The 143,225-nt window shown below is 32.1% G+C and overlaps 15 protein-coding genes and 1 long non-coding RNA gene across 29 annotated transcripts; 6 read left to right on the top strand and 10 right to left on the bottom strand.

Moving 5' to 3' along the window:
* Nucleotides 1-430: 430 nt before the first annotated feature.
* On the bottom strand, nt 431-3,816 carry LOC107919427 (BTB/POZ domain-containing protein POB1). Its single transcript, XM_041082812.1, has 7 exons — nt 3,747-3,816; nt 3,352-3,654; nt 2,804-2,929; nt 2,380-2,501; nt 2,211-2,274; nt 1,493-1,772; nt 431-1,408 (listed from the first exon to the last, which is right to left on the bottom strand). Exons 2-7 carry the CDS (start codon nt 3,602-3,604, stop codon nt 595-597), a joined length of 1,659 nt encoding a protein of 552 aa, XP_040938746.1. The 5' UTR covers nt 3,605-3,654; nt 3,747-3,816; the 3' UTR covers nt 431-594.
* A 25,496-nt stretch (nt 3,817-29,312) lies between these two features.
* On the bottom strand, nt 29,313-30,566 carry LOC121210899 (uncharacterized). Its single transcript, XR_005906177.1, has 3 exons — nt 30,329-30,566; nt 30,032-30,084; nt 29,313-29,606 (listed from the first exon to the last, which is right to left on the bottom strand). It is a non-coding gene; the product is annotated as an uncharacterized lncRNA (long non-coding RNA).
* A 2,256-nt stretch (nt 30,567-32,822) lies between these two features.
* Nucleotides 32,823-40,994, bottom strand: LOC107919445 (phosphatidylinositol 4-phosphate 5-kinase 10). The gene is made up of 10 exons (XM_016848908.2): nt 40,909-40,994; nt 40,623-40,779; nt 40,360-40,525; nt 39,537-39,647; nt 38,865-39,052; nt 38,316-38,407; nt 38,086-38,193; nt 34,836-34,950; nt 33,908-34,207; nt 32,823-33,122 (listed from the first exon to the last, which is right to left on the bottom strand). The coding sequence occupies exons 1-9, from the start codon at nt 40,955-40,957 to the stop codon at nt 33,919-33,921; spliced, it is 1,275 nt and encodes a 424-aa protein (XP_016704397.2). The 5' UTR covers nt 40,958-40,994; the 3' UTR covers nt 32,823-33,122; nt 33,908-33,918.
* A 1,943-nt stretch (nt 40,995-42,937) lies between these two features.
* LOC107938567 (uncharacterized) lies at nt 42,938-44,272 on the bottom strand. The gene has a single exon (XM_016871770.2). It carries the CDS (start codon nt 43,946-43,948, stop codon nt 43,145-43,147), a length of 804 nt encoding a protein of 267 aa, XP_016727259.1. The 5' UTR covers nt 43,949-44,272; the 3' UTR covers nt 42,938-43,144.
* Nucleotides 44,273-45,507: 1,235 nt separating this feature from the next.
* Nucleotides 45,508-48,398, top strand: LOC107923445 (protein ABIL1). 2 transcript variants are annotated; one of them, XM_016853652.2, is made up of 9 exons: nt 45,508-45,877; nt 46,108-46,190; nt 46,866-47,016; nt 47,193-47,292; nt 47,387-47,476; nt 47,556-47,640; nt 47,725-47,777; nt 47,844-47,932; nt 48,105-48,398. In XM_016853652.2, the coding sequence occupies exons 1-9, from the start codon at nt 45,785-45,787 to the stop codon at nt 48,249-48,251; spliced, it is 891 nt and encodes a 296-aa protein (XP_016709141.1). In that variant the 5' UTR covers nt 45,508-45,784; the 3' UTR covers nt 48,252-48,398. The 2 variants fall into 2 exon arrangements, with proteins under 2 accessions (XP_016709141.1, XP_016709136.1); XM_016853647.2 differs by having other exon boundaries at nt 45,534-46,190.
* A 1,004-nt stretch (nt 48,399-49,402) lies between these two features.
* On the bottom strand, nt 49,403-51,964 carry LOC107923462 (delta(8)-fatty-acid desaturase 2). 6 transcript variants are annotated; one of them, XM_041082811.1, is made up of 3 exons: nt 51,332-51,943; nt 49,778-50,338; nt 49,403-49,623 (listed from the first exon to the last, which is right to left on the bottom strand). In XM_041082811.1, the coding sequence occupies exons 1-3, from the start codon at nt 51,882-51,884 to the stop codon at nt 49,616-49,618; spliced, it is 1,122 nt and encodes a 373-aa protein (XP_040938745.1). In that variant the 5' UTR covers nt 51,885-51,943; the 3' UTR covers nt 49,403-49,615. The 6 variants fall into 6 exon arrangements, with proteins under 6 accessions (XP_040938745.1, XP_040938744.1, XP_016709161.1 ...); XM_041082810.1 differs by having other exon boundaries at nt 49,403-49,613; XM_016853672.2 differs by having other exon boundaries at nt 49,778-50,323.
* Nucleotides 51,965-76,163: 24,199 nt separating this feature from the next.
* On the top strand, nt 76,164-78,523 carry LOC107923479 (heat shock cognate 70 kDa protein). The gene has a single exon (XM_016853679.2). It carries the CDS (start codon nt 76,416-76,418, stop codon nt 78,354-78,356), a length of 1,941 nt encoding a protein of 646 aa, XP_016709168.1. The 5' UTR covers nt 76,164-76,415; the 3' UTR covers nt 78,357-78,523.
* A 2,789-nt stretch (nt 78,524-81,312) lies between these two features.
* LOC107919455 (putative ripening-related protein 1) lies at nt 81,313-81,952 on the bottom strand. Its single transcript, XM_041082808.1, has one exon. It carries the CDS (start codon nt 81,902-81,904, stop codon nt 81,413-81,415), a length of 492 nt encoding a protein of 163 aa, XP_040938742.1. The 5' UTR covers nt 81,905-81,952; the 3' UTR covers nt 81,313-81,412.
* A 4,744-nt stretch (nt 81,953-86,696) lies between these two features.
* On the bottom strand, nt 86,697-89,824 carry LOC107923490 (AT-hook motif nuclear-localized protein 9). 4 transcript variants are annotated; one of them, XM_016853689.2, is made up of 6 exons: nt 89,409-89,824; nt 88,502-88,932; nt 88,097-88,164; nt 87,708-87,839; nt 87,382-87,543; nt 86,697-87,269 (listed from the first exon to the last, which is right to left on the bottom strand). In XM_016853689.2, exons 2-6 carry the CDS (start codon nt 88,896-88,898, stop codon nt 87,039-87,041), a joined length of 990 nt encoding a protein of 329 aa, XP_016709178.1. In that variant the 5' UTR covers nt 88,899-88,932; nt 89,409-89,824; the 3' UTR covers nt 86,697-87,038. The 4 variants fall into 4 exon arrangements, with proteins under 4 accessions (XP_016709178.1, XP_040938741.1, XP_016709188.1 ...); XM_041082807.1 differs by having other exon boundaries at nt 88,502-88,921; XM_016853699.2 differs by having other exon boundaries at nt 88,502-88,905.
* A 6,853-nt stretch (nt 89,825-96,677) lies between these two features.
* Nucleotides 96,678-100,729, top strand: LOC121210898 (serine/threonine-protein kinase BSK3). Its single transcript, XM_041082806.1, has 11 exons — nt 96,678-97,211; nt 97,429-97,518; nt 97,622-97,842; nt 97,939-98,074; nt 98,361-98,494; nt 98,581-98,686; nt 98,904-98,989; nt 99,142-99,330; nt 99,487-99,639; nt 99,833-99,946; nt 100,104-100,729. Exons 2-11 carry the CDS (start codon nt 97,437-97,439, stop codon nt 100,356-100,358), a joined length of 1,476 nt encoding a protein of 491 aa, XP_040938740.1. The 5' UTR covers nt 96,678-97,211; nt 97,429-97,436; the 3' UTR covers nt 100,359-100,729.
* Nucleotides 100,730-101,555: 826 nt separating this feature from the next.
* On the bottom strand, nt 101,556-105,492 carry LOC107923516 (integrin-linked protein kinase 1). 2 transcript variants are annotated; one of them, XM_041082805.1, is made up of 13 exons: nt 105,224-105,492; nt 105,072-105,133; nt 104,676-104,912; nt 103,707-103,781; nt 103,450-103,530; nt 103,227-103,321; nt 102,970-103,090; nt 102,805-102,884; nt 102,614-102,676; nt 102,400-102,512; nt 102,228-102,313; nt 102,032-102,150; nt 101,556-101,942 (listed from the first exon to the last, which is right to left on the bottom strand). In XM_041082805.1, the coding sequence occupies exons 2-13, from the start codon at nt 105,105-105,107 to the stop codon at nt 101,804-101,806; spliced, it is 1,245 nt and encodes a 414-aa protein (XP_040938739.1). In that variant the 5' UTR covers nt 105,108-105,133; nt 105,224-105,492; the 3' UTR covers nt 101,556-101,803. The 2 variants fall into 2 exon arrangements, with proteins under 2 accessions (XP_040938739.1, XP_016709205.1); XM_016853716.2 differs by having other exon boundaries at nt 105,272-105,492.
* A 1,480-nt stretch (nt 105,493-106,972) lies between these two features.
* Nucleotides 106,973-108,573, bottom strand: LOC107923534 (F-box/kelch-repeat protein SKIP4). Its single transcript, XM_016853731.2, is given in 2 exon segments — nt 106,973-107,706; nt 108,066-108,573. Coding segments are annotated over 2 exon segments (1,101 nt in total). The 5' UTR covers nt 108,569-108,573; the 3' UTR covers nt 106,973-107,108.
* A 4,449-nt stretch (nt 108,574-113,022) lies between these two features.
* LOC107919463 (pentatricopeptide repeat-containing protein At4g21065) lies at nt 113,023-114,879 on the top strand. The gene is made up of 4 exons (XM_041084178.1): nt 113,023-113,424; nt 113,517-113,635; nt 113,732-114,770; nt 114,862-114,879. Exons 1-4 carry the CDS (start codon nt 113,023-113,025, stop codon nt 114,877-114,879), a joined length of 1,578 nt encoding a protein of 525 aa, XP_040940112.1.
* On the top strand, nt 113,768-118,756 carry LOC107923542 (elicitor-responsive protein 3). 2 transcript variants are annotated; one of them, XM_016853737.2, is made up of 6 exons: nt 113,768-114,920; nt 115,929-116,008; nt 116,089-116,154; nt 116,241-116,379; nt 117,042-117,177; nt 118,356-118,756. In XM_016853737.2, exons 1-6 carry the CDS (start codon nt 114,904-114,906, stop codon nt 118,509-118,511), a joined length of 594 nt encoding a protein of 197 aa, XP_016709226.1. In that variant the 5' UTR covers nt 113,768-114,903; the 3' UTR covers nt 118,512-118,756. The 2 variants fall into 2 exon arrangements, with proteins under 2 accessions (XP_016709226.1, XP_040938738.1); XM_041082804.1 differs by having other exon boundaries at nt 113,768-114,991; nt 115,899-116,008.
* Nucleotides 118,757-121,017: 2,261 nt separating this feature from the next.
* Nucleotides 121,018-124,701, top strand: LOC107919474 (rop guanine nucleotide exchange factor 3). 2 transcript variants are annotated; one of them, XM_041082802.1, is made up of 8 exons: nt 121,018-121,450; nt 121,749-122,124; nt 122,244-122,360; nt 122,738-122,892; nt 123,008-123,082; nt 123,527-123,817; nt 123,995-124,339; nt 124,424-124,701. In XM_041082802.1, the coding sequence occupies exons 2-8, from the start codon at nt 121,788-121,790 to the stop codon at nt 124,541-124,543; spliced, it is 1,440 nt and encodes a 479-aa protein (XP_040938736.1). In that variant the 5' UTR covers nt 121,018-121,450; nt 121,749-121,787; the 3' UTR covers nt 124,544-124,701. The 2 variants fall into 2 exon arrangements, with proteins under 2 accessions (XP_040938736.1, XP_040938737.1); XM_041082803.1 differs by lacking the exon at nt 121,018-121,450 and adding an exon at nt 121,553-121,587.
* A 1,439-nt stretch (nt 124,702-126,140) lies between these two features.
* Nucleotides 126,141-137,527, bottom strand: LOC121210897 (mediator of RNA polymerase II transcription subunit 12). 2 transcript variants are annotated; one of them, XM_041082800.1, is made up of 14 exons: nt 137,210-137,451; nt 136,686-136,730; nt 136,367-136,560; nt 135,785-135,844; nt 135,507-135,612; nt 134,951-135,019; nt 134,754-134,807; nt 134,497-134,604; nt 134,225-134,374; nt 133,777-134,121; nt 131,256-133,651; nt 128,166-130,760; nt 127,425-127,716; nt 126,141-127,012 (listed from the first exon to the last, which is right to left on the bottom strand). In XM_041082800.1, exons 3-14 carry the CDS (start codon nt 136,492-136,494, stop codon nt 126,560-126,562), a joined length of 6,756 nt encoding a protein of 2,251 aa, XP_040938734.1. In that variant the 5' UTR covers nt 136,495-136,560; nt 136,686-136,730; nt 137,210-137,451; the 3' UTR covers nt 126,141-126,559. The 2 variants fall into 2 exon arrangements, with proteins under 2 accessions (XP_040938734.1, XP_040938735.1); XM_041082801.1 differs by lacking the exon at nt 136,686-136,730 and having other exon boundaries at nt 137,210-137,527.
* Between the last annotated feature and the right edge of the window lie 5,698 nt (nt 137,528-143,225).

Genomic DNA, 143,225 nt, shown 5'->3' with positions numbered 1-143,225 from the left:
GGTAATTTAACAAAATGTAAATTTAAAAATTAAAGAAGATAAAAAAATTAAATAAAAGGCTAAAATGATATTTTAAAAAAAACTTAAGGATGAAAAGATCATTACACCTAAAAAAGAAATATAAAAAACGCTAATATAAAATTTTTATAAAAGAAAAACAAAATGAATGAGTCCAAGTATAAATGAGTGAGATCCAAACTTAAACAATATAGACACTAATATTAATTAAATTTAAGAAGAAGAAGAAGAAGAAGAAGATTAATTAGGTGTGAAGTAGGTCGGCCAAAACTGAGATCTTTGAACAAGGATTTTTTCAATTTTGTGCAACTCAACTCGACATAAATTATAATTATAATAATTATTCTTTTAAACTGGATCGGCAACTCAACTCAGCCCGAGTTCCAGGCGTAATGTGAAAATATCACACTAATTTCAAGCAAATTGATGATATTAAAAATAAACCCAGATCTAACCCATTGTCCTACTTGGTACATATTTGAATTTTGCAGGGGTCAAACTGAAATAACAGATGAAAATGGCAGAGTAAGTGCAGCTAAAATGTAAATTGACCAAAGATTACATCAAAAGAGTTGATTAGTGCCTGATGGTTAACTCAGCTCTAAGATGAAGAATACCATTTATGAAATAAAGACTGTCTTCAGCCATGAACGATGTCCACGGTATAGCGAATAAATTCCGATACCCAACAGCTTTGCCCCCGGTGAATGTGTAGTTGCCTTTGTATTTGCTGACAAATTCCTCTGTTGGTTTCGACCTTGCTGCGAATTCGTAATCCACCGCAAAACTAACCGAACCCTTTTCCTGCATTCCTAGAAATAACCCGAAGCAATGGAACGAGCTTTGTTGGTCCATGTTGCAATGAGCCGATAGGAAGAAGCCTTGTCCACCGAGGTGGAATGCTTGAGAATACACACGTCCTGATGGGAACAAGTTTGCACATTCCTCTCTCTTGAGGTCTAGATATACGACGCATTGTTGACGGGGAAGTTCGAATTCCACTACTTTAACGGGTCGGTATTTGTAAGCTCGCTCGATGAAACGACGGTTCAAGGTGGCTGATTCTTCTGCTGCCAAGCTTCGTTGTCTATGTGGGGCTTCAGCTTTGAAAAAGAGGGCCTCGAGGACAAGCTTTGATGAAACTTCGTGATCAAAATCATTACATGTTAACACCTTCTTAAGTTTCCTGCAAGTCATATAAGGGAAACGGATAAAGCGTGCAAGGCGTGAACCGAGAACTTCCCTTCGGTCTTCGAGTTTTGGGTACTGAGTCCTGGCCCACTTCAAAACGAAGTCGTACACAGCATCTTCAGATGCAATTTGGAGATCATCACTGGACAATATTGCCTCAATCCCAGCTAGCGGCAAAGCCATTACCTCTTCTTGGAACCTGATAAAAGTGCCACAAAAGCAAATATAACACGACTCATGCCAAACAAACATACACGAAGCATGAAGAAGAACAGGAGCTTACTTGGTCATATCCTTGTAACGGGAAGCAAGATACTGTTTAGCAGCATCAGTCAATGGCTGGACAGCTTCACCCATTAATACGCTTGATGGAAGATCCAAATAAAGCAGAGCTGACTCTGGTGTCATAGGCAAATTGCGCAATAGCCGGCTGCAATATCTCATGCAAGAAGCAACCTCGAATTTATCAGCAGCCATCAACACATCGAGCAAGGCAGGAGCTGTGGTTACGGATAAGGTGTTGCTATACATAAAATTCAAAAGTTCCATGAGAGCAGCTTCCTCTGTAACATCAAAGTAACGTAAAATTCATCATTTCAAATTCGCCTGCTCACACATGTTTTGAGTAGGTAAAAGTACCATAGAGGCCGCTAGACTAGAAATTTGATTGCATTTTGCCTCCGTATGCTCAAAAAATGGGCAAATTAATCCTTGTGCATTGGATCAGTGAGCAAACTGGTCTTTTGTGTTAAAAATTTAATCCATTTTTACTGTAAAAAACTGGTAGTGCACCAGGACCATTCTTAACAGTAGAATTGGATAAAATTTTTAACAAAAGGACTAGTTCACTCTTTATTCTAACATATAAGGACTAATTTGGCCATTTTTGTAAGTAGAGGGGGTAAATGCAATCCGACTCTTAGTACAAGGGTCTCCATGATACTTTTACCATTTCGAGTAACTAACATAAACAAGAACAATAAAACGAAGTTTATGCATACCAGAGGCATTGATTCTTAAGGTAACATGCCGTTGCTCTGACTCTCTCATCCCATTTGAGAAAAGCTACAATATGCGAATAAGTAAACAAATAAGTATTATCAATCCTATAAACATGATATATCTTTTCACTTTTTTAAAAATCTATTTCGATAAAAAACAAAATCTTACTTTGTAAAAGAACGGGCTTTTTGCGGCTAAAATGGGAGAGCTAATATGCAATGTTTTAACTCTCAGAACGGTGGAACAATCCATATTCCAGCTCGATTCATTGCTATTAGCATCCTCATCACCTAAAAAAATTCCAACCAAGATCAAAAGGCCAACTAGGCAACTATGCCAAACAGTAATGGCACGAATAAGAATTCAAAGTGAACAACTAAATTCCCTTGTTAATTATACTATTTCAGAGAAAATTACTTTTCCTTCCGCGTTTAGTTACATAAAACCTGCATGTCCATAAGATTCTAAAAGTTTTTCTTGTTTTGCTTTATTCCAATTCAGTAAAAAACACGAGTATTAGCAAGATCATCAGTAGCCATGTTCAAGTAAAATTTCCCAAGTATTGCGCATAAAAATGAATAAAAGCAGTAACCTGATTGTGTTTCTTCAACCATCGCCACCGCCTCCTCATCTTGATTTTCACAGCCTGCAGCATCGTCCATATCTGGTTGGCCGTCATTTAAAACCTGCTCCTCAGGGCATAAACTAAGATCCAAAACTACAAAAGACATGAAAGAAAAAAAAAAGTTAAAAAGCAAACCAACATTATAAAAACATATTTTATTCATAAAGATTAACTATCAATATATCAATTTGCATGGACCACTGTAAATCTGGTTTAAAACAAGTGAGACAAAAGATTATATGTTAAGATGATTAAATCTCAAATCTTTGAAAGCTATCTTAGGCATAATCCTTTTTTATTTACAAAATTTTGAATATAATTGATCAAAATTTCCTTCAATTTCCCAAAATTAGTATAGCCTTAATTTTCATTTTCATTCTCTTTTTCAACTTAGGGTTCACAAAGAAGGCTTAAATACAAAGTAAGCTTCAATTGATTTATTACTAATTCTTTAAAATCTTGTTTCATTTTCGCAGCTAACCAAACAGAAGCAAACGAGGGGGGAATTAACAAACCATTTTCCTTCTTCATATCCTCTCGGCGCCGTTTACGGTGTCGAGCCCAATCGGCGATACTGGTACAACCTTCTCCATCAGGAAGACAATCGGATGGCCCTCCCATAATCTCGATCCGAAGAAGTCGGTCGGAGAAATTACTATCGTTGAAAGCGAAACCGAAATCACCACCAGAACCGGCGGAACCACGGGAGTAATCCGAGTCCATTTCATTTCTCGGGTCAAACAGATCCGAATTCAATTGGTCTTTCATCCCAAAATCCCCCCGAACCTAAAACCCTCCCTTAAATTTTTTCCCTTTCCCTTTTTTAAAAAAAAAACTGATAATATGAAATAATTGAAAAGAGTAGCTTAACAAAAAGGAAAACCCTAGAAATTGAAAAAACTGGCGTTACCTAAATGAAGGTAGGAGATGGATTAAGTTGCTGCAACTGATAACTTTTTTCACCCAAGAATTTTTCAGTACAAATAAAACGAATAAGCTTTACAGGCCTTTTTGTAGTATCATTTTTTGAGAAAAAAAGGAGGTAATTTCCATGAAGTCCCTAAAATATTTCCAAATTTTTAATTTGGTCCCTATAATTTGAATCCAAGAACGTTGTCTATCTTGTTCTTCAATCAACCTAATCTTCAACTGAGCCTTGTATTATTTGAATAGGATTAAATCAACTAGTCGGATTTGTTAAATTGAGAATCAGTTGATATATCAATTTAAATATAGAGTTCAATTGGCCTTTGAGTAAATAATTTAAACCCAATAAAAAATGAAAATCGAGACAAGAACGATAGTTAAACCGATTTTATAATTTTTAAAATTTTTCGTTTTTAGCGATAATTATTTAGATTAGATTTGAAACAGCCAAATAAGGGAATTAATGGGGTCAGTCCTGGTGAGCTTTGAACCATTTGATTATTATTTAAACCTCATCAGCTAATTTTTATTTATTTATTTTGTTTTTTTCTGTAAACGGGTAGTCTTGGTTGGCATGTAATAAAAAAAATTAAAAATACATTTATGTTAAAATGAAGAAATAAAGAAGGGTCTAATTAAGGATTGTTTTTTTTTAATCTTAAAAACATTTTTATATTTTATCAATTTAATCCCTTTATCCAATATGAATGATTAACGTGACCCAATACTGTAATGATCCCAACAAAAAAGTTTTCAAATGATTATAAAAGTAAATCCCTATAATTATTTCATCCCAAAAGTTAAAGAAGAAAATATTCCTACAGTTATCAGCTTTGGCTCGTGATCTATGGATTCAAAATGGTATAATTATGGTTTTAGTCCCTATACCTTTTCTTTTCAGGTAGGGGACCAATGTCTAGTTGGTGTTAAAGTGATGATATGAATTCAAAAAAAAAAAACCCATAAACATTTGAGTGACATGAAATCTATTATTAGTTAAACATAATTGATTGAATTTTCATGTAACCCTAATTGTATAATTAGATAATAATAAATTCATATTATCACTTTAACAACAACAAGTAATTGAATTATCAAATTGAACTTAAAACCAAATTATGTTAAATTAAAATAAATGAATTAAATCTCAAATTTCGTCCTAATAAAAAGACTAAAATTGCAATTAAATCTTGGCCTTGAAATGAAGAATTTAGACCATTCCCAATGAAGTAGCACGTTTTATTATTATTATTATTATTTTATAAAATTTGGTGTTTGGTCCCCCAATTGTAGGTTCAACCAAATCCACCCAAGTTGCTAATTTAACAATAATAAAGTGACCAAGTTGCGAATTCATAAAAGAAGCCGCCCTCCTAATTGGTTATTGCCAAGTCTTTACTATATATATTTGCATAAAATTATGGGATAAAATAACATTTAGTCCCTAAATTTAATAGATATTTTTCATTTTAGTCTCTAAACTTTATATATATATATTAACTTAGAATTTGACAGCTTTTCTCGATTTGATCTTTTAAATTATATTCTGTTAAGGTATGGTCACGCGACACTTTATAATTGTACTATGTCATCATTTGATATTTCTTTTAATTTATTTGTATTTTTTTGGATTTTATAATTTTTTTAAAATTTTTTAGGAAATAATGTGATACAATATTAAAGTATTGTATCATTGTAATTTAACAAAATTTAAATTCAAGGATTAAATTAGAAAAAACTGTCAAATTTTGAGACCAATACAAACAAAAAAAGAAGATAAAAATGAAATTGAAAAAAGTTACCAATTTTAAAAATTAAATGTTGTTTTTCCCTAAAATTAATATCAATACTTAACAGTCAAATACATTTCAGCTACACGTAGACAAATTGTAGCATAAATTTTCAACCAAGGAAACAAGTGATGGAGATCTGAAAACATATTTTATTTAATTTAAGATATTCAAGGTTAGATTTTAAGTTTATGAAATTGTACGAGTCATCTGCTATATTTTATTATTTTCAAACCCACATATCATTAATGTCTGCTCTCTATTTTTCTCCTTTTTTTTTTTATGTTTGTTTTTCTTGCATTCTTCCTAGTATCTTTACTTTTTTTGATTCTTTTTCTTTTCTATAGAGAAAGAAATGGAGGGATTGAGTATTGAAGACCGCGAAGAGGAGGTATGGCAGTTTCATAGTGGGATTGTATCTCAAAAATTAGAGTATGAGTTTTGTTTAGTTGGATATTTTCCTATGGCAAGTGTTGTTCAATTTTCAGCCATGCGAAACACGATGACAAATCTCTAACACCTTCTTAGAGGTGTTTTGATTTCAATTTGGGGGGGGGAGGGGGGGAATGATACTTATTTAATTTTTATCATGAACTAAATATTGCTGGAGTGAGTATGGGTGCCCCATGGATGTTTAATAATCATCTTTTGGCGTTTCATCAACTGAAGGATGATGAAGATCTAATACAAGTACCTTTGATATTCTCTTCTTTTTGGGTTTAAATTCATGATCTCCCACTGGGACTATTTTCTGAGATTGTTGCAAAACAATTTGGAAATTTCATTGGATAGTTTTTGGAGTATTATGCCAAATAGATTAGTCGCAAATTTAAGAATTTCTCGAGAATTCGTGTTCACCTTGATGTTTGAATACCACTAAAACGACAAAAGAAAATCATGTTTTCTTTTTCAAATTTTGTTTATGCAAAATTTCGATACGAGAAGCTAACACTTTTTTGTATTTTTGTGGATGCCTTGGGCATGGGCCTAATTTCCGCCCTATCAGATTAAATCATGGCATGAAGTAGATAGAATTAAGATGGGATTTATTGTTGAAGGCACCACTGAGAAGGACCACCACCATGTCCAGTGTTTCGCTTTGTGAAGATGATAGTGCAGAATTTTTGGGAGCTAAATTAGGAAAGCAAGATATAAAGAGAAATTTATGGGATGATTAAATGCAGAAATCATGGCAGAAGATAAATTCTATCTTGGGATTTAATTTGGAAGGAAATTTGAATCCATCGGAAAGGAAATAAGAGAGATCCTCTGGTGGGCCGAGTAAGGATGTTATGGAGCATGACTTGGATGACAACCCAATTGAGGGCATTTATGGGAAGAAAATGCTAAGATCTGTGAACCAGTTTACAACGTTTTTGGCTATACAAATCTTTTAGAGACTATTGATGAGCGTGGCCAAACTTGTCACCAAAGGATATCGACGACTGTTGTTACGCAAGCTGACCGAACGTAATGAAAATTTTATGTTGGAATGTCTGTAGTTTGGGGAGTCTACGAGCTATCAGAAGACTTCAACATATGCTGAAAATTTATCATTCTCAAATTGTCTTCTTCATGGAGACAAAACTCAATTCAAACCAGATGGAAAAAGTTCGAAAACGTTGTGGGTTCTAAAATGGTATCGATGTGTCGACTAAAGGCACAAGTGAAGGACTTAGTCTTGGATGGAATACAAGGAGTTTAGTCACACTGAGAAGCTTCTTTAAAAACCACATTGATGTTAAGATTTAGGAAGATGCAGATAGTCCAATATGGCAGATGATAGGGTTTTATGGTGCCACTGATGCTCATTCTAAAGTAGAATCTTGGGACCTTTTACGATCGTTGGGGTGGGAGCAAAATTTTCCATGGATGGTATGTGGCGATTTTAATGAAATTTTGTATTTTTTTAGAAGAAAGAGGGGTTGCCTTGGGATGGAAGGCGTATAGAGGAATTTCGAGCTACCTTAGCTGAAAGTCAATTAGAGGATATGTGTTATTTGGGTCCATGGTTTACGTGGGAAATGGTAAATTTGTCGAAGAATAATATTAGAGAAAGACTCGATCGAGGAGTGGCAAATTTAGCATAGTGGATGTTTATACTATTTTTTCTCTTCATCACTTACAACGTTCTTTCTCCGATTACTGTCATTTGCTTGTAACCACAAACCAAGAAGAACAAAGATATAGAAAGAGAAGGTTTCACCTTGAAACATGGTGGACTTTGGAGGATTCGCGTGAATTAGAAGTTCGACGCCTATGGGAAAACAGTTCTAGTCATGTTATAAATCGGCTTGCTTGTTTAAGTGTTGGTTTACAGGATTGGGTAGAGCAATTAAAGAAGAAAAAGTTGGTTTATCGAAGAATCTTGTTAGGCCACTTGATTACCTGGATAACCTTGACAGGAACGATGAGACCCTCTTAGAGCTTATTGATGTTAAAATGCACCTTAATATGGTGATTGAAAAAAAAAACTTTATTGGGAGTAAAGGGCAAGAGCAAATTGGCTAAAAATGGGGGACCAAAATACGACTTTCTTTCATAAATTTTCCTCTAAGCAACACTACACAAATTATATTAGAGGATTGCAAAAAGATGGACAGATTGCTTCGGATCATCAATAAATGGAGGCCACAACTAATGATTATTTTTCTAATCTCTTTTCTACACAATGGGTTGGTGATCTAGAGCATATACTTTCTAGAGAAGATCAGTGCGTTTCAGATAGTATGTACCAAAATCTTAATATTGAATATAAAAGAGAAGAGATTTTTTCAGCTTTGAAGGAAATAGAGCCAACAAAAGCTTCGGGTGCTGATGGTTTACCAACGTTATTCTTTCAAAAATACTAGCACATTGAAGGTCAGGATATTGGTTCTTTTTGTCTTGGCATTCTTAGTCGAGGTGTTTTTTTGGAGACTCTTAGTTCTACTCATATTGTCCTTACACCGAAGGTTGCTCATCCTAATAATTTAATGAACTTCCATCCTATCAGCCTTTGTATGATGTTCTACAAGATTGTTTCAAAGAACATGGCTAATTGTTTTAAAAAAGTATTAGATACATGTATTAACGAAGCACAAGGTGTGTAACACCCCTAACCCGTACCTGTCGCCAGAATAGGGTTACGAGGTATTACCTATCAATACACATCACTTAACATACAAAACTCATACATTTATGCATTCATAATCAAAATACCATTCAACACTATCATATTGTCCCTTATAAGGATTTACGAGTCCTTAAACATGCTTTAGAAATGGTTCGGGACTAAACTGATAACATATGAAAATTTTAGAATCTTAGAAAATTTTCAAACATACAGGGACCACACGCCCGTGTGAACAAGCCGTGTGAAAAATTGGAGAGTATACATATTGGAGAGTATACTGACTTGGGTCATACGGCCAACCACACGCCCGTATGTCTAGCCCATGTGCCTTTCGAAGTGGCCACACATGCCCATGTGCTAGGCCGTGCCAAACCTATAGGGTATACTGACTTATGCAACACAACCAAGTCACATGCCTGTGCGCAAATTAGGGGTATATTGACTTGTACCACACGGCCAGTCACACGCCTGTGTGTGAGACTGTGTGGAGTATACTGACTTCATTTAATATCATCATCAAAGGAGACACGACTGTGTAACATGAACGTGTATCACACACGGCTGAGACACACGCCCGTGTCTCTGCCCGTGTGGACAAAAATAGGCTATTTGCAAAGTCATTGTGCCACCCTATTTTTACATGTATACACAAGCATAAATGGTAACATTTTTACAACCAATTGGCAGCCATTCCATAACATTTCATACACATATGATATCATTTCCTCATAGAATTCAAATACTTAGCTAATATCATAGATTTCCCATTCATAAGCCTATCATATAACAAAACACATTTGCATATTTCCATTCCATCAACAAATTGCCAAAACTTACCAAAACATATTAACAAGTTTAGCCAAATCGCATGGCTTAGACTGTAATACCCTGAAAATTACTACAGTAAGAAAGTAAGATATTATCCTTGATATAGTTAAGGAAATAAAGTGACAAAAAGGAAAATTTTATTATGTCAACATTGGGAAGTATATTACGATATATTACATTATTAATTCAAGAAATGACTAAATTGTAAAAGTGAGAAAGGTTTTGTTGCCCAAGAGTAAATACTTAGAATTTGAGGGGTTAAAATGTAAATATAAAAAATTTGAAGGACCAATAATGCAAATATTTTAGGGGTGGAATAATCTAGAAACTAAAGAAAATGGATGAATTAGGACCAAATCGAATAGGTGAAGAATTATGATGGACTAAATCGTAATTTTCTCAAATTAAGTGATGACTCAATGATGGAATTTTAAAAGATTATGAAAGGCAAAATGGTCAATTAGTAAGACAGAGAATTCTAGAATGTAATGATTATGTTGATGATATTTTAAATTAATTAATTAGATAAATATTATTTTATTAATATTTTAATAAGATATTTATGATTATTTTTTTATTTTATTTAGTATATATATGTGTGCGTGGAAAAACACACACACACACACACACAGACACACACACACACATCCATCACATTTCCATGCATTTCACATTAGAAAAGAAGAGAAGAAAGAAAGTTTTACTTTCTTTACAATTTAGTCCTTCTACCAAAAATTTGCCATTTTCACCTAGAAATCAAAAGAATTTTCATAGCTACCGAGAGAGAAAAATGTTAAGGAGACTAAGGGGAGTTAGAATATCAAGTTGGATTCAAGAAATAGAAGTTGGAGGAGAGATAAAAATCAAGTTAAAGATTGAAATCAATAGAACAAGGTAAGAACTTTAGGACTTCAATATATTTTAAGTAGAGTTTCTCATGTAAGGTAATATCAAAAGCATGAAAATGATGTTAAGGTAGAGTTTTCTTATATAAGGTTCTATGTTCTTGATACATTAGTGAAGGGAAATAAGAGAAAATGATGGGAAATATTGTAGTGAATGGAAATAAGGGTGTTATAAACTTAAAACAGTTTTGGACAGCACCAGTAGTTAAACTTTGAAAAATTACCAAAAATTGTGAAAATTGAATTAGAGGTTGAATAAAATATGAAATTAAATTTTATTGAGTTTAGTTTTCATAGAAGAAACGGTGTAAGCAATGGAATTGTAAATTGTGAGATATAATAAATTTTATGAGTCAAGGTCAGAATAATTTCGGGTTCCTCTATTTTGACTTTGGAAAATCATAAAAAATTAGATAAAAATAATTAGGGGCTTAAATTTATATTTTTAAATCCCTAATAAGTCTATTTTCAAGATAAGCAAATGGAAACATCATCCAATTTCTGTACTAAAGGATAATTAATTTTTAGTAAGGAAAGGTTGAAGCTGTTAAACAGCAGAATAGGGGTAAGTTTGAAGATTTTACTGTACTTATTGGATAAATTATAAATTTTTAAATTTTTATGGTAGAAATATATTTAAGTCTAGTTTTAGAAACATCAAGCAGTTCTTAATTTAGAATTCTGTAGCTCAAGATATAAATATTTTAGTGACTATGACTCAAGTGGACAGCTTGATATGAACATATGAGAAAATAGTGGAATTATATATAAATTAAGGATATGGAATGGAGAGGAGGAGGAGAAAAATATATATGAATATTTAGTTAGTATGAGTTACGTTAAAGTGGTTAATTTGCATGTGTTAGGCTTGAGGCTTTAGGGGTAATTTTGTAAAAATATAAAAAATGACCAAATTGAATGAAATGAATTATTTTATTATCTAAATTAATAAATTGAATGAAATTATTAATTTAGATCAAGATTGGTTAAAAAATCGAGAAAAATATAAAATTATCGAAATGCCCTTGAATCTTGGTATTTTTGCAATTTAACGAGATAAGTTCGTGAAACCTAATTATGTGAGATAAAGAAATATGAATTGATGGTACATGAAATATTGAGATAAAGAAATATGAGTTGATGGTACATGAAATATTGATATAATGAATTAACTGATTTATGTTTATGAAGAAATGGTAAGAGAATGATATTTATCATGACATGTAAATATGTGATTATCTTTGATACGTTGATACAAGGAAAATAAGTATGTTTAGGGGGCAATATGTTTGATTTTGATTGGTCCCAAATATGAATGCTAGATGAAATAAAATATCTGATAAATAAATTTGTAACTCTGGTAATGCCTCGTACCCTATTCCGGTGATGGATACAGGTAGGGGGTGTTACATAGACTTATAACACAAAACTTACCAAAATCACAATTTCAAGTGACCATAATTATCACCATTATAACTAGCCTATACATGCCATATTTACATATAACCTCAAGTTGAAAAGTACCAATCAGCAATTGGATAGTGTGATGTATAACTCCGACTTGTCCGAAACGAGCAAGCTAACGAACCTCTATAAAACTTGGAAAAAGAAATAGAGTAAGATTTATAGCCTAGTAAGCCCGTATAATTCAAAACTAAACTTACCATTTAGACATAACCAAGACAATAATTAAAGTTTATTCAATTCAATTACCAAATACCTAAACACAAACATTCATCACAAGTTAGTTATCTAAATATATGAAATTATCCATATTCTCAATGTAAATACTCAATACATTGTATCATATCAAACTTACATATATCATGAACATCATTTTTTACTTTCAATCGTATGACAGTAATTCGTCCGTATAAACAATTATCACAAAATTTATGCCCGTTGAACCTATTAGAATCTCGAGGGATACTTAAATGAAACACAGTACATATAAATCAGTAATTCGTCAATTCCTTATCATTTTCCGCTCTTTCAAGCTATGAACAGTAAACTCCTCCTGAGCTGATGGACAGTAAGCTCGTACGAGTTGAGAACAGTATGCTTTTACGAGTTGATATATCGGTAAGCTCATACGAGCTAAGGTGAGTCTGCAACACATGCAAGATCTCAACCAAAACGGTAACCCTAATGACATGTCACTCGTATCTTACGAATTCTTACGGTTCAAACGGGGCCTGGTAACAATTAAACTATATCGATAAGGCATTCAAATTCCAAATACATCAACTACTCAATTATACACATTCATTACAATTATTTCAAGTATTTAAAAGTTTGATTCTAATTATACAAACTTACCTCAAGTTGCTCGGATATAAATTATCAACTATTCGTCCACTTTTCCTTTTCCTCGATCTAAACCTGATCTCGGCTTATCTTGATCTATATATTATCAAAATTAGCTTATTTAATTAAATATTATGAAATTTAGTCCAAACCACATATTAGGGCTATTTTACACATTTGCCCCTAAACTTTCATATTTTTACAATTTAGTCATTATCACATAAAATTGCAAATTCATGCAATTTAGTACTATCCATGCTTAGCCGAATTTACCACATTTACTAGTAGCCCATATTTTCAACTTATTCACACTTTTACCCACCTAATTTTACATTTTACAATTTAATCCATTTTTAACATTTTTGTCAAAAATCACTTTATAAAACTAGTTTAACTATTAACAATTATTTAAAATCCATCATCAACCGTCATATTACTCAAACATTCAACAATGGAAGCATAATAAATCTTTAACAATTTCAAAATCTAAGGTACGGTCTAGCTAGAATACGAAGCAACGATCTCAAAAACGTAAAAATCATTAAAAACCGAGCTAGAACTATACTTAATCAACTAGAGAAGTAATAGTCGATTGAACCCTAAATAAATAGCTTTTCTTCTTTGTTATGGATGGTTGAAGATGATAATATTCACTAACGGTTTCATTTTGTTTTATTATTATTAATTTAAATTATTATGTAATTACCATACTAACCTTTAATAAAATCTTAATATAACACATAAGCCATGGACATAAATGTCCACTAACCTTAATCTTGGTCTAATTTCAACATAAGGACTCCCAAAATTTAATTTTATAGCTATTTAATACTTTTAACTATTAGAACTCAAGTTTAATGCTTTACGCGATTTAGTCCTTTTTCTCGGATTAACCATTCAAACAGTAAAATTTCTTTACGAAACTTTCACACAATAATTCTATCATGTTGTAAACTTTAATAAAATAATAAAATAAACATTTTGACCTTGGATTTGTGGTTTCGATACCACTATTTTGATTTGACTCAAAAACAGGCTGTTACAACTCTCCTCTTTTAGGGATTTTTGTCCCCGAAAATTTTACCAGTAAATAGGTTAGGGTACTATTTTCTTATAGCTTTCTTGGGTTCCCACGTAACTTCTTGGATCCCATGTTTATGCCAAAGAACCTTTACTATAGCTATGCGCTTATTTCTCAATCCTTTGATTTCACGAGCTAAAATCCTGATCGGTTCTTTGCTATACATCAAATTAGCCTGTATCTCAACATCTACTAGAGAAATCACATGTGACGGATCGGATCTGTATCGACGTAGCATAGAAACGTGAAAGACATTATGAATCTTTTCAAGTTCTAACGGTAAAGCTAGTCGATACGTCATTAGCCCTATTCGTTCAATAATCTCATACGGCCCGATGAAACACGGACTCAAATTCCCTTTACGACTGAATCGTAGAACCATTTTCCACAGTGACACCTTTAAAAGCACTTGATCCCCGTCTTGAAATTCAATTTCTTTACGTTTCAAATCCGCGTACGGTTTCTATCGATCTGAAGCTGCTTTTAAAATTGTCGCGAATCGTTTTCACTTTTTCTTCAGTTTCTCTGATTAGTTCAAATTTCACATCTTTTTGAAGTATTCGTGTCATTGGTGTCGTAATCATCGAAAATCCTTTCACAAATCTTCTGTAATAGCCCGCTAAGCCTAGAAAACTACAGACTTTAGACACATTTCTTGGAGGTTTCCAATCAACAATAGTAGAAATCTTACTCGGGTCAACTCTAACACCGTTGGCTGAAACAATATGTCCCAAAAATCTAACCTCTTGGAGCCAAACTCACATTTTTTGAACTTTAGAAATAACTGCTTATCACGTAGAGTTTGTAACACAACTCTCAAGTGCTCAGTATGTTTAGATTCATCTCGTGAATAGATCAGAATGTTGTCAATGAATACAACAACAAATCTGTCTATATACTGTCTAAATATTTGATTCATCAAGTCCATAAAAATTGCAAGAGCATTAGTTAAACTGAAAGGCATACCAAGGAATTCATAATGTCGATAGCTTGTTCTAAATGCAGTTTTCTGTACATCCGACCCTTTAACTCGCAATTGATAATAACCCGATCTCAAACTAATCTTTGAAAATACTGTAGCCCTTTTCAACTGATCAAATAAATCATCAATCCGCGGTAGAGGGTATTTGTTCTTTATAGTTACTTTATATAGCTGTCTGTAATCGATACATATTCTCATCGTGCCATCTTTTTTTTTCATGAACAATATCGGTTCACCTCAGGGAGAATAACTCGGTTGTGCAAAACCTTTTTCTGTCAATTCTTGTAACTGAGCTTTCAACTCTTTTAATTCTATTAGAGCCATTCTGTACGGAGCTATCAATATCGATGTTGTTCTTGGTACTAAATCAATACCAAATTCAACCTCTCTGATCGGCGGCAAACCCGGTAATTCTTCTGGAAATACATTCGAAAACTCACAAACAACAAGTACAGATTCAATCTTTGATTCAGACACCTTATTATCTAATACATATGCATCATAGCCTTTTTTCATATATTTTTGAGCTAACATAGACGATATCACGATAGGTAATTCACTCGAATAATCAGACTTAATCTGAAGAATCTCACTGTTTTGACATTTCAATTCGATAGTCTTTCGTCTACAATTCACAATTGCAACATGCATAGTTAACCAGCCCATACCCAGAATCACATCAAACTCATCGAATGGTAAAAGCATCAAGTCAGCCCGAAAATAGTAACCCCGAGTCATCAAAGGACATTTCTTACAAATTTTACCAACTAAAATAGACTTCCCTAAGGGGTTTGATACTTTAATTACAAACTCTGTAGACTTGACATGTAAACTCTTTTTGAATACTAAATTCATACAGATATATGAATGAGTTGATCCTAGATCTATCAACGCAACTATATCAGTATCAAAAAGAGAAAAAGTATCGATAATAACATCTGGCGATGATGTCTCATTCCGTGCACAGATAGCATAAGCTCGGACAGGTGCTCGTGCCTCGGATCTCACAGCAGAATCTCTCGTAACACCTCGATTACCACTTGTATGTCCTGTAATGACCCGAACTTTACGGTTATCAGAAAAGTGTATTTTCGGGTCTCTATTTCTGAAAAAGGATTAGTAAATATTTATTAAAAATATTTACAGAGTTAAGTGAATGGTTAATTAAAGTTTAATGAAATGAATTAGCTTAAATTAAGAGTAATTAGATAAAAGGATTAAATTGAATATAATGTGAAAGTTTAATTATAGAATAAAGAAAATTGAAGGGACTAAATAAGTAAATAAGCCAAAGTGAATGCCAAGTGTGTGATAAAAATAAAATACATGTGTAATAAATATTATACATACATTTGTAATACATGTATGTATTTACTTATTATTTAAATAAATATTATTATATATTAATATTATTTTATATTGGTTAAATAAATAAAATAAATAATTGAAAGACAAATGTGTGGTTATGATTTGATACAAGTGTATTAATAAAAAAATAAAAAAATAAATACATACATTTGTAATACATGTATTTAATTATTAATAGATATTTATTATTTATAAAAGATATTTATTAATTAATTAATTATATTATAAGATATTTATATAATAAATAAATTTAATTATGACAAGTGTATGGAGATTATGATATACAAATGTAAAATGAATATTTGATATTAAATAGATATTTTTATAGTTATTGATGTTATTATATTATATTATATTATATATATATAGTTAAAACATAGAATAAAAGAAAGAAATAAAAGAGATGAGAAAAAGAAACAAAATATGAAACGTTAGGAGGGGAAGGAAAGAAAAGAAAAAAGAAAGAAGAAAGAGAAATTTTAGGGTTTGAAGTTTAAGGTTTAAATAGGTATGTTAATTAAGTCATTTTTCTTTTAATTTTGATGTTTTAGAAGTTTTAGAACAAAGTTTTGTAGAAATTAAGTTGAGATTTTGGAAGTTCTTAGGTTTTTGAGTATAGTACTCATGTTGAACAAATGATTAAATTAGGGATTAAATTGATAGAATTCTTATTTAGAATTGATTAAAGGATTAAATTGTAAAGTAAGCTATAAGTTTTATGTTTGAGGGACTAAATTGGAAGAAATTTGAAATTAGAGTTTTATCATGAACATTGAATATTCATGTTGAATATGATAGAAAATTGAATAGTAATGAACTATGTATTGAGTGATAAAAGCAAATGTGTTAATTGGGATTAAATTGAAATTTAGGCAAAAGTCGAATAAAAATTGAAATATTTAATGTGAAATTGAATGGTAGTATATTGATATTTAATTGTTTTAATTTCCGTAGCTAATGTTGTCTCAGAAAAACCTCGGCTAAGCAAGAAAATAGCAAAGACAACGGGGTTAGCTCGGAAATTATGGTTTGTATTTCTATAATCCGAATTTAGTTATTAATTGTTATATTTTATTTAAAGTATATAACAAATGTTAAGATAAGAATTATTGTGTTTTATGATTGAAATGGATTAATTGGTATATGTTAAAATTTATTGAATTTATTTGAATATATGTGATTGGTGTGGTATTGAATATGAATGTATGTTATATTGAAAAATATATTGATTTGGAAAATGATGAAATTGATATGAAAATATATGATTATTGAGAAATTTGAACATTTGTTAATGTAAAGTGAATTGATATATATATATTGAACTGAAAATATATATGATTAGCTGAAATATGTACTGAATGAAAACTGAAAGTTTATTGAATACCCTATTAATAGTATCGGGCTAGTCGGGTATAATTGGCATGCCATAGGATTCTGACTTTGTGTCGATGAGACACTATAAGTGTCGCTTTACTGTTACTGTTCCGGATTAGTTCCGAAGAGGTACTCTGTACCTTACTGTTACTGTTACTGTTCCAGATTTGTTCCGATGAGGTACTCTGTGTACCGCTACTGTTACTGTTACTGTTACCATTATGGTGTATTCCGGCTCCGGCCGATGAAACACTGTATGCTATCCCAATGTGTAGGTTGGATCCGTGTATCCGTCTAGGTCCGAATATGTTAATACGGGGTAAATTATTGTACTGAACAATTGAATGATACTGACAATTACTGAATAATTGACTGATACTGAATAACTAATTGTCATTGAACAATTGATCGTTACTGAATGATATTGATAAAGTGATTAATATTGAAAATACTGACTGTTTTTAGAATGGATAAACACAGAATAATGATTGATAATTGAATCGTTGAATAATATTTAATGATATTAAATAGTGAACTGAAGTATGAAAAAGACACATGAGTTAAGTATCTCTGAATTGAATTAGTTACAAGGAATTTATCTATGTATTGAACAATTATATAAATGTGATTGATATATGATTTTTATGTAAATGTTCTATTTTCATATTAATAAGTGTTCGGATTATAGAGATACCACTAAGTTCATACTTAGCGTACGGTTTTTTTCCGTGCGCAAGTTAGGTTAAAGTCAGACCGTTGAATCAGCATCTTAGGCTGATCCCGAACTCAATAAGGTAAAGCATGTTAATTGTTGATAATGGCATGTACTTGGGATGTCTTAAGTGTGTTATTTTGCATTGTGATTATAATAATGAAATAAGTAAATTGATAATTAATAATGATACATGATAAGTGTTTTAAGTCAAGTATTGGATTGGTTTAGTATTGGTATTTGTATTGGTTATGGTTTGAAATTTGCAAGGTTGGCTAGTAAAGTGTGAAAGATTCATTATTGAGTCCACACGGCCTGGCACACGAGCGTGTGACCAGATCGTGTGAGACACACGGCCTGTACACGGGCGTGTGTCTTGGCCGTGTGAAATTAATTTGTTCATAGGTAAAAGTTAGAGAGCTCCACGAGTAGAAGACAAGGGCGTGTCCAGGCCGTGTGAGTCACATGGTGTGGCCACATAGGCGTGTCACATAAGCCATACGGGCGTATGGTACTGTTCATAAAAGGGAAATTTTAAAAATTTTATCAGAAATTTTATAAGCTTCCGATTGAGTCCTGGTTTGGTTTTAACATACATTTTAAGTCTCGAGGGTCCATTAAAGGAACATTAAGATCTATTTTATGAACTGAATTGTATTTCTTTCTTTATTAATTGTAATTAAACTGTAGTGACCGGTAATACTCCATAATCCTGTTTCGACTACGGGATAGGGTTAAGGGGTGTTACATTTCCAGTGTTTTGGGGTGGTCTACCTCTAGTAGTTGTATTGCTTAATTTCGTCAGTTGATCTTTTTCAGTTGTAAAATTTTCTGGATAGTCCCGTAGATAATGATCAAAAGATCCACATTTAAAACAAGCTCCGCTCACTAATCTATATTCACCGTAATGTCACTTATTGCAGTGCTTACATTTTGGTCCAGCATTTCTAACACTACCCACACTGGTAACTGATGTCGTCTGAGGTTTAGAGCTTAAATGTCTCACATCTCTGTCTCTAATCGAAATCCCCGCAAAAGCAACAAAACGAAGATGATATTCTCTAGATTTCTTTGATGCTAGCTGATGTGATTTGCCCGCAAATCTCTTTCTAAAGTCTCTAGCCTCAGAATCGACTTTTCTTTTCTCTTTGCAAAGCTCTTCAGTTTTACAAGCTCTGTCAAACAGAACAACAAACTCTTTCAGCTCAAGAATTCCAACTAATAGTCTGATTTTTTTCATTCAATCCATCCTCGAACCTTTTACACATTATAGCTTCAGAAGAAACACATTCATGAGCATATTTACTGAGTCGTACAAACTCTCTTTCATAATCTGTTACCAATGTGCTACCCTACTTCAATTTAAGAAATTCTTTTCTTTTCTGATCAATGAACCTTTGGTTGATGTATTTCTTTTTGAATTTAACTTGAAAGAACTCCTAAGTAACTCTTTCCCGTGGAACTACGGATATCAAGGTATTCCACCACTGATACGCAGTATCTCTCAATAGTGATACATCACATTTTAAACATTCTTCAAGTGTGCAAGATAATGCATCAAATACCCGAATCGTGTTCTCAAGCCAAAACTCAGGTCTCTCAGGGTCATCATTAACAGTGGCTCTAAATTCCTCATCTCCATGTTTTCATATCTTATCAACATGTGGTTTATTCAGTCACAGAGAATCCATACCCTGAGGAACTACAGGGATCGGTGGGGGTAGAGGTTGCTAAATAGCTGGGTTCGTATGAATGTACTGTGTAAACCACTCGTTCATTATTTGGAAGAAGGCTTATTTAGCCTCACCCCCATGACTATTCGTTACAGGTTTAGATTCAGAACGCGCTACCCTTTGAACGGGAGCTGGCGCGTTACTCTCAACATCATCTACTACAGCTCATTCAGTATCCATTACTACATAAAAACACATTTGAAAATGTCAGGAGTCATCACACTATCATAGTTTTAGATATGACATGTATAGCTAGACTCACATATGCTATATTAGTCCTAGAATTGACTAAAACGTAGCTCTAATACCAATAAATGTAACACCCCTAACTCGTATCCGTCGTCGGAGTAGGGTTACGAGATATTACCTGTCAATACACATCACTTAACATACAAAAATCATACATTTATGCATTCATAATCAAAATACCATTCAATACCATCATATTGTCCCTTATAAAGATTTACGAGTCCTTTAACATGCTTTAGAAATGGTTCGAGACTAAACTGATAACATATGAAAATTTTGAAATCTTAGAAAAATTTCAAACATACAGGGACCACACACCCGTGTGAACAGGCCGTGTGCCTTACACGGCTAGCAGACATGCCCGTGTCTTAGGCCGCGTGGAAACAGTGCATACATACTGACTTGCATCACACGGTCGAAGACACACCCGTGTGCCAGGCTGTGTGAAAAATTAGAGAGTATATTGACTTGGGTCACACGGTCAACCACACGCCCGTGTGTCTAACTCGTGTGCCATTCGAAGTGGCCACACACGCCCATGTGCCAGGCTGTGCCAAACCTGTAGGGTATACTGACTTATGCAATACGGCAAAGTCACACGCCCGTGCGCTAGGCCGTGTGCCAAATTAAGGGTATACTGACTTGTACCACATGGCCAGCCACACGCCGGTGTGTGTGACCGTGTGGAGTATACTGACTTCATTTAATATCATCATCAGCGGACACACGACCGTGTAACATGACCGTGTATCACACATGGCTAAGACACAGACCCGTGTCTCTGCCTGTATGGACAAAAATAGGCTATTTGCAAAGCCATTATGCCACCCTATTTTCACATGTATACACAAGCATAAATGGTAACATTTTTACAACCCAATTGGCAGCATTTCCATAACATTTCATATACATATGATATCATTTCCTCATAGTATTCAAATACTTAGCTAATATCATACATTTCCCGTTCATAAGCCTACCATATAACAAAATACATTTGCATATTTCCATTCCATCAACTAATTGCCAAAACATACCAAACATAATAACAAGTTTAGCCAAATCACATGGCTTAAACTTATAACACAAAATGTACCAAAATCACAATCTCAAGCGACCATAATTTTCACCATTATAACTAGCCTATACATGTCATATTTACATATAACTACAAGTTCAAAAGTACCAATCAGCAATTGGATAGTGTGATGTATAACTCCGACTTATCCGAAACAAGCGAGCTATCGAACCTCTATAAAACATGGAAAAAGAAAAAGAGTAAGCTTTATAGCTTAGTAAGCCCATATAATTCAGAACTAAACTTACCATTTATACATAATCAAGACAATTATTAAAGTGTATTCAATTCAATTACCAAATACCTAAACACAAACATTCATCACAAGTAAGCCATCTAAATATATGAAATCATCCATATTCTCAATGTAAATACTCAATACATTGTATCATATCAAACTCACATATATCATGAACATCATTTGTAACATTTTACTTTTAATCATATAATAGAAATTTGTTCGTATGAACAATACTTTACCATATCACAAAATTTATGCCCGTTGAACCTATTAGAATCTCGAGGGATACTCGGGTGAAACACAGTACATATAAATCAGAAATCCATCAATTCCTTATCATTTTCAGCTTTTTCGAGTTATGAACAATAAATTCCTCCTGAGCTAAAATGGTAAGCTCTAACGAGCTGAAACAATAAGCTTGTATAAGCTGAGAACAGTATGCTCTTACGAGCTGATATATCGGTAAGCTCATACGAGCTGAGGTGAGTCTGCAATACATGTAGGATTTCAACCAAAACGGTAACACTGGTGAAATGTCACTCGTATCCTACGAATTCTTACGGTTCAAACGAAGCTTGGTAACAATTAAACTATATTGATAAGGCATTCACATTCCAAATATATCAACTACTAAATTATACATATTCATTACAATTATTTCAAGTATTTAAAAGTTCGATTCTAATTATTCGAACTTACCTCGAATTGCTAGGATGGAAATTATCAACTATTCATCCACTTTTCCTTTTCCCCGATCTAAATCTGATCTCGGCTTATCTTGATCTATATTAGGGCTATTTTACACATTTACCCCTAAACTTTTATATTTTTACAATTTAGCCCTTATCACATAAAATTGTAAATTCATGCAATTTAGTACTATCCATGCTTAACCGAATTTACCACATGTTACTAACAGCCTATATTTTCATTTTATTCACACTTTTACCCACCTAATTTTACATTTTCACAATTTAATCCCTTTTTGACATTTTTGTCAAAACTCACTTTACAAAACTAGTTTAACTATCAACAATTATTTAAAATCCATCATCAATTGTCAAATTACTCAAACATTCAAGAATGACAACATAATAAATCTTTAACAATTTCAAAATCTAAGGTACGGGCTAGCTAGAATACGAAGTAACTATCTCAAAAACGTAAAAATTATTAAAAATCGAGCTAGAACCGTACCTTAATCAACTAAAGAAGTAATGGCCGATTGAACCCTAAATAAATAGCTTTTCTTCTTTCCTATGGATGGTTGAATATGATAATATTCACTAATGGTTCCATTTTGTTTTATTATTATTATTATTAACTTAAATTATTATGTAATTACCATACTAACCTTTAATAAAATCTTAATATAACACATAAGCCATGGACATAAATGTCCACTAAACTTAATCATGGTTTAATCTCAACATAAGGACTCCCACAATTTAATTTCATAGTAATTTAATACTTTTAATTATTAGAACTCAAGTTTTACGCTTTACGTGATTTAGTCATTTTTCTCAGATTAACCATTCAAACAGTAAAATTTCTTTACGAAACTTTCACATAATAATTATATCATGCTGTAAACTTTAATAAAATAATAAAATAAACATTTTGACCTCAGATCGGTGGTTCTGATACCACTGTTCTGATTTGACTTAAAAACGGGCTGTTACAAAGTACCTTTGTACCTGGAAGATTAATCACTAATAATTTCCTACTTGCATATGAAGTATTACATGTTTTTTAGCAAAGAAGGAATGGACAGAAAGGTTTTTTTCATGCTAAAACTTGATATGAGTAAAGCCTATGACAGGGTTGAATGGTCTTTTTTACGGAGTATGATGCTAAAAATGGGTTTTGCCAGCTCATGGTTGGACTTTATTATGCACTATATCAGTACTATATCGTTCTCTATAGTCCTTAACGATGAAGTGGGAGAGGTTAATAAAGCTACCGAAGGCCTACGTAAGGGAGATCCTTTAAGGCTTTGTCTATTTTTTATTTCTAGTGAAGGACTATCATCCCTTATGAGGTTAGCAAGATGGGTAGGTTTATTGCTTGGAGCCAAGGTATGTTGTAGAGGACCATCGATTTCTCTTTTATTATTTGCAGATCGTTTTGTCATGTTTGGTGAAGCTACTTAGAGGGGGGCTAATACTTTGAAAAATACCCTTAGGGAATATGATGTTTGTTCTAGCCAATGTATTAATTTTGATAATTCATTGCTTTATTATATCTCTAATGTAATAGATCAGACACAACAACTAGTCTTCTAAATCCTTAATGTTTGATTCTCTTAGGATCTGGAAAAATATATTGGGCACCTAAATATGGTGGACCAAAAAAAAAGAATGGCGTTCTAATTGCTGAAAGATTGGGTGAGCAGTGTAACACCCCTTACCCGTGTTTGACACCAGAATAGGATATAAGGCATTACCATACATAGACATATGCAATCATATAAAACCGGGTCATGAATTTGCGTTCAAATTTAAAACATTTCACATTTCATCTTAAAGTCCCTAATATGGGCCTACAAAGCCCAAATTATGCTTTGGAAATGGTTCGTGACCAAACTGAAAACTTTAGAAAACTTTGAAAAATTTCATGGAAAATAGGGGCACACTCTCGTGTGATATTAGGACATAGCCGTGTGGCTCGCATGGCCATGTCCCTAGCCCGTACACTAATCTGACTTGTTGTTGCATACAAATTTACGTCACACATAGATATCACCACTCATTCATCCACATATGTATGCATACACATCCTTGAAATGCATTATCATGGACTTATAATATAGCCAATATACCAACATCAAATGGCCTTACACAACAATGAACTTTCAAATAGCATAGGCCAACATTTTCGGCCAAAACAATTATGACACATACAAAAATAACGAAGTCGCCTATACATGCCATGACTTTAAGTATAAGAATCATCAATTTTGTTAGTTTGATAGTGTGATAGGTTCTCTGGCAACTTCCAACCCGAGCTAACCTGAGGACATTATAAACACAGAAAATAAACGGATTAAGCTATATAGTTTAGTAAGTTGGTATGTAAATAATAAGAAATTTATTAACATACTTTTACCAATACTCACAATATGTTCTCAAGATAATACAATCATAATTGCACATAGTTCCACTATTTACTCTTGTTCACCTCAAGCTATCTACTCGAGTCACAGTCACTAAATTATTTATATCTTGAGCTACAGAACTTCAAATTAAGATCCGCTAATTTTTCCTGAAACTAGACTCACATATATTCTTACCATAAAATTTTCAGAATTTTTGGTCTAGCCAATAAGTACAGTTTATTCTTTAAAGTCTCCCCTGTTTTGCTGTTTGACAGTTTCAACCCTTTTTCACTAAAAATTAATTATCTCATTGTATGGGATTTAGATGATATTCTTGTTTGTTTCTATTGAAAATAAACTCAATAGTAATTTTAAAAATATAAAATATAACCAATAATTATTTTTATACAATTTTTAATGATTTTCCAAAGTCAAAATAGGGGATTTCGAAATTATTCTAACCTTGTCTTACAAAAATTCAAATATCTCGTAATATGAAATTATTTTGCTTACACTATTTCTTTTATGTGAAAATATACTCAATAAGCTTTAGTTTTATATCTTATTCAACCTATAATTCTATTTTCACCATTTTTGGTGATTTTTGAAATTCATATAACTGCTGTTGTCCAAAACTGTTTTATTACTAAATTTCACTCTTTCATGTTTTCTTTGTAGTAACTTTCATTATAACATTTATTCCATATCAATCTTACCAAAGTTCGATCACATATCGAGCACATTGCTCATAAGTTTACACACATGTACCTGCACTTATTCATCACATAGTCATATTCAATTACACCTAGTCATTTCCCGTTGAACACATCGGAATAATAATAGATACACGGTGGCCTTCACATAGTACCATCCTTGTAGCCAAAGCTATTTTATTCACAAAGTGGCTTCACATAGTACCACACTTGTGTCCAAAGCAATTTTATTCACAAAGTAGCCTTCACATAGTACCACACTTGTGTCCAAAGTTATGTTATTCCTAAGGTTCAACTAAGAAATTTCTCACTTAGCACCATGCCATGGACTTATTTCACTTAGATGCCGTGGACTTATTTCACTTAGCACATTGCCATGGACTTATTTCACTTAGATGCCATGGTCTTATTTCACTTAGCACATTGCCACGGTCTTATTTTACTTAGCACATTGCCATGGACTTATTTCACTTAGATGTCATGGTCTTATTTCACTTAGCCCATTGCTATGGTCTAACCACGGTCTTTTACCGTCAATTCATATTACACTACGCAACGATCGTGATCGATACTACTTTTTTACTCAATTCGAACGTTTACTTTAATTCTTAAAATTGAATCAAATATATAATAATATTGCATAATTAACACAAATCAATAACATTTATTAACATACGAACTTACCTCGACCTAAAATGGCGAAAAAGACCAAATCGTCCAATACTCGTTTTTCCCCCGTTCTAAGTCTGAACTTTGTTTTTCTTGATCTATAATATCAAATTCAACTTATTAAATTATTATACTATTCAAATCAGTCCAAAAATCATATTATGGAAAAATTACATTTTTGCCCCTAAAGTTTCACATATTTACAAATTTACCCCTAGGCTCATAAAATAAAATGTATCCATTTTTCTCAATACCCAAGCCTAGCCGATTCATATTACCTCTTATAGTAGCCACATTTTCACTAAATCACATTTTCTACACATATTTTACAACTTTTACAAATAGTTCCTTTTATGAAATTTCATCAAAAATCACTTAGTAAAAGTTGTTTATCACACTCCAAACTTTCATATTCTTCCATAAAACATCAAAAAACATGTATTTCATCTATGGATAAATTTTTAAACAACAACCCTAGCTCAAAATAATGGTAGAAATAGCTAAACCGAGTTACGAGGATCTCAAAAATGTAAAAATCATTAAAAACGGGGCTAGAACAGACTTACAATCGAGCTTGAAAGCTTGAAAAGCCCTAGCCATGGTTTCCCCTTGTGAAATTCGGCCATGGAGTTGAAGATGGACAAAAATTGGCTTTTAATTTTGTTTTTAATTCATTTTAATTACTAAATTACCAAAATGCCCCTAACTTAAAAATATTTTATTTCACCTATTTCATAACCATTTTTGTCCCAAAAAATTAAACAATAGTCTAATTCCATTTAAGAACCTCTAACATGTAGAACTCAACTTTTGCACTTTTTACAATTTAGACCTTTTAACTAAATTGAGTGCCCAAACGTCGAAATTTTTTAACGAAATTTTCACAAAATCATTTCATGAAACCGTAGACCCTAAATATATAATAAAAATAAATTTTTCCTTATCGGATTTGTGGTCCCGAAACCGCTGTTTCGACTAGGCCTAAAATCTAGCTGTTACAAACAGTCAAATAAATAGTTGGTGTATTAAAGAACTCTCCCAAGGAGGCAAGGAAGTTTTTATCAAAGCTATTTTACAGAATATCCCGAATTATTGGATGTCATGTTTTATGTTGCCTAATTCTCTTTGTTTGGATATGGAATATATTATTAGCAAGTTTTGGTGGCAGAAACATCATGGAAAGTGTGGAATTCATTGGTGTGGGTGGATTAGATTATGCCTTAAAGAGAACGGTGGTATGGTTTTCGGTGTTTAAAAAAAATAATTTGGCACTACTTGCCAAACAGGGGTGGCGACTGATTTGTCAACCAAATTCTTTATTGACACGCACGTTGAAAGCTAAATATTATTTGGAATCAAAATTTTTAAATGTCAGGTTAGGAACTCACCCATCATAAACCTGGAAAAGCATTTGGGTCGTAAGAGGGCTCCTCCAAACAGGTATGTGCTAGCGGGTGGGAACAAGGACCAAAATCTCAGTTTGGGCTGATGCTTGGATTCCAAGTTCCACAGACTATATGATCCAGAGCAATGTTAGCAACTCAAATATATATATGGTCACGGACCTGATTTATCCAAACACAAGACTTTGTAAAGAGAATTTGATTAATAGCATTAATCTGTTATAATTTGATAAGTCAAATTAGGCTTTCTCGTTATACTTAAGTAGCTTGTTTTTGAGTAATGGCAAGAATTTTCCATATTTTTTAGGTTTTCATTTGAATAAGTGTAAATACCCCATTTTTCTCATTTTTGAGATCTAAATTGGCCAATTTTGTCATTAGGGACCCTAACCTTCGATTTAGTGTTGTAGGTACTTGTCGGAGGCTCGAATTCGTACAAAACATTACCAAAGAAGGAGTATTACGACATCGAAATAGTAGAATCGCGATACCCTATCAATCCCAGGACTAAGGCAGGCTACAATGGTATCGTGATATCCTCCTTGGGTATCGTGATATCCATGTGACAAGGAAATACCTTATTTCAAGATTGACGACGATATTGCGATATCCAACCCTATGTATCACAATATCACTGTCGTGAGGGGACAAAAAATGACGCTAGGGGTAATGTTTGTCCAATCAAAGCACCAATCAAGGGAGGCCCATTCAAGGATATTTTGGTCAAAAAAAGGGATTAAAATATGTTGCAAAATCAATCACAATTGCCTGAGAAGAGAGAATGCTACACTAGTTTAATCTTTTTGCTTAGTTTTCCTTTAGTTTTCTCTTAAGTTTTCTTTCCCATTTTCTAGGGTTTCTTCTTATCATCTTCTTCCTTCATATAGTGTTTATTTCTCTTGCAATTTGATGTCGTTCTTGGTGTTCTTATTGTTAGTAAAGTTAGTTATTACTGTAACTAGGGTTAAATTGCACTTTTAGACCATTTTTTACTTATATTGACATTTTCATCTTTGTTTAATACATTTTCAGTTTCCTTTAGTTTCAATTGTTAAAGCCTTTACCTTTCATGTTCCTTGCTTCTTACTTTACTGTTAGATGTTCATCTTTTCTTTTCTTTTAAGTTTTCCTCATTAAAAATCCCAACTTTATTATTTTTCTTAAAATTTTCTTCAATGGCTTCCATGGTTGTTATTTTTATCTTTGTTAGTTTAGCTTTTAAAATGAGTAACTAAACTTCCAAAGGGGTTGGTTGATGGAGATACGAATAAGCTAATTTTTGGTTAAAGGACTAAATTGCAAAAAATTGACCAAATTGAATGAACATAAAAACTTAGGATTGATGACCCTAAAGGAATATTCAGGCAAGTGAGATCGAGAGATAATCTTGTTGAGCACCAATTCTTTAGTCCCGGGTTAGCTAGCGAGATCGAAAGATAAATCGGACTAATTTGCCTAACTTGGTAAAGTTGACAGCAAGAGGTAAAATGGAACCACTTTAGGAGTTTAAGCAATTTAGAGTCTTAATTGAATGATTAGTGAACCACATCAAATTCAACCAACCACCGTTTTTTAGTTATTTTTGAATTTCATAACTTTGCATCCTTTACGATTTAATTCTTTAGGTAGCTAATAGATAATTAGTTTAATCACTCTTTATTTTACAATTTTTCGTAATATAGCTTTTAGCGATTAATTTTTTAAACTCCTTCTTTGTCTGCTCTTAGCTAGGAGTTGCTCAATCGCCTCCTCCCTTGAGTTCGACCCCTTGGAATACTATATGTTCCATCAGAATTATAAATATTACAACTGACACTATACGTTTGCAGTTAAAACTGTTTTTCAAAAATAGTTTTTATAAATTTATTTGTTTTAACGCACATGCATGATAGCAGTCAAGTACCTTTAGTGATGGTGAAGCAGAAAGAATCCTATGCATTCCCCTTGCTTGAGTTCTAAATGATGATAAACTTGTATGGCGAGGTGAAGCTTCGGGCAAGTATATAGTGAGAAGCAGATAGAAAATTCTTTTACAAGTTATGGCAACTCGATCTACCAGCTAAGGTGAAGATCACAAATTGACAAGTTTTCCATCCTACTTTTAACAATTTACATTACAGAAGACGGTTGGTTCAGTAACTTGTCCCAAATGCTCCAATAGAGTTGAAACTTAGAACATATTTTTCGAGATTGCTCCACTGCAAAGGATATATGGCATGAGTTAAATATTCAATGGCCTTATGAAGTCTTAAACTCAGAATATTAGGAGTGGTTGGCATATATTTTTTCGAATCATTCAAATGACCATTGTAGGATTATGGCTTGTGCAATTTGGGCAATATGGATAACAAGGAGTAAAGTAGTTCATGAAGAGAACAGACAGACAGTTTAGAACACAACCAATTTAATCATTTCATATATTCGAGAATTAGATGTAACCAACCATAAATTACCTGTTAAGAAGGTGGAAACTGAACAACGAAAGTCGTGGAGATCCCTTTTATAAAGATTAATTATGATGTTGCTTTTTAAAACCATACAAAGAGGTCATGTACCAGGATTGTGGTTAGAAACTCGATCGATTTGGTGTTAGGATCCAGTATGATAATAGATAATCACATACCTTTGGCTTTTGCTGCGGAGGCTTTTGCATGCTTCCAGGAGGTTCAGATCGGCCTTGATTTGGGTTTTCAAAATATGGAGATTAAAGTTAATGCGCTTACAATGGTGAAAATGCTTCATGCAGATAGGCAAGATGGATATGAAATTAGTGCATATACTATGGATTCGAGATCACTTAGTGAGAATTATCGAAGATGTATTTTCAGACATGCATCGAGATATGGGAACGAAGTAGCACATCTCTTAGCTACAGAAGGAATAAGGAGAGGAGAAATGACTTATTTGTTAAAAGAAGTACCTATGTTTATTGCTAAGACGGTGGAGAGAGACCGGTGGTGGACAGATCTGCCAGATTAGACTGTGATTTCGCTGGTTGCTTGAAGATGGTCCCTAAAATTTACTCAATCTTAAGGGAGGATGACAATACAGATGAGCTCCTTTTTTTTTCTTTTATTTTTTTTTTATGTTTCTAAAGGAGTTTTGAGCTCATTTATTTTGGTTGGGTTTCTTTTAATTAGGATTGGGGAACATTTCAATTTTTGATGTACTTTTCCGATTTTTTCTTATTGTTTAGAAACTTGTTCCCTTATTTAATAATAAAAATCCAGCTACTTTGCTAAAAAAAAGATATATTTTAAATAAGGTATTAAATTCGAGTTTTATAAATGATAAAAGACTGAAAGAACTTTGTCTCTTGTTTAAAGGTTCAACCAACTTATCTTCGAATTTAGTCGAAACTTCATGTGACTAATAGTGAGATTGATTTAGTTCAATTGAGTATTTTAGAGTTTTCGAATTATCTATTATAATTTGGTCCAATTTTCAATTTTCTATATTATTTTTTTATTTTTGGATTTATTTTAACAAAATTAGTTTTGTTTTATGTGCTTTGGATAATATTTAATAATGTTTCAAAGTTTTTTAATAAATATTTCTAAAAAAACAATTTCTCAAGTAAATGATCAATAATTTTTATATAGTATTTTTTTTAAAAATATATAATAATTTTTTAAATTTATTTTCACTATTTTAAATATAAAATATTTATTCTACATATAAAAAATAAAATTAATCAAAAATTAAATGAATATATTCCATAAATTATCCAGACATCTAGGTTCAAATCGATTTTTATATTTTCAATTTTTTTTACTCGTCCCTAAATATAACAATAAAATATCGAAAAGTACATTTTATTTTTCCTTTTATCGCACCATATATTTCAAGCAATATATTGAGGTTGAATACTAAAGATAATAATAATATTCCAATAATAAAATAATTGTTCTTTCGAAAAAAATCAAATAAATTGTACATGACAAGAATGCCAAAAAAAACTATTGAAAAGGAACCTAGCTTATCTTTGGGCCATTCCAAAAAAATTGTGCATAGATCAAGTCTAATCAAGTTTATGAATGGTATTGATATTAAATATAATTGTTTAAGTTTGATACGGTATGAAATATGTGTTTCAAATTTTGTTAAAGTTCATTTATATTTGTGAACTACTAATTCAATACTATTCAGGTTATTGTATATTTAATTTTAATATGATATGCATTACACAATGTTAATGTCAATTACATAGTTCAGATGCAACTCCAGTTACAACTTAATTTACATCAAGAACATAATGTACCCCGCCATATTTGGTTTGCATATTTTGATCAAAAACTTTGGACCTATTCAATGTACATATTTGAAGGGGTTTTAGTAACACTTTATTAAGTTAAATTGTGACTAAAATTAAGTCAAGCAAGGATTTTATAAAGACTTTCAATGTGATCAAAATTTCCTTATTTGAAGAGATATGATTTATGAAGATTATCTCGAGAAGATCTTTGTTGATTCTATTTCATATTGAAAATTTTATCAAGATAAACCAATGGGATAGAGACTCAGCGTTGATTGTAGTTTTGCAAGTCAATATATGTCTATTTAAAATAAGGCTTGTTATAATTTTTTAAGTACGAGCTTGAAAGCATTTATCTTGTGTGAGGAACTCATTTTTAGTGCAAATTATTGTAAACAAATTGTTCTCATTGTTCATTTTGTAAGTAAGCTTTCAAGGGGAAAGTTTTAGTAAAAAGAGTGATTTAGTTTATTCGTAAAGTGATGTCAAAATTTAGTGAGTGAGTTGAACTTAAATCACGTCTTGTATAGGTAGATTTATAGTGGACTACTCTCTAAACAAGATCTCATAAATGTAGGAAGTTTTTGAATCACGTAACCATACTTTTGTATCCATCTTATTTTTTGACTTTGTTAATTTGCAAGTTCAGTTGCAATTGAACATATATTTAGAAGGCAAAATCAACAAATCTTACACAATATTTATAAAAGCATCTTATAAAATCGAAAACGAGTTAGGTTGGGCCATTCTTAAATATTGGAGCTCAAACTTGCCCCATATCTTAAACATGCTTTGTTTTTTTTACCCAAGTCCATTTTTTAGGTTTAATATTTTTATTCAAATCCTCCGTAGTATCAAGTAGGCCTTCAGATTTAGACTAATAACTTGATCCCTAGACAGGTTTATATTTTTTCATTAAGTCATTTTTAGGGTTAGTGGTCATCTACATCCTTCTCAATGCCAACTACTTAACAAAGTGATTGAAATTCTCTTTTAACATTTCAAGAATTAGGGTTATCTTCTTCGAAAAATTTGCAATGTACTACTTTAACAACACAATTAGCTTTGTTAATATTGAATACCTAAAACACAACCACTTCATCCAAAGAAAATAAGAGGTTTTAACTCTATGAAAAAGCTAAGTACAAATATTTGCCATTGTTTACATATAACATTTAAATACGTACAAATCAATTTACACCAACAAATTGAAATGTTTTAGAACACATTACATTGCAAAATAACAAAATCTTGATAAATCATAACCTAATTCTTAAATAATAGAAATGATCACTTAATGCTACATAAAATGGAAAATTTTCTCTATTTTATAATAACTAAGGGATAACTTTTCAAGTCATTGAAAAGAGTTGTGTATATGGTTAGTCATTGATGTCTCCCATAAATCACTATTTATTTGTTCTTTACACATTGTTATGTCACTGGGGATCCAAGCAACCTACAAAAGTGAAAAAAATTTATTGGATACTTTCTTTTTAATTATGAGAATTTCAAGTGAGGAAAGTTATTTTAATCTAGGGTTAGGCATGTTGCCAACCTCATAAAGGGGTGTAAGTGGTACTTACAAGTAACTTATCAAATGAGATACTGATGAGATTCTAACCCTAGTGCTTTCCATTGTGCTAATGAATACCAAACCAACTGAATTAGCCCATGTTGGTAAACAAATAAACCTTTAAAAAGGCAATTTGTTGTGATCAACATATTATAAGAAAGTTAATTTCACCATACATTCTCACCCTATGGCTTAGATTCTAAAATGGTCCTCAAATTTTAAATAATTCTAATTAAGTCTTTAACATATCAGTATCATTTCAATCAAGTCCTACTTACCTAGCCATTAGCTTAGGTATCAAAATCTAGCTGAAATCTAATGTGGAGCAAAGCCAAAGCATATTGATCAAATTTCAAATACGTTTGTACTAACCACATAAACAACTTATATCTAATGTAACATTATAATTTAATATGGCTATTTCTAAAAAAAATGTTAAATTCATATACATGTATTTAAATTTTGATCTATATGTTTTAAATATGTTCAATGCCAGATTCAAACTAACATTTAATGCCTCGACTGATGCTCAAACTAACAAAAGGCCCTAATTAAAATGATATTGATACTTTGGAGATTAAATTAGAAAAATTCAAAGACCAATTTAGAATTTGAGATATAGTTTGAGGATATATGGTGTAGTTAACCCCAAAAAGAAAAAACCTTACCATTTGTGAGGTCAATTGAGAGGTTCATCTGCTTTAAATATGTCACTAATAAACTCTTGAAAACGAGAAGAATATATTTTGGGATTTACAGCTGCAATCATCTTTCGATCAAATTGCAATGACTTGTAGGCATGCTCAATTCGCTTGATGACATTGTAATTTTGGAAAAAATCCACTATCCCAAAACACAAAAGAACATCATAGCACTCTATCACTGTAAAATTTTGACATGATAATGTTCCTGTTCCATTCTTTGATATGCGAACACCACGTGCATCTAGTTCTTCACCAAACTTGCAACTATGGAAACAAAATTTGTAAGCTAATACAATGCTAAATTGCATTTTAATCCTTAAAATTTATAAGTCAATTTTGACCCCAAAAAATTTTGGGTAAACTACACTAGTAGTCACCTAAACTATTAGTAAATTTTTTATCTGGTCATCTAACTATGAAAAGTTACAAAATGGTCATCTAACTATTAGTAAATTTCTTTTTTGGTAACTTAACTATGAAAAGTTACAAAATCGTCACCCAATTATTCAATTTTGTCTTTTTTGGTCACTAGCTAGCTAACGGTGACAACTTTTAGAATTGGTGTAGTAGCAATTTTAAGCCTTAACATTTATAAACTATGTCAATTAGTTTGAATTCTAAAAAATTGATCATCAACATTTACACATTGTGTAACTTGGTGACAAAAAAAAAAGAAGAAGACAAAATTGAATAGTTTAGTGACCATTTTGTAACTTTTCATGGTTGGGTAACCAAAAAAAAGAAATTTACTAATAATTAGGTGACCATTTTGTAGCTTTTCAGAGTTGGGTGACCAAAAAAGAAATTTACTAATATTTAGGTGACTACTAGTGTGGTTTACCCAAAAAGTTTTTACATTTCACCTCCAATGTATTTAACAAGCAAAATTTACCTATTGTTTTGTAGCCATTGATCACCAAAACTCACTTCTGATGCTTCATTCTCAGAGAAAGAGGTATTAGAGATAATGTCCATGATGTTGGTTGTACTGTATTTGCTTGTTGAATCTACAATGCAATGATGAAGTAGAATATGTTTCATTAAATGATTGATGACATTATTAGAACAATTAAGCACTTAATTTCTTACAAATCCTAAATTTTTCAGGTTATCTTTTTTCGGTAAAAGTATCATGGAGGCCCCTATACTAAAAGTCAAATTGCATTTTACCCTCTCTATTCAAAAAATGGGTAAATAGTCCTTATACATTAGATCAAAGAGAAAATTGGTCGTTTTTTGTTAAAACTTTCATCCATATGTACTGTTAAAAATTGGTGTGGTTGACCAAATAATCAGAAAACGACATGTGTCCTCATTGCTGACGTATAAAGCCTAATTTTTAACAACAAAAATGGATAAAAAAAGGGGGACCAATTTACTCTTTGATCTAATGTACAAGGACTTATTTGCCCATTTTTGAAATAGAGAGGGCAAAATGCAATCCAACTCTTATTATAAAAGCTTCCATGGTAATTTTTCCTTTTTTCCTATTTACTTTGCCTTTTAAGCTACAATTATACCTATAAATTCTTACATTGAAAGAGAAAATTCAAACAGGTTGGAATAAATCCAAATCGAATCCAATCTGATTTGACCATAAAAACTAACAATTCAAACCTAAAGAAGTAGCTAAAAATAATATCAACCCAGAATGATTCAAATCTAAAACTAACCCAAAATTGAAATTATCCAAACTCAAAAAGATTTAAAAGTTTTAATACTCGAATTAACCTTAAAATCAACTACTAGACCTAATCCAAGCAAGGTTGATGCCAGTGACTACTTATATCTTTGGAATTCATAGCCAAGGTAAATGCTAAATATAGGCATACGTCAAACATGCTAATACTAAATTTTTTTTTGCATAATTGCATAAAATACCCTCAACATTTATAGGTTTTTGGGTTTGAGCCCTTAATATTTTTTTATTGACACCCTCAATGTTATGATTTTTTCAAAAATTAACCCAATTCTAATGGTAAATGTCAATTGACCACCAGTCAAACGACAAGTTAATGAAATAGCCTATGTGGCATGCCACATAAGCACGATGTCATAGATGACATCATCAAAACAATTTTTTTTCATTTTTTTCAATCTTCTTTCTTCTTCTCTCTTTCTCTCTCCCCCTCTAGCTGTTGTTAGAATAAAATCACAAATAAAAGCCATAGGGTTTATATCATCAAACCCCATCAATACCATCATCTCTTTCCCGGCTGAATCCCCTATTTTGCAATCCCAGTCTTTTTTGTAAAACTTACGTGCCAGATGACGGTCAAGCTCCGCTATACAAATTTCAAACGTAACATTGGAATTCAATTTCTTACGATGGTTTTAATCACCGGGGGCAAAAACATGCCACGAATAACAAGGATTTTTCGACGGCATAATGACGACTTTTCTATAAACATGATTTTTTGGGAGATTTTCTTCAATGTAAATCACTTCTTCTTTGAAATTCGTATGAGGGAAAGACTAAGATTTAGGGAAATGAAACTTCCCTTAGTGTATCGACACCCACATAATTTAAGATTAAGCTTGCTGGAAAAGTGAGTCAATGGATGAATCGATTTGAGTAACTGAGTTGTCTCATAGGCTTTGATTATAATCTTAGTCGAAATATGAACAAACTCGATTCTGACAAGAAGTAAGCATAAAAAAATGGTTACCGATGGCATAAACGATGGGGCATTGGACTACATGAAAGTCTTGTTCAATTTATTCGAAATCAAGTAAACGAAGACCCATATTGTTGTTTATATTACTCAATGGATCAACACCAAAGAAATGAAGTTCCAACTGCTTCTTAAAACCTTCAAACCCTGAAACCGTCATTGCTAAACAATAATAAAAAACTAGAGACAAGAACTTAAAAATAAGGACAAGAAACAAGAGAAAATATAGAAAGAAAAAGAAGATGTTGAGTTTTGGTTTTAATGGTGAGATTTGGTGGTGTTGAAGAAGATTACTATAGGTGAGAGAGAGAAGTGGGGAAGGAAATGGGGTTTTATAGGTAAGATATTGAGAGATAAAGAGTGAGGGGGGAGTGGATATTGAAAGGGGCATGTGGGTGTGAGGCAACCAAGAATCATTATTACAGGCAAAATGAAGGTGAATAAGATGATGATATGTTTTGTTTTTTTTATGTGTGTGTTTTTTTCTTTGTTTGGAGTTTTGATTTTGATTCAATGCAAACAAAATTCAATCCATTGATTCAATGCAAAATGGTGGTAGGTTTTTTATTTTTATTTTTTTATTGTAACAATAGTTAGAGGGGAAGAGAGAGAAGAAAAATGATGGAAAAAAAAGAATTTTGTTTTGATGATGTCATTTATGACATTGTACTTATATGGCATACCATATAGGCTATTTCATTGACCTGTCGTTTGATTGATGGTCAACTCACATTTACCATTAAAATTGGACTGATTTTTGAAAAAAACATATCATTAAAGGTGTCAATAAAAAAAAGTTAAGGACTCAAGCCCAAAAACCCATAAACATTGAGGGTATTTTATGTAATTATGTCTCTTTTTTTCACATATTTGAAGATCATATACTTTATATTAGTATCGTGAATGAAGAATCCAAATAACATAACTTATCACATAGCAAGTATTTTTCCTTCTTGAACTTAATAGTTTTATTTAACCAGCCACTTTTGGGGACTTGAATTTGACAACTTTTTTCACATTGGGTCTTAAACCTTTTTTGGCGTTGAACTTAGAAATTGATACTTTCTTTTGGTCTAAGTTAGGCCTTAAACTTGACAATTGTTCCTACATTGGGGCTTAAACTTTTTTTTGTCTAAATTAGCCCTTGAAAACCTTAAAGGTCAAGTCCCAATATGGGAATATTTGCTAAGTTCAGGCTTTAATATAATAACAATTGTCAAGTTTAGGGACCGATTTAGAATAATTGCTTAGTCAATGCCCAATGTGGGAACAATTGCCAAGTTCATAACCTAACTTGGACAAAAAAAAAGTTCAGGTCTTAATGTGAGAAAAGTTGCTAAGTTAAGACACCAAACGCTGATTTAACCCTTTTATTTTATTTATGTATTAATATGAGCAAGAAATGAGCGTGAAAGGAGAGACTATAAGTAAAGCTTGATACATTGTTTGTATTTTTCTATACATCACCTTTATATGAAGAGTCAGAGGATCTTTGTGAGGCTACATCACTTTGATGCAATGCAACATTGAAAATTCTCATGCCATTGTTAGAACATTTGCTGTTAACACAATCCGCTAAAAGACAACAAAGGAATATATGTTACAATTTGTTTTATTTTTAAGATTTGACTTGTTTCAAATAATGTCACCATTGTTGCATTTTCATAACACATATAGCTAAAGTAGTGAAAATTCACCTTGATGTGATCCTTTTACATGCAAGCCAAGCATGAGGCTGTAGTTCATGATGCCTGCAGCCTCTAGGAAAGCACAATCATATTTGATTTGTCTATCAAAAACAAAATTCTGATTGTTAATCAAGAAAAGAAAACAAAAGAGAAAAAATTTATAGATTTATAGCAACTGACTTAGTAAAAGTACCATGGAGGCTCTTGTAATAGAAGTCAGATTGTATTTTAGCCTTTTTACTTAAAATGGGTAAATTAGTCATTGTATATTAGATAAAAAAGAAAACTAGTCTTTCTATTAAAAATTTTATCCATTTTCACTATTAAAAGCTAGTCCAGGTACGTCAGCATGCAACACGTCACATGTCACATTATCTGATTATTTTGTCAGCCACGCTAGTTTTTACGAGTATAAAGGGATGGAAGTTTTAACAAAAATGACAAATTTGTTTTTTAATATAATGTAAAATGACTAATTTTCTCATTTTTTTAGTAGAGAAGGCAAAATGCAATCTGACTCCTAGAATAGGGGCCTCCATGATACTTTTATTGACTTACTTCAAAAGCCTTTGTCGAACCAAAGGTTCAAGGTAAAATAAGAAATCAAGATCAGACTCCTTATGTAGAGTTTTCTCTCGGTATCGCATTTTTTCGACTTTTCGACCTTGTAATGAACCTTTGAGGTCATAACATCGATGCATCAACAAATCTGACTTGAATATGTTTGCCACAACCACAAAATAAACCTATTTAGAGAATTCAGACAATATAACAAAAGAAGTTGAGTAACAAAACTTCCATATCAAATCAGATAGTTTAAAATATGCCTATAGTCCCTGTATTTTTTTTAAAATTAGGAATTTATTCCCTATACTTATATTGCTAGGAATTTAGTCTCTTTATTTTTAAACTTTAGAATTCAAGTCAAACTGCTAATTTTTTTCTTTGTTAAATTCAAGTTAATTACAACATTTTTTTAATTACATGGCTACCAAGTAAGTGTTTTTTTAATTTCAAAATGTCACAGTAATAAATTTAACCCAAAAAAATTAACAGTGTTAATATTTGGACCTGAATTTGAAATCTAAAAAATAGAAGGACTAAATTCTTGAAAATATAAGTATAGGACTAAATTCTTAATTTCTAAAATTATTAGGACTATAGGCACATTTTAACCAATAAAATATATTATAAAGGTTTAGAGAGCAAAGCTTTATATGAGATAAATACCTTAGTACCTCCGGCTGGTTTCACCACATGAGCTCCATATAACTTGTTCAATATTGTGCTTCGAAACCTTTTGATATGGCTATAGTAGCTTGGAAGCATTTCCAAGAGAACCTGCATTGGGATAATACTCACTAAGAATTCCTAAATATCTACTTCATTAATAAACTTATTTTCGAGTAATCTCCAAACAATAAAATTATATTAGAATCCAACTAAATCTTAATCATTTGAATCCAACTAAATAACTACTTCACAGTTTGGGATGATTTGCAAAATATATGATAATTTATTTATCAATTTGTCGAGGGATTTTTGATTCATTTGAGAGGAAATTGTGAAGTGTTATATGTTCAAAGCCAACAGATCTCTAAACAAGTTTAGTATTATCTCGATGGACTTTTGTCTTAACACTTTATAGATTTCTCTCGACAAAGTTGAAAAATCATCAACAAGCGTTTGGGAGAAGTCTACGAAGTGTCATCTAGTTGGAACTATTGAATTCTTCGACAAATCCAATATTGTTCTTGGTGGGGGGTTTTGTCTCTCGACTCTATTGAAAGCCCACGCACTTGAAAAAGTGACCTAACGACAGGTTCACCAAGTGGGAGTGTTACGTCGGATGCCTAAGAAGCTAAACCATGCATGTTATGCATGGTTAGCCTCAAACCTACACCCTATAGCATATAAGGCACACATATGGATGAGATTGCTACCACTTGGGCTATATGTTATAAAGCCAATCTCGAAGTTGTTGAGGAGTTCGAAGGGTCTAGACGATGACATTTCCTTAACATTATATGAGAGAAAGACTTGTTTTCATTACCTTAAGTTCAGATTTCCTTAGTGTTTTAATGGCAAATCGAGAGTCGTTAGAGAAAAGGAACATGTTTCCAGGTCTCATTGTAGACGTCACTTGCTTAATAGTTTCATCACTACAAACTAGCATCATGTAGTCATCGTTATCGATGTTTTCAAGCTCTTGAATAAGTCTAGAAAAACAATGAAATAACAATAACTCACGTCTCGGTATATTGGCACAATCTATTAAATACAATAAAATCAAAACAATTTAAAAAATTGCAAAACCTGAAAGATTTAGGACAATAATCTTTCCATTCAAAGCCAGTAACTATTCCGGGAGGGAGATTATTGCAATGACGTCTTGAACATTGAATCATATAATCCGTCGTCATAAGCTCCTTGTCGGAAAATGCCATGTAAATCTCAATTTCACTCTGCAATTCTTTTCATTATAAAATGAAAAACAAAACAAATAACTTTTCAAATTGGTACACTTTTTGTAATCTTTCTATATGAAAAATAAAATAAAAATAAAAATCAATTTTTTTTAAGAACATGAATTTGATTATACCTTTGTAAGAGAGAATCTCAATTTCTTGCAAGATGATGAAATCTAACATGCAATGTTAGAATTTTTATTTATTTATCCAAAACTATAATCTGTTGAGTAAAAACTAAATTATAGTTTTTTTTTTCAAATCAAACCCCTTTTGATTGAATAAATCCAAAGATTTTTTTATTAATTTCTATTTTATTTGCTTTTAATTATTTTGGTTGTAAAAAAAGATTGGGCGGTGGAGAGGAAAAGAGGCTGCAACAACTAACAATTTAACTTTCGGTCCTTAACAATTAGTTTTTAATTCATATAATACAGAAATAAAAAAAATAATTATTTGGTACATTAATAATAGGGTAAAACATAGTTTATATTTTGGCCGCTCAACTTTAAAAAGTTATAAAATGATCACTTAATTATTCAAAAGTTTTCATTTAAGTCATTGAATTATTCAAAATTTTTTCTTTAAGCCGTTGATTTGTTAAGTTTTTTTTTTCTTAAAGCCCGAAGAACAAGCTCTAAGCAATGATTTAACAATCAATATGGTAGATCAGTACTTATTAATGAGTAGAAGAACATATCTTAAATCTAAATCGATTTTGATGGTCAACGTGGAAGATTGGTGAAGAAATTTGTTTAGATTTTGGTTTGCAGATTTCTGATATTCAAAGTTGTTTCATGAAAAATTATTTTTTGTATAATTTATTTTTTTCTCAATAAATTTGTTATGTTACCAGGTATTAAAAAAATATTTTAATATTTTAAATATCAAATCCTGCCTAAATATAAATAAGCATAATTGATAATAATGTAATTTTAATAAAAATATTTTTTTAAAAATAATAATTAATATACAATCAACCCCTTTTTATAATAGTCTCATTTATTAATCAAAATTTTGAATCTTGTAAAGTGGTGGTTGTTAATAATATTTGAGATTTAGATTACTACAGAGAACTAGTTTAATAAAAAGTGTACTTCATAATTTACGATTGTCGTTATAGATGAGAAATTAATAAAGAAGATAGAAATAAAATATAAAAATTGATAGTTGTTGAATTCATTAAGTCAAGTCATGTTATTTTCAAAATTTTATGTGACAATTATATTATCACATATGTAATGTCATATCAGCTTGTTATATTTCCTCATATTTCTCACAAAAAAAGTTGATGAATTTAACAGTTGTTGCTTGTTAAGACTGAAATTTTGGAATTTGAAAAATATATAGGAACTAAGAATGATTCAATTGAAATACATGAATTATACAGTGAAAGGTTAATAACAAAATTTAACCAGAATGATTAATAGCTACTAAAGCATACAAACTAAAATTGATAAATTCAAAAGTTATAGTAATACTAAATTCACAACTTACACAAAGTACACTTATTTAACAACTACTAAAGTATACAAACTAATATTGATCAATTTGAAAAATACAACAATACGATATTCATAAATTACACTGAATACACTAAAATTGATCAATTCGAAAATTACTAAAATACTTAATTCACAACTTATGAGAGTACTCTGATTTAACATCTATTAAAGTATACAAATTAAAATTGATCAATTTGAATATTAAATTCATAAGTTACACGGAGTACATTGATTTAATAGCTACTAAAGTATACAAACTAAAATTAATTAATTTGAAAATTATAGAAATACTAAATTCACAACTTACTCAAAGTACATTGATTCAACAACTATTAAAGTACATTGATTTAATAGCTACTAATTTAACAGAGACGTACCTTTAGATGTGCATTTACCTCTAATGTGGTGCGTTTAATTTTATTTTATTTTTTGTCTCACGCTACATTATCTAATCTCATCACTACTAATCGTAGTTGCCATCTAAAAAGATTTAAAATATCAATTCTTTTTTTAGTCAAACAACATAGCTTAGAAAAGATTCGAAAATTAAAAAAAATTTAAAAATATATACAATTTATGTAAAGGTAAATTCGAAAATAATTGAAATATTAAATTCACGACTTACTCAAAAATATATTAAATTCACAATTAAGCAAAGTAGACCAACTAATAGAAGTATTTATCAAAAAAAAAGAAGAAGAAAACATTTTGTTTTTGCTAAATCAAAAGGATTCATCATCTCATAACGAAAATCTTTAGAAACCGAAGGGTTTTACAAAGGAAATTTCAAACTCTATTTAATACACAAAACAATGATCAATCATCTCATTAAAACTATAGTGAATTGAATCTTGATTGCCCCCATTCATGGTGGATTTTTCCCTTCATTAAAACTTGCAGCACCAACAATGAAGGGGCTAAGGCAACCAACCTTCATAGACGATAACCCCAATCCACAAAGCAAGCTTCCATCTTCCGATGTTGAAGACCTTATATGATTCTTTCTTTTCTCAATTTCCCTAATTATCCCATTCCATTCCCTTAGAGCCGTAGACGCCGGCGAAGATGACGATGTCGTCGAGGAATGACAATCGTCTGATTGATCATCGGACAAATTCTCACCGGGTAAAGGTAGTGTAGTAGATTTCGATTTCTTCAATCCCCTGTTTTTCTTCGAATGAATGCTTTCTCCAATCAGGTCACGGAAACCGACGGCGGATAAACCAGACATCGAGGGTACATCGGCCATGTCAAGAACCGTAACCCCAATGTTAATAACGCCGTGAAACCTACCGGAAGGTCGACGAACTTGAACCGCGGTGAAAGAAGGAGGGTGGATCGTAAAACCAGACCGGATCGAGTTACCGACGAGTAAACGAACGGTTCCTAGTAGGGAATCACGAAGGACGCCAACGGAATAGATCTCAACGGAAACACCGGAAGTTTCTTTAGAAAGGAAATCAGAAGAGACTTTGAAAAGAAACTTGTCGTTCCAAGTAGGGTTTCCACCGCCGGAACGATCAATACAAGTACGGAGTTTAAGAGAAGGATCGATCCATGCAAGGGCGTAAGTTTGCATACGGCGGAGTTGACCAGATGGTTCTTTAAGTCCTTGTGCGGAGATTAAGGTTATTTCCAGCACATAATGATGATGATGATCTTTCTCCATTACCCGGTCCTTGTTGTGCCAATCTTTCTTCTTCTTTTCGATTTTTCTCGAGAATTTTAGGGTTTCATCAAGAAAAGGAAAAAAAGAGTATGGGATTTTCCCGAGAAAGTGACACCGAAGGAAAGGGTAATGCCGGCTGGAAAAAAAAAAGAACACCCACCACAACAAATAGAAAGAAATAGGGACAGAGAGAGCTCAGGTAATGGGAAGAAAAGAAAGGTTGAAGGAGGGAAAGTTGGTTATTTTCAAAAGAGAAAATTTTAGGGCTGGGCCGGCAATGAGTATTTGATCTATAAACTCTTTGGACCTATTTGTAATATAGGTCATAGGTGTTTATGCCCAGGATGGACTCATTTTGTTTTGGTTCGGTTTAATTTTTCAATTTCGAGCCGCTCAAATTTAAATAAAATACTTTGATTAGTTATTGATTGAGTCTTATTTTGATTGGCCTTGGTATTATTATCAGTACAAGAGATTGTGGGTTCGAGTGAGTTTCAGCACGCAGTACCTATTTAAGGGTTAGAGATGGGCTATGGGTGGTTCTATGCATATATAATAAGAACTTATAATAAGATTAATGTTAAAAAAATAATTTTATTAGTTATGTAAATTGCATCTACAATCACTAAATTATTCATAAGTTTATGTTTTGACCACTCAACTTTAAAAAGTTTCAAAAATTCACTGAATTATTTGAAAATTTTCCTTTAAGTCATTGAGTTATTAAAACTAGAGACGAAGCTAGAATATTGCATTAAGGGGATCAAGGCCACTTCCCTTGTTAAAATCACTGTTGTATGATCTTTTCTATTTGCACAACCTATATTAATTGAAAGCTCTCTTTCATCTTATTTTTTACGGTTCAATTTGTTTTCATGAAACTGCTTTAAGCATCATGAATCTGCAACCCAAAATCCAAATAGCTTTCTTATCCTATCTTCGACACTAACCGTTATATCAACTTGAATCTAAGGCATATTCTTATTCTTGTTGCTAGATACTGATCCACCGTACCAGTTATTGAATTTTTGCTTAGAGCTCGTTAGTTAAACTTCAAAAAATAAAAAATTTAATAACCCAATGACTTAAATAAATAAATAAAAACTTTCAAATAGTTCAGTTACTTAAATAGAAACTTTTAACTTGCTTAGTGATTATTTGGTAACTTTTTAAAGTTGAGCGACTAAAACATAAACTTACAATAGTTTACTCACATTGGATATAGTTTACTCAATTGATAAACTACATCCGAGCTTTGTTCAACTAAGGTTTAATTCAATATTTTTAAAGCTAAACTGATAATCAAATTGATAAAATCATCGGTTCTTAATTTAATCGATTTAATTAAAACTTTTAAAAAATAAACTGTTTAACTACGAATTTAATCCGTTCATATCAATTTTTAATAGTTTGATTCCGTCGAATTGTAGTACTTAACATTTTATGATTAAATTAAATCGATTAAGATAGGTATTAATAATCAAATTCCCCGGTGACATCATCGTGAAGGGATTTTATCATCATTCAAAATCGCCATAGATGCTGTATTACATTGAATGAGCAGAGCAAAGGCGTCAGTTAGGATATAAATGTTAACTTCACAACTATCAGCAGTTGTTGAGACATTGACCCATCAACGACCAATTCAATGCTTGTCAACTCAAAGTGTGCGTTCACCTACTACATTAACACCCCCCCCCCTTCCGAGCCCTTCCGAGCTTTACAATTTTCCAGTTCGCTAACCCCCCAAAATCTCTCCATTAATCCAATTTCTTGTTCTTGAGATTCTGGGGTTTCGCATTTTGATTCTAAAAATCTATTAAAGTGATCACACAAATGGATGTAGAGTTACCCATATCTAATAATCTAGCCACCACGTTCGACGAGGTCTCTTTGGAGGGTAGCAAAAGCTTCGTCATAGCCTTGCAGGTTTCTATCTTTTGGGGGTCCAATTTTTGCATAGCAAATTTCGTGTTTTCTCTTTTTCTTTTTGTTTCACATATCTCGTGGATTGAAGAACAATGATTTTGCTTCGTTTACATGATGTTAAAAGGAAATTTGGAAAAGTGCATGCATCTTGTTTGAAAGGTTGTCTTAAAGAAAATTTTGAGCTTTTTGCATGTTCAAAGCTTTTCTATCTGGCCACTGACATTTTGCAGGAGCTGAAGAATTTGAGGCCTCAGCTTTATTCAGCTGCAGAATACTGTGAAAAGTCATATATACATAGTGAACAGAAGCAGATGTGAGGATCAATATTTTTACTTTTACTTTCAATAATTGTTGCTTCGTTCATTATTTCCTCGTGCGTTTAGGTGAGGTTGACTCTTTCAAAAGAAGTCTTTCGAAAGAAGTCTTTGAAGTGTAGTCTATCTGAAGTCGATAGACTTTTCAACACGTCCAATATTGTCCTTGGTGGGTTTTGTGCTCTGCCTTTGATGAGAGCCTGAGGTTGTCTAAAGAGGTGATGGGTTCAACAAGGTAAGAGCGTTTTATCGAGCGTGAACTATGTGCCGTGCGCGGTCATTTACCAAGAAAGTATGAACTTTTGCGCTTGGTAAGATTTGAGCGCGTGCCCTACAGCTAGGGTATTTATGGGCAATTATGCTACGAGTTGAATTAGTCAGTTGTAGCATAGTTAGCCACAAGTGTCAGGGGTTCAAATTCTATTAAGTGCAAACACTCACATTCCCGATGAGGCGCACTCACTTTGTTGAATCTACCGTCTCTTCATCAAAATTCTGATTGGAATAATACCCCTCTATTGAGGGGTTCATTGGCTTGGCGCGGACGATTCTTCGAAGACTTTTTCCAAAGAAGTCAGAAATCTCTCAACACTTAATCACTCCAAAGCATGACAATGGCTTGCATCCGTGTTTGTGCTTGAAATATTCTTGCTTTCTTGGATAAAATTTGCTAGGGTACTCGACAACCTGAAAGACTATGCTGTACAGGCTCTTGTTAATGCTGTTGATCACCTTGGTACTGTGGCTTACAAGTTAACTGATCTTCTCGAGCAGCAAATATTGGAAGTGTCAACCATGGAGCTACAAGCATCTTGTTTCCATCAGGTAAACAGTATGTTAGGAACTTGAGAGCAGAAATGTAATCAAATACGACATCTAGATGGTTAACCAGTCCCGTGTCTAACTTAATCACCAAGTAACCTCCAACCAAATGAATTTGAGTTAATTTCTAACACAATAATGAAGGGATGACCTGAGCTCATTTAGTTTGTTCATGTTAGCAACTTCATACGTGCCAAGTATACACCGGTAAAGAAGGTCTCCGGCAGCACCAGCTGTTTGCATTTATCCCCAAACATCACAAGCACTACATTTTACCAAGTAAGACTACTTGATTGAAGCCTGTTTCTCATTTCCTTTCCCTTTTTTTCTCCTTTTTTCTCGGTTCTTATTCTATTGTGTTTCTATCAACCAGATTCCGTAAACAAGAAGGTTCATTTTAGTCCGCTCGTGCGTACAGATTCTAGACAAAACTACTTCGAGGCTTCTCGTCTTCAACCTTTTGGTACGATGGCTGGAACTCTTCTAAAATTTGAGTTGATTGCTGTATTGTTTTCATTGTACTTATTAAATGTGGTATATAGATAGTCCTGCACCAAAGCCGCTTTCATGTTACTTAGCCTTGGAAATGAAGCCTACTTCGAAAGGGAATTCAGACACTTTGGCAAGGTTAGTCTGGCCGAACTGTTCCAATGTGGTTCTTCTAGTGTTGTAATGAGAGCAAAGAAGTTATTGACATTGTTTACACTGCAGCAACGAAATCTCGAAACATTCGGGCAATGGTTCTGAAGTTTTCCGGCTATTGGGTACGCATTTTACATCGAAGCTTTTCTTGCTTTACAAGACTTGCATTTTGACCGTAATTCTTGCAGATAATGGAGATAACACAAGGAAAAAGTCTTCGGCAGCACCTTTACTTGCTTCGAATCCACTTGTTCCAACACTGGGTATCACACATGGGGTAATGTTCGAATCGACAATAATGCATACATGCTTGAAACCCTTTAAACTGATGCTTGTTTGTTGAAACCCGAGTTGATGGATTTAGCTTTAGATTGGTTGCTCTCTTATCTGATATAAAATCTGTCATTGTTGCATTTCATGGTTGTGGAAAAACCCTGTCTTCGTTTCAGGAATTGGAGGGACCGTCGATGGCGTTCAGGTCATTTGATAACCGAAAGCGTCAGATCGTTCGTGCATCTGTTAGAAGCAAAAGCTTGCTCTCAGCTTTCTTCGTCAAACAGAAATCAATGAAGCTAAAAGCTGGATATGTTGCATGAATCTCCATTTGAACAATCCCAATGCCACCTTGTAAATCACTCATTGTGGATAATGATGAGTTACATTATCCACTCTTATGAATAGTTTGTATAGTTGAATGTTCATTGTTAATTTTCCCTAGAAATTTCATAAATTTTCCATGAAAATGAATTGTCAAATTACAAATTTTCACATCCAATTGAAAAAAAAAAGGTTAGTGGTTGAAAATTTTAAATTTATCTAAATTTAGTCTAATTGTTGATAAACGCATGAAGTTGAATTGTCGATTTTTGATACTTTACTCTCTTTTTTCTAGTTTATTACACAAATTGTTAAACTGTGATTTATGCTAATTCTTTACTTTTAAATTGTTGAATGTCTGATTTCAAGTGAGCAATTTAGTGAGAACGTTTAACAATTAAAAGTTTCACTTAGTTTTCATAAAATTCAATATTAGGAAATTCATAATTAAATCAATTGTAAGCTCATTGAAATTAATCCGATGAGGGAGATCAACTTCTTTTAGAAAAGTCTTAGAAGTGTACTCATAAATCTTTCAATAGGCTAGTATTATTCCCGATGGTAGTTTTTTCTCTTGATTCTTCCTAGAGCTCGAGCACAGATCAAAGAAATCTTAACATTTGCACTTGCTGAGATTTCAACCCATACTAACTCTTTAAAGAATTTATAGGCACAGATCAAAGAAATCTTAACATTTGCACTTGCTGAGATTTCAACCCATACTAACTCTTTAAAGAATTTATAGGCTCACGACAGACAATACTTTGAAAAACTTTTCCAAAGTGAGAATCAACCTTCCCTTAAAAAATGTCCTTTTTTGTTTTAAAGATTTTCAACTTCTTTGAGAGCAGTCTTCAAAGTGTCATCGTTCAGGAGCTGGCGGACCCCTTAACATGTCTGGTATTATTCTTGATAGAGGTTTTATCTCTCAACTCTATTCAACTCTATTAAAAGCTGTATATGGTTTATAAAATGAAAACGTCTCGTTTGATGCTTGTTATGGCAAGCCATACGTGTATCGAAGTAGAGAGACAAAATTCTCACCGGATATAATACTGAGCATGCCGACTTTAGACAAATGACTCTTCAAAGACGTTTTTCGAATTAGAAATTTTCCGTATATAAGTAAACAGTTTTGAAAAAGAAATGGTAATAATAAAGAAATCAGAAAACATTATTATCATCATAAAAGAGTAAATAACACATCATTTGAACAAGAAACAGAAAAAGAAAAAGAAAAAAGATTCAGTTTCAATCTTCAAACACCCCCATTTTTATCAGCCATGAATGGTGACAGCTTCCCACAACAAGTTCTTTGAAACACCACTATTGTTCACGTCCCTAGCTTCCATAGCAGCCATCTTCAATGTCCTAATCGTCAGTTCATTAGCTTCCCAAAAAGATAAACTATTGTAAGGCAAATTATGTTTGTTACAAAGATCCCTCACTAATGGTGCAACTTGTCTCAAATGACAACGAGGCAACCTAGGGAACAAATGATGTTCTAATTGAAATTGTAACCCACCAAAGAACCAATCCATCCATGGCGAACACGAAATATCCAACGTCCCGTTCGTCTGTTTCTCGAACCAATCGTTCCCGTTTGGCGGACCGACGTAAACATTCGCAGAGAAATGATTCAAACAGAATTGAACATGTTGAATTGATGTTACAACAAAGCTTGTAAGAACAAACATAACTCTGTGTGACCAATTTGGTAACCATGAAACTAGAAGTGGAAACCATGTCCAAAATACGATAATCCCCATTATGTTCAATGTTCTATCTTGTACCTGTCTTTTAGAAAACAATAGTAATAATGTTTGTATATATAAATTTACCCTTGCTACACACATTATAGGATAAAATGTCCAATGTTGGTAACTGATGAGAATTCGTGCCATATAGTCAAACTCGAGTTTTCTACCGTAAAAAGAAGATGTTACCGAATTGAATAACCGAGATGAGACAGCAAAAACTGGGATATGTTGAAGATCGGGATCGTAATCTAAGCTATTACAAGCAATGTGATGAGCATTATGAGTCCATTTCCACCATGCAATGCTAATACCTGTTAAACAATTACCTGTTATAACTTGAACCAACTTGAGATTAGAGATCCAGCAAAAGTAGCATGGAAGTTCTATACTAAGAGTTAAATTATATTTTGTCTATTTTTTTTAAAAGATAAAAAAGTCCTTTCAAAACACAATTTGATTATTTTTGTTAAAAATTTCATTAATTTTTATAGTTTAAAACTACCATGGTTATCAAAGTTGTCAAACAGTTACACATAAAATGCTATATGTACCTCATATTAATGTGCAAATACTAATTTTTAACCGTAAAAATAGATTAAATTTTTAACAAAAAAATTTGATTTGCTCTTTGATCTAAAGAATAGAGATTAATTTGCTCATTTTTTAGTAGAAGGCCTATACTAAGAGTCAGATTGTATTTTTTCAGCGTTACTCAAAAATGAATAAAATAGTCTCTATACATTAGATGAGATAGTAAATTGGTCCTTTCTAGTAAAAGATTCATTCATTTCTACAATTAAAAATTAGAGTTGCTGACAAAATGACCAGACAGTTACACATGACGTGCTATGTGTAACTCGTTGTAATGTATAAAAATCAATTTTTAACAGTAGAAATAGATGAAAATTTTAACAGAATGATCTAATATATAGAGACTATTTGCCCATTTTTAGTAGAGGGAATCCGACTCCTAATACAAGAGCCTCCTCCACTAAAAATAAGAAAATTAATTTTTATACCTTAGATTAAAGAGTAAATTAATTATTTCTAATAAAAATTTAATCAATTTCTACTGTTAAATGCTAATGTTATTGACAAAATAACCAAATGGACAGAATAACGAAATGGTTACAAGTGACGTGATCATTGTAACTCATTATTAGGTATAAAAACTAATTTTTAACGGTAAAAATTGATAAAAAAATTAACGAACAAATTAATTTACTTTTTAAGAATTAATTTAAAGCTATAAGAAATAATTTAGTGCAAAATGAAATCCCGCCTCCATGCCCACTTTTACCCCCAAGCAATGCTAATACCTGTTAAACAATTCCCTGTTATAAGTTGAACAAACTTGTTCCAACCATGACCAGACATTACAATGTAATGACCAGAATCATGGCCAATATAAGCACTTTGTATCCAAGCCATGCCTAACACCATAGCCGAACAGAGATGAACCCACAAGCTATTGCAACACAAAACGCCGTAAAACACGAAACCAAACATGGCGGCTACCGATGTTAATGTAAAAACAGCTGTGTGACCTTTGTTTTCAAACATGCCAGCTTTAGTGAATTCATGGATTATGTTTCTATAATCTTTGGATACCTCAGAGACTTCGTAATCTTTTAGACGATAACCCGTGAAGAACTTGTTAAGGTATTGCCAAGCTGTGGTGGGATGATAAGCTGTGAATGCGTCAGTAACGTCTTTTCCGGCGAGATTTAAGAGTGGGGTTTCGCCGCCGGGATGGTATTTGGACCAATCGGAAACGTTGTAAACTTTGCCGTTGATGGAAACCCATAAATCTCCTGCCTTGTTGTGTTGTTCTAGCTGTTGAATGGTGATGTATTTTTTGTCACACTCCATTAATGAAAAAAAATACAGAGCTTTTTTTTTGTGTGTGTGTGTGGAGATTTTTTTGGAGATTGTTTAATATTTATACATTTAACGGCAACAGACGACATTGTCATTTTTTGTACCGATAGAGGGTCAAAATTTCTTCCCAGTCCTTATACTTTCATAAAATTAAGATTTAGTTTTTGTGTTTAAAAATTAAAAATTAAAAATTAAATTCGCTTAATTTTTCAATTTAAAAATCATAATTTAATCATGAGTTAACTACACTCAAGGTTACTAATCTATTAATAACTTTACGTTTTAGTCACTCAACTTTAAAAAGTTACAAAATAATTATTGAACTATTCGAAAGTTTTTATTTAAGTCACTGTGCTATTTAATTTTTTTAAAGATCGATTAACGAGCTTCAAATGACGATTCAAAAATCAGTACGATAAATCAATACCCATCGATGAGTAGAATATAATTTAGATCCAAGTTAATCTGACGATTAGTGTTGGAGAATCAAGATTGAAGAAAAAAGTTATTTCACTTTTGGTTCACAAATTTGTGACGTTCAAAGTTGTTTCATAAAAAAAAAATTAAACTATAAAAAAAAAGAGAAAGAAATGCTTTCGATTGATGTTGGCAGTAACAATAAATATTTAAATTAATTTTTATGATCGTATTTAGTTTTTGATGTTTTTATATTAATTTTGAGTTTTGAATTTTAGCTTGAGATTTATTTTATGTTATTTAGATCTTATTTATTAAAATTTTAAAAGTTTTTTTCATAAATATTTTTTAAAAGAATTAATTTTTTAAATAAAAAAAATATAAAATAAGCCTTACGTAGCACTCTTTAAAAAAATCTACTGTATTTTTAAATTATTTTCAAAATTTTAAATATGAAATATTTATTTTTTACATATTTAAAATTAAAATCATTATAAATTACATAAGAAATAAAATTCGATTTTTTATTTTGTGAATAAAAATCATAAAAAAATAGCATGATATGGATAGGTTTTTAAATTTTTTTCTTAACGTCAATGAGACCTTGACTTGATGATAATGTCGAGATTCTAAGAATTTTGTATTAAAATAATAAATAATAAAAATTGAAACAAAAAAATTAAAAGTGAAACTACTAAAATAAAACTGTTTTAAGGCGTGTGAACATTTTTTAACGCTTTAAAATGCTTCTAAAATACAATAAAGCCCTCAATATTTCCAGTAGAATAGTCAAAATGACTAACATAAAAGTCTTTTATATAAACGTATAATAAGTATAATAAGTGTATCTTTTAATAAAATATTTTTTATAGAGTTGTATTGTTTTGAAAGTAACTTTACATAAAGTTATTTTATATGATAACTTTACGCACAAAAGTTATGTCTTTATAACACATTTATTCATTAATAATTATAAATAGTTAAACATTTCTAGATAACAAAATATTATTACAGACCAACATTATAAACTATATATTAATACTTTGAGATCTTAGATTCAAGTGCTGTCTTATTTAATATTATATGTATTTTTAGTCTATATTTTTCTACTTTAAGTCCCTACATCTATATTATTATTTTTACATTGCCTGATCTAGAGTTGTCCATGAAATGGGTCGGCTCAAAAAATGTGCTTAAAATTTTATCTAATCCCGGCCTAGATAAAATTGTTAAAACTTGAGTTCGTCCCCACCTGCTTGTATTAATTTTTTATATAAAAAATTAAAATAAAATACATCAAAAACACTAAAATAAATTAAAATAAATGTTTTATAACAAATTAAAAATAAATTAAAAAATATTTATACTTAAAATAACACTAAGATATGTGCAATTTAACAAGCAAATGCCTCTAAAATAGTAACAAAATTAACAATAAAACAAGAGTTATACAATATCAAAATAATAACAACATAATAGTGAAATTACAATAAAACAGTGGGAAAACAGTAGGAAAACAACTGCAAAACAGTGGAAAAACAATAACAAAATAACAATTTCTCTTTTTGTAAATTCGAGTCGAGTCAAAAAAACTTTATCCAAAACTTTTTCGTTTTTTAAGCAGACCTTATTTTTTTTAACTAAATCTATTTTTCAGATAGACTTTTAAACTAAGCTGAGTAAGCCGAGCCATGGATAAATATAATTTATCGATTGTAATTTATAAATATATTAATTGTAATGATTTCATTTCAAAAGTAAAAAGTAAAAAAAAAAAAACCACTTCATCATATTGAAAACTCTTTGTATACCATTGGTATTATCTCCCCACATATCCATAATTGGAAAATTACAAGCTGATGATGGTCCATGCTTTCAAAGGACAAATTTTGGCCATTCCTTTTTTTTTCCTTTTTGAAATTTATGATGTAAGGTTAAAATTTTATGATTAAAATTTAGGGTTTAAAATTTTAATAGTATTGTATCAATAATAATTAAAAATAATTAAAAATTTAATCAATTTAATCTCTATAATTACGTGAGATCCATGATAGAACAATACAACAAAAGGCATAGCATTTGATTTTGATAGCGAAGGCCACGTGGTTAAACATGAGCCGTTAAGTACTAAATGTAGTCTTTATATCTTGACACGTTAAGAAAGATCTTAGACACGTTTTACCATCACCAGAATTATAATGCAAAGTGGTCCATTTGTCATTGAATGGCTGTGATGAAGTAGGGACCATGAAGTCAGTAAACACCGCATCGAAAGATATTTATTAGTAATTGGTAATAATAGGGTTAATTTCATTCCTGTCCTCTGACTACTATTTAAATTTTAAATTGATCTTCTAACTTTAAAATGTTTTAATTAGATAACCAATGTATCAATATTATGCAACTAAGTTCCTTCGTAACCCTAACTAACTCAAATTTAACGTGGATTAAATTGTAAATAAATGTGTTCCAACTATATTAATAACTTAAGTTTAACGGGTTTATAATTATTTTTAATATGTTTAATCCAAACTGTCATATAATAAGTACACACATATTTCAATTTGATTTACATAATTTTAAATTTTTTGACATAATTAACCCTAATAATACTCATTTAGAGGCAAAACTAGATTTTTTTTAGAGGAGCTGGATTTGAAATATAACTTTTCTGAGAGAGCTAAAATTCAATCTCATATATAAAATTTATTAACTTTTTAACTGATTAAACTATAACCCAGGATCATAATTGAATTTTACTTTTTACGAGACATTAAAATATAATTTAATCATTATATTAATTTAAATTTTTATAATTAAAAAAACTAAAATATTTTTTTTTTCATTTTAAGAAAGTCCAAACGCTTACCTGCCAATTATTTTAGACTTAAATTATCATGTGTTTATTAAGTTGGTGTCACCTTCAATAGGTCGATTAGAAAAATTACTAAAATATTTTTTTATAATTAAAATAAATTATATTATTTGAAGATATTTTAATTTTTCATTAGAACAAAAAACCAATAAAAATATATATATAGTATAATTTAAACTCGCGATAATTGAATTAATAAAACATTAAATTTGTCACTCAACCAGAACTTCATTTTAATTTAACTTTTACATTTTTATTTTATTATGCACATTTTATTTTAATATCATATATATTTTATGTGTTATTATTAATTAGTTTCAAACCATACATTTTATTATTTATTGTATATTATTTTTAGACACACATATTGGTTTTAAACACGTAATTTTCACCTGTTTATGCGTGTGATAAAATTTTTAATATTTATAAAATATAAATAAAGAATTAATTAGTGTTTATAAACCCTTCAATCAATTTTTATTTTCATTTTTTTTATATGATTGTTTAGTGTGGAAGTAAAGGAAGTATCTAGAACAAGTTCCCATATAAAAAAAGCAAAAAGAAGTGAATAAAAAGATTTAAAGTTTACTTTACTCAAAAGGGATGGAAATTCCAGGGTGGCCAAATTTGCTCCACTTGATTTCAATTTTTATATAATGGAATACTATTTTTTCTTCCTCTTTATCTTTGATATAGATGGTGGAATACTATTATGTAACACAAGCTGGTCGGGTCGAATGGTAAAAAATTTAATATTTATTAAATAAAATTTTGAGTTTAAATTTTATGAATAAATAAGAGGATGTTAAAAAGATATTATATTCTATTTAAGGGTTTGAATAATTTAATTAAGATTAGAAATCGAAAATTTTCAAACAATAAAATTATTTGAATAGAAAAAGCCGAAATTACTGTAAATAATAGAAACACCCATATGAAAAACAATATTATTTTTTCTAAAAAATTACAAACAAAAATTGTATATTTTTTAAAAAAAATAGTGTTGGAAGAGCTTGCGCTCCGTTTAGGGGTTTAAACGAATCGAATCAACTTAATTTCGAATTTAGTTAAAATTCAATATGACTACTAAAAATCGAAGGTTCTCGGACAATAAAATCATTTGAATAGAAAAATTAAAATTGCTATAAAAAATATAAACACCCATGAGATAAACATTTTTTAAAAATATAAACAAAAATTAGATATTTTTGCGCTTAGTTTAAAGGTGCAAATGAATGGACTCAATTTCGAATTTAGTTTAAATTAAATGTGATTACCAGAAATCGAATAATCTCAGATAATAAAATTATTTAAATAAAAAAGTCGAAATTACTATAAATAATAAAAAACCCATATGAGAAAAAGAAATTATAAATAAAAATTGGATATTTTAGAAGTGGACAATTTTTTAAACTTTATTTTATTTATTTAATTTGTAGAAGTTAAATATATTTTTCTTGATATCTTCTAAGCAAAGTTGGAATATAGTAAAGCTAAAGTTTGTAAAGATAAATGCCATAATCATGATGATTTGGTCTAAAAGTGCTGTCATATATCATGATTGTAGAATATCTGCGAGATAAGTCCTTTTAACTTTGTCAGATTTATAATTTCATCCTTATTTTATTTTAATTTATCTTTCAAATTTAATTTAAAAAAATCCAAATTCTTTTATTTCAAAATTAATTTTTTTTAAAAATTTTTGTATGTAGTTTAACTTATATTATTTAATAATTTTAAAATATTTCATTTCAACCTACAAGTCAAATCTGTGTTTTGAAATTATTTAAAATTTTATTTCTAAAATTGAAAAATATTAGATATATATTATTTCTAAAATTAAAATTTTAAAAAATAAAAAATTATTTTTAAAATACAATTATTTCTGAATATACTTGTACGTATGTGTCAAGATTCTAAACCATTAAATTTTATTCCTCATAATTAAAACATAAATTCATAATATTATAAATTTATTATATTATAATTCAAAAAATTAAGTATATTTTTAAGTTGTTTATATCTTTAAATATTGTTTCATTAATAATTTTAATTAATATATCATTATTTAAATAAAAAAAATTATAAAACACGCAAGTAATTCGTGCAACGCACGGAATAAAAAATTAATTAAATATATATCAATTTTTCAAAAATCCAAAATTAGAAAAAACAAAAATATACAATCTTAAGTGTTTTATAAAAATAAATAAATAATAATAATAACCATCACTTAAAAGAAAGATTGGTTTACGTGATAATGAGATTGGAGACTTGAGTGCTTCACTTTACGTGTTTGTACTCCATTTATTCAAATTTCTTTTGATTAAAGATTAAATTCTTTTTCATTTCTATCATTGTCAAACATCATATTAATTTTTGGGTAAATTGCATTGATAGTCACACAATTATTAGTAATTTTTTTGACCATTCAATTATTAAAAGTTATAAAATGATTACTCAACTATTTGACTTTTTCGTTTTTCGTCACCAACTATTAAATTCATAATAGAAAGATAACTTGGCTAGGGGAGAGTAATCAGTTTAATCGATCGGTTTTTTTTAACCGACTTTACAAATTTTAACATGAGAAAACTGGATCGATCAACTTTCATTGAAAAAACCAACTAAATGATTTGTCATAATTTGATACATCGAATTAGGCTCTCTAGAACACTTTATAAGTTTGTTCTTAAGCAATTTGTGAGTCTTTTCTATGCTTTTCGTTGATTTTTAGTCTTTAGTAGTAATGATCATTTTTCTTTGATTTTAATCCTTTTTGGAGACCCAGATTGACAAATGGTGCCATTAAGAGCCTAATGGTGTACTTGAGTTTGTGTAGAGGGACAACAACAACCAATCTTGGCCTTCATCATCTTGAGGGAGCAAGTCTTCGACGAGAAACCAACCTGGAGAAGTCTGCAAGGATGTTGTGACGTCGAGGGTATTGTGTTGTGACACCAAGCCGAAGTCACGAATCCCAGCCTTCAAAGTCGCGATACCATTGTCGATGGTTGAAGTTAAAGAACCAAGGCTAATGTCGAGGATGTTGCGACATCGAAAACTCCCAAAGACAAGATCGTGCCACTGTCAAGGATGTCACGACACCAAAGCTTGGGTGTCACAACACGGAAGCCTGACCGGGTAAAAGATACTACAATGGTAGTTTTATGTCTAACATAAACACAAGTTAACCCGTACACTCCAAGGGCATTTTTGTCAAGTTTTATGGTTGAAGTCAAACTAAAAGAGCCAACTTTATCATCCTTTTAGCTTAGTTTTTATTTTCTTCTCCATTTTTAGGTTTTAGTTCTTTACCTTTCTCAGGTTAGTAATTGTAGTGTAGTTTTCTTAGTTTTTATTGTAGCTTTTTACTTCCTTGCATTTAGATGCAAAAACCTTACTTCATATTTTGATTTCCCTTTAAATCCTTTAATGGATTTAAGCTTTGTTAACTTTAAAAAGTGTAAAAATCCCAATTTAGTTCTGCTTTCTTCTTCATTGTTGATATTGTCATCTTCTACAAAAACTCCATAAGAGACCCTAAGATTTTCTTAACCTTGATTTTTATGCTTTCTTTAATGAATCATTTGAGCATATAATTAACTAATGTTTGTGTGTTGATGATGGGTAATAAGTAAATCTCGTGGTGGTTGGTTAATGGAAAAGTTGCATGATTAGTTTTTGGGTTAAGGCCTAAATCGTAAAAAAAACTAGACTAAATCGAATAGAATTTAAAACCTAGAATTGACGTCTCTAGATGAGCAATTAGATAGGTGAGACAAAAAGGAGATCCTATTGAGAACCAATTCGATCATCCCGATTTAGTTTAGTGAGATCGAGAGATAAACCAGACTAAATCGTCTAATTGAATAAATTGGTGACAGAAAGGTAAAATTGAACAAATTAGGAGGTTGAACCCTTTAGATCCCTAATCCAAGAATCCCTAACCCAATAAACCAACCACTTTAGTTCTTTGAATTGATATTTGTGTACTTTTGACTATTTTGCAAGTTAGTCCTTCTAGGTGTTAGATATTGTAATTAATCTTTGATGATGAATTGTCGTACTATATCACTTAGACAGTAGCTAGCTAGATTTCGTATTTGCATGCATTCTCGTTGTTAGTCATTTTATCACCCAATCTCTCTTGGGTTCACCCTAGGAATACTTTATATTCCGTTGTAACATAAATATTACAACTGACCTATCACACTTACACATAAGTTGCTTTAATTTTGATAATTTTGTGTTGATTCTTTGCCTTGGTGCATGCATGTCGAGGCATAGTCACTAAGCCAAACCGACTTTGATTTGATTGACTTTTGGGGTTAACTGACATTGGGTTATTGGGTTAGGTTATATGGTTATATAGATTATATATTATAAAAAATAAATATATTTTAAATAATTTTAAAATAATATAAAATAAGTCAATTTTTCAACCAGTTCGGTTTCGAGATTCTAAAATCGAGAATCCATCGAATTAACCAATTAAATCGAGATAAAAACCAACCAACCTGCCCCACCTGACTAAACTTAAAAAAATAAAACCAAATGGGTCAGTTTTTCAGGTAAAATCGAAAATTGCTCTCCCTAAACTTGATAACTTTTAAAATTGGCATAATAACAATTTTAACCCTAAACATTTACACATTATGTAATTTGATATTTTTTGCAGTTTTGTTTTTCTTTGTTACATTGAAGGTTAATTTAAAAAGAATGAGAAAAGAATTAAAATTATTTCATTGGATTTTTGGGTTTTTATGTTTTTTTTTGTATATTGTTTTATCAAATTTAGTTGATAATTTTTTTTGCTTTTTAGGTGAAAGAGTTACAACAAAAAATAAAAAGGTAAAAAGAAAAAAGAAGAAGACCAAATTACATAATTTGTAAATGTCAGGGGTTAATTTTTTTAGAATCAAGACTAAATTAACACAATGTATAAATATTAAGGGGTTAAAGTTGCTATTATGCAAATTTTAAAAATTGTCACATCATTTTTCCTTTAGCCATTCAACGGTTGGTAACAAAAAAAGACAAAATCTAATAGTTGGGTGACTATTTTGTAACTTTTCATAATTATGTAACAAAAAAAAATGTCAATAATTAGGTGGCTACCAGTGTAGTTTTAATGTAATGGTTATATCTAAAAATATATTGAGCAATTTTTTATTAAATTTATTTATATTTTATATACTATATAATACAATACAAATATAATTTAAAAATAATAAACTTTAAATACAATTCAACTGTTATGACATAATTATAGCATTAAATATAGCAATTAAAAAGAAAAGAAAATAATTTATTATATTTAAATTTATTTTATTTCAATTAAAAGGAATACTTTTTATATTATTTTTATCCAATAAAAAATATGAAGCAAAAATTTCAAAGAGTAATTTATTGTTAGCATTGATTTATATTGGTATAAATGAATATATATGTATACTTGATTTGGTGGCATTAGAGGTGTTCATGGGCCGGACGGATTGGGTCCAATAAAAAATTTAGGCTCGTTTGTTAGGTCTGGCCAGAAAAATGTGCTTAAAATTTTGCTCAAGCCCGACCCGAATAAAAATGCTAAAAATATTAAAATAAATATTTCCCGACAAATTAAAAATAAATTTTAAAAAATATATATACTTAAATAACACTAATATAGATGCAACTGAACAAGTAAATGCCTCTAAAATAATAACAAAATTAACAATAAGACAAGTGTTATATAATATTCAAATAATAACAAAAAAAAATAGTAGTAACATAATAGTGAAATTGTAGCAAAATAGAGAGAAAACAAGAAAATAGCATTAAAACAACAAAAAATAACTTTTTTGTCCTTTTGTGAATTTGGGTCGGGTTGAGCCCGGGTAAAAAATGCATTACTCGAGGCCCAACCTGTTTTTAAACGGGTTTTATTTTTTGCCAAAACCCATTTTCAAACTTATATTTTTATCCAAACCCTCCCACTTTTCAAACAGGCTAGATGATCTGGCCCATGAACAAGTCTAGGTGGCCTATTAAAAATTAACTTTTATTTTACTAAAAAATGTATTTTTTATGGAGTTTAATTTTTTTTAGGATAATGATGGTCAAACTTACTATTAAATAGTATAAATAATGCATGGATGAAGCAAATAAAGAGTGGGGGAAATTAAAACATGCATTTACAGTGACACAGCCTCAGAGAAAGTACTAAACAACACACACCATAAAGTCTTCATTTCTAAGTTTGTACAAATTTGAAAATATATTATGATTAAAATGAAATCTTTATACTAACATCAATCATGTATACGATTTGTTAAAATAATCAAACCATAAAATATATTTGTGGGTAAATTATCAAAATAGTACTTTTGTTTGCCTCAAGTTACATCTTGGTCCATTATGTTTGAAATGTTACGTTTTAGTCAATTACGTTATCGTACTGTAACATTTTAGTCACTGAGCCTTTAATTATCATTAATAGTGTAAAGGTAAGTTGACGTGACACGTTAAATCATCATTTCAAATGAAAATTTTAGATTATATTATACAATTACTCCCTATATTTTTTCGTTTTGAACAATTTAATTATTTTCTTTTATGTTTTTTTAACTTTCTTTTTTTTCTTTATTTTCCATTCTCTTCTGCTTCTCTTTCTATTTTCCTCATTTCTCCATTTCTTTTAACGTAGAAAAACTAATTAAAAGGAAGATTAAATAGAACGTATAGGAAATACCAATACCAAAATAGAAGTATAGGGACTAGTTTTAACAAATGAAAAACATAGAAAATCTATATTAAAAAAATGGAGAAGTGAGAAAAATAGAGGGAGAAGCGGAAAAGAATAGAAAAAAAAGAAAAAAAAGTTAAAAAATATAAAAGATAAAATTAAATTATTCAAAACAAGAAAAAATAAGGACCAATTGTATAATTTAATTAAAAATTTTCATTTATTCAATTTCTTAACACCCAATGGTAAGGCCCGTTATTAGAAGGAAAGGTGAGAATAAAAGAAAAAGAACCCAATGAAGCCCCGGCCCATTAGAAGGAAAAATTAGAAAACAAAATGTCAGAAGTGGGATTTGAACCACGCCCTCTCACGAGGACCAGAACTTGGGTCTGGCGCCTTTGACCACTCGGTCATCCTGACTACTTGCTTGTAATCTTTCATATGCTATTTATTCCTTATTTCAGCTAGCAGCTATGTATGTTAATTTGAATGTGGAAGCTAACAATTCCTCGCGAAGAAATTAAGTTTGTATTTGGATAGTCTTGATAATGGTATCATTGGGGAGGAGAGGATGGTGGAGAGAAGTGCTGGTTGCGGGTTGATACAATTTAACAAATTTAGTTTGTAATATTTTTATAAATGTGTAAATGTTGAGGTTAAAATTATTGATTTTTTTATAATGAAGTCTAAATTAACAAAATATGTAAACATTGAAAAGGACCAATCCGACTAAGCATATATTTGCCTAAATTAAATACTCGAAAACAACACTAATAATACATTATCATATGAGCTTTGATTTGTAGCATATTCATCTCCAAGGCATCTACATGTCAATTTATGCTTGACAAGATTTTTATTGTCTTTAAATAATTTTTGAAATTTTAAATTGATTTCAAATTTTAAAATATTTAAATTGAATCATCAAAATATCATTATTGTATTGATTAGATTTTTCTATCAACCTTGCCATTAGTTTGAGTGTTGAATGTTAACTCAAATCTAATATGAAATATATTTAAAATATGTCAATTAAATCGCAAACATGTGTGTGCTTAATGTGTGAACTGCTTGAATTAAAAAGAAAAAAGAAAAAAAAATCTCTTAAATGTTAATAGCATTGTATATTTTTTTAACACGTCAGAATTGAGATGTCTATAAGCTTTAATCTTAACCGTTGATGTACTTTAATCTTAGAGATTTGATTTGTAAATAACTTTTAATCTTAGCCATTAATGTACTTTATTCTGTACCGTGGAATTTGGGGAGACTCAACTATAAATAGATGTCTTACCACTTCATTGAGTAATAGAATTCTTGAGAGCATTCACTCAAAACTTTCTCTCTTGTGTTTTTAACTTTTCTGTGGCTTTATTCTTATATTTCAAAGTTTGTTCATTTTTGAGTTCTTCCGCTTTGTGTTGGTGCCTTGGAGGAATTCTAGTTGAATCCTCAATTGTCGGGAGTTAGGCTAATTTAGGCATTTTTGGAGCGAAGAATTTTCCTAAGGCCGCACGGATTGCGAGATTAAAGTTCTAACCTCGTGACAGAAGGACATGATTGAGACAATACAAGAGTTTTGAGGACTCAATTAAAAAAATTTAAAATTTAATGACCAATTTAAGATCTAGAATATAATTTGGAAATGTTTAGTTTAATTAAACTTAAGATTTAAGACATAATTTTATTGCTTTAACAATATACAAAACATACAAGGTAAGACTCTTAAATTAATATTAATTTAACATTAACTTAAAACACCAAAAAATTAGAAATATTTATCCTAATACAGATAAACATTAAAAACATAGTTAAAGAGATCAATTGGGGTTTTTGGCTAATAGATAACCATTTCACTTGAATCACTTTTAGAAACTTCGAGAACCTTTCAAACTATTTTCAAGGCATAAACATTATTGTTAGGATAAGAATTGTCAAAATCATATCTCATCATAGAATCACATTTGTCAACAACCTTAACTCTCACACTTTTTCCATTTCCACAAATATTGATATACTTTAAATACCTCTTTCCGTGGTTATACCACCCGGTCGAAAGTGCCTCTACAGGATCATTATCCGAATGGTGTTGATTGTCACATTTTGATGGTCCACCGCCAACTCCACCAGCTCGAAGTTGTTAATTGTCAATGTTGCTTTTGTACTACTTGACACAAGTGGTAAAAAATTATACATCGTGTATTAGTTTCCATCCTTACAACAATTTGCGCCATTTTTAGGATTACATTGCCTCGACGGAGGATTTTTCCCTCAAATCTTTCCATTATGTAACACCCCTACTCGTATTCATCGCCGGAACAGGGTACGAGGCATTACTAAAGTTTTCTGAACCTTTTATTACTAATCAGAGTCAAATACTATTCATTTTCTGAGGTACGTTAATATGACCCTTAGTTGGGCTCTCGAAGCCTAAAACATATGTATTAAAATCGATCCAGAACTAAACCGAGACCTGAGGGACTTTTTTGCAAAATACCAAAATTTCCCTTAAATACAGGGCAACGCACTCGTGTGGACTAGGGACACGCCCGTGTTGCTAGGCCATGCCCTTCACACGGCTGAGACACATGCCCGTGTCTCTGCCTGTGTGCCTAAACCTGGGCATTTTGTTTCAAAATTTTAAAGTGCAGGGAACACTGGCCAGTTTACATGTCCATGTGCTAGCCATGTGTCTTACACGGTCTGGTCACACGCCCGTGTGCCAGGCTGTGTGGACTTTATATGAGCCTTTTATAAGAAGTTTCCAACACTGCAAATTTAAATCCACAACCAATACAACACAAGTAGCTCAACCAACACAAATTTCATACAATTATACTTAATTTACTTCAATAACATTAACCCTAAACTTATCTAATTTATAATTTTTAAATATTGTTATTTAAGTCCTTATACATGCCATATAAACTATCAAAAACAATTATAATGAAGTCTACCGGAAAATCGAGATTTTGTGACTTGAGTGTGATGATCTGATCCTTCGACCCTCTCGTCAATCTACAAAAAAAAAATAATGAACAACACAAGTAAGCTACATATAGCTTAGTAAGTTTGCCAGTTTTAAACATAAATCTTACCAAATATTTAACACATTATGTAACGCCCCCTTACCCGAGACCGTCGCTGGAGTCGAGCATGAGACATTACTAAACTTATTTTAGCATTTAAACAAGTTCAAACAATTCTAGTAGTAAACTATCCATCTACGTCACAGTCGCTAAAAAAATCATATCTTGAGTTACAAAACTCGAAATCCAATTCCGTAAATTTTTCCTGAAACTAGACTCATATATCTACTTACTAATTTTTTTCTAGAATTTTTGGTCAGGCCAATTAGTACAGTTTATTAGTAAAAGTCTCCCCTATTTTAGGGTTTTGCTACTCTGACCCCTGTGCACTACGAATCAAATTTCTTCCTGTAAAGAAACACAATGACTATTCTGTTTGTTTCAATTAAAAAATAGACTCAATAAGGAATTCATACATATGAAGTGTGAGTCCTAATTATTTATACACAATTTATGGTGAATTTCTAAAGTCAGAACAGGGAATCTAGAAATTGCTCTAACCCTGTTTCACCAAAACGTAAATATATCATAAAATACAACTCTTTTACCTATTTTTTCTCTTCCATATAAAAATAAATTCATTAAGCTTCAATTACATATTTTATTCATCAACTAATTCACTTTCTACTATTTTTGGTGTATTTTAAAAGTTGGACTACTGCTACTGTCCAAATCTGTTTTAGTATAAAATGTTGATAACTAAGTTTATAACATCTTCATTTCTTTTCTCTACAATATTTACCATCACTTCCTCTTATTTCTCTTCACTAACATATCAAAAACATACCATACTTAAGGTTTTGGTAACATTTATATAATATACCAAAATATCACTTAACAACTTAGGTACTTTCAAAATGACCAAAAGACATCCTAGGTACAATGCAATTTTCCAAAAAGATAGAAACTTCACCAATTTGAGTTTGGGGATCGGCTTGTATGCTGAATCCTTATACTTTCGTACCTAGCCTGCGCACAGAAACAAACTATACGCTGAGAATACTCTCGGTGGTATTTCTATAAACAATAGCTTAATCAACTTTAAAACATGGTAATTCAAACACATTTATTGCTATTATTCAATATCAATCATCATTTCAATAGCAGTTAATCAATCAGTACTTTAATAATCTTTACTTTATTTGCCCTTATTAACATAACTCGGACACTGACGGATACACGGATCCAACCCACACTTCCGGATAAGCACATAGTGCTTCATTAGAACAAATCCGGAACTTTAACATTTAGTACACAAAGTACTTCATCGAAACAAATCCGGAACTTTAACAGTAGTCGACACATAGTGTCTCATCGACTCAATGTCGGAATATCCCGATACTTCCAATTCCTATGACATGTCAACTATATCCGACTAGCCCGACACTGTTAATAGGGTATTCAAAATCACATTCATTTCAATATGGTAAGAATACTTACCTCATTCACATTTTCATACAATATAAATATCAAATATAACAATAACGATTAAGCTCGGTTTATAGAAATACAAGCCACTATTTATCGAATTTAATCGATATCTTCGTTCACTTTCTCTTTTCCCTTCTTTGATGATGTATCCGGTGCTACATTAGCTACGGACAATCATACAATTAAAAATCATCAATATACTAATTCATAAAACACATTTTCACTTTCTATCAAACTTTTACAAAATTCCAATTTCGTCCTTTTCCTATTACTGATCTTTTTTTTTTAACTAAATCATCATATTTCCATATAATCAACTCATTAACAATTTCAAGCTCATAAAAAAATCATCATAAAACATAAATTTTGAGCTCTATACAAATTAGTCCCTAGTTAAACCTAACTTAAAAATTCCTTTAACAAATCACTTCTAACTTCAATTTCTATCAATTTAACCCATAAAACCTCAATTTATTCAACTAAATCAATATCTAAAAATTCTCTATTTTTTTTTCTTCATTTTAACCTCATACATGTAGGACTTTGAATTAGGCATCCATAAACATAAAAATCACAAGAAAATGAGCTAAAACAACTTACCAATCAAGCTTTAGGGCCTTAATCCTCAAATTTTCCCTTTTCTTTTTCTTTCTTTCTTTCTCACGTTTACTCTCTGTAACTCTTTCTATCTTTTTTTTTTCATTTCCTTTATTCATAAATTTATATTCAATATAATAATATTGATAATGTAATATTATTTTAATAAAATAACTTAATCTATAAGAAAAACTACTTTAACACATTTAAAATTTTTACCATCTATTACACATGTTATACAATCTTAACACACACATGTCACTTAGGGTCTAATTGCTAGATTAGTCTCTTTACTAATCTTTAATCTATAATTAAACTTTTATACCTTATGCAATTTAGTCCTTATTCTAAATTCAAGCTACTTAACTTAATCAAACATTAATCAACCACTCAACTATAATTCATAAATATTTCTAATAAATATTCATGAATTAATTTCCCGGAAACAATACTCAAGACTCGATTTTCGATACGTAACTTTCGGTTCATTACACATTATAATCAAATCAAAGGGACATATCATTAGTTAACATTTATCCTGTCAACCACAACTCATTTGATAAAGTCACTTAATGAAGCTCAATAATAACAATAATAATATTACTCACATTCTTTCGCACATGATCCACTGTTGTTGGGAATTATCCATATTTATGGAAAATCAAAGATATGGGTATCAAATAATAGAAAGTCAAAGATATGGGTATCAAATATTGGAAAGTCAAAGATATGGGTATCGAGATATTGGCATAATAAAATCTGAATATTTGCAATATATGGTCCCTAATTGTAAAGTGACTTTGCAAGTTGATCCTTGAACCTCAACTATAAATAGGCATAACCATCTCTCATTCTGTATCTCAAACTTGCCATTCTCTACTTAAGGCATTATTTTCTCTCTCTCTCTTTGTAAATTCTCACTTGTATTTTGGAGTGAAATATATTTGGTAGTGCCCGAGGACGTAGGCAAAATTTGCTGAACCTCGTTAAATTCTTGTGTTCTTTATTGTATTATTCTGCATGAATTGTGTGTGTGATTGTAGTGATTTATTGTGCTATTAAATTACGATTGAGGGATATTCTGGCTAGGAAAGACCTGGTACTTAAGCGATCCTTGTGATCCACCTCTCTTTCCTGGGAATTGAACTTAGTGTGATTTTTTAGTACAATAATTTTACTCTTTTACACGCTTCCGCACAACAATTGGTATCAGAGCTAGATTCGTACTTGGGCAATACGATCGTTCACGGCACTGTTCACGTACTGTAGTTGGGATTGAGGAGAAAAAAATGGAAAAGTCATCGTCAAAGACTACTGTGACCAATGCGAAATTTGAAGTAGAGAAATTTGATGGTACCAATAATTTTGGTATGTGGCAATGTGAGATCCTGGATGTCTTATGTCAGCAAGAGCTGGATATAGCCCTTGAAGAAAAACCTGACAAGATGGATGACAAGGAGTGGGCCAAGATCAATAGACAGGCATGTGGAACAATTCGCCTATGTTTGGCCAAAGAGCAGAAGTATTCTGTCATGAGGGAGACATCAGCGAAGAAGTTGTGGGATACACTGGAAGAAAAGTTTCTAACAAAAAGTCTTGAAAATAGGCTTTATATGAAAAAGAAACTTTATCGATTCACGTATGCACCCGGTATGTCGATGAATGATCATGTGAACTCATTCAATAAAATTTTAGCAGACTTGCTAAATTTGGATGAGAAATTTGAAGATGAAGACAAGGCATTACTGTTGTTGAATTCTCTTCCTGATAAATATGATCATCTTACCACCACATTGCTTCATGGGAAGGATACAATCACATTTGATGTAGTCTGTAGTGCGTTGTATAGATCTGAGACTCGAAAGAAATATAAAAAAGATCACAGAGATACAACTACAGAAGTCTTAACAGTAAGAAGTCGTTCGCGCAGCAGCAAATCTGGTAGAAGGGGAAAGTCCAAAGGGAGACCCGCCAAAGATGAATGTGCCTTTTGCCGTGAAAAAGGGCATTGGAAAAAGAATTGTCCTAAGCTACAAAAGGGCAAGGCTATTTCTAATGCATGTGTAGCGGAGCATGATGAGGAGTCAGACTTTAGCTTGGTTGGCATGGCAATGGCATGTCAAACGGATGAGTGGATTTTGGATTCAGGATGTACTTACCATATGTGTCCTAATAAGGACTGGTTTTCTAGTCTTAAAGAGCTAGAAGGTGGAATTGTTCTTATGGGAAATGATAGTGCTTGTAAGACAATGGGAGTGGGTACAGTCCAATTGAAGAATCACGACGGCTCAATCCAAGTCTTGACAGATGTTCGCTACGTAACTAACCTGAGGAAAAAATCTCATCTCCTTAGGTGCCCTAGAATCTAAAGGGCTCACAATCACTTTGAGAGATGGATTACTAAAAGTAGTAGCTGGGCAACTGACGGTGATGAAAGGCACAAGAAGAAATAACTTGTATTTTTTAAATGGAAGTACAGTTATTGGATCAACATCAACAGTTTCTACAAAAGATGTAGATTCAGAGGCTACCAGATTATGGCATATGCGATTGGGACATGCTGGTGAAAAAGCTTTGCAGACATTGGTGAAACAAGGCTTATTGAAAGGTGCAAATTCTTGCGAAATGGAATTTTGTGAACATTGTGTTCTGGGCAAGCAGAAGAGGGTAAAATTTGGTCCAGCAATTCACAATACGAAAGGAATTCTGGACTACGTTCACAGTGATGTGTGGGGACCTACCAAAGTAGCTTTTTTGGGAGGTATGCACTATTTTGTTACTTTTGTTGATGATTATTCAAGAAAAGTATGGGTGTATCTAATGAAAAGAAAAAGTGAAGTTTTGGATGCATTTCTGAAATGGAAGAAGATGGTGGAGACTCAGACTGGTCGAAAGGTCAAACGACTTCGATCAGATAATGGTACTGAGTACAAAAACGATCCATTTCTACAAGTATGCCAAGATGAGGGCATTGTGCGACACTTCACTGTTCGGGATACACCACAACAGAATGGGGTGCCAGAACGTATGAATCGGACTATACTGGAGAAAGTTCGATGTATGTTGTCCAATGCTGGATTGGGCAAAGAATTTTGGGCTGAGGCAGTTACATATGCGTGCCATCTAATTAATCGATTGCCATCAGCTGCAATAAATGGAAAAACTCCTATGGAGATGTGGACTGGTAAATCTGCTACTGATTATGATTCTTTGCATGTATTTGGTTCCACTGTATATTATCATGTAAAAGAATCTAAGTTAGACCCAAGAGCAAAAAAAGCATTATTCTTGGGTATAACTGATGGAGTAAAAGGATATCGTCTCTGGTGTCCTGATACAAGGAAGATTGTTTTCAGTTGAGATGTGACTTTTGATGAATCAACCATGTTGAAGTACAAGGATTCACAAAAGGATGACAAAACCAGTAGTACTTTGCAGCAGGTGGAGCTTGAAAAGGTTAACGATGATCCAGCTAATATTGAAGGGACAAATGATGAAGAGGTTCCTACCCAAAAATCTCTACAGCAACAAGATTCAATTGCATATAGAAGGCCAAGAAGAGAGATTCGTAAGCCTGCTCGCTTTGATGATATAGTGGCCTATGCACTTCCAATTACAGATGATGATGTTCCTTCTACTTACACAGAAGTAATAAGTAACCCTGATGGTGTAAAGTGGAAGCAAGCAATGAATGAAGAAATGCAGTCTCTTCATAAAAATAAGACCTGGGAGTTAGTGACACTACCCAAGGGAAAGAAGGCAATTGGATGCAAATGGGTATATGCAAAGAAGGAAGGATTTCCTGATAAAAATGAAATTCGATACAAGGCTAGATTAGTAGCAAAGGGTTACGCTCAGAAAGAAGGAATAGACTACAATGAAGTGTTTTCTCCAGTTGTGAAGCATTCGTCTATTTGGATTTTGCTAGCCTTGGTTGCGCAATATGATCTTGAACTAGTTCAGCTTGATGTGAAGACCGCGTTTTTACACGGTGATTTGGAAGAGGAAATCTATATGACTCAGCCAGATGGATTCAAGGTTGCTGGAAAAGAAAATTGGGTTTGCAAACTGACAAAGTCGCTTTATGGATTGAAGCAATCTCCGAGGCAGTGGTACAAGCGATTTGATCAGTTCATGAAAGGGCAAAGGTACACAAGAAGTAAATTTGATCATTGCGTGTATTTTCAGAAGCTACAAGAAGGATTTTTCGTATACTTGCTCTTATATGTTGATGATATGTTGATAGCATCTAAGAGTAAAGTTGAAATTGAGAGATTGAAGACTCAACTCAACCTTGAGTTTGAGATGAAAGATCTAGGTGAAGCTAAGAAGATCCTTGGCATGGAAATATGTAGGGATAGAGCTCATGGCAGAGTTAGTTTATCTCAGAAGCAATATTTAAAGAAGATACTACAGAAGTTTGGCATGAACGAGCAGACTAAAGCTGTAAGTACCCCGTTGGCTTCTCATTTCAAGCTTTCTGCACAACTATCTCCTTCGACAAATACGGAACAAGAATACATGTTACAAGTTCCGTATCCTAATGCAGTAGGTAGCTTGATGTATGCAATGGTGTGTACAAGACCCGACATTTCACAGGTAGTTAGTATAGTGAGCAGGTATATGCATAATCCTGGAAAAGGACATTGGCAAGCTGTGAAATGGATTCTACGGTATATTCATAAGACCATGGATATTGGATTACTGTTTAAGCAGGATACTACACTTGGTAAAGGTGTTGTTGGGTACGTTGATTCTGATTATGCCGGTGATTTGGACAAACGAAGATCAACCACTGGTTATGTGTTTACTCTTGCTGGAGGACCAATAAGTTGGAAGTCTACACTGCAGTCTATAGTTGCGTTGTCAACCACAGAAGCTGAATACATGGCTGTAACAGAGGCTGTAAAGGAAGCTATTTGGTTACAAGGTATGGTTAAAACCTTGGGATTGGTCCAGGAGCATATTAATGTGTATTGTGATAGTCAAAGTGCTATTCATTTAGCAAAGAATCAAGTCTATCATGCACGTACAAAGCATATCGATGTACGTTTCCACTTTGTGCGGGAAATTATTGATGAGGGAAAAATTCACCTTCAGAAGATTAAGACTGCAGATAATCCCGCAGATATGATGACCAAGGTGGTAACAACAATCAAGTTCGAACATTATTTGAACTTGATCAATATTCTGCATGTTTAACAGTTGAAGAAGGCACTATCAAGTGTTGTTGACAAAGGCAGAGAGAATTGTGTGAAGATAAGATTACTCGAATCAAATCTTCAAGGTGGAGATTGTTGGGAATTATCCATATTTATGGAAAATCAAAGATATGGGTATCAAATAATAGAAAGTCAAAGATATGGGTATCAAATATTGGAAAGTCAAAGATATGGGTATCAAATATTGGAAAGTCAAAGATATGGGTATCGAGATATTGGCATAATAAAATCTAAATATTTGCAATATATGGTCCCTAATTGTAAAGTGACTTTGCAAGTTGATCCCTGAACCTCAACTATAAATAGGCATAACCATCTCTCATTCTGTATCTCAAACTTGCCATTCTCTACTTAAGGCATTGTTTTCTCTCTCTCTTTTTGTAAATTCTCACTTGTATTTTGGAGTAAAATATATTTGGTAGTGCCTGAGGACGTAGGCAAAATTTGCTGAACCTCGTTAAATTCTTGTGTTCTTTATTGTATTATTCTGCATGAATTGTGTGTGTGATTGTAGTGATTTATTGTGCTATTAAATTACGATTGAGGGATATTCTGGCTAGGAAAGACCTGGTACTTAAGCGATCCTTGTGATCCACCTCTCTTTCCTGGGAATTGAACTTAGTGTGATTTTTTAGTACAATAATTTTACTCTTTTACACGCTTCCGCACAACAACTGACTACTTACCAACTTGTCCATTCAAGGAACAATTTACGGATTTGAGTACATCGTGATCTGAAGCCCGGAGGCTAACTGAAGCACATAAGTGCTAAACGGAAACCTGAAAGGGTTAAACGGAAGCTTATAAGAGCTAAATGGAAACTCATAAGGGTTAAATGGAAGCTTATAAGAGCTGAACTGAAACCCGTAAGGGTTAACTGAAACTCATATGAGTTAACGGAAGCTCGTGAGAGCTAAATGGAAAGCGAACACTAGAATTAGTAACAAATGCTGAATCTCAGTTTACTTGGGTAATTCACTGTCAATTCATCTTTTTCATTGAACGATCGTACTCATTTCCCACATTCCGTTTCTCCGTAATACTCGATTCAATTTCATAGCTTTAGCACATGATTTTCTTATTTTTAACAATTAATATGAATAAATAATCATTATCATTCAGAAACAATTTAAATTATTGATAATTTAACCGTACGAACTTACCCGGAATGATTTGCAGTAGTCGTAGAAATTTCAAAGACTATTCGGCCACTTTATCCTTTCCTTGTTTATCTTCAATTTCTTGATCTATAATATAAAATTATTCATTTATCAGCATCTAATTTCATTCTAATTTACTTCACAATTTATGCCCCTCAATTTTTGAAATTGCACATTCACCCTAAATTTTACTTACAATTTAGTCCCTGCTCAATTAACCCTTCAATTGAGCTGATTTTTCTCAATTAACACTTTATTCTATCACTTTAAACTACTTCACAACCCTTGGAAATCATAATTTCAGCACTAAACCTTAATTCCAAACTTTTTTGACAATTAGGTCTTAAAAATCAATTTCTACTAAAATCACTTAATAAATCCTTCATATAATAAAATAAAAAATTCAAATCCATGGTAAATCATCATAAACTTACAGCACTCAACCATTATGACTTTCAATTTCTCCCATAAATTTAAAAACTAATGAATTCAATAAGTGGACCTAATTGTAAAAATCTCAAAACTACAAAAATTACTAGAAAAGGCAAGAAATAAACTCACATGTAGCAAAATTATGAAAAAACAGGTTGGATAAGCTCTTCTATGGCGTTTTTGGCTGTCAATTTTGAAGAATTGTCTAGATTTCTCTTTTAATTGATATTTTATTTTTTTAATTTGGCAAAATTTACAATTTTGCCCTTATTTCACCTAATTTCAGATTTTTTTTCTTGCTTATGCCGCCTCATCCATTCCCTTTAGGCTAAATTTCCTTTTAAGTCCCCCTCATTTAACACTTGAGCTATTTAATCATTTTAGCAAGTTTTACACCTTTTTCAATTTTGTCCTTTTTAATTAATTAACTATCCAAACATTAAAATTTTCTAACGAAACTTTACTAATACCTCAATGACACTCTATAAATATTTATAAAAAAATTTACGGCTCATTTTATGAAATCGAGGTCTCGATACCTCGTTTCTGAAACTAATTAACTTAATAATTCTTTTAAAACACAAAATTCACTAATTCAAGAATATTTCTAAAATCATAATTTAATTCATAAATTATAATTAATAAAATTTTTCAAACTCACTTTTCTGATTTAATAATCTCGAATCACTATTTCTAACACCACTGAAAATTGGGCTGTTACACACTAGGCCTGCATGTTTGAGCTCCAACACTTGTAAAAAAATAAAGAACGTAAAGGAGAATTATTTTCCCTCTTATCAAATTACATATTGGATTAGTTTTTATGTATAGTTTTGATATTTATCCTAAAAAAGTTTAGGTACCAATTTGAACCTTGATGCTAAATTTAAGTACAAAATTGTATATTTACCCAAATAGCTAATATAGAAGGAAACTTGGACCTTTTGGACATGGCTCCTTGGGCCTGAAAGTCTTCTTACAACAAACAAGTCAAACCGTGAAAAAGGATCCAATAAGTATTAGAAGAAGGTTAATATCTATGGTTAGTCCTTATATTTTAACATAATTTAAAATTTAGTCCTTGTACTTAGAAAGTTAAAATATATTCCTCCTATTTTTTTATTTAAAAATCTCAGTCCAGTCATTAAAATTGAAAATTTTTTCTATCAAATTTGTCAACTTAAAAGTTTGATTAAACTATCCTCATATGACATGACATATGATTGATAGAATATAAATATGTTGACAAATTTTGACAAAAATTACAGACGACAATAATGATTAAATTAGGATTTTTAAATTGAAAATATAGGAAGATTTAATTATTATGTTTTAAAGTATAGGAACCAAATCTCAAATTCTATATAAGTATAGATACTAACAACACATTTTAAATAAAAAAAAGGTTAAATCACTTTTTAGGGTTTGAACTTGGCAACTTTTCCCATTTTGGAGCCTGAATTTTTTTCATTCAAATTAGACCCTAAACTTGGCAACTGTTCTCATATTGGAGCTTGAACTTTTTTTTTGGTCCAAGTTAATTCTTGAAAATTAGACCTGTCCCAAGGTTGGGTAGCCCACTCGGCCCGATAGACCCAACCCAACTAAGGTCGAGCTTGGATAATGATTTTTACACATCGAGTCGGCCTGGCCAGACCCAAATTCAATTTAAATAATAAAAAATATTTTAAAATTTAAATTTATTTATAAAAATATATAAAATATCAAATAAAGTATTTTATTTTATTTTTTTATTTTTTAATAGTAAAATGGGCTTTTGGGTGAGACAGGTCGACCTAAAAACGAGCCTAAGCTTAAAAATATTTTTAAAATAGAATACATCTCTATTAAAAACCTTAAAGTTCAAATATAATGTAAGAATAATTATGGGTTTTGTGTATCAAAAATGAAATATTTGTAAATCCTAAACAAAATAAATTTAAACTCTAATGGGAGGGATACCACATTCAGATTCTAGTGTAAGAATAATTATTATGCTGAGTTGCAAACTTTGGTTTAACCTATTAAATCACCATAAACATAGGAAAGGATTGTATGAAACAGTGACGTCACGTCATCTGTATTCCTTTCCAATAGTTTTATGTCACATCAGTACTCTTCTCTTGAAAAAAATCAAATCTAAATTAAAATATTAAAATTCAGAATAAAATCTTAAAATTCAGAATAAAAATACTAATGTGGCATAAAACTATTAAAAATAATAGAAATGACGTGGTGTCAGTTGGCATCATTTCGTACAATCATTTCTCCCTTAAACATTTACGTTTGAACTAAATAGTCTTATTGGGTTCCAGTAATTCCAGAATTCTCCAGCTTTATCACCCTGACCTGGGCTGTCTTCTTTCGTTTCTTCTTCAAATCTCCATTACTTTCTACATTTCTCTGCTAATTTCTTGCTTATTCCCATCGTTTCATGTATAAAATACCACCCCTCTTCCCCATTAGCTCTTCAACCAGAAATATTCAGCAGACCCAAGTTGACTAAACAAAAAGAATCTCTCAAAACCATTCAGTTTTGTTTCTTCTTGTACCTACTGTTTGTTTATCAACAATGGCGGCCAAAGCCGAAGGAAAAGCAATCGGGATTGATCTTGGAACCACGTACAGTTGTGTTGGGGTGTGGCAAAATGATCGAGTGGAGATAATAGCCAACGATCAAGGCAACCGCACCACTCCTTCTTACGTTGCCTTCACTGACACCGAGCGGCTCATTGGTGATGCAGCCAAGAACCAAGTCGCTATGAACCCTTCAAACACTGTGTTCGATGCTAAACGTCTTATTGGTCGTCGGTTCACTGACCCATCAGTGCAAAGCGATATGAAGCATTGGCCATTCAAGGTGGTTGCTGGTCCTGGTGATAAGCCAATGATCGTGGTTACTTATAAAGGTGAAGAGAAACAGTTTGCTGCAGAAGAGATATCTTCAATGGTGTTGACTAAAATGAAGGAGGTTGCTGAGGCTTATTTGGGTCAAACTGTGAAAAATGCTGTTATTACAGTCCCTGCTTATTTCAATGATTCACAAAGACAAGCTACAAAGGATGCTGGTGCCATTGCTGGACTTAATGTTTTAAGGATCATCAATGAACCAACTGCTGCTGCTATTGCTTATGGTTTGGATAAGAAAGGTTCGAAATCTGGTGAAAAAAATGTTTTGATCTTTGATCTCGGTGGGGGTACTTTTGATGTTTCATTGTTGACGATTGAAGAAGGGATCTTTGAAGTTAAAGCCACCGCCGGTGATACTCATCTCGGCGGCGAGGATTTTGATAATAGGTTGGTGAATCATTTTGTACAAGAGTTTAAAAGGAAGCATAAGAAGGATATTAGTAGTAATGCAAGGGCGTTGAGACGGCTAAGGACTGCTTGTGAAAGGGCGAAGCGGACATTGTCATCTACTGCTCAGACCACCATTGAAATTGATTCGTTATATGAAGGTATTGATTTTTATTCCACTATTACAAGAGCTAGGTTTGAAGAACTGAACATGGATTTGTTTAGGAAATGTATGGAACCTGTTGAGAAATGTCTTAAAGATTCTAAACTTGATAAGAGTCGAGTTAACGAGGTTGTTCTTGTCGGTGGGTCGACAAGGATTCCTAAAGTTCAACAACTTTTACAAGATTTCTTCAATGGTAAGGAACTTTGTAAGAGTATAAATCCTGATGAAGCAGTTGCTTATGGTGCTGCTGTCCAAGCTGCTATTTTAAGTGGCGAAGGGGATGATAAAGTACAAGATTTGCTTCTTCTTGATGTTACACCTCTTAGTCTTGGTATTGAAACTGCCGGCGGTGTGATGACGGTGTTGATTCCGAGGAATACAACGATTCCGACTAAAAAGGAACAGATTTTTTCTACTTATGCTGATAATCAACCGGGGGTTTTGATTCAAGTGTATGAAGGTGAAAGGGCAAGAACTAACGACAATAACTTGCTCGGTAAATTTGAGCTGACCGGTATCCCACCGGCACCGAGAGGTGTGCCGCAGATCAATGTCTGTTTCGACATTGATGCAAATGGGATTTTGAACGTGTCTGCAGAAGACAAGACAGCAGGAGTGAAGAACAAGATCACAATAACTAATGATAAAGGAAGATTAAGTAAAGAAGAGATTGAAAGAATGGTACAAGAAGCAGAGAGGTATAAAGCTGAGGATGAACAAGTGAAGAAGAAGGTTGAAGCTAAGAATGCACTTGAGAATTATGCTTATAATATGAGGAACACCATTAAAGATGACAAGGTTGCTGGGAAGCTTGATCCATCAGATAAAGGGAAGATGGAGAAAGCCATTGATGAAACCATTGAATGGCTTGATAGGAACCAATTGGCTGAGGTTGATGAATTGGAAGACAAATTGAACGAACTTGAAGGATTATGCAATTCCATTATTGCTAAGATGTACCAAGGTGGTGGTGATGATGTGCCCATGGGTGGTGCTCGGACTGGCTCTGGAGGCTCCGGTGCAGGACCCAAGGTTGAAGAAGTGGATTAATTCTAGTTTACACCTTGTCATGCACATGAAATTTGATGGTGTTTTACCTCTGTTTTCCATTGGTTGTATGCATGTATGTATCTATCTTTGGAGGTGACTTTGAGAGACTAATAAAACGAATCATTGTAGATGTAAAAGCTTTTGCAACCAGTCTAATGGTAAAATAATAAAATAGCCCCTAAATTATATTCTAATTATCAGATTGACCTTAATTTTTTTAGAATAATTTCAAATTTCTCTCTTCACGTTTATATTTTTTTTGTCAATCTTATTTGGAGTTACTGCTCTTGTTCACTTGTACGGAGCTTTGAAAGATTCCTATTGATTAAAAAAAAACTCACAAATGAAACGAGGTTAAATTTTAATGATAGTCTTTGTATTTATCAAATTTGTGGATTTAATCCTTCTGTTTTTATACTATTTTGTTAGCTCCATTTAAAAATTAAGTATAACCACAAATTAAACCCTCAACTTTTATAATATATTTTTTTTCCAATTTGGCCCCAACTCTTTTTCTATTTGGTCCTTACCTTCTATGTTTTGTCAAATTAAACAAATTCTACTAAAATTTAATAAGATTGTTAGAAATTACACAAGATATTGATGTGGTTGACCGTGTGGCGGTCTACATATATTTCATAGTTATCATGTCATTATTTTATTTTATAAAATTATAAATTACAAAATTAAAAAAAAAAGTAAAAACTATTCAAAATTTTTAAAATAATTAAAAAAACTTTTAAAGTATATAAAATTATTCCATCTACTATTGGAATTATTCATTTTTTAATCTTTTGGGAAATTTTTTTCCTTAGCACTATTTTACATGTCATTATTTAGTTGTTTTGTTATATATGGGTACAAATTAATATATGCATATGACAGGTCATTTGACTAAAAAAATTAAACCAAAAGAATGCTTTGAGTTGTTGGCAAGGGTTTAAGTTTTAGTTTGATACCTATATTTTAATGTGTACTGCCACATAATAGTCAAATAATGACATATGAAAATAATAAAAAGCGATTTTAATAATAAAGTGATCAAATTTATGTAAGTTTTACAATTTCTTTTTTCTTTTTAATCTTCTTTAATTTTGAAGAGTTTTCATATAGTTGATGATTTTAGAAAGATTTTATATTTTAATCAAATTCATTGCATTTATAGCATTGAACAACCTTTTTCTTTGGCCGTAAATTTCCCTACTTTATGTGAGTCTTCATTAATCCACTAAAATTTAATTTTACTCTCTTCTTAGAGAATCTCGTTATGGTATACATGAGCTAACATAATTGCTCCTTGATATCATCAATAGCCTCTGTTGTTTGTTTTACTATTGAAACAACCTTTTGAACATCGACAGCAATGTTCTTTTTGAGTCTCATTTTGTTACGTGTTGCTTCCTTTAAATTCAACTCAAAGGTTTTAAATGAACCAATTAACACATCCAACTCAAAGAGTGGTGATATCCTTTGCTTCCTCAGTTGTTGCAACCTTGATTGCAAAGTGTTTTGACAAAGACCTTAGAAATTTTCTCACTAATTTTTTTAGAAAAAAAAATGTCCAATAAGACAGAAAGCCTTATTAGAGATATCACATAACCTAGCATAAAATTCAGAAATAGACTCATATTCATGCATTCTTAGATTTTCTAAACTGCTGGTTAAAAATTAAAGTTTTGTCATGCGCACAGTATTATTTCCTTTATGTTGGTTTTGCAAGATTGTCCATTCCTCCTTAGCAGATTCACACACAAAAATGACTTTAAGTTACTTCAAGTCAACTACACTGAATATGACATTTAGAGCTTGTGAATTTCCATGAGCAGCTTTTTTTCATATTTAGCAACGAATTTTCTTCTTTCTTTGGGATATATGTTGCCATCAGTAACAGTCACAATAAGTTAGTTTGATATTTTTTGAACCAAGTAGCAACAAGGTCAAGTAATTGAACTACGTTCCTTTATGGATTTTATGGTTACAAATCGAATTGAGGATCACGTTTAAACAACTCTTGATGCCCACTTTGATACCAATTGGAAAAGCACAAGTTAGTTTGCTCCTTGTCTCAATAATGTCCTAACTGACATTCAGACAAAAGTTAGAACTGTCCTAACTCAATATCTCAACTGATGTTCAGACAAAAGTTGGAAGAAGATAATTTAAAGTAAGCAATAAAAGAATGAGGAATAGGTGGATCAACAATCCTACATTTGTAGAGCCTTACTCAATGAATGATTTCATTCAACAATCATTCAAATCACTCATCGTTCGGATTAATAATTACCACAATTGTTACAATCCACTCACTTACAAATTTCAATAACTCTCTAATAAAATGCTTAATACAAAAGTGCAAAAGTACAAATCAAAATATCAATAAAACACTCTGCAAAAGCACCCAAAATGCACTCGATAGCCACCCAAGATGTAGCTTACCAGCAACCTGTATATAGGCTAATACAAAAACTCTTCAAGCATCTTTTTTATAAGCTTAAAACAATCAGTTAATAGTTGAATTTATCTCTTGAATTATATTGAATATTTATCTCATAACTTTCTTCATATCCAAGTAAAACAGCTAGTTTGATCTCCAAATAAAATGATAAAGTATGAGATGATGAAATTGATCCTTCCTCCTCTTCCTTTCCAAATTCGATCAACATCATTAAGGATAGAACAAAGCATGGCCTAGGGATCATTTGCTGATAGTGTAACACATCATGAAGATTAAAGTAAAAAATGTCAATTTTATATTGCACATAGTCTATCCTAAAGGCAGGTCTAGACTATTGTCTAAGGGTTTGTCCAGACAGTTGCTCAAACAAGGGATAGAACATGGTAACAAAACAAGCAGATCAAAGAATTGTTTGAATATAAGGAGAAACTTTAGAGATGGTATAGCCAAGGTCCCAACACAAAATATTATTGTTTCAACATTTTATAAAACATAAAATGTATGATTTTTTACATTATTATTAATTTTAACGTTATAAATCATAAAACATACGAAGTTTTTATTCAACTGCAAACGGAAATTAAAAATATGGTCAAAGAGATCAATCGGTGTCCGACCAGTAGATATCCATTAAGCCCCAATCATTTTCAGGAACTCCAAGAGCTTTCCAAACTGCTTTCGAGGCATCAACAAGGTTGTTAGGACAAGGAGGCTGGTAACCATGTTCCGAATCACATCCCCTTGTAGAATCACATTCATCCACGACTTTAGCCTTAACGCTTTTTCCATTTCCATGGATTTTGATATACTTCAAACACCTCTTTTTGTTGTTAAACCACCCGGTCGAAAGTGCCACTACAGGTTCATCATCCGAATGGTAATGGTTGTCACATTCCGATGGTCCGCCTCCATCTCCACCAGCTGCGAAGCTGTTAATTGTCAACTTTGCTTTTGTATGGCTCGACACAGGCGGTGAACATTTATACGTTGTGTAAAACTTTCCGTCTTCACAACAATTATCTTCGCATTGCCCTGGTGGAGGCTTTTTCCCTCTAAGCTTGCCACTGGATTTGCAAGTATTTGCTTCAACCATCAAACAATCTATGATAATTAAAACAAAGCAAATGAAAAGAAAAACAGTGGGAAATCCCTTGATAATATTCATCTTGAATTTCTTTTGTTATATCTTTGTTGATTGGTGCCAAAGAACATGAGGATGTGGGGGTTTTATATAGAAAACAATCCTCACAATTTTAAAGTAATTTTTATCAAAAGTATCGCAAGTAGGTAAACAATGTGTCACTAAGGGTTAAAATTTGCCTCATTTACGTGGTTAGAATCATAACAAAGTTAAAACATCAATAAATCTTGTTTTTAATATAACAATGTTCAACAATATGCCTGCACGTATATAAGTAACAAGGCTCATTTCTTGTTTCTATGTTAAGTTTGGAATTTTTTTAAAATTTTAAGCAAGTGAATTAGGAGAAATTATTTTATGATTCTCATCAATTAGATCTCTTTATGGCTCGAGGTCATTCGGTTCAGTTCGAAGGTCTGCTTGAAAAGTGAGAGGATCTTGGTAAAAATATATACCTTAAAAATGGACTTGAGCAAAAAAATAATGCCCGCTTTGAAAACGGGTCAGGCCTCGGGTAAAACTTTTTTAGGCCGAGCCCTGCCCGAATTTGCAACAAAAAAAAAAGAACTGTTGTTTTTTTGTTGTAGCTATTTTTTACCGTTTTGCTATTATTTTCTTGTTGTTTTCTCACTATTTTACTAAAATTTCACTATTATGTTGCTACTATTTTGTTGTTATTGTTTAACTCTTGTTTTATTGTTAATTTTGCTACTATTTTAGAGGCATTTACTTGTTAAGTTCTACTTTTTTTAGTGTTATTTAAGTATACATGTTTTTTTTTAATTTGTTGAGAAACATTTATTGTAATATTTTTAGTATTTTTGATGTATTATATATTTTTTAAAAATATAAAAAAATTAATACGGCCGAACCAGGCTCGGGTTTTAGCATTTTTATTTGGTCCGAGCTTGGGAAAAATTTAGGCCCATTTTTCAGGCTGGGTCAGGCCCAACACTAGCAAACGGGCCAAAAAATTTGGTTGGGCCTGGCCCATGGACACCTCTATCACCAACTAGAACCTCATTTGGTTTAATTTTGAATTTCATTCTTCTATTTTATAAAAATTAAGAAGTTAATCCCTTCAATTTGTCAAAACTTGGTCTTCGCACATTATAAAAACTGATAAATTAGTCAAGTTGTTAGTAAACACATGAACTTGAACCGCTTATTTTTGTTAATTTATTGCATATAAATTATTGAACTATTGATTTTTGTTAATTTCTTGCATATAAATAGTTGAACAGTTGGTTTTCAAGTTAGAAATTTAATAAGAATGTTTAACATGGTTACCCAATTCGACTAACTCGTCATTTTTCGTAAATTACGATATTAAGTTTTGAAAAACTAAAGTTGAGGGACTAATTTGTTGATTTTTGTAAACTAAAGTGGATGAAAATCTGAATTTAAACCATTCAGTTAATAAGATAGATTAGAATCTGACTTTATATTAGCCAAAATTGCTAGTTAGATTCTTTTTTTCTTTTTTGGATTTTAATATGAGAGGCATCTACCTGTCCTTACATGCTTTTGCTTAATTCAATTAAGGTTAAAAATTTTTCTATAGTCCCTACACTTTTCGAAAATTAATAATTTTGGCCCTATATTTGAATTTCTAGAATTTAGCATCTCTATTTTTCAGATTTTAAAATTTAAGTCCAACTGTTAACAATATTATTTTTTTGTTAAATTTGTTGTTGTGACATTTTGAAATATAAAAAACTACTCACTTGGTAGTCATGTAATTAAAAAAGATGTTGTAATTGACCTAAATTCAAAAAAATTAAAAGTATTAATAGTTGGACCTGAATTTTGAAATCTAAAAAGTATAGGGACTAAATTCTTGGAAATACAAGTATAGAGATAAAATTCCTGATTTTAGAAAAGTACAAGGACTATAGACATATTTTAGCCTTCAATTAAATTGGTTTGGGCTGGCGTTTGGTTACTCTTATTCCCCATGCAACAAAGGAACATAATAGGAGATAAGTTTGGAAATTTTACCTTAGGATCCCAAATTTTTTTGAAAATTTTCCTTTTATATATATAAAGGCCTCCTTAAAAATTTGGGGAATTTGCATTTATGGCTCCAAAAATTTGAAAATTCTCTAAAGTATATAGAAGGAAACTTGGCTCCTTCGGCCTGAAATTCTTCTTACAGCAAACAGCCAAGTGAAACTGACAAAAAGATGTAATAACTATCAAACATTGCTAAATATAAATAAAAGTGGACCACTTTGTTATTAATGTTTGTATTATAGGTAAATTGTAAATTTAGTTATTGTATTCTAATTTGGTCAACCGTAGTTGTTATACTTTTTCAAATTTTAAAATTTCAATCCTAATTTAAATAGTAGCAATTATATTTGTTAATTCAAATCTCGGTATTAGTCTCGTACTATATGTACATTATGGATTTAGTCCATGCTCTCTAATGTGATCATTTTTAGTTTCTATATTTTTTGAATTTCGAGTTTCAATCTAGTAACCCAGAATCTGGTTTAGGGGGGCTGGCAGGGGCCCCAATCCCCCCTAAAATGGAAATTTTACCATTTTGACTCTTTAAATTTTTTAAAAATTTTAAATTAGTAAAGGTAAAATTTCACTTTGGCCCCCCCTAAAAATGATAAATTTTAAGTTAATCCTTTAAAAATATAAAGATATAACCAATTTAATTTTGGCCCCCTACATTTTTTTCCTAGCTTTGCCCCTGCAATAATCGTTAAATGATTAGGTAAAATGGCATCGCTTTTATGTGAGTTTTATGTGGAAATAATAAGTTGATATGGTATTCAAAGGCAAAGCCAAATTTTGGGGGGCAAAGTGCAATTTTATGATTGTAGTGAGTTATACTTTTTAGAAGGATTTCAATACAATTTTATCATTTTAAGGGAGCCAAGGCCATTGTTTGACCCCTCATGTTAGCCTCCGATGGCAATACACATGTGATAAAATGTTTGTCACATAATATTTTGGAAATAAAAAAATTTAACTTTACAATGGTCATCATTTGGGTTAAGATTGTTTTAAAATTCGAAAAATACAATGATTAAAATTAATCGAATTAGAGGACAATAATGTGTCTACAACCTAAGTATAATACAATGACTAGTAGCAAAAGTTGACTTATAATTTAACTAAAATATCATTTAAAATAGGCTAAAGAGTCTTTAAAGCCCGTGAATTTTTCTAGAAAAGATTAATTAAACCTCTACATTTTTTTGCACTCATTTGAGTTCTTAAATGTTAAAATTTCAATCAATTAAGCCCTTTGACCATTAAATAGTAACGGAATTCATTTGGGGAGTTATTTTCACCATGTAGCACGTCATGATTGTGTCGCATGGCAAAATATGTTATTTTATATTTAAAATCATAAAAACTATAGAAAGTCATAAAAAAATATCAACATGCAAAAAAAAAAATATATTATAAATGAGAAAAATTTATATAGATGATAATATTCTAGAATGACATTTTTATGTATTAATTACATATTTATTTTGAGTATGATCCTACTAATTTGAGCTATTTATGGTTTTTTATCTTGTAAGGACTAAATTGAAGGCAAATAGAAATTTGGAGGCAAAAAGCGTGAATTTAAAGATAAAATGGGCCAACATGCGAAGTAGGAAAGAAGTGGTGCTGAAAATACAAAGTATGGAAGACTTCGGGGCAAAAGTGCAAAGAAGAGATTTTATAAACATATGACTATTTAAATTTTAATTATATTAGGATAATTGTTAAAGATTATTTAGATTTAATTTTAGCTTTTATCTTTATTTATCTTTAATTATCTTTAATTATCTTTTATAATTTAATTAGAAATAGACTAAGTTTCCTAATACTATAAATAAGGGACAGAGTGACACAAATTTGACACATCTTTTTTTGTAAACACTCCCTATCTGCTAAAAGGTTGTTGAAATTTCTCAAAAACTGTTCTTGAGGCTTAGAATTCGTGCTTAGCTTCTCGACGAGTATTAATCGTTTCTCCTCATTACGGAGCTAACGTTTCTGTCTATATCCCTTCAAAGGTGATTTTTTTAACTTGTGCAAAGAACGGTCGCTTCAAGAAGGTTGCACAGTCATTTTGTTAGTTTACTGCGTCAGTGGTTGTCAAGACCAAGAGACAAAATGGCGTGGCATTTACCATTGAAAAGTGATGATCTAGTGTAAGACGTCCTCTGACACCATAACTGGCTTATTCTATTCCAGAAAGATCACCTAAAAGCTTAAGATTAAACCTAAGGAGGATCGAGACAATTAGAGGCTGAAATCTCTTCATAAAAAAAACTCAGTCCCTAAAAATTTAACCCTACTTCCTTTATACTATTCTTTTTATTTCTTTATAGGGATAAAGATATTTTTGATGATCTTAATAACACTAATTTTATATAAAACCTCATTGTCAATTTCCTTTCGAGAAAGAATTGTATGAAATTATTATTTAACATCATTTTTATCCCTTTCCAATAAGAGAATGACAAATCAAATTTATCCACTCTGAAAAAATTTAAATCCAACTAAAAATGCTAAAAATAAAAAAAAATTGATTTTATCACGATTTCATACAACTTTTTCTCGTTGCATTTCAACTTAATTTGCATATCTCAAAATACTCCATTGTCATCGAAGATGTTTAAAGGGTGCAAGCTTCACGATGGAGAGCAAACAGATAGCTTCAGGAATTAAAAATTCTAACCACATGATTAAAGAACAAAATGAGCAACCACCAAGCCATGCATAGCATAATTTCTAACAATTCCATTTAATTGTACCAAATTTATCAAAAAGAAAGATCGAGGGCTAATTAAACCAAGAACAAAAATAAAAAACAAATTAACAAAAATGGAAAATTAAATTTAGAGCAAATAAAAGTAGAAACACTAAATCTGCATAAATCGATAAGTCCGTCAACCATCTTTTCACCAAGCCACAAATATCAGAACAAATCCCATTGTCATTGGTAAATGAAGTGGGAATCATCAAGTCGAAAATCAGGCCGGCTTTGTCGGGACTTGCCAGATTATGATCAGGCGCCGTTGAACGGCAAACTATATACATTTCTCATGAAATTATTAAAGAGTTACCCGCGCATTAGATCAATGTCGACATGTGAATTACGCATATCCATCGATCGTGAACCAGGCCATATACCTGCCGATGAAGTCGGAGTCAGATTTTGACTTGGTGAAACACCCGGTGGGGGTACTACATCGTCAACATTCTGATTATCAGAGCCCTTTAGACCGTCTTGGTCTCCGCCTTTCTTGATCTTCATCTTTGAACCACCCCACAGAAAACTTCCTATGATCACCTGGTTCGTTCATAGTTCGATTAAGATACGTAAAACGTTGGTCCAATCAAGGTTAACGTCATGCTCATGATGGTCCGTAATCATATTTAAGCAGACTAAAACAACGAGTTACCTGAACTGGGCTAGCGGCGATAAGCATCCCCCCAACACCTCCACCAATGACACGACCATCGGGACTAGCAAGGGAAACACTAAGACCACCAGTTCGATTGCGTGAGCCATTATCACTGGTTAGAAGGTACGAGCCTGACAGACATAGTATCTCGAACCGCCCCTAAGGAAATTGAAATGGACACAAAATATACGCATCAAAATAAGATCTTCGAAATGAAACAGTGGACAATTACATACATTTGATTATATGTAATCCAAGTGTGTTTTTTGAATTCACTTAGGCTTAAATTCGAAACTAAGAATCAGGTTATTGAGTGCTCAAACCTCGTACGTAATGGTTCCACCCAAGGATGAAGGCTGATGAAGTGTTACCGTCGAGACCGCCCCGTTGGCTGATAAAATGCATACGGCTCTTGGCCCTTGCTGTGAAAATGACATTAATTTTGTCGCAATATCCTACAAGAAAAGTTCGAAAGTAATTTCAAGACACAAAGCACTCTATTCTAGTTATAAGATAACTAGCCAAAAGATATCTTACCAGTAACCAAATTTAAAAAAATTACACTCGAAAACAAAATAGCTACTTTCGAGGGAGAGAAACAGGGTAAAATCTAAGTAAAATACTTTACATACAGGATCAAGTAGCTTTTTTTTTGCCTGTTACAATGCAGGGTAGTAACCCAGGTACTAATTAAGAAAAGAAAATTGCATACTTCTCCTATGGCAACGGTGATGACGTGCGGAGTGAAACCCATCCCGGCTGAACCGGACAGCCATACACCTAGCAAAACAATTTGATATTAGCAACACCATTTACATGGCAAAAACATCAATAAAAAGAGCAAAATAGCTCCAGGTAGCCTTTGAGGAGGCTAAACACCGAGGAGAATGACATTCCGGTTCGAGCGTTTATGTTTGATTATATGTTCCTAGCTATATATATATATATATATAGCTGAGCATACAATTAGATAAACATGATGTCTCAGCATACAATTAGATAAACATGATGTTGTTCATCACATTTCAACACTCTCCAATTCAGCTCTTCTTTTCCTTTCGGCATTCATGCTACAACTTATACAATTCTAGCATTAAAATAGGCAAAAGGATCTTACCAAGGGAAGCAAGTTGTTGCTTCTTTCCAGTACCCGGTGGTCGCCCTCTACCTCGTTTTTGACTCGGTGGTGTTAATGTCCCTGGATTAGTAACCGATGGAGGAGTCAATGCCAATGAAACGGTCCCATCGGGACCGTACTTTCGAGGCCTTCCTCTTTTCCGTTTCATGGTCTCACTAGATGGAACAGCTGAAGGTGTGCCTACATTGACACTATGAGGGGTACTACTCTCCACAGGTCCCATAGTAGTAGCACTCATACTTGATTGGTATTGTACATTTGGACTAGATAACATATGAATGTCTTGTGATCCATGTACCCCTGACCCAGTTATGCCTCTTTGTTGAATATAATAAGATGCAGACCCTGTTAATGCCATTGCATCCCTTCTATCCATGCATCTACTTCAAATAACCAATACTTGAATGTACCTTTAAATCAACTTACAAGCTTAAGTAGCTAAGCAAAAATGGTTAAAAGAGCCCATAAAGCTCCAAATTGTGACCACTAAACAGTTGAAAAACATGTTGCCTTGTTCATATTACAAATGCATGGCTGAATTAAGCCATAACACAAATGAAAATGATGCTAAAGCTAAACCTAACACTGGCTAAAGGTAGAAGAGAACTAGCAAAAACACCATAGATTACAAAGACCATAAGCTCAAAAGTTGAAAAAAAAAAAAAGGACCAAAAAGAAAGCAAGCTATTTTACAGCTTATGATGAAGATATAAAGAAGCAAATTTGAAACTAAAAACAAGGTCCCCAGTCCATACTCTAACCAACACATAAAATACCTTTTAAGACATAACATCTTTTTAGCTTAACAAAAAGGAAAAGGGTAAAATTTGTTGCTTGTTTTCTGTGAAACCAAAAAAAAAGAACCAGAAAGAGAAAGTGAACTTACATTAGTTGAATTGTGGTTAAAGGTGCAGCCTTCTGAAAGTAAGAAGCTTTGAAGAAAAAATGGGTCTTTTGAAAAGAGAGAAAAGATAAGGGGAAATCAATGGGAAACTGAGAAATGGTGAAAAGAAGCCATTTTTGTGCGAAGGTTGAGAGGAAGCAAGCCTTTTTTTTTTTCTTTGGGTTGGGGTTGGGGGGGGGGGATTATTACTTACTACTACAAAAAAGGTCCTTGGTATACAATATATCAGTCCTTATCAAGATGCAAATTTGTAGGGTAAAGCTTTGTCTTTCTCCTTTTCCTTTTTTCCTCTCCTTCTTCACTTCACTATGATGATAAAAGCTGGTTTTTTTTAATCTTTATTCTCTCTTGCCAGTAGCTACTTGAAAAAAAGAAAAAAAGGGTTTTGTCTTATATTTATCTTGAGAATTCTCTCTGTCTCCACCATCTTCTTCTTTTTCAAGTGTGTGACCAATGAGTGAGTGAGTGAGAGGTATAATTATGATTTTAATCCTTTTATTATGTTAAATGAGAGACTAATCCTATAAAAAAAAAAGAGAGATTTACTATCTTTTTTTTATGGTTAAAATATATTATAAATATTTGTACTCTTCACAAATTTAAAATTTAATTTTTGTACTTTAATTTTTAGATATTTAGGTGGGTTTGGATAGATAATGGAGTGCGGTATGTTTACTTTTTGTCTCAGTTTACAGTATTTAATATTACTATAACGCTATTTTTATACTAATAGTAGGTAAACACACTACTCATCTAAACTCACCCTTAGTATATTTACTTCTTAAATTTTAGAATTTAAGTTAAACTATTAATACTTTTAAAATTATTTTATTAAATTCAAGTTCATTACAACACGATTTTTTTTTACATACATGGCTACTAAATGAGTATTTTTTTTTAAATGTTACACTAATAAATTTAACAAAAAAACTAACAATGTTAAGAGTTAAACCTGAATTTTGAAATTTAAAAAGTAAAAGAACCAAATTTCTCAAAATAAAAATATAAAAATTAAATTCTAAATTTATGAATAGTACAGGGACTTATATTTTAACCCTTCTTTTATTTTCTTTAATTTAATATAAATGATATTTCTATTTTTAATTAAGATATTTTTTTTATATTCGTTGATTATATCAAGTTTTAACTAAAGTCATGACTAAATTGGATCAAAACTTTTCTCATTCGTTCGAAATTTAATAGGGTTTAGATAAAAATATTAAATTCAAAAAATAAATTTAAAAAAAATAAATTAATTTAGAATATAGGTCTTGTCGAGTTTTAATATTTGAAGCTCGACCTTCCTAATCCATTTTTAAATTTATAATATATATTTTTATTTATTTTATATATTATATAACTTATATCATATAAAAATTAAATATATTATAATATAGGAATATTAAAAATACATATCAAGTCGTTTGTATTTAGAATTTTAATAAAAATTCTAATAGTAATAAAAGTCATATATATAATTAGTAAATAAAAAAATTATATTTTAAAATATAAAAAAATTAACGGTCTAAATAGTTTGAGTTATTCATTTATAAATATGAATGATTTGGATAAAATTTGAGACTCATATCTTTTATTAGATCAAACTTGAAAAACTATATGTAGTACTCTTACTGTATATAAATTTGATCCAACCCAACTTAATTTCACCTAAAAATCAATGATGTTTGAATAAGATTGGAATGACCAGTTAGATTGATTGGATTGAAAATAAATAGAAGTACTGGTTTAGAGAATGATATTTGACAAATTAAATTGCATACCGATGCAGACGAGTTGAAACTTAAATTTTGGAAAATCAATTAGCATTTAATGCTCTAAATTCAAACTTAAATTTTGAAAAAAAAAATTAAACTAAAATAAAAATCAATAATCAAAATAATTATGTTGGATTTTTCCTTTCAAAAGTATATTTAATTCAATTCTAATTTTGTAATTTTGTAATTTGTAATTCAAAAGAATTGATAGAATTTGTAATTTATAATTTTGTGTTTGGTAGTAAAAATAAAAGAATTTTTTTAAAAACAATTATCCTTTTTTAAAAAAGGGTTAATATAATATTTAGTACCTAAATTTGGTATTTTTTTAATTTGGTACCTAAATTTATTTTGGGCCCAATTTAGTACTTGAACTTGGCATTTTTTCCCAATTTGACATCTAAGCTTTCTTTAGGTTCAATTTAATAACTAAATTTATTAAATATTACACAAATTAACATTAATGGTGTTAAACCTTTTTTTTTGTTACGCTATAAAAATATTGTCAGTATTAGAAGAAATTCATGTTAAAAAATAGGTATTGAGTTATATTTAACAGATTAATATTAAATAAGGAAAAAGAGAGTTTTAAAAACTCAAATTAAAATAAATTCATTTTTTTCAATAAATAAATAAATAAATAAAACTAAAAGTAAATGAACATATAAAATATAAAGAAATATATCATATCATCTGTCACATGTCGGCCATATATTGATTATTTTTGCTACCTTATAAAAAATAACATTATTAGTATATTGGAGTAATTTATAAAATATTTGATAAATTCAAATACCAAATCGAACAAAAGGAAAAATTAGGTACCTAAGAAAATGTTATTATTGTAACAATTGAATTATGAGTTAAATATTATTCTAATTATAAGATAATAATAATAATAACAATAAAAATAAAGGCATGGTGTTGTTTTGGGTGATTTCCACCTCTTGTAATGGGTTGACTTTCAATGTGACCACACAGTCACTATTTAATGTCGGGCGAAAGAGTAGATATCATAAAATAATATCTAATTTATTAACATAAGTCAAACTTTGGATCAATAAACCACAAGAAAGATATGGTAAAAAATGCAAAATAAATAAATAAATAAAGATATAATATTAAATTTAGCCCTTAATGTTTTTTTATCAATTTATCTTTTTGAGTTAAATTTGGCTCTAAACATTTAAAAAGAGTTGAATTTGTTGTTTTTTTAATAAAAATATTAACTAAAATGTTAAATTTTAAATATGAAATCCACATGTACTTTAATTTTATTTTTTTGAACTTTTTATATTTATATTTTTAAATTATTTATTGATGTGACATATAAAATAAATAATATCATGTCAGTATGAAATACACATAAATTGCCAAACGGGTTATCATATCAACATCATTAAAAATTTAATGTTGTAGTCAATATTTCCATTAAAAATGTTATTTGAAAAAGGCCAAAATTAGCTAAAAATTATATGGGTCAAATTGACAAAAGACGTAAACATTGAGGGTTAAATTTGACATTATACTATAAATAAAATTATGATAGATACGATGTTAGATATTTAAATATAATTAACATTTTAATACATGTATTTTGTGCTTTTATAAAAAAAATTATTTTATATTTAAAAGAATTTACAAAAAAAAACTATAAAAACACAAATTCACTTATTTTCCAAATCCATTAAAGAAAAAGGTTACCCCATGGTTTAGTATAAAATATATGGTAATTTAATTACATGTTGTATTAGAGTTTATGTGACATGAATCTCGTCACTTGTTAAATAAATAAATACTGTGGCAAAATAAGAGGAGCTGTGGGTATGAGAGGCCAAGGGCCATAGGTATGGACCATGCCACACAAGTAAAATTTGTATAGAACTACACTTATTCTATTTGACATTGATTAGAATAGGATTTTTCAAATATTAAATAGATTTAGTTGAAACTCCTCTTGTATCATTCAATTTTCAACATTAGTAAATTTCTCCTTTTTTGCCCGGGTTTTTTCCCGAAAGGTTTTTCACGTAAAATCTGTGTGTTTTTTTCTTTCTTTTTTATTTTTTTGCGATCGTTCTATTGCCATTATCGACATCTATTATAACATGTTGAAATATTATAAAGTTAAATACATTTGACTTTTTTTTTATAAAAAATGATTTCAAATAAAATTAAATATTTTAAATTTATATGTAATTTAGTTATATAACTTGACATTAATTGATTATAATTATTTAAATTATTATTTATAATTGTAATTGTCATTGTATTTATAACTTAAAAGAAAACTTATATATTGAAAAATAAATTAAGTTTAATATATGATTATATTAGAATATAATACAATTTATAATTTAATTATAGAAATAATTTTTTTAATTTAATATAAAAATGTATAATAACAAAAATAAACAAAATAATAATTAATAAAAAAAGTAATTTGTCATTTTATTTAAAAAACTTCAACAAAATGAAATAAAAATAGCATGGGAATTAGACACAAGTACCAATATCATGATGCCACATGAAAGTTAGTAACACTTTCTTTATGTTTGTCATTCTATGGCCAAACTTTGGAGTCTTATGTAGTAATTAGTAAAATTTCACCTAACTTTTAGAAAATTGTCAAAAAGGGGGATTACAAATTTGAAAAGATTAAAATGGTTTATGTATTGTTCTATATAAAAGAAATGGTAACCTCATCAGGCTGGGTTCATCCATTTAGGTTCGAAAATTCGTTTGAAAAGTAAGTATTCAAATAAAAACATAGACATGAAAAATAGATTTAAATAAAAAATAAAACTCGTTTTCTAAAAGAGTCTAGTCTTAGTAGGATTTTTTTTACTTGGACCTGACCTAAATCAAGCTAAATTTTTTTTTATATTGTTTTGATGTCATTTTATTATTATATTGTTATTCTTTTACTATTATTATTTGAATATTATATAACTCTTATTTTATTGTTAATTTTGTTATCATTTTAAAGGTATTTTACTTATTAAGTTGTAACTATTTTATTGTTATTTAAGTAAAAAAAAACTTTTTTAATGTATATTCGATTTGTTGGAAAATATTTATTTTAATATTTTTAGTGCATTTAATGCATTATATTTTTTAAATTTGTTTTTATATAAAAAAATAATTTAAAGAATTTTAACATAGGTGGATCGAGTCGGGTTCGAGTATAGCATTTTCAATCTAAGTTGAACTTAACCTGAATTTTAAGCTTATTTTTCAGGCTGGACTCGAATCTAAAGTTTTGCATCGACTCAATTCGAACCTAACTTGGCTCATAATCAGATGCTAGAGTGCACTTGAAAGCTTGGTAAATTATTATGTTCAGGGTATTGAAAGCTTGGTAAAGCCTGGTTTGGTGATAAAAATTTAAAATTTAAATCAGTCTAAAAAATGATTCAATTTAACTCCAGAATAATTCAAACTTGAAATTAAGGGACTTCAAAAAATTTAAATTTTGATTTGTTAGATTGATTTTTCATAAAATTTAGAATCATGATTATTTAAATCGAGTTAATTAGACTAAATATCATTTAAAATATTAATTTAAAGAAAAATATTAGATCTATTAATTCGAAAATTATTATAAATGGATTGAATGAAATTTTTTTATTTTTATTAATTTTCTAATTTGTTTGAAAGGCCAGTACAGTGGAGAGCAGAGAAAGATGATAGAGATACAGGGCAGCTGGCGGAGGCACTGGCAGCATTGATAACTTTGACTGCTGCTCCTCATTATTGCCCTTCAACACTCCTCTCTTCAAAGCTGACTTGCTGCCGTACAGTGTTAGTTCATGGGTGTCGGCTTTAGATTGAATTTGAGTATAGTTTTTATTAATTTTTTTATATTTTTATAATTAATTTTAATTTTTTATATTTTTTAAATAGAGAATTAAGCTATTCTTTCTTCCCAAATTCTAACTCTTAAATATTTATTATCTGAATACGTTTTATTTTTATTTCTACAGATAATAGATTCGGATTCTAACATTAGATTGATAATTATCTAAATTTATATTCGAATTTAATTTTTATCGTATATTTCAGTCATTTAATTTTTTTTAACATTGCTAAAATGCGATAATTGAACTAATCAAATTGTTACACGTAACACACTTGCCATATCATTAAGTAAATATAATTTTCACTTCAGTGAATACATTAAAATTCATATTTTTATATACTTTTGATTTTATAAAATTCTAAATAATTTTAAATTATATTAGAAATTTACTAAAACTAAAAAAAAATAAAAATATTGTATTTACTAACATGGCAAGTACATCCAATTATTGATGTCTCATGTGATTCACATGTAATAATTTGATCGGTCCACATTACACCATTTTAACAATGTACAAAAAAATGGATTTATATGTATGATGAAAGTTAAATTCAGGTATCAATTATAACCAAAAAAGTCAAGTACCAATATGAATGATGAAACCTATTCCAGGTACGAAAAAGTATTTATCCAAAATAATTTTATATTTATTAAATGTTCATTAATTCGAATCTCAATAATAAATAAATATAATTTTAGAATTAATTTGAAATTTCAAAATTTCTTTTTCTGATCAATGAGCCCAGGAGAATAAGTAAGTCCTTTTAGGACGATTTCAACGTGTTGTGATTATGAACCTTGGGCCATTTTATTCTTAGTTATTGGTCCAACTTAATGTTCTTATTAATTATATTTATGTGTTGACTTTTTCATTTTGTAATTTTTGTTTTTTTTAATGTTATATCCATAATTATTTAATGTTGCTTTACAATGATTTTTAAATTTAATATTATAAAAATATATAATAAGCGGCACCTAAAGTTATTAAGTTATTAATAATTTTATATTTTAGTCACTTAATTATTTAATTTCTTTTATTTATGTTATACTCATCTACGAACACCTTAGATCTAAGTTGATCTGACAGTTAGTGTCAGAGATCAGAGAATAAAATTGTTTGAATTTTGATTGCAGACTTGTGATATTCAAAACTATTTCATGAAAAACAAAAAAGGAAGAAGAGGTTTCGAATGATGTAGATGATGCGTACAGAGATTACTATACAATAATAATTTTAACAGCTCAATGACTTAAATGAAAATTTTTGAACAATTTAATGACAATTTTATAACTTTTTAAAGTTGTGTAACTAAAATGTAAATTTGCTACTAATTTTGTGGCATTTAGTGTAGTTTATCCTATTTTCCAATCTAATGTAATATTTATATAGGATTAAAATAACCAAATGGTACATTATACTCTTAAGAAGAGAATAATATACGGGTCTTGAAGACAACTTTATTAGAAGTAACAAACATAAATCTAAACATAATTTTTATAATTTTTAAAATTTTTTAGGGAAGAAAATAAACTTAAAAAAGAAGAAGCTCTATTTAATTTAAAAGAAAAAATATAATAATTATTATATTTTGTTTACCAAGTCAATAATTATTCGAACACACCCGCTGTATTAAAAAAATTCACTTTAAAATAATAATAAACAAGAAGATTGTAGCTTTCTTTCTGGGTACTTTGAATAAAAATTCATAACATGTCGGTAAATTATTATTAAATTAAACCCCCCCCCCCAAAAAAAAAGTAATTTCATCAATTTCCCCTGTTCATGAATCTGATCGCCCATCTCAAATCTCCATATTTTTTTATCAATCAACATTCTCAGATTTTCGTATATTCTTCATGTCGATTTGATTCTTTAGTTTTTTTTTCCCTCAATAATTCACGGTTTTATTGGATCGAGGAAAAAAAGTGAATCTGAAATACGTTTGGATTTGATTGCGATTTGAAAGAGTGGGGACGAGAAAGAAAAAAAGGATATGTGGTGGATCATTTTGTAAAAGAAGTGTGAGTACCGAGTTCGTTTTGGTCCAGACAAGGATTTTACTTGATTTTTGGATAAAAATCTGAAGGAAATCGTCGCTGAAACTGAGTTGACTCGCGAAAGCAAGGAAGAGGAACGGCGGTTTTTTGGTGCGTTTAATTTAATTTGTGGCTGCTTGTTATCATTTATTATCTCCTCCTATTTTTGGAAAGTTATTATTTCTCGTATTTAATAGAAATTTTAGTTCTGATTTAATTGCTCCTTTTTTTTTTTGGTAAATTTGAAATAGAGAATAGTACAGTTATTAAAGGCTTGAAGTTTAACGACTTAATTTATATATATATATATTGATTTGGTTTTTTGAAGTCACTGAAATGGGGTGTCAAGGCTCTAAGTTAATGCCATGTTGCTGGGATTCACAGTTCAAAGCAGCAGTGTTAGAAGCCCCTGATATTGGTGGGTATTATTATCATTATGAAAATTTCTTTGGCATTTTTATTTTTTGTTTTTATTGTTGAGAATACGGATGATTGGTTAAAATGATTTGAACTTGTTGTAGAGAATGAGGAGAATAATGATGTTGATAATGTGCCTGCGTTTCGAGAATTCACATTGGAGCAACTCAAGAATGCAACATCTGGATTTGCAGTTGAGAATATTGTTTCTGAGCATGGAGAGAAAGCTCCCAATGTTGTTTATAGAGGGAAGTTAGAGAATCACAGGAGAATCGCCGTTAAACGTTTCAATCGAATGGCTTGGCCTGATTCACGACAATTTTTGGTAAATAATCTTAATCAAGTTTGCACTTTAGATAAGCTTTGCTTTCCATTTCTTTCGTTGATTGTAACTTGGGGATGTTTTCTTCTGTATCTATAGGAGGAAGCAAGATCAGTTGGTCAGCTACGCAACAATAGATTGGCAAATTTACTTGGATGTTGTTGTGAAGGTGATGAAAGGTTGCTTGTGGCAGAGTACATGCCCAACGAGACACTCGCGAAACATCTTTTTCATTGTAAGGCTTATAATCCTCGTGTGTTTGTAATTTTATATCTTATTGGCTATTAGCATAAAACTGAGTCCTTTAATTTAGCCAGTCATAACTGTTTTACAGTATCATTGGGAAAATGCTTCCATGTAAACAAATATATTATTTTTTAAGTTAATGTCGAACCAGTAATTAGTTATTACATATTTAGGGTAATCTGGCTTTTTGCTGTATCAACCAATGGGTTTGAAAATATGTTTCCTGGATGCTGTCCCAAAATGAAAAGAGTAATCCTTTTACTTTCTTGAATCAGGGGAAACACAACCAATGAAATGGGCTATGCGATTAAGGGTTGTACTCTATCTCGCACAAGCTTTAGAATACTGCACAAACAAAGGGCGTGCATTATACCACGATCTCAATGCTTACAGGGTTTTATTTGATGAGGTAATGATTTGTTATCTAGCTATCTGATACTTTTTGATTGGTCAGTTTTATATGATTCCTCAATTTATATGTTAGAATTCTTGCAGGATGGAAATCCGAGACTTTCAACCTTTGGCTTGATGAAAAACAGTAGAGATGGAAAAAGTTACAGTACAAATTTGGCATTTACTCCTCCTGAATATTTGAGAACTGGTATTTATAATATGGATATTTTTTATAGTATGCATTCCATTGTGTTGTTTTTGAATAATGGCTCAATAATGTTCTAGCTGTGTCTCCATATACCCACTATGACAGCATTCTGAGTGTTATTTAAGATGCCAATCTTGCTTGCACATATATCTGGCACTAACTTTTGTACTTAATACATTCTAATCAAGAACTTAAATGTCTTACCTTTGTTATATAGGAAGAGTAACACCGGAAAGTGTAATATACAGCTTTGGCACTCTTCTGCTTGATCTTCTCAGTGGAAAACATATCCCCCCTAGCCATGTAAGTTACTTGCTTTTGTGAAGATTATCGTTGGGTTTGTTTCCTTCCTCATTTGAACACGCTAGAATGTCTATTCTTGGTGGTTGTCATGAAATTGAGATTTTAAGACTTGTTGCATCTTTGATTGCTAAAGCCTAAGCAATTTTCGCCAGGCACTTGACTTAATACGAGACAGAAACCTTCAGATGTTGACTGATTCCTGCTTGGAAGGGCAGTTTTCTGATAATGATGGAACTGAGCTAGTTCGCTTGGCTTCTAGATGTTTGCAATATGAACCTCGAGAGCGACCAAATCCTAAATCTTTAGTTGCTGCTTTGACACCCCTTCAGAAGGAAACTGAGGTAAGTTGTTTTCTCTTTTTCCTGTCAAGCGGCAGTTTATTACATTTTGTGAAGGTCAATAAGGAAATCTTCTTTTCATGAAGGTCCATGAATTACTAAGAAAAAAGAGGAAAACAGACTGCAGTTCGCTGAGTAACAGTTTCCTTTCCTGTGTAGGTTCCTTCACATGTATTAATGGGTATCCCACACAGTGCTTCCTTCACTCCTCTATCCCCAGTTGGGCAAGCTTGCTCAAGAGGGGACTTGACTGCTATACATGAGATATTAGAGAATCTTGGCTACAAAGATGACGAAGGAGTGGTAAATGAGGTTTGTGTTCCACTTAGTTCGATCTTTACTTTTTTTTTTTTGTTCTTCTCTCTCTCACTTTTAATTGTAATAGTAGTTCCTTGATTTCTACAATCTAGATTTTCAAAAATTGCAAATACTTGGTAATCTATGCACTTGTTTGGTTTCTGCCTAACGTGCAAAGTACATATTTGCCATTGCCGTTTCCCTGCAGCTCTCCTTCCAAATGTGGACTGACCAAATGCAGGAAACTTTGAATTCAAAGAAAAAGGGTGATGCTGCTTTCAGGCAGAAAGATTTTAAAGAAGCAATCGAGTGTTACACGCAGGTTAAGTTCTTACCATGATGTTTTCAGTCAATTTAAAGAACATTAGTTGTAACTTCGTATAACTCAGAATACACTTTCTATACTGCGTGTGAAAATTTTAGTTTCGGGTTAGTGTCATTCGTAGAAAGCAGCTGACAGTTTCTTCTTAAATTCGCAGTTCATCGATGTTGGCACAATGGTTTCTCCAACTATTTTCGCACGGCGTAGCTTGTGTTATCTCATTAACGACATGCCTCAAGAAGCACTAAACGATGCAATGCAAGCCCAAGTGATTTCCCCAGTCTGGCACATTGCTTCCTATCTTCAAGCAACCGCACTCGCTGCCCTTGGGATGGAGAACGAGTCTCAAACGGCACTTAAGGAAGGCGCGACTCTTGAATCCAAGAGAAGTTCAGTGACGGGGAAAAAGTAAACAGCTCCGCTTCAAACCACGCAACCAAGTGTTCATTCATTCTGTAATTCAACCATAGAAAAAGCAGTCGTTTTCCATGGAGAATGGCCATAGATGGTCATAAGGTAATAGTCACTGATATCTTTGCCTTTTTTCTTTAATTTTTTTAATGTTTTCTTTTACCCTTATGAGTGTATGTGAGATTTGTTTCATTCTTTGTTGGGTTTGATCAAATTTGTGAAATTTGATGTTAACAAATTATTCCCAGTCACATTGATTGGGACTGGAGAAACTTTTTTCTCTGTTCACACACTTTTGTAATTTCTGTATCAAAAACTTCATGTGACATTTGAGAATTCATTCTAAAAAATTTGTGTTAAGTTTGTAATTCATTCTAACTTTTTTTTTTTTTAAGTAGGGGTGATCAATGGGTTGGTTCGACGGATTTATATTTTGTACGAGTCAATCTAACCGAATCAACCGATTTATATTTTGTATGAATCAATTTAACAAAATTAACTTAACACTGCTCGGTTTGATTAATTCAATTAATTGATTTATCTAAAATATATATTTAAAAATAAAAATATTTAACTGATTTAATCCAATTATATAATATTAAATATTAAGTTGGTTTTAACGTCTAACATTATCAAATAAATTGTTGTTACAATTAATTTAATCGTCTAATTAAATTGCTCAGTTAAATGGATTAACTCGGTAAAACTGACTTAGTTCTCTTTTAATTTGAAGAGCGATGAATTTTTGAATTTCTTATCAATCAAGACTATAAGTATACAGTAAAAGGGCTAAGAAAACATTTCTATTAGAATTTGTATTAGGGTTTAGATTGTATTTTGTCCTTTTTATTAAAAATAAATATTATTTATTTTAACCTTTGTATGTTAATTCAAAGAGTAAACTAATCGTTTCATTTAAAATTTTCATCCAATTCTACCATTAGAAACGCCACGCATACTTTATGTTGACGTACAGAAATCAATTTTTAATAATAGAAATTGATAAATTTTGTATAGAAAGATTGGTTTGTTTGCTAATTTAACTTACAATGACTAATTTTTTTATTTTTTTAATAAAGTAAAGAAAATACAATCCTACTTCTAATTTAAGGACCTCTATTGTGCGTAATAAAGTTAACTAAATATATACCAGTTAAATTGTGAAACTTTCGAATCAAAATAAATAATACCTTTGAGATATGAACCACAGCTCTTCGTTTGATGTAAGAGATTTCCCCATTAAGGTTCTTTTATACACAAACATCAAAGGGATGATGATACAACATTCTTTGTCTACATTGTTTTTTTGCTGTGTAGAAAATCAATACAGGTTCTACATGACAGAACACAGTTTAAAAAAACAAGGTAGTACCAGACATACATTGATTATAGTAAAAAAAAAAAAAAAAACTCTCATATGGCTGCTAATGATGAAATTATATAATTTCATAGGACAACACAGCTACAACAGGCTTTCATTGCTTTCTCATTTTGAAAATCCTGTTCGATTACCTCAAGCTGTAATATTATCTCTTCGAATGTTGGTCGACAATCCGGGTTCTTATGCCAACATTCTTTAAGAAGCCTGAATTCAGACGACAACGGCAACAACAATAACATAAACCATAAGACTGAATTGATTTCAATTTGGTTTATGAACCAAGAAAAACTCACATTTTGATTGGTTCGGGGTATAAAAATGAAGAGAGCGGTGGCCTCGAATCTTCATATGCCCTTTTGTCTGCGATTTGCTCGGCTGTTTCTGCCCTATTCGACGGTCCACCTTGGAACATCTGTATGAAAATATAAAGCAAGGCCAGATGGAATACCAACAAAGTTATAAACAATCCTTGCTTGCAACACAAGTTACCTCGTGCAGTATTAAAGCAAAGGAGAAGACATCAACGCTCTTTCCGTAGGATTCTCGACGGTAAACTTCGGGTGCCATATAACGATCTGGCAAATCTCGAAAGAGCATCAAAGTCAAAAAAAAATTATAATTTATAAATGTTTTAATTATTCGAAAGGAAGTAATTTTTTACATGAACCAGTTCCACCAGTCATTTTGTAACCATAGGAATCCTTTTCTTGTGCAATTTTGCTTAAACCGAAATCAGTGACCTTAAGGCGACCGGCCTCGTCTTGTAATACGTTTCTGCAGGACCAACATAAAGGTATCAGAATTTGACCATAGATGACCAACCGAGTGACGGAGATTTGACTCGGGCATCAGCTGGAAGATCTAGTTTCCAATACCTTGGTGTTAAATCCCGGTGTATAATAGCATGTGGCTTATGCTGGTGAAGATAGTTCATGCCTCTGCAAGGTTAAAACGATATCAGCTCATTGCAGGGCTCAGTAAGTGCTCCAACTCTAGTAAACATCCGATAAATTGGAATGAAACGGACTATCATGTGCATGAACGGAAAAGTGGCAGTCATATGTACCTTGCAATATCTAGAGCATAAGAGATGGCTGTTTTCGTGTCGAGTCTTCCCTTCTTTTTCAATATATCATACAAACTTCCCTAACTCCAACACACAATTTAAATAAAAATAAGCACAAGACAATCATATGAAAGTTAAGTCCTAATATAATGAGGCAAGACTCACATTCCGAAGATACTCGGTGAGGAAGATCAAACGATCGGAATGCTTTAGAACACCGAGGAACTGCACTATATTAGGGTGGCGCAACTGTTGCCATAAAGCCAATTCCTTGAGAAAGGTATTTCTGTTAAAACATTCAACAGCAAAGAGGAAAAACCTCACTATGATTCTCAAGCTAGAATTAGCCTAATTCAAGCTTTATCGATCTTGTAACCTATGTCAACGAAGCTTGATATAAATGATAGAAATATGAAATTTACTTTGCTTTAGGATTCGATGCGATCGTGGAACGAATTGTCTTGGCTGCAACTTCGGTGCCACGCCAGTTTACCAAAAAAACTTCACCATATGCACCCTGGTATACTAAACAACTTAAGCATTGGGTGAAATACCATAAAAAGAAATTGAGGCCCATATGCCCTAAAGCAAGGTGAGGAGATCATATCAAATGCCATCAGGGAACTTAAAAACCGAAGAACTTACCTCTCCGATACGGGTTGCTTCATCCATGTCAACCTCACTGTGATCGATTTCGAAGCACGGAACTTGAGAGTCCATTCCTACCTATTGCAAGGAAATGATACATACAGATGCTGTCATGCAAAGATGTGAATATGTATTTGTTTCTCATGGACAATTTGTCAAGAACAAGGCAGACAATTCAGAAAATTTGGCATTCTTGGAACTAAAAATATAAACTTTATAAGCTTAACAATAACAACAACATATTAACAAAATACCGGATCGATTCCCCCTCGAGCTTCAAGTATCTTGCAAACCTCGTGGTGTCGAAAGCTATGTGCGTCAGACAATGGCTACAAAAAAAAATTACTCACATCAGATTCATTTTCCCATTGTTATACCTACATCTTGCGAGTTCACTCCGTGCCCTACCAATAGCACGGGAAAATACCCTAGACTAAGAATCACTTTGTGAGCTAAGGACACCTGTGAGGCCAAGATTCATGCAAGTTCTTAACCTTGAGCCCATGATCTCACTAGCACATGACATAGAGACCACACTCTTGATATGGACAAAATTCTTGTCACTTGTACATTACATTTATCCATTACCATACCCGCGAGGACAAAACATCAATAGATCAGTTGGGTTCTAGGTAGTATGAAACTAATACAGAGATGAGAGGTGATGTTTGGGGGTGAATGAACAAAGACACCTCTTTTGAGACCCACAAGGACCAAGGAACAAAGACACATTCCCTCTATCTCTACATTCACACTCTCAGCTATTTTTCTTCCTCCTTTCAAACTCCAACCCTCCAAAGAACCCAAATTCCGACCACACTGAACACGGACAGAATACTTGCCACCTGTACATCACATTTATCTATTATAATACTTACGAGAACAGGAGATCAATAGATTAGGTAGGTTGCAGGGAGTACGAAACTAATACAGATATGACATGTGGCATTCGGGGGTGAATCAACAGAGACACCCTTTTAAGACCTACAAGGACCAAATTCCATTCGAACTCCAACTATTTTTCTTTTTCCTCTCCAACTCCAACCCTCAAAAAACTCAAATTCCAATCACTCATAACCATTACAAATCTCTACCCATTTGTCGAACCATCGTAAACTGCCTTTAACCCCAACCTTGTATCAACAGCTCAACACCCATAAATTAATCATAAGCCCCCAAAAAATGTTCATACTAGATAAAATAACATGAAATTTGAAACTTACAGTTCGGCCCCAACGATCTAAAGAATTCACATCAGCACCTTTCTCAAGAAGCAAATCAACAACTTCAATCCAACCTTCACAAGAAGCTAAATGAAGAGCAGTTCTCCTATCATAATCAGCTCCATTAGGCTCCACACCTTTATCTAATTCTTGTATTACGCCAGTTGTATCCCCTTTACTTGCACATTGAAGTAGTCTATAAAGACCCCCTGAATCAACTTTCTGCCCCACCAGCTTCTGTTCCAAAAACACAATACCCATCAATTTACTTCATAAATAAACAAAATTTTCACTTTGAGTCTGTTCCAAAAACACAATACCCATCAATTTACTTCATAAATAAACAAAATTTTCACTTTGAGTCATTACATAATCTCGAAAAGGAATCGAATTTACCGTTGAAGAAGAATGAGACGGCCCGAAATCTTCCATTTTGATCGCGAAACCGATTTTGAAAACTTAAAAATACAAAAACAAAAGCTTGAATTAAAAAGGCTTAAAATCGACACAGTGACAGTTAATATCGTAGTTGTAATAGGAGACAATACAAATGGTTTCATCATCGTCGATTGTTTCGGAGTTGACGAAGTTATTACCCAATTTTTTTTTGTCTCTTTTGTATCGGGTTTTTTACTATGAGAATTGAGAATTTACCGCCTCGGATTGTTCGCCCTGCACATTGAACTTGACATAGAAGAAGCGTTTCAAGTTTCAATGCAGGGGTTGGCAGAAGAATTTTTGTGAAAGTTTACTGTTTGGGTACTGAGAAAATTGAAATAAGTTTGATTTTGGTCTTTGGGCAATTTTCCTCCTTATTATGGCTAAGCAAAACAGCAATAGAACGTTTTCCAAACTGGTTTTTTTTTTTTAAATTCTGGCGGGGGATTCGAAAATAGGTTATCTTAGTAAATTGGTCTCTAAACTTCACTCCAATTTACAATTTGGTCCTTAGAAGATTTTTCTTAGAAACATTATCTAAACTATCAAATGTATCTTAAATTACCAAGAAAATAGTAGGAACCAATAAGGACATGACATCTAGCAGATTTCTATTGGATGTCCTATAAATTGTTTGAGTAAAATAAGTTAAAAATTAATAGTAAAGGTATCACTTTAAAAATTCAATACCGGAATTGAGGTACTATTGAGAGGATAGAAATTATTAACTTGTTATTTATTAGTCATTCAATTATTGGACTAAGTATAACCATATCTTTCGAAAATTAAAATCAATAACAGGTGAAAACCCATATAAATTCTTGTTGACAATCCACAAATTAAATTAGAGATCAAACTCGAAAAGAGCTTGATAATCTGGAATCGGATGTAAAAAAAAAGATAGAGAAGATTTTACAGAACAAATTAGAGGTGTTTATGAACAGTTCAAGCAGAAGTTTAATTTTTTTAAAAAATCTATGTTTGGGCCAAGGCCCAACTCGATCTACTAAAAAACCTCATTTTATAATTTAAGAATAATATGACGTATAATTTTATTTTAATATTTATATAATTAAATTTAAATAAAAAATTTTAAAATCAAACTGAATCAATTAAAAAGAATCTTCCTCCAAACTCAGGCCAAGCAGATCGGGCCACCCGGCTCAGACAAGTCTAGGACAGATCCACTGGTCCAAATCAGCTTAAGACTACTCTTTCACAATGATGGGTAAGGCCGTAGGCTTTAGGATTTATACATGGTCCAATTGTGGTTTTAGTCCCTCTATTATGATTTATTACTTCTATAATATTGTTAGCTAATTTAAATAAATGATTTTCTAATGCTAACTATTTCGATTAAAATGCTAACATATTTAGTTAATCATTTAACGGGTTTTTAAATTGAGTGTAATTAAAGCACTCTTTGCGCATTGCTCAGATTCTTCCAAAAAGTCGAAATTTTAGAGGATTACACGAGATAATAACCACAATTACTTCTAATATATTTTTTATTTATTTAGTTGTTTAACTGTAATTTATACTACAAAACATAAGTAAAGAATCAGCCAACCAAACCAAATATGTCCAAACAAATCATGTCTAAAGAATTAAAATTTCGCTTTGATGCCTAGAACGATAAAAACTTTAAAAATATTAACTCTGCTATACAATATATGATCATTTTTTAACCAGTAAATATTGACTCTATTCCATTTTGGCCTTATTTAATTCTTTTTAATAGTACAGGTACTATATTGATCTATTTAACAGTAGAGGGACTAATTTGATCAAATCCCTATAATAGAGGGACCTCTCAGGTACTTTCACCAATATTTCAGCTATGATTGTTTCCACTGTACTGGAAGAAAACTAAAATGTATTGTATAGAATTAATACATGTAACTTACAGAAGTGATGTTCTTTCATTTCTGAGATCAGAGATTTGTTTAATATTTGCAGAAACATAAGCTTTCGATGAATCGAAGCCCGTAAAATTCAGATGGACAAACATTTACAATTAATTATCTCGTCATTTGAAGTCAGTTTAGGTATGGAAGAACTCACCATCATTCCTCCACCATTTCCTGCATTGCTAACATCGACGACTACCGTCCTACGCCCCTTCCCTATCACATAGATGCTTTTCCCGACGGCAACAAGTTTACAGGGCGGTCTTGTAAGTAAGGGTGAAAGCCTCCCTATAGCCACCCACTCCCGAAGATCTTTTTCCCACATCATTAACCTTGTTCCAGAACTCTCATCCAACACGTAAAGTGTCTCATCTACTACAACTGCAGGCCCTTGCCAGCCTGATACCATGTCAGCATCTGCATGTTGCCAAGTTCCACTTGATGGTTCATAAACTACTGCATAAACTTGAGAGGTTACAGCAGATCGGCCACAGCGGATATAGATTTTCTCACCCAATACGAAAGAATCTTCGATTTCGGGAACAATGTTTCCGTCTGAGTGAGAAGTCCAATTGTTTGTGCAAGGATCATACGTGTCCCAAGAATGTGGAACACTTGAGTTTAAACCCAATCCACCAATTGCATATATTTTCTGGCCGAGGACTTCACACGCAAAGTAGCATCTGAGCACATAAAAACACATAAAGTATCCTCTTTAACAAGCAAGCAAAAACAGAGAAAGCACACACTACCATTTTATCAGTAACAATGCCATACATATATATACACATAAGTACTTGCAATTCGTCTTTGCTTAAACTACCGTGACCCCTTAACATCTTCTGTTATAACACATAACAATGCCATATATATAGACACGTAAGTATTTGCAATTCATCTTTGCTTATCCTACCTTGCAACCTCCATTATAACACGTAACAATGCCATATATATATACACTCATAAGTATTTGCAATTCATTTTTACTTAAACTACTATGCAATCTTAACATCGTCAAGAAGAAGAGAAGAAAGTATATTACCTTGCAGTTGATAAGGGATTAGCTTCAGTCCAAGAGTTTTTCGAAGCATCGTAACAGTAGGTCTCATCAGTAGCATCTTCAGACCATCGGCAGCCACCCATCAAGTAAAGTCTCTTCCCCAACACTTCAAAACCTACACCTTTTCTCAGCAAGCTGCGAGACGGAAGCTCCCGCATTTGCTTCCAAGATCTTCTCGAAGAATTGGGATCCAATACATAACAGCAAACCTGCTCAAACTTGTCTCGACATAAAGCATAAATCCAAGTTTCATATAAATTATGCTTTTTACGATGAGCATGCAACCCTTCTCCATGCACCAAATCCCTCCATCTCCTAGAAACAAACTTCAGGACAGTATGATATTCTCGAGGGACTCTAGCCTAGCATAAAAGCGCGATATCATCGGGAAGTCCACGTATCAGTGGCTCTTGCGGTTGTCTCATTCGACTGATACCTTCTGATCCACCTTCCGGATTCTCTATTTCAATAGAAACCTCTTGCATCACAATCTGTAATTAATAAAATAGAGTTTAATGACAATTTTACAGCATAAATTTCCTAAATTGCAATCAGATAACCATATAGATAAATACAATGACTCCTGTAAATTCAAAAGTAAATCACAAACTGTCATCCAAGTCAAAATCCTATTTTAAACCCCAATCAAAAAATTGTTTCTAGATTTCGATTTGTGAAAAAGTATTCAAAAATTAGAGCTAGAATTCACATTGTGATGGACCTTAAAAAATCAAGGAGCCAGATATTAACAGAAAAATAAAAGAAAATAATAATTTCTTCTCCAAACTTTAACGGAAAATATACATGTCAACATCAAAAATCGAGATCAATCACTCATTAAATATAAATCTACCAAATTTTCTAAGCTAATCATATAATAAAAAAAACAGGCTTAAGAAAACTGAACATAAATCTCCAAAAATGGAGATAGAAAATCGCTGCAAATAAACATTTGAATGAAAAAAAAATTAGGTAATGATAAAATAGATGAATATATAAGAAAAATATATAAAAATTAAGGGGGGAAATAGAGAGAAAATGCTGACCTGGGATTATCGGATCAGGTTAAGAGCTTGAATAACTGGAAATGAGGGAAATCGACGAAAAAGGGATTTAGGAAGTGTCTGAAACCAGCAATTTTATTTCCGATTTCTATTAAATGGAAAATTTTGTTTTCCGAATTAAAAGATTACTTTTGGAGTGGGTTTAGATAGGTCTAATTATGAATTGCATCCCTCTACTTTGTTAAAACTAATATGTTAGTCCCTTTTTAAAAAAAAGGTAAACTACTTTAGAGGTAACCCACTATGGTTTTTTTTTTATCACCAAACTATGAAAAGTTACAAAATAGCCACCCAACTGTGAAAAGTTACAAAATGATCACCCAACTATTTAATTTTATCTTTTTTTTATCACTAGCTAAATAACGTAAAAAAATGGAAACACAAAAAAATACAAAATTGAATAGTTGAGTGACCATTTTGTAACTTCTAATAGTTTGGTGATAAAAAATAAAATTACTAATAATTAGGTGGTCATTTTATACTTTTTAATAGTTAAATGATAAAAAATACCATAATTAAGTGACTACTAATATAATTTACCCAAAAAGATAAGTTAGTCCCTTTATTTTATATATCCTCGTAGTTTATCAAAATACTGTCAAATGTTATCATTAAATTCTCGACCTAGAAATAAACAATTTCATAATTTACATGCAATGAATTATAAATAATAAAAAAACGACAATGAATTAACAAAAATCAGTAATTAATTTTATTTTGTTAGGCCCGAAAATATCTAGAAGGGGTGAATTGATATTTTAAAATTCTTATAATTTATTTCAAAATTAAAAAGAAAAAAAGGAGAGAATAACTTGGATACTTTGATCTATAGTGGTTCGACCACAGTTGTTTATCTCCACTACTTTGATAAACCTCAACCGATGAATTACCAGTTCACTATACTTGAATTCTTAACTTTCATCTCTAAATTATCTTTATGAAATGATAAAATATGGCAAAACATATACCAAAAGTTAGTTCACGTAGGAACAGGCACAGTAGTGCATGAAAAAGTGCACATAGAATACCAAAAAGAGTTTTTCATGTTCAAGCAAATTTCGACAACACCATTGTTATTGTTACAAATGTACAGGATTGGTAATCTCTTGGTCCTCCACCGGCACTTGTGGATTCAATGGTACAAAAAGGGGTACCCTTTTGCTACAAAAGGTATAACTTTTACAATTCTTATCTTTTACAAAAAGCTAAGGTCCCCTTACTTTCTGTGACTAAATTAGAATCCTCTAGCTTTTACAAAATGCAACTATAACCCTTGACAAATTACTTAAGGTTTTATACCTCAACAACCTTAAGTATCTTTTAGCAAGTACAAAGAAAAAATGTAAACAATGGAGACCTCGCAAAGGTGTGTGTTTACAAGCGTTAAACTCTCTTAAAGAATTGAAATGAGAATGATAAATAGATTTAACAATAAGCACTTAAAGAGATATGTAAAAGAGAAAATGAAGAAAAAAAATTCGAGGCTTTTCTTTTGATTTCAATATTTGGATGTTCTTTACTTATGTTTTCAAGTGCTCTTGACTTGAATATATACCATCTAACAAATTTTTGGACGTTTGGAGCCGTCAAAAGAATTTTATTTCTTGCATTTAATGTAACCCGGAACAACATGTCTTGAGACAATACATATAAACCTTGTCTCGAGATAGGAACAACAAACATGATCATTGGAGCCTAAGGACTCGAGACACAATAGGCATGTCTTGAGACAATTGACCACATGTCTCGAGACAAGACTCACCTGAAGCATACTTTAGCTTCGATGTTGGTCTATCTTCAGAAAAACATGCTTGTATCTCAAGACAAGATTGAAAACCTTAAAAAATGTGGCTTAAAAACATTTTAAAGGACTTGAGGGTTTTCAAAAACTGTTGTAGAAAGTTTAATTCATTTAAATTTTTTTTTTTAAATTGTAATACTTGAAAATATATTTGGATAAGATTTAAATGATTTATGCAAATTTGATTAAGAGATTTTATAACTAGATTTGTTATATCAAAACAATTGAAAATTAAAGTTAACATATTTGTTTACCAACAATAAAGTATAAAGACTAGATTCTGACAAATTAAAGTATAAGGACTAATATATCAATTTTCATAAAATAGAGAGATGAAATGAAATTAGACCATTTAGATAACGTGATTATAGAGAAAAGGACCTTATACGGGCAGTTAGGGATAGGCCTAAGCAAGGCAACCCAAGTTTCAATTGGGCCTATATGTCAGCCCAAATCGATGTCAATATTCAAGAGAGAACAATAACTCGGTTGGGTTAAAAATTTAAGGCTCATTGACAAAATTTGCCATTAACTTTACATTTTTGTCAATTTGACCATTATTATTATTATTATTTTAGTTAAAATTGGCTCAAACTTTTAAAAATAGTCGAATTTAACCATCAACATTTCAAAAACAGTTGATTTGATATCTTTTAAAAAAAAATACTAACTATAACATTGCATTTTTAAACATGACAGATTGCATAACAAAATGCATGTAATTTATGTTTTTTTTTTGAATTTTTTTTATAATTTCAAATTATTTATTGGTATAACATACAAGATAAATTATATTATGTCAGCATAAAGTATATGTAGACTGCCACACGGCCAAAATTGTTTAAAAAATAATATTTTAATAAGCATTTACATTAAAGAAAAGTTATTTGACTCTTTTTGAAAGATTAATGGCTAAATTTAACTAAAAAATAGAATAATGGTCAAATTAACAACAAATATAAATGTTGAAGACTAAATTTATTATTATACCAAAAATTAAAAAAAATCGATTTAATTGATCAATCTCATAATTTAATTATGATAATAATAATTATCTAATTTTTATCAATACAAATTAATTCCATTTTAATTATTTTTTATTTATAATTAATTTAATTAGTCAAAAATAATAAATAGAAGTTGGTTAATTAACCCGACTAACTTCCCAATCATAAATGAAATTGGTTTGGCGGATTAAGACGTATATTATTTTATAAACTATTCTTATCACATCAATCATGATTCTTACTAATTAAAAATAAATACATTATCTTTTTTTCCACATTATTTGTACAGTTGGTAAGGAGTAATCATGGATGATGTGGAAAAAAATATAGTATTTTTATTTTTAATTGGTAGGGACCGTAGATAATATAGTAAGATGGGTTAATAAAATCAATTCTCCAATCAAATAGTCAAATAAATTTATAATTGATCGAAAAATTGATTGCTTTCCCCTATTCAAAGGTTACACTTTCTAGTAGCCGATTAAATCTTAACTCAATTGGCATCGACATTATTTCCAGTGTAGAAGGACGTGGATTCGAGTGCGCTAAAATGTATTATCTTCCTATTTAAGAATTGGAGAGAGGCTATGAGTAGTTCTAGGCATTATATTAAAAAAATAGATACGATAAGAACTTATAATAATATTAATATTAAAAAAAAAAGAAAAGGTTACACTTTCTAATAAATTTGAGAGGTATTTATGGGCTGGGCTTAAATCCAACTTAAATTTATATTTTTCAATTTCAATCTGGCTCGACTCAATTAAATTTACTGTTTAAATAAAAATAAAAATTATCAAATTTTAAATAGTAAACTGAACTATTTAAATAGGCCTGAGCAAAACGAACTTAAGATGAAGCCTAGAAACTTTTTGAAATCGGATCTCGACCCAGTCCTGCCATGAACGCCTGTATTCGTAAATCGTAACTCATGAGGAGCAAAGCAAGAGAATAAGGAAGTCAATGACAGGCCATAGGTCTCGTGGGCTTCCTAATTTTAGTACAAGTTCTTCTCTTGTTTGGGCCATAAAGCGAAATCGTTTAATCGTTTTAACACATTTGGATGTATGTTTTCTCAATCTCGCAATGCACAGAAGCTGTTTGCAGAAATTACCCAAAGAATTAAAAGCTCGCCGACGAAAATCTCTGCTACTTTATTCCATAGGAATTCAAGCCACGATGACACTGTTGAGCCCAGTGCTGAAAATGATCATGTATTGGTATCATGGACATCCAAGTTATCCAAATTGGTAAAACAAGGGCAGCCAGAGGAAGCCATTTGCTTATTCAAGAGAATGCTATTGTTGAAGAGTAATCAAAGGCCTAACTATGTTACAATTTTAAGCTTAATAAAAGCCTTAGATGCTCTACATTGGGATGTTTTGGTAATGATGGTTCATGGGTTGGTGGTCAAAATGGGGTTTATATCAGAGCCCGCCGTTTTAACTGCTCTTATCGGGTCTTATTCCGTTTATGGTATGGGAACTTGTTGGAGTTTGTTTCATCAAATACCTGATAAAGATGTTGTTTTATGAATGCTGTGGTTTCTGCTTGTGTTAAGAATAAGGATTATCTGGAGGCTCTTGAGTTGTTTAGAAGAATGCAATTTATTGGGTTGAAAGTTAATCATGTTAGTATTGTCAGCATTTTGCCTTCTTGTGCTAATCTTGGCGCTCTACGGTTAGGTAGAGAAATACACGGTTTTATTATAAAAAGAATGTTTTCTCATGTTATTAGTGTTCAGAATTCATTGGTTGATATGTATGCAAAATGTAGGAATCTCGAGTCAGGGATTCGTGTTTTTGATGGGATGTTGGAGAAGGACTTGGTTTCTTGGAGGACTGTGATTCGCGGTTACGTCGAGAATGAATGTGGGATAGAAGCAACTAATATCTTCTCGAAGATGCAGCTGTTGTCTTTTTTTGCCCCGGATGAATTTGTTGTCCGGGATATGATTATGGCTGTGTTACAATCTGGAGAGAATAAACTTGGATCTGCATTTCATTGCTATATATTGAAAAACGGGTTCTTGGCTTTTGTTTCCGTTGCAACTGCTCTTTTGCAGATGTATACTAAGTTTGGAATGGTTTGTTCAGCTAGGAATGTATTTGATCACATTGGCAATAAAGATGTCATTGCATGGAATGCAATGATCTCAGCTTACACCCAAAGCAAGTTACCTTTTAATGCCGTGGATACATTTACACAGATGTTACATATGAACGCGAAACCTAATGAATTCAGTTTAATTAGTCTACTGCAAATGTGTTCTTTGATGGCATCTCAAGAAGTATCTCATGAACTTGGAGATAGCATCCATGCTTTCATAGAAAAAGTTGGTTACTTGAGGAATGTTTATTTATCATCAGCCTTGATAGATTTCTACTGCAGATCAGGAAGGGTCAAGCAAGGAATGGCTCTTTTTGATGAAGTTCCTATCAAAGATCTCATTTGTTGGAGTTCATTGATTAATGGATATGGATTAAATGGTTATGGAATTGAGGCTCTTGAGACATTCTCAAATATGTTAGATTGCGGGATAAAGCCAAATGAAATTATTTTTCTTTCTGTTTTATCTGCTTGTAGTCATTGCGGGCTAGAATACGAGGGTTGGAACTGGTTTTATTCTATGAAAGAGAAGTATAATGTCACTCCAAAGCTTGCACACTATGCATGCATGGTGGATTTGCTCAGTCGCCAGGGTAATATTGAACAAGCGCTAGACTTTGTGAAGAAAATGCCAATGGAGCCAGATAAAAGAATCTGGGGAGCTATTCTTGCTGGTTGTCGATTAACGCCTGGGCCAATTGAGAATGTAGAGTTCGTTGTTGAACAGCTTGCTACCTTGGATCCACAAAATAGCACTAACTATTACACAATTTTATCAGACCTATATGCAAGTGAAGGTAGAGAGGAAGATGTAGAGAGGATGAGAAGATTGGTGGAGAATGCCTAGAAAGAAAAGGTTGGATACCTCAGTAGCTTGTCTTCTGTACATTCTATCAATTGAGCAGTAGCCAGTAGGCAAACCAATTGGTATCCTTTCCCTGTATGCAATTCATTTTGTGGTATACTGAAAATGAATTTTATGAGGGTTTTGTCTTTTTCATGGAGTCTGGGGTCTTTCTGGTATGCTACTAAAAGTACCTTCTCATTTCGTTTTATGCTTTGATATCATAATTGGGACTGAAATAAAGTTCCATGTTCCTGAATTTTGAGCTAAGTTTGGGACTTTAAGTAAGAACAAGTATTATTTTTGCCAGGCAACCGGCCGAGCCCCCAATGATATAAGGTATTGTCCCCAGCTCGTGCCGGGGTTTTGTCTCCCACCTCCATTGAGAGACATGTACGGTTCATGGAGAGGAGCGCCTCAAGGCAACAGACCATACATGGTCACATGGCCACCCACCAAGGGAATGTGAGTGTCTTCACTCTTGGTGGGGTTTGAACCCCTGACCTATGGCATATAGGCCACCAATTAGGGGATATGGTAACACTTGAGCAAGCTAATCTGCTTTAGTTTAAGAGCTTTATTTTTCCTTTAAAAAAACTATCATCTAAATGAAAACTAATCTAAGATCCTTACTCTTTAAAGTAAGCCTGGATCTAGCTTGATAGTTGAGACCAAGCAAGACCTACTTGGATATAAAAGTAGTATTGATGATCTCGCTATCAAACTATTCCATTTTTTCAGTATACAAAACATTTTCCAATGCTAGAATTAAATGAACATTGGGTTCTTCTTGGGAGTTTGAAGTGTAGAATTTATGGCTAGAAGTTACTCCAATTGGTACTTTGAAGTTGGAGTAAATGTTGTATTAAATGAACTTTATAGAACTGAGACTGCATTAACTTTCCCAACTTGATCACATCATAAATCCTGTATATTGATCACTCTCTTGCAGTCTTGTTCCCTTTCTTAATTACAGAAACACCAACACAGAAACCAAGCTTGCTCTTGTTTTATCTGCAGTTTGATCTCACTCATGAAAGAAGGAATCCTCGAAGTTCTTATCGTAAATGCTGAAGACATTAGACACACTAATCTTATCGGTATCTCTATCTCTTGTCCCTGGCTATGCATCATAGATATGTCCCGTTTTATTAATTTGGTTTTGATCATTTGGTTATAGGAAGACCCGCATACTATGTTATATTACAATGTGGAACTAAAGAATACAGAACCAAAACATCACCAGGTTTCATGTCTATTGATGACCTGTAAATTACTATTTCTATTCTTTTGGGGTCTCTTGAAACATAACAATTGTGTTTTATGATGCAGGAAAACATAAGAAAGTATTGTGGAATGAGAAATTCAAGTTCAATTTTCCGCTATCCGAATGGAAAAACTTAACTCATATAAAATTCAGGATCATGGACAAGGAATTCTTCAAAAACAACGGATTTGTTGGTGAAACCAGGTAATCTATTTTACTTCCTTTCTTTCTTCTTAATATGCCTTTTACCTCCATTCTCAATGCCCTGATACCTAAATTTGCACTTATTCTCTAGAATTTTCATATGCCATGAAATATATAGATAATACTGGTGGGAAAGTAATATAAGGACAAAAAATATCATCTGATAATGCTTAGCAGATGGTGAAACTGTTGCTGTAATTCAATCATCTTTTTTGAGGTAAAAGTACCATGAAGCCCCCTATGCTAGGAGTCACATTGCATTTTGTCCCCTCTACTAAAAAAATAGACAAATTAGTCCACATATGTTAGATTAAAAAGTAAACCGGTTCTTCTGTTAAAAATTCTATCCATTTTGTCTATTAAAAATTGGTCCATGTACATCAATATGAGGTATACGTGACACATCATGTGTCATTATCTGATTATTCCGTCAGCCACGACAGTTTTTAACAATACAGTTTTTAATATAGATGACCGACTTGCTCCTTAATTTAACATATAGGGACTAATTTGTCTATTTTTTACTAGAAAGTTAAATACAATCAAACTCTTAATACAAAAACCTCCATGATACTTTTTCCTTTTTTCGAGACATTAAAAGCTATTTAACAATTACCACAAATAACCAAACCAGATGAGTTCATTTATTTACTTTTTCTCAGAATTCACCTTGGTGGAATAATTACTGAAGGAACTGACAAAGGATTTATAGTATTGAGACCAGCTCCTTACAATGTAGTGCTTGAAGATGATACCTATAAAGGACAGATAAAGATTGGGTTTAAATTCATTGCTAATGTGAGTTTGCTCAGACCCCAAGTTCCCATTTCTATTTATAGTTTAGCATCTTATTTAGGTTGCCAAAAAGCTTAAATTTATGGGGTAATATAATTTTTGGACCGGCAGCAAAGTTAAACTTGAAAAATATAAAAATTTGATGATATGACACTTTGTGATTGTGTCATATTATCACTTGAAAGTTTAAAAATAATATAATTTTTAGGTGATGATCTGGTACAGTCTTAAAGTATTATATTCAGTGTTTTAATAACTTAATCAGTAGTTGAACCAATTCGGTTGGTACGATCGTCGATTTTCATACCAACAATAGTTAAATAATTAATAAAAAATCATAAAAATCTAAAACCAATTAAAAAATAAATATTAAAAGTTCAACCCGTTCAATTGTTGATTTTGTCTCAATTTTTAATTTTTATCAATTCCAAGCAATTTCTGAATTAATCAATCCAATCCTTTTGTTTGAATTGTTATGTTGATCAATTCTCATTTTGTTCCATTTGATCATTTTCTAGTAATAGTGGTCATGTCATTAAATTTTGATAGAATATAAGCTCAAGGATCAAAATAGATTTAGTTGCTAAGTTCAAAACCAAAGTGGACCTCCCCTCAAAAAAAAGTACAGGTACCAAAGTAGATTTTAGTACCAAGTTCAAGAGTCAAAAGTTATATTTTTCTAAAATTTATACTAAGTGATGGATGCATATATGCAATTGTAAAGCACATTGCATTTTTAAAAAAGAACTCAAGTTTAAATTTTAAAAACAATATTGTTTGAAAGGATAATCATGAACTTCAAAAACACAAGTGGACCATAATCATAGTCTATGGGGGCCTTACCCCTCTCTCAAATTTCTGAAATATTTCAATTATCCATTGAAATTAAAAAAAAATTTAATTAGGCCCTCTAATTTCTTTTTTAAATTCTCATTATATTCTTTTTTTTTTTTTGAAAATTTTGTATTAAGCTCTCTCAAATTTTGTAGAAATTCTCTTTAATTTCACAAAAATTTAAAAGCTCAAAAAAAATTTAAAAATAATTCTCATTAAATTCATACAGTTTTTTAAAAGTTTACTAGCACTCCCTTAAAATTTAGGTTTAAGATCTGTGATTGACTTAAAGGATTAGTTTTCATGGATGGTAAAAACAGTCATGAAACATGATTTTTTTTTTCCAGAAAGAAGTGCAAAATGAGATTCGAGATTTTGCTGTGATGCCTAATGAACCAAGGTCAATTTGTAGCTGCATCAAGAATCTATGGAAATTCCCATGGTGGATATGTTTATACCCCTTTAAACAGGAAAATTCCAAAAAGGAGCAGAAGCATGAGTGAGTGGAACAGCATGATGTCAGCTGCATGTGATTTAATGTAAGATTGTGAACTTTGGTCTGAAAATCTACATGATATGAGATGTTTTTTTTTTCAATAATTTAGAGAAATAATAAGGCTTTATACCATTTTGTAAAAGTTTTCAATTAGACCCCCCAAATTAGGCCTGAAAGGCCATTGGATTCAAAAGAAATGGGAGGCACGTCCATCTCATGATATTAATGAATTATTGCTTTGTTTTCCCCCTCTATTTTTCTATTATGTTTGACTTATCGAAATTAAAAAAAAAAAAAACAAACATCATGAATTTATTGTTCACAAAGGCTTGTGTGCTTGCTATTGATTTCCTAGCTAACCTCCGACCAAGGGGGCCTATAAATAAATTCTCCAAAACATGCAAGCAAAATAGAAGATTTTAAATTTGGCAAAGAAATTGTTGTAAAGATCAGATAAAATGTATGTTAGGTCAAGTGACAAGAATTTTGATATCTCTAAAGTAAGGTTTCAAGTTTGAATATCACTAATGGAGGGACAATGGTATGGAACTTTACTTCATGTTTAAGGGTTTATCTAGTTTAACTTTAAATTCAATCGAGACCTAGTATAAATATCGGATATAGGAAGGTCTTATTAAAAGAATATTTCAGTTAATTTTTCTATCCAAGAAAAGAATTAGAACTAAAATAATAAAGAAGTAAAATTAGGAACTAATTTTGTTATTGTGGAAAAAGAAAAAAACTTGTTTGAAAAATGGATTTTGGTGTTTTCTAACTTTCCCATCAACTTGAATAAATCACAAGGTAATTTGGTAATTATTGGCCAATTTGATCACTAAATTTGAATTTCTTAAAGATATAATGACATGGCATTCGAAAATTGCATCATGCCATCACTTGAATTTTTTTTAAAAATTTATTATTTTTGTAACTTTTAGATTTTATTTATTTTTTAAAAAAAACCAGGTGATGATGCGACATAATTTTAAAGTGACATGTCAACATATTTTAAAAGAATCCAAGTTTAGTAACCAAATTAGAAAAAGTTGTCAAATTTTGAGACTATTCTAGACCCAAAACAGTTTAATGATCAAATTGAAAAACAATTAACAAATTCAGGGACTAAATATTAATACCACATAAGTTTTTAAAGGCAAAGTGGTTGGAGTAATATCATAAGGGGGAAAACCCTAATTTTACCTACTCATAAAACCTGGACTGTGACACCATCTTTTCCCACTTGTTATTCCTTCACATGTTTTGGATTTACATCATTCTAATGAAAGTTTCTAAATTTGCTTTAAAACCCATCATTTTCTTTTCTTTTTTTTTTTGAAAAAGAAACCCATAATTTTCTTTATAGTCCAAAACATTGAATTACGAATAAGAGACTTTATTATTTAATATAAGTTTTTTGCCTTTTACATCACTTAATCATAATGTGATAAATCAGCTTATTTTAGTCAATTTCTTATACATATCCATCTGCATAATGTGATCTCACATAGTAACATATCCGTTATTAAAATATGAAATTCTTTTATATAAATTTAGGGATAAACTATAAAAATAATCACTTTTGTTTGCCTCGGATTACATTTTAGTCACTTATGTTTGAAATGTTACGTTTTAATCACTTCCGTTATCGTTTGTTACAAAGTAGTCACTTTACCGTTAAATTCCATTACCTCTCTAATGGAAGTCCTACATGACAGTCCAAATGGATTTTAAATGCCAACTTGGATGTCTTACGTGGCAGTCCAAATTAAATTTATTTGATTAATTAAAACTCTATTTTCATCCCAACAATTAGACATCTAAGTTGGCATTTAAAACCTATTTGGACTGCCACATAGGACTACCTTTAAGGAGGTAACGAAGTTTAACTATAGAGTGAAAACTTCGTAACAAAACAATAACATAAGTGACTAAAACGTAACATTTCAAAAATAAGTAACTAAAATGTAATCTAAGGCAAACAAAAATGATTATTTTTATAGTTTACCTTAAAATTTAATCTTAACATTTAATTTTTTATCGTTTTAATTAAATTTTTTTTTACTTTAACTCACTTCTTAAAATTTAGTTAAATTAAAGTTTTTATGAAAAATCCAACTTATTTAATTATTAAAATTTTAACAATACGAAAATAGCAATCCATATTCCTTTCGTAAAAATTTTAAAAAATAGAAATATACATAGATGTTCACACATGTATTAAGTCAATGTTATTAAACTTTTAACATTTCAATTAATTTTTCTTTAAAAAAATAATTACTTAATTAGATTAAATATTTAAAAGTTAATTGTGAAAGTTATAAATTTGTTATTATGTTTTTTTCTAAAAAAGAAACTAACAACATTTTTTTTCTCTAATTTTATATATCAATTACAGGGTTAAAAGATAGAATTTCTGACACTAACTCCGAAAGTTAGAAAATTTTCATTTAATTAAAAAATAAAAATAATTGAGATTCTTTTTTCACCGAAAACTATAAAATATTCATCACGTATTTGCAATTTGCAAAATCATACAATAATACAAGCCACCCAAGTCCTCATAAATATTCAATTCAATTTACAACTAAGAAACACACTCTGTATGTTCTATCAGAAACCAAAAAAATACTCTTTCAACAAGAATCCAATCGAACCCATTTTTGTTTTCCAGATTCTGAAACTGGGTTTTTCTTCTTTGATCACAAAAAGCAAAAAGAACCCATCAATCAGACGGTCAAGAAGTCAAGATCCCTTGTCTTTTTATGTTCATATGATGACGATGATGATGATGATGGTAGCATGGTGGAATTGCAAAAAGAAAGCTTATCTTTTGGATTATATCAACAAAAAGGAACTGTTTTAAACGTTATTCTTCAGATTATTACTAGCTATATTATCATCATCTTCTTCAACGGTTTTGAATTCAAAAATCTATACTTTAAAAAGGTAAGTGGAAAAAAAGAACGTTGCTTTATCATCAACGGTTGCTTATATATAAACTTTATTGTTCATATTGTCAGTGAATTACAATGACCTGTGACTATTAGCACACCAAGTATTTGCTTTTTTGTTTCTGTAACAAAGTTGGGTCTTTTTCTTTTTCTTTCTTTACACTGTAGAATTATTCAGTTTAAGCCTTTTTTGGTCGGGTCCATGTTTTTGGACCATGTTTTGATTATGGTTTTTCAAAAAAGTTCTTAAATCTTGAGCCCCCACTGACCAAAATTTTAATGATTATTTGCAGATAATAGAGTAAAGAGAAGTGTTATAAAGAGGTGTTCAAATGGAGAATTCATCAAACAGTGATGAAAACTATGATGTGGGTTATCAACCATCACCTTGTTCAACTGATCCAAATGATCAGTCAACCATGAGTGGTGATTCATTTGTGTATTGCCGAACATATTCATCGACTTCAGTATTTTCTGAACCTGTTGATGATCACCATAGTTGCTGTAGTGAAGCTTCACCTTCTTGTTCTTCTCATTGGTCAACTAGGAGATCTGGTGGGGTTGTTCCTCAAAAGCAAGCTCTTCTTACAAGGCTTGTAACAAAACAGTGCAAAAATAGCAATGCAGATGATCATCAAAAGCTTGATGATTTGGAATCATTGGATTTAGGTATGTAAAATTGCTTGAGTTTGTCTTTCATATGCTTAAACTATATATATATATTTATATATATTGTCTCCTTTTTTAATTTTTATGCTAATGGAGGTTCAAAATATTATGTTGGAAAGAACTTGAAATGATGAAGGAAAGATTTGCAAAACTTTTACTGGGAGAAGATATGTCTGGAAGTGGAAAAGGAGTATGCACAGCTATCACAATCTCAAATTCCATAACCAATCTTTACGGTAGATACGCACATATACATTCATACATTTATATCTACTCAAAAAATAGCAAATTAGTTCATATACGTAAGATCAAAGAGCAAATTGATCTTTTATTAAAAATTTTATTCATTTCTACTATTAAAAATCATCTCTATACATTAACATGACGTCACTATTTGGTTATTCCGTCAAGCATGCCAGTTTTTAACAGGACAAATAAGTGAAATTTTTAACAGAAATAAGTAATTTGCTCTTTTATCTAATCTACAGAAACTAATTTGTTTTAGGAGGCCAAATATAATTTGACTCCTAGAACAGTGGCCTTTGTGGTACTTTTACCATATATTTGAAATCTATGGAATTGCTTACTCTATGTTGAATGGTAATTACTGCAGCAACTGTATTTGGGCAAAATTTGAGGTTGGAGCCATTGAACCCTGAAAAGAAAGCTCTTTGGAAAAGAGAAATGGATTGTCTTTTATCTGTCTGTGATTATATTGTGGAATTTACTCCCAAGTCACACAATTTACGTAATGGAGCAGCTGTTGAGGTAAGATTTCATAGTCCATATCCAAAAAGATTACTTTTTTATGGATATTTATCATCTTTGCTTGCTTTAACATGATATATATATCTATGTATGTATGTATATGTTACATGTTTAGATAATGGAAAGCAGGCAAAGATCAGATATTTACATCAATCTTCCAGCACTGAGAAAATTGGATGCAATGCTCATTGTAAGATACAAGCTCTATGTGAGACAAAAATCGGTAAAAGTACCATAGAGACACCTACAATAGGAGTCAGATTGCATTGTGCCTCTTCTACTAAAAGATGGGCAAAATAGTCTCTGTAAATTAGATCAAAGGGCAATTTTTTTTTATTAAAGATTTCATCCTTTGTACTATTAAGACAGTGATGCTTTGCATGCAATATCTACCTTATGTTAACTTACAGAGACCAGTTTTTAACAATAGAAATTGATGAAATTTTTAATAGAAGGACCAATTTTTTCTTTGATTTAATGTGTAGAGACTAATTTGCCAATTTTTTTAGTAGAAGGGGCAAAATGCAATCTAACTCATAGTACAGGTGCCTATGTAGTACTCTTACCCAAAAAAAACCAGTCTTTTGTTTATATATATATATCTATATATCTTAGAGCTTACATTCTTTTGCAGGAAATACTGGATAGCTTCCAGGATACAGAATTCTGGTACGCAGAGCAAGGGAGTATATCGGCAAATTCGACCCGTATGGGTTCATTTCGAAGAGTTGTTCAAAGAAATGACGAGAAATGGTGGGTACCGGTGCCGTGTGTTCCTTCAAGTGGTCTTACCGAGAAAGCGAGGAAGCACTTGCGACATAAACGAGAATGTGCTAATCAAATTCACAAGGCTGCAATGTCTATAAACAACAGTGTTCTTTCTGAGATGGAAATCCCAGATTCATACATGGCATCACTTCCAAAGGTTAGCCCCTTATGCTGATAAAAACCATAATAGCTTAGTTAGTTCGTGCGGTCACTTGTAAAAGTATATCGATATTTCGTAAGTCCAAGATTCGAGTTCTAGCATCTGCAACCCCTTCCCCTGTCCCTAATGCTTTCTTGGTAGACAAGGTAGTAACTCTTTTTTTCTTATCTACAGAGTGGAAGAGCCAGCATCGGAGACCCGATATACCGCTACATGTACACCACAGAAAAATTCTCCCCTGAGTATCTACTTGATTGTCTCAACATAGCATCCGAACATGAAGCACTTGAACTTGCAGATCGTGTTGAAGCTTCAATGTACACATGGAGACGTAAAGCATGCATGATCCATTCAAAATCATCATGGAATATGGTGAAAGACTTAATGTCCGACATCGATCGAAGTGACAAAAACCATATATTAGCTGAAAGAGCAGAGAGCTTGTTATTTTCATTGAAGCAAAGATACCCAGAACTCTCACAAACGTCCCTAGACACATGCAAAATTCAGTACAATAGGGTAAGTGATAAAAAACTGGTATTTTCTTGCTTTCCACCATAACATGCAAGCTTTGAATGCCAAAATTGTGGGGTTTTTTTGCAGGATGTGGGGCAAGCAATCCTTGAGAGTTATTCGAGGGTATTAGAAGGACTAGCTTTCAACATTGTTGCTTGGATTGAAGATGTGTTTTTTGTAGACAGTACAACAAGAAACCAAGACTGAAAAAGGGCTAACTCAACCCCAACATTATTTCAGCTGGTTAACCCAGCTTCTTCTTCTTCTTTTTTTCTAAATTCCTTGCATATGTTGATTCCTGTTATATTTGAACCATTTATTCTTGTACATTAGAATCGTTTAAATAAATCATGTAATTTCTAACACCTTAACCTTGCTTTTTAAATGGGTTTCGTTCATGATCATATGTTACTGCAAACAATACGTGTTATTCGTTACAACCTTTGAAACAACAATCTGAAATAAAAGTAGAATGGATACCCACTAATCCATTTTAAACATCAGTCAATGAACCACAGGGACTTGGCAGCCTGCATCAAATATATATAAATATATGTCTGTATGTTGAGGAAGTGGAGGAGGCAGTGGAAAGGATGGTTCACACGGTGGAGGAAGGTTAAGTTTCTATGCCGAGAGACTATGAGTTATGATGTGCAAACTAGTAGAAAAGTGGGCAGGAGAGAGGGAGTTCTCGGCTTTTGGGACAGTCCATGGGTGGGTACCTGTATTTGGTTCAAGCACGTGTCCATAAGCATAGGTGCAACTTTGGTCGGCGGTACGGCTTGATATGATTGAAGTGGAACATGTGACTAATGTGTGATAATTATCCTATCGGGATTGGCATAGAGAAAAAGCAGAATTTATATTTTCTGCTTCTACATGAATGCTGAGGAAAAAGAAGCTATAAAGTTTGAGAATACAATCAAACCAGAAATTGTCCATAAGCATAGGTGCAACGTTGGTCGGCGGTACGGCTTGATATGATTGAAGTGGAACATGTGACTAATGTGTGATAATTATCCTATCGGGATTGGCATAGAGAAAAAGCAGAATTTATATTTTCTGCTTCTACATGAATGCTGAGGAAAAAGAAGCTATAAAGTTTGAGAATACAATCAAACCAGAAATAGATATCAGCTACGAATTTCTCAAGGCCAAAAACTCCAAGGGTAAGGGGATCTTGCGTGCTCCTTCCAACGGATGATACTTAATGTTTTACATTGTATCAGACTCACTGAGATTCATAGTTTTTTAATTTATTTTTGGACCACTGAGATGCAATCTATTAAGTTCATTATCTTCAAACAGCTGCAATATAACCAATTTTCTCATACAAGAGTCAAGACCCACAAATATTATTACTACTAGCATTTCATAAAACATTGGCCCGTATAGGAAGTCATCTTACCTTAATTAAAGCTAAAACTAACACTAAAATAAGTACCCTTGGTTTTGTATATAAAACTACAATAATTTCTAGACATCCCAATTTTTTATATCTAAAACTAATTATAGTGCATAATTACAAAAAAAAAAAAAGTTGGGTTCTATGATCAATGATCCATTAGTTCTGGCGGATGCCTATCCAACAAAAATGTTATCTTGCCATCAGAAATGTTAAAAAAAAATCAATTTAAGTACACAGAAACTGATGTTTAATGATTAAAGTAGTGTATGCATGACTGCAACATAAGCAATAAATGTATTTCAGTACATGGCATGTGGATGTCCATACCTTAGCATGTGCATGTGCCTTGGAGAGAGAGAGAGAGAGAGAGAGAGAGAATTGGTGGCAAAAAGTAGATTTGTAAATGGAACAGCTACATGTCATTCTTGGGATATTTTGCTCAAATCAATTGGTAAACAGAAACAATCATCTCTATATATATACAACAAGGCCTCTGAATAGCACTTGTGATACAGTCTAGGTGGAAGCATAAAATGATAGCAAGTTGTATTGCATGCCGAATAAATGGCCTACAATGAGCACATTTTGAGATTATTGTACAAAGACTTTCAGCATGCCACCCCACCATCCGACTGAAAAAAAAATCCCCTCCTAACGGTGTCCCCTCCACTATTAGACATGGAACAGGTAAGAGCTGTGAAATCGATGCCAACATGCATGCAACAGAATTCGTGTTAAATTTTACCTGTTGCTCTTGGGAGGGTTGTGGGGATCGCTAACCTTATACCAAATAAAAAATGAAGTTAAATCTAAAATCAGCTGTCATCATCCACTGCACCGGTATATGTCAGGTCCGTTCGCCTCACTCTTACAGCCCCCTTAAGCCAGCTTGAGGCTCGAAGATTAGCACAGTCGCTACCACCAATGACAATAGTGCCACTTGAAGATGGACTTGAACCTGCTCCATCTTCCAACAGTGTCCATGGGTCGATTTCCATATCGTACTCCTGTAGTGAAGGCATTGACTTGGCTTTTCCCGGTATGTTATTTGCAGTTCGTGCCGATGCAACCTGTCTCTGAGGTGCATTTAAGGTACCATTGCAAGATTCAGGGATGTAGATGCTGGATTGAAGCGCACTAAGAGCACCAACTGGGACCGAAGGTGTGTGGCAGGAGATCACATTGCGGAAAGAAGGAAATAATATTGGCATCGCTGCCTGAATACGCCATCTAATCATCTCAGGTAGTTGCATAGAATCTAATTCATTCTGCACCAACAGAAAAAAGTTACCGAGTTGAGTAAAGAATCATCTATCATTTTACTCCAATGCTAACTTCAGTTTGAATAAATAACCTTTTACACACACGGCAAGACTTGTTGAGAACTTTATGTTCATAAGAAGATAGTTTGTTTGAAAAGAGGAATTAAAATGAATCAATATTCTACATTGACAGGAAGGGAATCTCAAGAGCTCATAACTTACATAAAACCAAAAGTCAAATCAGAAGTGCAAACATATACGTCTTTAGCATGCAGCATGCCTGCTTTATTTATATTCCTTATACCAATTACATTACAGGTGCAGCAAAAACACGTCGTGACCACATTTCTAATAAATTTAGGTTTATTTACCAAAACAAGCAGCAGTAAATTTAATAAGGGAAGGATAAAGATCAAACCTGGAAACTCTCCAATGCCTCACGGTCAAATCCAGAAAAATCATTGGCAGTCTTTGACCTTAGCCAACTTGGCTGGCAACTGCTTAACAACCCATGTAGAACTAACAATAAGCGATCAAAAAGACTATCTCTATAAATCTCTGAGGATGCAATAGAAGACACCAGCTCCGCGTCCCTCTTCAACTGTTTGAAATTAAAAGATAGGTCCACATCCTCATGCACAACCCTACTTCCAAGCAATCGAAGTATTACAGAGGCAAGCATGTGCCTCAAGTTTCTTGACGATGGTTCCCTAAATAAGCCAACAAATGAAACCTTGGTGAACTAGTTCATTAAATACCAGACACGGTAACACAGATTCTTAATAATATTCCATCACAATGTCGAACAATAAAAAACAATATTCCATCACGACTATCTGATTGAGTGGTTATTAATTTGGATGAAAGAATCCGAAGAGGGGGGGAATAGTTTCTGGTAGAAGACCAAAAGTCAATGTATTTTTCAGTTTTTTTTAAATTCTCCCATAAAGAGAAGAAAATACTCCTGGCACGCAATTTTCAGGCATCAGCAACACAGAAAAGAGTTAAAAAGTTCCTCACATAAGATAAAGGAAAAGATGATCAAATCAGATACAAAACATATCAAAACAGTTCATTTTTTCAATTTACGAAATACGAAAGAGACGAATTACTTCAGAGAAGAAAGAGTGACAAATCATCAAAATAGAAAAAATCTTACCCATCTGCACATATGATCGGCAGTAATCTCACAATAAACTGCAACCTTAATGACATAGAAGCTCGCAAAGCTGCAGGAGAAGGAGGTACAGACTCTGCAGGAGCCATTGTTCGTCTAGCCAATCCAGGACTAGCACCTCTTATACTTTTCCGACTGTTGCTTTTATTCGGAGAAACTTCAATTGAAGAGGCAGTTCCAGTCTGCTTGCTTACGCCACGAGTAACCAACTTTACTTGCTGCTCAATAGTGCTAAACTGCTTTATCAAATCATTTGCAAAGGTATTGCGCGAGTCGGCAGAGCTTTGGTCTATGCAAGGAAGAATCAATTTAGTAAATGCCTTCTCTGTTACATGCTGCTGGCTGATATTGGAACCTTCAACATCGATTTGAGAACCTTTCGCACACTTTTTTGACTCCACGGCCTCCTCAATGACTTCACCTTCCTCAAGAAAGGCGGCTTCGTTCTTCTTCTCTCCCCTATTCGTCACAGGATCACCACCTGAATAAGACCATCCCCAAGGATTCCAAAACTGGGTCTTAGTAGAAAGGTTCTTAGTTTCAGCGATATTAATGAGTCGTTGCCTAATAGTTTTCCGTCCCAAAAGAACATCCATGCCTCCTAAGAACCATTTAGCCTGCATCAGCAATGAATCTTCTAATGACCTTCCAAAAAGATGAACCACCTCTGAGAAAAGAGGAGCAGCATCAGGTCTGACCAACAATCTGGTGAGGATGATCTCAATGAAAACTTTCTCATTCTCAGAAGGAGAAGCTCTTTCAGAACTGGGTGAGGAAGAGCGAAGCGCATCCACCAAGGACATGTCATGACTCTCCATCTTATCAATGAGTGCTTGTTCATTTAAAAGAAGCCTTAATTCGACCCACTGCCAACGAAACTTAGCTGGTTGCAAAGCATCCAATGCACGAATAAGCTTACCTTGCTTTGAATCATTCTCTGCACGCAGAGCTTTAGACTCGCCATGTCCAGAAACCCGATTCCCCTCATCATGTGTAAGAGCAGAATAAGGCATCTTACAATCAATTATAGCATTTAGAAAGAGCCTTGCACGAAGAGGGATAAAGGCCATGGATTTCAAGTGCGTGTCCAAACCATTCAACTCTAGCAAGGCTGCGAACTCAGAATCAGTGGTATCTGCAGCTATAATATCATAAAAACCACGGGTATCCCTCATACAAACATCACGAAAAGGTATGTGTTTCACAGCATCACCGATGGCCATTGTTAAAGACTGATACAATTGATGAATATCTTCACGACTTGCAATGTTACTACTCAAAATGAATGGCTTCCATATAACAAAAGCAAACATTGCATAAGCTGGTGGAAAGACCAAATTAATTGGGAGCAGTCTCTGCATACTTGAAAGAGCTACAACAGGTTGTTCACCCAAGAGTTCCAAAACTAGCCCATCACAAACAGTTCTACAGTTCCCAACAAACAGCCGAAACCAGTGCACATAAATTTCAAATGAGTTGTCCAACTTAAAAGCCCCAACAGATCGGGCATTACCATTAGAACTGGTTTTTGTGCTCCTTACAAACTGAACAACATTCAAACCTTCCTTTAATCTTAAGACTGTTACCATTCTCTCCAAGCTAATGACCCCATGAACAATAGCCCCTAACAGAAGAGCAGAAATAGCAGCTGACATTTTGGTTGTTCTCCCAAGAGTCGATTTGGCAGAACTGTTCAAATTGTCACCAGATATGTTCGCATTAGACTCAGGAGCATCAGGAGACAACTTAAACTGACCACGAGAGGACTTTGCAGGAGCAAATGCTACTGCTAAAGCAGAAGAGGCCTCTGTTCCAAGAGCTACCTCAAATGCCCGGCTTTGGCGTTCTCCAAGGGCTTCCTTTAGCAGGCATAGGCATATTAAATGAATGCGCAAGATACGCTTTGCAAAACTCAAGGAACTTATAGAGGGTTGATAATTTGAATAATTGCTGCCACCAGTAAAATCAGGTATCTTTGCTAGTGTTGATCCTACATTGCCAACAATGGCAGAAACAGCAGAAGACACCAAACCTGGGTCCCCTTCTTGAGCAGCACCACCAGTCTGTCTAATGCAGTCCATTAGTCCCATTATGATTTGTTGAGCAACTTGATAACCATCAACCCCTTTTTCAATGGCAGGAGTTTTTGGTGCACTGGCTGCAACAAGTTTTCTCTCTTTACCTAAGAGAGAGTGCAAGACATCATCAACATGACGCTGAACCATATCTCTCATGCTTAAACCCACTCTCGAAAAACGTCCACCAGTTATCTTTTTACGGAAATAATCATCAGGATCTTCAATACCTCCTGGAACTCCAAATGCAAACCCAAAATCTCCCTCTTGTTGTCCAGATTCAAGTTCAGACAAAAGTCTCTTGTCACAAGTACCTTTGTATTTCTTCTCCCATTCAATTACACTGGCAACTTTGCCATACTTCTTCAACAAATACCAAGCAAACACTAGGGTTCCCGAACCTGTAACTCTTCCATTAGTGGCCATAATTGCAGCAGCACGAAGCATTATAGCTGACAAAGCTTCAGGAACAAGATCTGCAGCAATAAGTATGTTCTCATACCTGAAGAAAAGACATCATTAAGCAAGTAAGATATATATGGAGGTCAAGCCAGCAGAGAGAAAAGAGCCACAAAAAGGCATGACAAATCCAGTAGCTCAAGAATCCAATCCTGAGCAATAACTTCCGGGGAAAAATATTGAAGTTCTCCAGTCTCCAGGATGGTTTCTAGACATCAGTCTACTCCAACCATACACCAAGAAAAAAATGTATTTTTGAAATGCTTTCATGCAGACAATAATAGTATAGATAGATCCACGAAAATCCTGAACAGTTTTGCTTTAGCCAGAAATTGGGGGCAGAAAAGAGAGGAAAAGAGCTAAAATTACTGGTAAAGTAAGATCAAGACACAGCAAGTGTATTAAATCATATCGGCAATACAATGGCCACTAATAAAGAGCCAGCCTAGAAAAGCACAAATTTTTTATAGCCAGAACTGATATCCATGAACAATTTAGTTAAAAGAAAAAAAAAAAGGGTAGAATAATGATATTTCACCTTCGAAGAGATGATAAAAGATATGCCTCCCCCACTGCACATGCACAATTATCTACATTCCTGGGCACCCTTAGACTGTTTCTCCCACTATGAACAGTAGGACCAGGATTACTGCTAACTATTGGCAACAGCCAAAGGAGAAATTTGATCGCTGAAACTGAATCACAGGAAACATCCATTAGATGCAGTATAACTGATAGTTCATCCTCACCAAGCTTCCATCCCCAAGGACTCTTCTCATCAGCCGCAATGAAGGGCCTGCCGTACTGGCCAGCCTTGGCCACAGATTTCTCCGACTCTTCAACAAGCTGCTTGACTACAGATATCAACCAAACCATGATAATCCTCTTCTCCACAAAGCGAAGCTGCTTTAAACCCTTTTCAATCGAAACAATATCTCCAAAATGGGTTGTTCTGATTCCATCCACTGGCTTTAAAGTTTCTACCTCAGTTCTATGATGTGAGCAGTTTATCTTATTATCACAAATGTGACTTGTAGATGCTCCCTGGCTACCCTCAATTCTAGCAGCTGCTAATTGAGCAAGACTCTGAGTTTTACGCACAGTCTTTTGTCTACCACGAGAAACTTGCTTTGTTGATTTAAGAGGAGGATCAGATTTGAAAGATTCTATGTTTTTCTGCCCCTTCCTCATCCACCAAGTATCTTCATCATCTGATGGAATTGGTGAAGGTGCTTGAAGATATAAACTCTTATCTTCACTTAATTTCTGTCTTTTTACCCTTTTACAATCTTCATACCCAGGGGCACCTTCAAACATGTCCGGGTTGTTGCATGTTGACCCAACAGACCTTTTGGAACTCCCTTGAGACTCTTCAACTCCACTATCTGCAGATGTAGAAGATAAGCTAGGGAATTGCAACAATACTGAAATGGAAGCCTTCAGTCCTTCAAGGTCCACATCTCTCCTGAAAGTCTTTGAAGACTGAAGAGTTTTCCACCGATCACCAGAAACTTGGAAAGCACCATCCCTTCCTGAGGTAGAATGAGACTTTTTGTCATTAGTTGATACATGAGAAGTGTTTGCACTATTATGTTGATCAAAAAGAAGATTGTGAAGGACAAGACGACGCTCATTTGAGTAAACATTTACAGCCTCAAGCAATTCTGAGCCCTTAGCAATTCTTGCTTCTTCCAAAATATCTAGCATATACTGCCCAGGTAGCTGCTTCAAGATTCGATGGTGTCTCTTTCTTCTGTCCAGGTCAGCCATAGGTCGGGATATATCGATAATCCCACTAACTATAAGCTGTCTCACATATGCCTGAGGATAAAAGATTCCAGATCGTATGAGTTCCAGTATGAAAAGCTGAAGACGCTTGCCACCTTCTCCTTTAAGCCCTTCATGCTGATCGATCCAGCACACAATAATATCATGCAGGGGACCAGGGCTGTCAAATATATCTGAAGAACTACTACTTCTTCCATGAACATATTTTCCATTGCTTTTAGCTTCATATATATTTCCCAACAAATTCCTCCTGGAATAGTTATTCTGATGACTGGTATTATTTGCAGTGCTGTAAAGTCCAGAAGCTCTTCCCTTCTTGTATTCTGGGTTCTGCCACTCTTTCCTCTTCAGCTTTAGAAGATGAATTGCAAGATATATTTGTGAAAAATCTTTTCTACCAGTGAACTTCAAGTTATGGGGAGGAGCAGTCCGGAAGTCTCGGAAATCACATGTTGCCCACTCACAGAGGAAAAAAACTGAGCAAATCAATGACAAATTCACAGTTTGAAGCCATTTTAGTGATGATCTTAAGCATGGGCTGACCTTAGCAACCCAACCTTCGCCAACTGCTCCATCACAAAGATCATCAAAGATATGTTTATAAGCCTCTATTAGATCTCCATGCAAAAGAGCTTTGTCCAGAGTCTGCACAGCTTTTGCCATACTTTGGCAAGGATATCCAGCACTTGCACCTTTAGCAAGATTATCAGCACACTTGTGGATGGTGGAAACAACATGATCGAATGACAAGGACTGGTATTGGGAATCAAACCTTTTAACTTTGAGAACATAAGCATATGCTGAATTGCTTTTTATTTTCCCTGCATCATCTGATGACTTTGACAAAAAACCACCATCACTAAATGCATGTGAAACTACACAAGTTGGTAAAGGAAAGCAATCTAAAGCAACAAATGTATCTGGCACAGCCTGTATCAAATAGCGAAGCATCTCAACCAGTGCAGATACTGTATACGCTCTCCGGGAATTATCAACCAAATCAGCTCCACCAGGTGAAGGCTCACGGATAAAGCGAATAGCTATAGCCACAAGATTACGTACATATGTCTGACATAAAATAACTGTTTCTAAAACTCCATAAACAATTGGCAATAGCAACTGCAGAATCTCAAGCAATTCCTTTTCCTGGAAAAGAACAAATATGATAATCAAAACTACAAGAATGTTCATAAGCTCACAATTACTCCCTATACGAGCATTCCTCAAAGAAAGGTGGAAAAAGCATTTATAGGTCACACCAAATTCAATACCTGCAGTTGATTGAGAACCCAGTCAATGATAAGAGAGGGAAGAACCAGCCCTTCTGCATGATGCCATTGCAAGAGTCGCACCACATACAACCATTTGAATTGAAGAGACGGCTCCTCACCATCAAGGGTTGTTGATGCTGAGGCACTCCTATGCTGCAAAGACGCCGCATTATGCATTTGTGGCAATCGATCTCTACCATGTTGAGTAAAATGAGAATTATTTCTAGAAAAAATTTCATCTAAAAGGTGCTGCAAGTAATCAATAACATCTTTTGTCCAGAGCTCTGTACGAGATAATTGAGCTTTGTCGAGTGATCCAGTAGAAATTGCAGAACCTGGGCGAACCTACAAAAGACAACCATAATTTGCTAACAACCGATATGATGAATAGACTAGACCAATTGCGAAGAGTGTGATCAGATTGCTTCAATAATTAAAGCAATTGTACCTGATTAAGATAAGTTACTTTGATAAACCAAGTTGCTCTCAGCAATGGAACGTTATTCCGGATAAGAACTTCAATTAATGTTCTATTCTTATACCCAAGAGGAACCTGATCGGCCAAAGAACACAAACTTTTGTTTTGCTGTGATAAGCCCTGGGAAAAATATAAGGAAACAAATAATTGAGTTAATGAATAAAGTTTGTTTTTGCCTTTCACCAAGCTTCAAGAACTCAAAATTGATAAGAAACAACAGAACTTAGGGAGCATAAACACACCTCAATCCATTTCTTTCTGAAATCTTCACTGCATGGCCTTTGTTCAGGGAAAACCCCTGGTTTACTTAACAGTGAACCAGAAAGAGGGATACCATATACCTGACCAGCCTGACGAGAACAAAATACAGCCTCAAATACTATACTGGGATTCAGACTTTAAAGAGGAAGCAAAACAAAATTTGATAATACAAGTACTGAAACAAGAAACAACTAAAGAAGCAGATAAGTGAATAAATATGAATGAACAAATGCATTACCTTCCGCTTTTGAGCACGAGATTCATTGATAGCCCTTAGACACTTTCTTATTGCCTGCAAAGAAGACAAAAACTTATTAGAAAGTTAAAAACATTTTCCAAAAACTGCACGTTATATTTCACAAGAAATTAAATTTAATAAGCACAAAAGTAAACAGTCTACTCAACTACCATAGCACCGGAAATAAAGTGACTTACATCTCTGCATTTAAGAACAACTGGCTTTGTAAAAGCCTGAATCTGAGTCAATGAAATCTCTTTCGAATCCTGAACAGAGAGCGGGACCATGTTAGGCAACAAATCTGATAGTAATAAATGAAGCTAGTGGAAAGACAGTTAATCTCCTAAAATTAGCATAAAAATTTTCCGGATATAAATTTCCTACAGCTTTAAGAAATTGCTATCTCCGCGTCAAACTCAAAACAGCCTCAAACCAATACTATTGATCAAGGAACAATTTTTCAGATATAATCCTAAGGCTTTAAGATATCACTAAGTCACTATCTCAGCATCAACTCCAACCAGCCTCACACCGATATGGATCAACTCCAAGCAGCCTCACACCGATATGGCTAAGTAAATTTCTCAGCATCAACTCAAAGCAGGGCAAAGAAAATAAAGCATCATTACCTCAGCATTAAGTTCAAGTAATGTAAATTCATATAGATTGGAAAAGCGACCATAGTTACCAACCACACACATGGATGTTGCAGGGGAAAAAGAGTAAAGATAGCAGTCAATAATAAGAATATACCTCCAGTCCATCAATGGTATCCTTATATCCCTGTTGTACATTTTCTCTAGTGAGAGTCTCCTCAGGACAAGTTTGGGACTGAGGATGAAAATCAGGGGGGCCAAGTCTGAAAAGGAACAATAATAAAATACTAGTATGCAAGATAAACTACATGTCTACATTCAATAATTTAAGAAGATAAATTTAAGAATCAAGCAGTAGGCCCATCAACTCAAATAGCTTCATAATCCATTATCACAAAGCAGTCAAAAGGGTCATATAACTGTATTATGAGGTACCTGCAATTAAGCGGTTCCTTGTCACACTTCAACTTGTAGGATGCTAACTGAGATTGCCGCCTATAAAATGGGTATAATTAAGGATACCAGGCAGAGAAAGTGTATTCTCACACTAAGACAACTTTATAGATCTAGTAAAAACCGTTAAGCATAAATATATTTTCTGAAATTTAATATATTAAGTTATTAACAGTCCATAGCAAACTAGATCTATTTTTCAGGGGAAAAAGGGGAAAGTGCGAGATGATTTGAAAAATAATAAAGGTGCAGGAGATATAAAGCATTAGATACCACATCTAACCACAAACACCCTATGCACAGTCATACAATCAGATAACTGGACCAAAGTGCTCACAGCAAAACTTAGAAGCTAATTCAAGATTAGCAGTGTTCTTAAGAGTCGAAACTGGAGCAAAAGATTCTCAACATATGGTCACTAATTGAAAATTCATCAAAGGACAATATCCCAAAAATATAGTCTAACCCTCTTTAGAATCAACAAAAGTAAAATCAATTCAAAATCCAAGGACACAGAAATCTGTAACCAGAGCAAAAACGAGTATGGTATTTTGGAACAGTCACCTAGAATTGAATTGGAAGTTAGGTGGTAACGAAGATGGGTCAGCCCGGGAAGTATCCCTAGCTGAAGCTCCTCCTATCGCGCTGTTATTAACTGCACTAGTGCAGCCGGCACCATGATACCTTTGCATATCTACCAACTATCAGCGGCATACTGCTTCAAGCATCAAATACTAAGAGGAGATGCCAAAGCCAAGCTGCATTCATGCAAAACATATATATATCAGAACCACCGTGGAATTTTATTAAAAACATATATATATATAGAGAGAGAGAGAGAGAAAATCAAATTGAGAAAGCATAGATGCACTGAGTATGCCACCTCAAACATGGAATCTACAAATTAGCTTATCAATCTCACTCCACCCTGTCAGCAAAGTGAAAGTAAAACCTCATATCTATGGGGATATTTAATTAAGAAACAAATAAAAGCAACAACCACTGAAGACAAAAATCACAATTTAATCTCTAACATAATTGTTTGAAACACAGTATGAGCAAATGTCTCCATCCCCAAGTGACTCAATCCAGCATACCAAAAAAATACACCGTTTTTGATTCAGCAATGAACAAATCTACTAAACCGTGCAAACCCCAAAATAGAACTAAAAACAAGCTATGTTCTTTTACATGCTAAAATGCTAAAAATAGAAGAAAACAAAAGATGAGGTAACAAGTTAAAAAGATTGACCCCTTTTTTTACCCCTTTGTGGAGATGCTGTCAAGCTAGGGTTTTGATGGCAAATAAGGAAAATAATGTAGGAAGTCGAGGATAAAATTGGAATAACGAAAGCTTATGAAAGAAGATCGAGATTGCAAAAGAAAAAAAAAGATAGTGAAGCTCACCTCTGATAAAAATTAAAACTTTTTCACACACACAAAAACAGAGAATCGATGGAGCTTAAGACCCTTTCTTTTAAGGCTTTGATTGATGAAGACGATGATGGCCTCGGCTTTTCAGTTTCTTCTTTCTCTATGCTCTCAGACAATTAAAAAAGGAGCGACTTTGGTGACGATCTACTCATTAAATTATTACCCACTTCTTTTTAGTGCTAATCTTTCTCTATGTTAATTGAATAAAGTATTAAATTAGTTTCCTATAGAACAAAGTTATGTTATAACAAGACAAAAGATCCTACTTATACTAGCTTTAATTATGTTTTCAGTGCTAATGATGTGTTGGTAAGAATAAGTTTTGAAATATTCTTTTTGGTAATTTATACTTTCTAATTTTAAAAATTATAAAATATATCCGAAAATTTCCATTCAAGTTATTGAAATATTCGAGAGTTTTTTCTAGTCATTAGGTTGGTGTTTTTTTTTAAGTTCAGCTATTGAGCTCCAAGCGATGATTCGACGATCAGTATAGTAGATTAGTACCCGTCGACGGGTAGAAGATCATACCTTAAATTCAAGTTGATCTAACGTTTAGTGGCGAAGATCAAAAAAGAAAATTAGTTACAAAATGGTCACTGAACTACTCGAAAGTTTTCATTTAAGTTACTAAACTTATTAGAGAGTTTTTTTTTTAAGTTATTGGGTTGTGAATGTTGTTTTTAAATCTAGCTAGTGAATTTCAAGCGATGATCTCACGATCAGTTTGGTGGATTAGTACCCATCGGCGAGTAAAAAAACATGGCTTAGATCCAAGTCAATTTGACGGTTAGTGTCAGAGATAGAAGAAAAAACTATTTGAATTTTGATTCGTAAATTAATAACATTTAAAGTTGTTTCATGAATAAAAAAAACTAAACTGTAGAAGAGAAGGATAAGGAAAGCTATTTGGATTTTAATTCGTAAATTCCTAACATTTAAAGTTGTTTCATGAATAAAAAAAACTGTAGAAGAGAAAGGGAAGGAAAGCTTTCGGTGCAGGTGTGCGAACAAAAAAGGCCTTTCAACAGTGCTTTTAACAGCTTAGTGACTTAAATGAAAACTTTCGAATAGTTTAATGACCATTTTGTAGTTTTTTGAAGTTTAGTGACAAAAACGTAAACTTACTAATAGTTTAGTGATATCAAATGTAGTTTACCATATTTTAGTTGAAGTTGGAGTTTTATATATACTTCTATTTAAACCCCAACTAAGTTAGTGTCACAAATTAGGGAAATTATAAAAATATTTTTTTGTAATTAAATTAAATTATATTATTTGAAAATACTTTAGTCTTTTTATATTAACAAAAACCAATAAAAATTAAAATATGCCTATGATGAGATTTGAACTTACGCTAATTAGATTGATAAAATCTCAAATTTACCAGATAAAGAAAGTTTCATTTTGATGTATTTTATATATTTTTATTGTACGTTATTTTTAATCACACATGTAACAGTCCAGTTTAAACCCTAATCGGAATAGTGGTTTCGGGACCACATATCCGAGTCAGAAAAATATTTAAATATTATTTTCCGTGTTTATGATATGTGAATGAGCATGTGTAAAAGTCTCGTATGAAAATTTGAATGTTTGTATGCTTAATTTTGAAAAAGGACCTAATCGCGTAAAATATAAAAGTTGCATGCTATTTGTTAAAAGTGCTTATTTGATTTGGTTTTATGATTGTGAGGTCCTTATGAGGTTATTTGACCATTGAATGAATTAAATGACATAAAAGGACATTAGTTGGTGGAATTTTAATGAATTATAATAAGGTTAAATTGGTAAAAAGCATATTAATGTTATATTAGTTAAAACCAAAGTTAAAAATCATATTATTTCTATCATCCTTGGCCGAAAATACAATAAAAAGAAAAGAAAAAAGAATAGCTAGGGTTCGGCACTTGCAAGCTTTGATTTAGGTATGTTTCTGTTTTGGCTTTTGATAATTTCTACGTTTTTGTAATCGTTGCTTCGTATACTATCGAGCCCATGCCTCAATTTCTGATTTTTATGATGATTTTGAAATGTGCCATGGATGAATTCATGAGCTTTTTGTTGTTATATGATGAAATATGAGAGTTTGATGTTGGGTTTGTATGTTCTGTCCTTGGATTTTTTATGATTTTGAGTAAAATGGGCTAAATTGTGAAATTTGTAAATTTAGGGACTAAAATGTATGGAGTTGAATAATAGCTATGAATATTCGGCCAAGCATGAGTATATGCAAATTATGTGTATTTTGTGATTTTGTGAATTAGGGACTAAAGTGTCAAAATATGAAAATATGAGGGCTAGTTTGCAAATTACCCTAAATATGTGTCTATGGATTGTTTTGAATGAATTTGTGATTGAATAAGTTAATTTTGAATTTATATAGATCAAGAATTAAAGAAAACGGAGTTAGATCGGGAAAAGTCGAAAGTTGTCGAGTAACTTATTTTATTCATCCAAATCCGTATGAGTTAAGTCGATATACAAATAAATGTGTTTAAATTGAATTCTTATGATTCATATAATATTGAATTGTGATAATGAATGTTCGAGCTAGTTATGTGCTATTCGAGAAAGTATCGACAAAGTTCTGACGTCCGAAAAGTCCCATACGAACCTTAGGAATAGTTAGGATACATATGTCATGACATAGGAATTTTGATATCTGTTCTGCGTGTAAGACCACGTCTGAGACGTTGGCATCAATTTCTGTTTTGCGTGTAAGACCATGTCTGGGACATTGGAATCGTATCTGATTTCGTGTAAGACCCTGTCTGGGATAGTGGCATCGATATTTGATTACATGTAAGACCACGTCTAGGACGTTGGCATTGTATATGTTTTTCGATCTATCCACGTATCCTTACGTTTCCAAATGGTTCAAACGGGCATTCTGAGAAAATGAATGACTTTATGAAATTTTATCTGATTCAGATACGTTTGAATTGTGTACTATATTTGAAAGAAAAAGGTAAGTATATGTACAAATGATGAACTATGATTTAAGTATATGAATATGAGATTTGTGTTGGCATTTGGCTACAAAGTATAAATGATTTGATGATGTTTATATGCTTTAAATGATATGTTTATTTGTATATGGCTTACTAAGCTTTTGAAAGCTTACTTTACGTGTGTTTACATTGTTTTATAGATATCGAAGCTACTGTGAGCTCGATGATCGTCGAGGGTCATCACCACACTATTGAACCTTATTTTGGTACTTTAAAAAATGTATGTAGTAAAGTATGACATGTATAGGCTAGAAATAGTTTGGTTATGTTTTGTAATGTATATATTAGGCCATGTGATATGGCTAACTTATGTTTGAATTTGTGGTTAGAAATGTTATATGATATGTGTGGTATTATGAATTATATGGTATGTTTTGAATGACCAAAAGAAATGGTCAATGTTGACAAATTTTTTTGGTAAGTTTTGAACATGAGATTGAATGATGTATTGAGCAGATGTTTAGGTATGATGTTAGTCTAAGTTTTGGTATGAATTGATTGATGAATTGATATTGAAATTTGTTGATTTTGTAAAGTCATGGATAATGTAGGTCTGGGTATTGAGATTGGCTGAAATTGGTGTACAAATATGTTTAGTTTGGTGCTTGTAGGTTTGACCCAATTGGGATGGCAAGTTGGCTATCCAAACGGCCTATTTTTGTCCACAAGGGCAGAGACACGGGCTTGTGTCTCAGCCATGTGCGACACACGGTTATGTTACACGGTCATGTGTCCCCTGAGGTACCCTACGAATTAAAGTTAGTATACCCTCCAGTTTTGACACGACCTAAACACACGGCGTGTCTATTGGTCGTGTGTGGCACACAGGTTGACACACGGGCGTGCGGTTGGCCGTGTGGCCAAGTCAGTAGCCTCCTTAATTTTCACATGGCAAGGCACATGGGTGTGTCTTGTAGCCGCGTGGACAAGTCAATATGTATGCCCTGTTTTGCCACGGCTTAGACACACGGGAGTCCCTAATGCCATGTAAGGCACACGGCCTGTTCACACGGGCATGTGACCTTTGAAAAGTTGAAATCTTTTTAAGCTCTGAAACTTTCATACGTTATCGATTTAGTCCTGAATGTATGATTTAGACTTTGTATGCTCGATTTAAGTTCATATTGATTATGAATGATTTATAATTAATGAAATGAGATGATATTAGATATATGTTTGCTCTGAACTGAGTTACGAGTCCGGTAATGCCTCTTAACCTATCCTGGCGACGGTTACGGGTTAGGGGCGTTACAACACATCTGTGTTCTCAGCCCATGATTTCCACATACATACGCGTGTTATAGTATTTCTAGTCATATATAATAAATGTTATGTTTGGATTTTCACTCAAATTATTTAATGTTTAAATTTTACTGTGTGCAAGCTGTTGAAATTTATTCTAGTCTAAATTTGGATATATTATGATTTTCAAGAAGGTTAATTTAAATATTTTATTTTTATACTATTATTAGTATATTTAAATTGATAAGTGTTATTCAAAATTACACTGCACTATATTTGTATATAAACTTAACATTCTTTATAAAAATCTCATTTATTTGTCAAATTTTTGGATATTATAGGGAGGTTGTCTATAATAGCATCTAAGACACCTGTAACAATATTTGAAGTTTTATAATATTTTAAAAACATTAATTAATAATATTTAGATCATATCTTTAATTAAATTTACAAATGTAATTATATTTATCAATGATTATTTCCATCTAATAAAGTTATTTTAATATGTTTTTTTATATAAAATTTAAACATTCTACTACAATAATATTTTTAACTATAATCTATTATGTTTATTTCACTTGTAGAATTTATTTTACTAAAATTGAGATAATAGACTATTATAGAAAATTAATTTAATAAAAAGTGTAATTCATACTTATGATTGTTTATATTATAGATGAAAACTTATTATAAATAGTAAAAATAAGAATAAAAGATCAATTCTACAATAAACTTGGATGTTATAATGAAATGTTGCTATAAAATTTAATTGTTTTAGAGATGGTTGATTGTGTTATTAATCGTTTTACGTGATTTTTTTTAAATAATCTATTTCATTGATACTTAAATTTATTATTGGTCTAATATGGTTGACTAAATTTTGTATGATAGTGAATGAATCCTGTCATTTCTTTAACAACATCATTAATTTAACAATGAAAATTATCAATTTAATTTACTAAAGGTACTATAAGAATAAAACTTTGAAATGTGTTAAATTAAAATAGAGATTTTAAATTAATCAACTAGATAATTGGAAATTGATCGACCATATAACTTGAATTTATAAATTTTAATATAGATGCAAATTTTGTAGTTTTTTTTTGTGAATTATAAAAGGAGGGCAAAGCCTTAACAATAAGGCAACTAGCGTGACTCGAACTTAGGCCACACTTGTGGTGATAAACACCTTGACCATTAGACCAACACACTGAATTTACAAATTTTGTAGTTAAGGTGGAAACTTTTCATAGCTCAAATATTGTTATTATCATTTCGGTAAAACTATATTATAAAAATAGAAAGGAATGCACATTTATTTGACCCAAGTTTAAATACACAACCTTTTGATAAATAAGAATACTGAAATTCTAATTTAAGTCGTTCTATTATTCTCAAAACTGAAATTTAATATTTAAACTTTTAACTTTTGATATTATTTTATACCTAATCTTTTATAATATCATCAATTAATTTAATTACTTTACTTTGATTAATACTTTGATCTAAATACACAACTTGCTGTTTTAGTTTCTGAGGTATTTCTATTGCCACGATAGCAAAGATTTGCATAAAGACTTACCACATCAAAGTCGTTCTCACGGTTGAAAGTGTCGAAATTATGTGTTAGGATCATTCTTTACTCTTATTCTAGATTAAATTTCGTCATTAGTCCCAATGCTTTTGCAAAAGTCGTAGATTTAATCCCTATAGTTTTATTTGGTAATTTTTAG

Source organism: Gossypium hirsutum, chromosome A12 (assembly GCF_007990345.1).
Source record: "Gossypium hirsutum isolate 1008001.06 chromosome A12, Gossypium_hirsutum_v2.1, whole genome shotgun sequence".
NCBI classification, from domain to species: domain Eukaryota; kingdom Viridiplantae; phylum Streptophyta; class Magnoliopsida; order Malvales; family Malvaceae; genus Gossypium; species Gossypium hirsutum.
Note: the sequence above shows the minus strand (reverse complement) of the source record. Positions and strands in the feature narration are given on the sequence as shown.

Bases quoted from the DNA above. Each gene is read 5' to 3' on its own strand.
- LOC107919427 (XM_041082812.1), bottom strand. From the start codon at position 3,604: ATGAAAGACCAATTGAATTCGGATCTGTTTGACCCGAGAAATGAAATG. The intron at 2,275-2,379 runs GTAAGATTTTGT...CGCATATTGTAG, and splicing joins AAAGCCCGTTCTTTTACAAA to CTTTTCTCAAATGGGATGAG. The intron at 1,773-2,210 runs GTATGCATAAAC...TTGATGTTACAG, and splicing joins CTTAAGAATCAATGCCTCTG to AGGAAGCTGCTCTCATGGAA.
- LOC107919445 (XM_016848908.2), bottom strand. From the start codon at position 40,957: ATGTTAGATTTCATCATCTTGCAAGAAATTGAGATTCTCTCTTACAAA. The intron at 39,053-39,536 runs GTATTTATCTCA...TTCTCTAAATAG, and splicing joins AACCAGCCGGAGGTACTAAG to GTTTATTTTGTGGTTGTGGC. The intron at 34,951-38,085 runs GTGATGTATAGA...ATTGCATTGTAG, and splicing joins CTCTGACTCTTCATATAAAG to ATTCAACAAGCAAATACAGT.
- LOC107938567 (XM_016871770.2), bottom strand. From the start codon at position 43,948: ATGGAGAAAGATCATCATCATCATTATGTGCTGGAAATAACCTTAATC.
- LOC107923445 (XM_016853647.2), top strand. From the start codon at position 45,970: ATGATTTTGCTTCGTTTACATGATGTTAAAAGGAAATTTGGAAAAGTG. The intron at 47,641-47,724 runs GTTAGTCTGGCC...TTTACACTGCAG, and splicing joins AATTCAGACACTTTGGCAAG to CAACGAAATCTCGAAACATT. The intron at 47,933-48,104 runs GTAATGTTCGAA...TCTTCGTTTCAG, and splicing joins CACTGGGTATCACACATGGG to GAATTGGAGGGACCGTCGAT.
- LOC107923462 (XM_041082809.1), bottom strand. From the start codon at position 51,884: ATGGAGTGTGACAAAAAATACATCACCATTCAACAGCTAGAACAACAC. The intron at 50,339-51,331 runs GTATTAGCATTG...AAGTTATAACAG, and splicing joins AACAGGGAATTGTTTAACAG to GTAATTGTTTAACAGGTATT.
- LOC107923479 (XM_016853679.2), top strand. From the start codon at position 76,416: ATGGCGGCCAAAGCCGAAGGAAAAGCAATCGGGATTGATCTTGGAACC.
- LOC107919455 (XM_041082808.1), bottom strand. From the start codon at position 81,904: ATGGTTGAAGCAAATACTTGCAAATCCAGTGGCAAGCTTAGAGGGAAA.
- LOC107923490 (XM_016853689.2), bottom strand. From the start codon at position 88,898: ATGGATAGAAGGGATGCAATGGCATTAACAGGGTCTGCATCTTATTAT. The intron at 88,165-88,501 runs GTAAGATCCTTT...TTGTTTTGCTAG, and splicing joins GCAACAACTTGCTTCCCTTG to GTGTATGGCTGTCCGGTTCA. The intron at 87,544-87,707 runs GTTTGAGCACTC...CAATTTCCTTAG, and splicing joins GTGGAACCATTACGTACGAG to GGGCGGTTCGAGATACTATG.
- LOC121210898 (XM_041082806.1), top strand. From the start codon at position 97,437: ATGGGGTGTCAAGGCTCTAAGTTAATGCCATGTTGCTGGGATTCACAG. The intron at 98,075-98,360 runs GTAAGGCTTATA...TTCTTGAATCAG, and splicing joins CGCGAAACATCTTTTTCATT to GGGAAACACAACCAATGAAA. The intron at 99,947-100,103 runs GTTAAGTTCTTA...TTAAATTCGCAG, and splicing joins CAATCGAGTGTTACACGCAG to TTCATCGATGTTGGCACAAT.
- LOC107923516 (XM_041082805.1), bottom strand. From the start codon at position 105,107: ATGGAAGATTTCGGGCCGTCTCATTCTTCTTCAACG. The intron at 103,091-103,226 runs GTAAATTTCATA...ATGTTTTAACAG, and splicing joins GCATCGAATCCTAAAGCAAA to AAATACCTTTCTCAAGGAAT. The intron at 102,677-102,804 runs GTACATATGACT...TTAACCTTGCAG, and splicing joins TATGCTCTAGATATTGCAAG to AGGCATGAACTATCTTCACC.
- LOC107919463 (XM_041084178.1), top strand. From the start codon at position 113,023: ATGTTTTCTCAATCTCGCAATGCACAGAAGCTGTTTGCAGAAATTACC. The intron at 113,425-113,516 runs GTTTATGGTATG...GCTTGTGTTAAG, and splicing joins CTCTTATCGGGTCTTATTCC to AATAAGGATTATCTGGAGGC. The intron at 113,636-113,731 runs GTTAGGTAGAGA...TGCAAAATGTAG, and splicing joins GCTAATCTTGGCGCTCTACG to GAATCTCGAGTCAGGGATTC.
- LOC107923542 (XM_016853737.2), top strand. The intron at 116,009-116,088 runs GTATCTCTATCT...ATTTGGTTATAG, and splicing joins TAGACACACTAATCTTATCG to GAAGACCCGCATACTATGTT. The intron at 116,155-116,240 runs GTTTCATGTCTA...TTTATGATGCAG, and splicing joins CAGAACCAAAACATCACCAG to GAAAACATAAGAAAGTATTG.
- LOC107919474 (XM_041082802.1), top strand. From the start codon at position 121,788: ATGGAGAATTCATCAAACAGTGATGAAAACTATGATGTGGGTTATCAA. The intron at 122,125-122,243 runs GTATGTAAAATT...TATGTTGGAAAG, and splicing joins TTTGGAATCATTGGATTTAG to AACTTGAAATGATGAAGGAA. The intron at 124,340-124,423 runs GTAAGTGATAAA...GTTTTTTTGCAG, and splicing joins GCAAAATTCAGTACAATAGG to GATGTGGGGCAAGCAATCCT.
- LOC121210897 (XM_041082801.1), bottom strand. From the start codon at position 136,494: ATGCAAAGGTATCATGGTGCCGGCTGCACTAGTGCAGTTAATAACAGC. The intron at 134,605-134,753 runs GTAATGCATTTG...TGTTCTCGTCAG, and splicing joins CTCGTGCTCAAAAGCGGAAG to GCTGGTCAGGTATATGGTAT. The intron at 127,717-128,165 runs GTAAGATTTTTT...TGGCTTATTTAG, and splicing joins CCGATCATATGTGCAGATGG to GGAACCATCGTCAAGAAACT.